This window comes from Equus asinus, unplaced genomic scaffold (assembly GCF_041296235.1).
Source record: "Equus asinus isolate D_3611 breed Donkey unplaced genomic scaffold, EquAss-T2T_v2 contig_193, whole genome shotgun sequence".
Lineage (NCBI taxonomy): Eukaryota > Metazoa > Chordata > Mammalia > Perissodactyla > Equidae > Equus > Equus asinus.
In genome coordinates, this window is record NW_027224842.1 from 869,889 (window position 1) to 1,014,067 (window position 144,179).

General features: G+C 45.5%; 1 protein-coding gene and 2 long non-coding RNA genes across 3 annotated transcripts; 1 reads left to right on the plus strand and 2 right to left on the minus strand.

The window, feature by feature from the left end:
- Positions 1-63,482: 63,482 nt before the first annotated feature.
- Positions 63,483-85,612, plus strand: LOC139043207 (uncharacterized). Its single transcript, XR_011500267.1, has 3 exons — positions 63,483-63,656; positions 64,904-65,029; positions 84,757-85,612. It is a non-coding gene; the product is annotated as an uncharacterized lncRNA (long non-coding RNA).
- Positions 85,613-99,352: 13,740 nt separating this feature from the next.
- Positions 99,353-105,694, minus strand: LOC139043204 (uncharacterized). The gene is made up of 3 exons (XR_011500266.1): positions 105,434-105,694; positions 104,095-104,308; positions 99,353-103,898 (listed from the first exon to the last, which is right to left on the minus strand). It is a non-coding gene; the product is annotated as an uncharacterized lncRNA (long non-coding RNA).
- A 5,150-nt stretch (positions 105,695-110,844) lies between these two features.
- LOC139043203 (ral guanine nucleotide dissociation stimulator-like) lies at positions 110,845-114,287 on the minus strand. The gene is made up of 7 exons (XM_070503493.1): positions 114,261-114,287; positions 113,414-113,482; positions 112,896-112,970; positions 112,277-112,309; positions 111,778-111,899; positions 111,481-111,572; positions 110,845-111,146 (listed from the first exon to the last, which is right to left on the minus strand). The coding sequence occupies exons 3-7, from the start codon at positions 112,911-112,913 to the stop codon at positions 111,085-111,087; spliced, it is 327 nt and encodes a 108-aa protein (XP_070359594.1). The 5' UTR covers positions 112,914-112,970; positions 113,414-113,482; positions 114,261-114,287; the 3' UTR covers positions 110,845-111,084.
- Positions 114,288-144,179: the final 29,892 nt, after the last annotated feature.

A 144,179-nucleotide genomic window follows, 5' to 3' on the forward strand; every position in this document is an offset into this window, starting at 1 on the left:
ATGATATAAAGATTTAAAGAAACTAAATTATGAAATGAATCTATGCTATCCATAGTTGTGAAAAGGGCTACTTTTGGGGTGATAGACAATGTAAAAGAGCACAGCATTAGCTTTTCATGTGCTTTTATGTCTACTCCCCAATAAATGTGCCCCTTGTAGTGGTTTCCTTTAATGAAAATCTATGAAGTGTTTGTATACTATGTCTCAATAATATTTTTTACTAAAAACAGACAAAAACTTTTAATGCTCCATGGACTGATAGTAAAAAAAGATAATTACAGAGAGAGTGATGTCAGCATCACGGCATTGTGAGCTGTTCCCTTAGTCTCTTCCCCCTAACTTAAACCCAAATGGGTATTCCTTATTGGACAAAGCATTCCACACAGGGCATGATAAGATGTCTGAGAGACTAACACAACCATACATCTAATGGTGGGGTTGCTGGATCTCCTAGAAACAGTGGAAGAATTTGATCAGATCACCTGCCTTTCCCCAGTTGCAATCATCTAGGTTGTGTGTCTTTGTGTGGCAGCCAGTGAAAAACTTTAGGAAGAGGTGGGGAAGCAGGCAGGCATTCTTGTGAACACTTTCATTTTGAGAGTTCTGCTCAGCATGTAGGACTGGCATACAGTTTGGTGCTCCATACCATCTGGTGCAGGCAGCTACCATGTAGGTGACCCCACCAAGCACAACAGCCCAGGTAAACCACCCATAAGTTCAGAGCAGTGTGCATTTGTGCAAGAAATACCCACCACCACCTGGCACACTAGCTCAGATGGTCCCAAGCCAAGGCAGCATTTCCACGCTAGAGCACTTGCACAGTGTATGTGACCAGCCAGGTGCCTGTGGCCAGCAGGCAGACACAGATGGTCCTTGTCAGCACAACTTTCAGTTGAGGGTGAGGATTCAGAAAGTATGGCACCTTCCCTCCAAGAAGTTGCAAGTGGAATCTGTGGCCTGGTACTACCACTATTTACCATCAAGGGAGCACTTCATCAAACACCACGAGAACTACATTAACACTCCAAAGCAGAAGGAAAATGACAAGTCTCCAGAAATCATGCTTGAACTCATAGTAATTTACAACCTAAATGTCAGAGAATTCAAAATAGCTGACACAGAGAAACTCAGTGAATTACAAGAAAACTCAAAAATACAGTTAAATGAACTCAGGAGTAAAATTAATGAGCAAAAGAAATTCTTCACCAAAGACATTAAAGCTCTAAAAAAAAAAATGAAACAAATTCTGGAAATGAAGAACACAACGGATGAGACTAAAAAAATATAGAAACATTAAAAACAGAGCTGATGTTATAGAGAACAAAATTAGCACTTTAGAGGACATAAATATAGAAATGCTTCAGGCAGAGGAGAAGAGAGAACTAAGACTAAAAAGAAAAATGAAGAGGGGCCTGCTCCATGGCTGAGTGGTTAAGTTCACTGCAGCGGCCCAAGGTTCGGATCCTGGGTGCGGACATGGCACCACTTGTCAGGCCACGTTGAGGCAGTATCCCACATCTCACAACTAGAAGGACCTGCAACTAAGATATACAACTATGTACCTGGGGGTGGGGTTGGGGAATAAGCAGAAAAAAAAAAAAAAGATTGGTAACAATTGTTAGCTCAGGTGCCAATCCTTAAAAAACAAAAAAAAGAAAGATTGGCAACAGTTGTTAGCCTAGGTGCCAATCTTTAAAAAAAAAAAAAATGAAGAAATTCTTTATTATCTGACAACTAGGAAATGCAAAACAAGGTTTATAGGCATTTGAGAGGGAGAAGAGGAGCAGACAGCTTGTTCAAAGAAATTATTGCTGAGAACTTTCCAAACCTGGTGAAGGAGTGGACTTACAATTACATGAAGTCAGTAGAACTCCTAATTCCATGAATGCAAAAGACCAACTTCAAGGCATATAATAGCAAACCTGGCAAAAGTCAACGACAAAGAAAAGATATTAGGGGCAGCAAGCCAGAAGAGAATAATCTACAAATGAATCCCTATCAGGCTTTCAGTGAATTCCTCAGCAGAAATCTGACAGGCTTAGAGAGGATGGGCTGATTGATTCAAAATACTGAAGACAAAAACTTTCAGGAAAGAACTCTATCCAGAGAAATTATCCTTCAGATATGTTGGAGAAATAAAATCTTTCCCAGATATACAAAAGCTGAGAGAGTTCATTGTGACTAGATCTCCATTACAAGAAATGATCAAGGATGCTTTCATACCTAAAACAAAAGGCAAAGCTTTACAAAGCCTGGAGCAAAGAGATAAATAGACAAAATGATAAATTCGCAGCTCTCTGTCAGAACAGGTTAGAAACCACCTAATAACATAAAAGATAAAGAGAAGGAAAGCGTCAATACTAACTATAAACACTTCATTTTAATCACAGAGTCACAACACAAAACAGAATAATTTGTTATGACAATAACTTAGATGGGGAAGAGGAGGGGATGGAACCTGCTTAAGGTAGCGGAGATAAGAGGCTAACAAAAAATGGGCTGTCTCATCTATGAGATCATTTATACACACCTCATGGTAACCACTAAACAAAAAAATCAGTGTAGAGACACAAATCCTAAATAATGCTAAAACCATTAAAGAAAACCAACAAACTGAAATGGCAGTCAGAAATACAGGAGAAGAGAAACAAGCGAAATAGAGAACAATTGTGAAACAAGAGATAAAATGGCAGTGTTCATCCCTCATATATAAATAATCACTCTAAAGGTAAATGGATTGAATTCTCCAATCAAAAGACACAGAATAGCCAAATGGATTAAAAAATAAAACCCAACAATATGCTGCCTCCAGGAAACACATCTCAGCTCTAAAGACAAACACAGGCTCAGAGGGAAGGGATGGCAGATGATGTGGCAAGCAAATGGCAAGCAAAAGAAAGCAGGAGTAGCCACACTTATATCAGAGGAAGTGGACTCCAAGATAAAAAAAGACAATGAGAGACAAATAGGGGTATTATATAATAATAAAAGGGAAATTCCACCAAGAGGAAATAACCCTTATGAATATGTATACACCTAACACAGGAGCACCAGGTATATAAAGCAACTATTAACAGACTTAAATGGAGAAATTAAAAGCAACTCAGTAATAGTAGGGGACCTGAACACCCCACTTACATCAAAGGGTAGATCATCCAGACGATAAGTCAACGAGGAAATGTTGAATTTAAATGAAACACTTGAGAAGATGGACTTAAAAGATATACATAGAACATTTCATCCCAAAACGGCAGAATACACATTCTTCTCAAGTGCACATGGAACATTCTCAAACATAGACCCTATGTTGTGAAACAAGGTGAGACAATAAATTTAAGAAGATTGAAACCATATCAAGCATCTTTTCTGATGACAATGCTATGAAACTAGAAATGAACTACAAGAAAAAGCTGCGAAAGTGACAAGTATGGGGACTCTAACATAATTCAGAATGACCATTGGATCAATGAAGAAATCAAAGGAGAAATAAAAAAAAATACCTGGAGAGAAATGAAAATGAAAATGCATCATACTACCTGTTATGGGATACAACAAAATGGTTCTAAGAGGCAAATGCATAGCAACAGAGGCCCACATCAACAAACAAGAAACATCTCAAATAAGTAATCTTAAACTACACCTATAAGAACTCAAAAAAGAAGGACAAATGAAGCCCAAAGTCGGCAAAAGGAGGGAAATGATAAAAATTAGAACAAAAATAAATGACAGACCAAAAATCAAACAAACAGACATAGAAAGGATCAATGAAACTAACACCTGGTTCTTTGAGAACATAAGGAGAATTGACAAACCCTTAGCCAGACACATTAAGAGAGAAAGAGAGAAGGCTCAAATAAATAAAATTAGAAATGAAAGAGGAGAAATTAAAATGGATACCACAGAAATACAAAGAATTAGAAGAGAATATTATGAAAATCAATATGCCAACAAATTGGATAACCTAGAAGAAATGAATAATTTTTAGACTCACACAACCTCCCAAAAGCAAATCAAGAAGAAATAGAAAAGCTGAATAGACCAATCAAGTGTATAGAGGTTGAAAGAGTCAGCAAAGTCTTCCCAAGAAAACAAAAGTCCAGGGCCCGATGGCTTCTCTGGAGAATTCTACCAAACATTCAAAGAAAATGTAATACCTATCTTTCTCAAGCTATTCCAAAAGATTGAAGAAGAAAGAATGCTTCTTAACTCATTCTATGGGGCCAACATCACCCTGATACCATAACCAGACCAGGACAACAAAAAGAAGGAAAATTACAGGTCAATAACATGGATGAACATAGACACAAAAATCCTCAACAAAATATTGGCAAACCAAATACAATAAACTAAAATGATCATACAACATGATCAAGTGGGATTCATGTCAGGGATGCAGGGACAGTTCAACATCTGCAAATCAATCAGTGTGATACACCACATTAACAAAATAAGGAATATAAATCACATGATCATCTCAATATATGCAGAGAAAACATTTGAAAAGGTCCAACTTCTGTTTATGAGAACTCTGCATAAAATATGTAGAGAGGGAAAGTATCTCAACATAATGAAGGCCATATATGACAAACCCAGAGTCAACATCATACTAATTGTGAAAAACTGAAAGCCATCTCTCTGAGAACAGGAACAAGACAAGGGTGCCCACTCTTGCCACCTCCTGTTCAACATACTAATGGAGGATTTGGCCAGAGTAATCAGGTGAGAAAAAGAAATAAAAAGTATCCAAATTGGAAAAGAAGAAGTGAAACTCTCACTGTTTACAAATGACACGATCCTATATATAGAAAACCCTACGAATCCACTAGAAAACGTAGAAATAACAACTAGAGCAAAGTTTCACAGTGCAAAATCAACTTACAAATTCAGTTGAATTTCTATAAATAATAACGAACTAGCATAAAGAGAAGTCCAGAATACAATCTCTTTTACAATTGCAACAAAATAATAAATATCTAGGAAAAAATTTAACCAAGGAGGTGAAAGACCTACACACTGAAAACTATAAGGCAATTGAAGATATCATAAAAAAATGGAAACATATTACATGCTCATGAATTGGAAAAATAAATGTAGTTAAAATGTCCGTATTTCCTAAAGAAATCTGCAGATTCAATGCAATCTCAGACAGAATTTCACATCAAACACCATTGTGTTTCCCCTTTTCTCCACTCGCTGTGAGCCCTGGGTGTCTGCTACCCAGCTGTTCCTGTGCCAGGCACCTCGTCTGCCAGGACACAGCTGAGCTCACCTGCACATTTCCTCTTTTCAGGAAAAAGCTGGAAATGACTCTGAGGAGTTTAAACTTACCTCCCTTCATTCAGGATGGAGACAGAGCAGCAAGTATGGCTTCCACGTGGAGCCACTCAGCCTCTCCCCACGCCCTCCTGGGATCTGCCCTCCAGATTGATAGGAGCCCCTCTGAAAGGCAGGAAGATGCCTCAAGGATGCAAACACTCGAGTCAGGCACGATGTGTCCACGTGTAGATATGCTTTCCATGGGAAGCAAACAAACCAGACTGCACATGCTCATTTTAAGGTGGTACGTTTCCCTCATCAGAAATGTGCTCCAATTTTTTTTTACAATTTTTTATTGTGGTCTAAATAGTTTATAACATTGTGAAATTTCAGTTGCATCTTAATATATGTCAAATAGCATATAAATGTACCCCTGTGCCCTTTGTGTTCACCCTCCCCCTCCTTGCCCCTGCTAACGACTAAGTTGTTCTCTTTGTCCATAAATTTGTTTATATTTAACATATGAGTGAAGTCATACAGTGTTTGTATTTCTCTGTCTGGCTCATTTTGCTTAGCTTAATGCCCTCAAGTTTCGTCCATGTGGTTGTGAATGGGACAATTATATCTTTTTATGGCTGAGTGGTATTCCATTGTATATATATATATGTATATACCACATCTTCTTTATCCAATCATCAGTTTTTGGGCACTTGGGTCGCTACCATATCTTCGCTATTGTAAATAATGCTGCAATGAACACAGGGGTGCATAAGTCTCTTTGTATTGTTGATTTCAAGTTCTTTGGATAAATACCCAGTTGTGGGATAGCTGGGTCATATGCTATTTCTATTTTTAATTTTTTGAGAAATGTCCATACTGTTTTGCAAAGTGGCTGGATCAGTTTGAATTCCCACCAGCAGTGGATGAAGGTTCCCTTTTCTCTACAACCTCTCCAACATTTGTTATTTTTTGTCTTGGTGATTATAGCCATTCTAATGGGTATGAGATGATATCTAAGTGTACTTTTGATTTGCATTTCCCTGATGATTACAGACGTTTAGCATCTTTTCATGTACCTATTGGTCATCTGTATATCTTCTTTGGAAAGATGTCTGTTCATATCCTCTGCCCACTTTTTGGTTGGGTTGTTTATTTTTTCCAGTTCAGATGTGTGAGCTCTTTATATATTATGGAGACTAACCCCTTATCAGATACATGATTTGCAAAAATTGTCTTCCAGTTGCTGGGTTGTTTTTCATTTTGATCTTGATTTCATTTGCCTTCCAGAAGCTATATAGTCTGATGAAGTCCCACTTATTTAGTTTCTCTTTTGTTTCCCGTGTCTGAGTGGACATTGCATTTGTGAAGATCCTTTTAAAGCTGATGGCAAAGAGTGTACTGCCTATATTTTCTTCCAGAAGTTTTATGGTTTCCTGTCTTACCTTCAAATCTTTGATCCATTTTGAGTCTATTTTTTTGTATGGAGAAGGACAATGATCTACTTTCATTCTTTTGCGTGTGGCTGTCCAGTTTTCCCAGTACCATTTATTGAAGAGGATTTCCTTTCTCCATTGTATGTTCTTGGCTCCTTTGTCAAAGATTAGCTGTCCATAGATGTTTGGTTGTGTTTCTGGGCTTTAAATTCTGTTCCATTGATCTGTGTGTCTGTTCTTGTACCAGCACCATGCTGTTTTGATTACTATAGCTTTGTAATAGGTTTTGAAGTCAGGGATTGCAATGCCACCAGCTTCGTTCGTGTTTCTCAGGATTGCTTTGGCTATTCAGGGTCTTTTCTTGCTCCAGATGAATTTTAAGATTCTTTGTTATATTTCTGTGAAGAATGTCATTGGGATTTTGATTGGAATTCATTGACTCTTTAAATTCCTTTAGGTATTATGGCCATTTTAACCATGTTTATTCTTCCAATCCACGTCCAGGGAATATCTTTCCATTTATTTATGTCATTAGTGATTTCTTTCAGTAATGTCTTATAGTTTTCCTTATATATATAGATTTTCCTTATAGAATAGGTCTTTCACCTTCTTGGTTAAATTTATTCCTAGATATTTTATTATTTTTGTTGCAGTCGTAAAAGGGCTTGTATTCTTGAGTTCTTGTTCTGTTAGTTCATTATTAGTGTATAGAAATGAGACGAATTTTTCCTGCCTAATTGCTCTGGCCACAACCTCTAACACTATGTTGAATAAGAGTGGTGAGAGTTGGCACCCTGTCATGTTCCTGTTCTCCATGGGATGACTTTCAGTTTTCCCCATTGAATATGACGTTGGCAGTGGTTTTGTCATGTGTGGCCTTTATTATGTTGAGGTATTTTCCTCCTAGACCCATTTTATTGAGCGTTTTTATCATGAATGGATGTTGGATATTGTCAAATGCTTTCTCTGCATCTATGGAGATGATCACGTGGTTTTTGTTCCTCCTTTGGTTAATATGGCATATCACATTGACTAATTTGCAGATGTTGAACCATCCTCGTGTTGCTGGTATGAATCCCCCTTGATCATGGTGTATTATCTTTTTAATGTATTGCTGTATTTGTTTTGCCAATATTTTGTTGAGGATTTTTGCATCTATGTTCATTAGCAATATTGGCCTGTAATTTTCCTTCTTTGTGTTGTCCATGTCTGGTTTTGGGATCAGGGTGATGCTGGCCTCATAGAATGTGTTAGAAATAGTTCCATCTTCCTCAATTTTTTGGAATAGTTTGAGAAAAATAGGTGATAAATTGTCTTTGAATATTTGGTAGAATTCTCCCAAGAAGCTCTCTGGTCCTGGACTTATATTTTTGGGGAGGTTTTTGATTACTGTTTCAATCTCTTTACTTGTGATTGGTCTATTCAGATTCTCTATTTCTTCTTGATTCAGTTTTGGGAGATTGTAAGAGTCTAAGAATTTATCCAAGAAATGTACTCCAATCTTGAAGAAAAAGTGTTCTATTTAAGTCAAACAACCTAAATCACTAGCAATTTGACATATTATATGATTTTGCTCATTATTACTGACTCAGGCACCTGAAGCAAAACTTACTAATACCTACACACACATGTAGCCCCAGCAATCCCAAGAATGGCCAGAAAGGATGCCTGAGGGGCGGCCAGCTGGACAGTCTCAGGAAGGAAAGTGCCATCCAGCGGGTGTCTCTGGGGGCCTTGGGTGTCTCAGCCAGGCTACCCTGTCCAACGGAGGGCTCTGGCTGCAAACGGGGTCATCGCATCATAGCCACTCTGACATCTCCTGCAAAACCCAACTGCAAACTTGGGCTTCATTATAAACCGTGATAGTTATAATTCATCCAGGAAAGGAGGAACAGACTCACCCAGACTAGAGCACAGGCCACCGGGGCAAGGGGTGGTCTTCCTGATCTTTCCCTTACTAATCCTTCAGCAGGTGGTCCTGAGGTGCTCTGGGAGCTGGGGCATAAGGGTGGGAATAACAGGCCCTGCCTTGTGGAGGGTCGAGGCCTCTCTCCTCCTCTGTCCCAGACCCAGCACTGCTGTTTTGTCTTTGTATAATCAATCAAAAGCTGGATATCAGTAATAAATTATTCTCTACCCAGATTTAGTAAGAATAATGCCAATTGGAGCGCCAGAAATGCATAGTAAACATTAAGTGCTCTCCATGATTCTTATTCCCCTCCAAGTAAATCTAACCCTCTTCCCACTGCTCCACTCCTGTGCATCTCACTGTACATCTGAAGTGCTGGATATTTATGGCATCACCAGGTATGGGATTCACTCTAATTCCCCCAAGCCATGAATTGTCAAATTAGCTTAAATTAGCATCAAGTCCTCATCTGAAAACCCCATGCACGCCCCTCTGTGAGGTGGAATCCTGTATCTCACCCCATCCCCCATGAGTTCACTCAGATGACTTAGCCCCCCTGCCGCCGCAGCTGGTCCTAGGACGCAGTCTACTTGCTTTTTGGTCCCTAAGCCCTTCCTCCCCTTGGTTGCTCTTTTGTGAATACCTTCCTTAGGACAGTCCTGATGCCAATCCCAGCCCCGGGACTTTGCACGCTGCTTCCTCAGGGTGCTGCTTCATGTAAACCTGGGACCCAGGGCGGGATACACAGATCTCAGGTGGGGATGGCCTGCACACATGTTCCCCCCAGGAAAAGCTTACAAAGAAGGGAGGAAGGGGTATTTGGCTACAGTCACTTTAGTGGCATCTCCGGACGTCTTTCGCTGTCAGGATCTGACCGCAACCTCAGAATCTGTACCGCACACCACATTAGGGGCACCTCCGGAGGAAAAGCTGATTTCTGGTGACTGCAGGCAGGCTGGACAGAAGGAAGGGAATGTCCATGGGAAGGCCAGACCCAAGCTTGCCTGAGAGGCAGGAAGCCCTACACAGGCTGCAACCAGGTCGGAAAGACAGGCTTGGCTTGTCAGGAGGGAGGGAGGCTGGGGAGGAGAGCAGCGCCCACCCATGGGCCCTCCCCACACACACGCTTCACAGAAAATGTGCGGACTGCATATACGATGGTGGTTCCATAGATAGTACCATGTAGCCTGGGTGTGTAGAAGCCTACGCCATCTAGGTTTGTGTGATGTTCTCACAATGACAGAATCACCTAATGACGCATTTCTCAGAATGTGTCCCTGTTGCTAATTGACATGTGACTGAACATAAATGGAGGATGATGGTGGGTTCACTTACTAGTGTCCCTTCTCCCGGAGGTCAGAACTCACACCAGGCCTGTGACCGATGTTCCAAATTCACATAATGGGAAACCAGGGTGGGGCTCTTGGTCATACATAACTTTCGACAGAAGGAAAATATCTAATGAATCATAGCCGTTTGAAATTGCAGTCAGGCAGGTGCCTTAGTGTCGACGGTGATGATCCATTAACACGCTCTAGTCTGGCTGCTGTTGTTTGCTTGTTCAGTGCAGTACAAAAAAACCCCAGCTTATCAACAAGGTTTCTAATTTGTTTTAAAGCATAATAACCACTTTGCCTCACACTCAGTGCAGAATGAGTACGGTTCTCAAAATATCACCAACTCCAGCTCAGAATCAATCCTGCACTCTTTATTTGACTAACTCAATGCTTAATTTAATTTAAAATTACACTGGACCACAGCTACTAACATTGCCTCTAACTTCCTAGAGATAAAATTTCACCTCTGATGCCTCAGATTAGGTTTCTAATTTTAAAAAACAATAATAATTAAATGCAAAATTAATGGGAGGTATACTTTTTCTAAGATTTTTTTTCAGTTCTCTTTGAAAAATTGTGCTTTATCAAGCTGTTAGAACAAACACAGATTTAACACTGCAGGAGACTAACAGCTCTTTTGTTTCTCTTCTTGATGCTTCTTCCTTCCAGCAGTGCTCCCCTTCCCTCTCGGGGGACAGCAGAGGTAGAGACACAGATCTGGTTGTGGTTTTTAAAGCTGGGAGGAGGCCCATCCTGACTCTGCCTCATACAGACGGGGGAGTGGCATCTACTGGCTCATCTGTCCCCATCCCATTGAAACAGCATGACTACCCCAAAGCAAGGGCAGATGAAGAAGACAGTCTTGGCCATGGCCTGGTGCTGCTCTCATGGGCAAGACATTGCCCTCCTCCAGCTGTGCCCCCTTGGAACACTGCATGACACAATGCCAATGCCAAGGCTGACAGGGGCAGAAGGCCAGGGGACACTAGCTTCACTCCAACCTGCTGCTGCTGAGCTTCCATCAGGTCCATGTGCACAGTGATGCAATCAAGAGGACTGTCCACTGGCTAGTCTTCAGAGCAAGAGCAAACACAGGCCTCAGTGCAGGTCAGTAGACGACACCCAGGGAAAACAGGCCAAGAGTCAGGAAACAGGCATGTGCCTCCCTACACACTCATGGCTCCTCCATGAACTCGGTCCTCTGGAAATCATGAAGCCAAAAAGGAGACTATTTTGAAGACACTCTGCTTCAAGCCCCTTTCCACACTCACTGCATATGGCCCAAAGAAAGGTCATCTCCACTTGTGCAGCTTCTCTCCCCTCTGACAGTAAGTGTGCACACATTTGTTTAGGAATCCCGTGGGAAACTCAACTGGAAAATAGGAATGTAAGGGAGCTGGTCACCCCACAATGCCTCACTTTCAACTGAGTGAGGAGATTTCCATGGACTTGAATGTTTCACTGAGTCATCAAAATGACCTGCTCTTAGCTAACACTGGACAAAACCTCTTCCCACACACACCCACATTTGAAGTGAAATGTCCATTGCCCTGCAGTAAATATAAATGGTAACTTAAGATATCTGTATATGTTGCACGATGTTTTCATTGTGGTTGTTTTGTGATTGGAAAAAAGAGGAAGAAACGTTAGGATAAGAAAAACATGGGTAAATTGGGGGCCACAGTAAACAAGGTGCATTTTCATCCAGTTCTAGGGCCTCAGGGCTTCCTGGATCGGCGCCCCCTTGATGGTCAGCCCATGCAGACAGGGTGGGCCCAGTGGCATCCGTGTGGTGGAATCCCATCCAGGTGATTTCTGAAGGCGAGTTCAGGGTCTAAACATCACATTGTGAAGATGTTTGTCCAGGTGTTCAAAGTCATCATTACCAGCTCGGCTATCAGAAATTATATACACGGCAAATGGAAAGAACTATGTTTTTAATGGATTCTTGTTCAAACTCAACTATTGTGATCAATGTGAGCAGGTAATCATACAGACGCACAGTCTGAAGTTGCCACGTAAAAAAAAACATGATCAAGCTCCAGAGCATTTGTCATAATAAGCCTGATGAGCTTAAAAGGATAGCTTGTTTTTGAGGGTGGAAAATGCAAAGTCGTGTTTAAGGATTGTTTCTTTTTTCATCCAAAAAGTTTGACTAGAAAATGACAATTCTTACAAAGAACCAGCATTAAAGAATAATCAAAAATATCTTTCATTTAAGAAGTTTATCAAAAACATGCCATATTCATCGTTTCTCAGTAAAAATACAACAAGCCTTCATTGAGTAGTTACTGAGTCCTGGCACTTACATAGGTTTTATATTTAATTTTCACAACCTAATCTAGGTACATTCTCATTGTACATATACGGAAACTGCGACCTAAATTTTTAAGCAGCTGGTCACATCGGCAGTGTCAGAACTGGTCACTCACGCCTGCCCAACACCCTCTGTCCAATCGTGGAATGCGTGCCCTCAGCCCCCATAGTGTGCTCCACGATTTACCTTCCCCTCCAGTCTCACACCACCCTTCATTTCAAAGCACGAAACCAAAGCTTGAGTTGGTTTCTTCAGCAAATTTGGAAAACTAGACCCTAGGTTTGCTCTAGAAGCAAACTCACGATAATCAGGATTTGTGTCTCACACCATGAGCCCCTCATGGGATAAGTCCTTCATGGGCCACACTGGGAAGGGGCCATGCTCAGCCTCATGCTCTGCAGTCTTGGTATTCCAGACAACTTTTTAAACAGGAACCCTTACTTACTGCATTGTCACTGCCTCTGGGGGTGGGCTGGCCACAGGTCAGACTCTCGTCCTCCTTCCAGGAACAGGCTGGTGGACAGCTCTGGACTCACAGGGTCTGCGTTCAGTGGGGCAGGCCTGAGTTATGAGATGAGCGGTGGCACATCCTGCCCCAGGTTCTCTCCTTGGCTGTGCGGAGAGGTCTGAAGACTTTCCAGCACCAAAGGCTTCCAAATGTCTCATTTCCTTCCTCACAGGCCACAACCCCCATCAAGTAAAGTAGCTGCCTTAGATATCTGCTTATGTTAAAAAGCAAATGCATGCATTAGACAAATGAAGACACAGATCTGATGACTCAGTGTGATCGGAATACTGAGTAATTTTTTCACATTTTAATAAATTATTCTCCCAACATAGGCACTAATTAAATCATCATTATACTGAGTCTAGGACTGAGGATGTCAAAGACTCATCAATTTTAGGGAAAGGCAAAATAGATAGAATAAAATTCTATAGGACTAGGTGTGCATTTCATTTTCTCAGGTATGAAAGTTGCCCAGGTGTAAGAGAAGGATGAATGGCTTCAGGTAATTATAATAGAGAATCCTAAATGACTGTTAGAACCCTAGTCTAAGAATGTCTGCCCCAAAATGTATGTGTTATGCGGATGGCAGCAAGGACACAGCAAACTGTCACTGGCAACAGAAAAGGTTAAAGGAGACTTCTGTCTGTTGCGTTCTCCCTAAAGCTGGCCCTGAGACAGGCCTTGGGTACAGGAGGTGACCCCAGGAAACACCCCAGTGTGGGAAGTGACACTGGGACGGGAGTGGTGTGGGAATACGGGACGGGTAGCAAACTAGTTACCTTGTGGGCGATAAAGGATGGACACCCAAAGGGACCCTCTGAGAGACATGTGAATACGTCCCAGTCACTCTGCAGGGACCGGAAGTCTGGCTTTTATCCTCCAGTTCCTGCTCCTGGTTGTTGTGAACCCCTGGCCAGCACAGCAAGGTGCCCTCGGTCAGGGAAATGGATGCTGCTGGTCATGTGGACTAGTCCCAAGTACCTCTCAGTGGGCAGAAGATGGGGCATGTGAGTGCGAATTTTAGGTTCCAAGTCTGTCCTCTCGGCGTCGAGGAGGCTGGGGCTCTGCGGCCAGGAGCTCTGGGGAGACAGAAGCGGGTGGCTCATCCCCACAGGCCTGGAACAGCATTCTCTGGGGTTATACTCCCTTCCTTGTTTCTCTCTTTACTCAGTTTCCAAGAATTAGATTGAATTCAACTCTCCCCCTTATTCTTTCATGGAGGAGAGTAGGAAGGAGAGAAGCCTCCTGGTCAGACACTTCCAGCATAGGATGTGGTGCTGCTGCTTCAGAGCATCTGGCTTTGGTCCACCTGATCCTTGCAGCAGCTGTCTGGGTGGGAAGTGTGGGGAAGCAGACGTTCCCCGTTCCACAGTGCAGAGAACGTCAGGCTCCTCTTTGCCGAAATCTCCAGACTGGCCATGGACTCTCCTGCTGAGGCCTCGTGGGGTGCCTCCATCCACACCTCCCAGATCCTCCTCCATATGGTGGCCGGCCCACTTCACACCCCCCAGGGTGTGCCCCTTGCTTGTGTCCTCATTGACACTGGAAATCCATGACTCTGTTGCCCACTTTGTTCTGCTGCAAATGGACCCTGAGCTGGGCTAAAGTGAGGCCTCCCCACCAACAGGAACAAATAAGCCACCAGGACCTAAATTTCCACAGAGGACAATCTGTCGTTCCTCCCATAGTTTCCTGTGGAGACATCCTGTGAACTCACCCAGGTGTGCAACCACTCTTCCAGGATGAGACCTGTGTCCTTGGCCACCACCATCTGGTGAAATCTGCCGACGATGCCCCAGTCTCCCGCTCACAGACATGGGTGAGCTGGCGGCACAATTAACCCACACCCAGGTGGGAGTTGGGGCCCCTGGGGAGCTCAGAGCCCTGCTGTGACACAGATGCCAGTCCCATCTGCAGCCCAGCTCCCAGGACCTGGAAGCTCCTCCACACAGCCAGCCAGTGTCTGCTCTGCTGCATGAGAGTCAGTTACTCCAGGACACTCCCGGGCCCTCGGTGCACTGGGCAGGACCAGACAATGTCAGTAAGGTCACGGGGATGTAGACCGTACCCCGCAGCCACCTGACCCCCATCCCCAGCAGAACTGTTCTGGGCACACAGCGACCACCTCTTTCTCCACACCCCTCCCTCCTCACTGCCCCTGCCCACCCAGCTCTCTGCTTGGGGGGAGATTGAAGAGATGGACTCAGGGCTGCTTAAACTCAATGCACAGTCTAACATGACAGCCAGTGTTTTCTATGTCACTGATGGGTTCAGGAACTAGAAACTTATCTGAGGATTCTGTCCACCTCGGGATATTTTTTCTTGTTGCCTACAGAATACAAGAGCTTCATTCAAGTTTGCAACCAGGAGCTGTGGCATCAATAACCAAGCCCACAGGCCTCCCTCTGCAGTCTCCTTCACCAGTCTTTGCAGAAAATACTTATTTATTCTTTTGGACCCTGCACTCCCACCACACACACACTGCCTTTACCTTTGGGAAATGTAGGAGGAGCTCATAACAACCAAGGTCCATTAGGAAGAACAAGGGGATTCTGCAAGTTTTCCACTTATTAATGAGAAACATTCTTGGATTGAATAGGCTTTTGCTTGATTCCAGGGAATAGAATGAGTCTGATGAATTGATTCTTTCTTTTAGTGACATCTTTTTTCTTTGCTAAACTACAACAGTTTGAAAAGCACAACAGGGCTTAACACACGGCCAGTCCAAGGCCTCATCCCAGGTTTCCAAGAAGGAAAGAGGGCAGCAATGGGGGTAAAGGCATGATCCTGCCTGGAAGCATCTACAGGCACCTGTGGGAGCTGGGTGTAGAGGAGAAGTAATGGGCTCTGGGGGAGGGTTCCCAGAGCAGACTGTGGTGACAGGTGAACTGAGGAAGGGGCAGCGAGGTCAGGAGCACAGAGGCCACAGAGGCAGGTGTCTCGGAGAGTGGGAGGCTGAGGTAGAGGCCTTCAAAGATCGGCTGGGAGAGGGTCTTGAGGGGCTTTGAGGCCTTGCTTAGAATTTGGGTGGTGCATGGGGAATGTTAGCGGCTGCATGACCGTCCCTAAGGTCTGGGCAGACAACCGTGCTGGAGGAGCGCAGAGTGGCTGAGAGATCCCAGTGGGAACTTCTCTCCTCTAGGATCAGTCCTCAAGCCCCAAGGTGAAATGGGAAAGTGAGAATCAAAAGTAAAGCTTCTGGGGCTGGCCTGGTTTGCAGCAGTTAAGTGCACATGTTCTGCTTCGGCGACCTGGGGTTCACTGGTTGGGATCCTGGGTGCGGACATGGCACCGCTTGGCACGTCATGCTGTGGTAGGCGTCCCACATATAAAGTAGAGGAAGATGGGCACAGATGTTAGCTCAGGGCCAGTCTTCCTCAACAAAAAGAGGAAGATTGGTAGCAGTTAGCTCAGGGATAATCTTCCTCAAAAAAAAAAAAAATGAAAGTCCAGCTTCTGGGGGCTGGCCCTGTTACCTAGTGGTTAAGTTTAGCACCATCTGCTTTGCTGACCATAGTTCACAGTTTCAGATCCCAGGCACAGACCTACACCACTCATCAGCCATGCTGTGGTGGCATCCCACATACAAAAAAGAGTAAGACTGGCACAGATGTTGCCTCAGGGTGAATCTTCCTCAGGAAAGATAAAAAGTCCAGGTTCTGCACATTTTCACAGGTTCTGTGTGAATCTGGCAGTGGCTAAGACAGGATTCATGAGTGTTTCACACTGTCGTGGCTGAGTTGTGTCCCCCTAAAATCCTATATTGAAACCCTAACCCCAGGAATTCAGAATGTGACTGTATTCGGAGCCTTTAAAGAGGTGACCAAGGGAAAATGAGGTCACTAGGGTGGACCATAATCCAATGGGACTGGTGTCCTTATAAGAAGAGATCAGGACACAGACACACACAGAGGGATGACCATGTGAGGACACAGGGAGAAGACGGCATCTATAGATATGGGAGAGAGGCCTCAGGAGGAACTAGTTCTGCCTACGCCTTGATATCAGATTCCAGCCTCCAGACTGGAGACAACTGATGTCTGTGATTTAAACCGCCCCGTCTGTGTCTAAAGGGTGGATCAGCATGGGGCAGGGTCTAAAAACCTATGAAATTGTATGCAAAATTGTGAGTGTCTCCAGGAACAAAGCTCATTTTTTTCATAGAATAAGGAATGTCATTTTAATCTGATTTTTATATAGCCTTTCACTCCAACAGGTTAAGAACGACTACTCTAAGGTGACCTGACTGTGAGACGTCTGTTTTCTTAGCCTACTGTTAGTTCCTTTCTTAAACGTCCACTGAACAGCAGCAGCAGGACAGAGGCCAGATGCTGTCAGGAACCCGAGATCAATCAGAAGCAAGATTACTCTCAGAACATTTGTTATTCTAAAGCCAGACACTAGAATCTGGGAAATTGGCATCAAGGCAAAAAGTCTCTCGTTTCTGTTTCTTAGTCAAAGATCTTGTCTAGGCAGTGTCTTTGCAGTGACAGGAGGGTCTAATTCATGGGATGGTCCCAAGGGAGCCTCTTGTGGAGTGAGATGGGCTGGCTGGGGAGGATGGAGGAGGAAAGCTGGGAAGGTGGGAAGCAGGAAGGTTCCAAGGTGGCTCTCCCCTGGGAAAGTCAAGCACAAAGATACCCAACAAGCCCAGGTCCCCAATCCCATCACTGCCAGCTCACTGGGACCTATTACCTCATCTTGATCACTTGTTTCACAAAGGTATAAAATTACTCTGGAATTATTCATCAATGCATTTCCTGTTTAGAATAGTTGTGGAAAGTAACTGGACTCCCTTATCATAATTATTCCCCAGGAAACCTAGTCTACATGGAGTTTTCTCCATGATAGTGCTGAGTCTTTAAGCATTTTCCATGTTTTCAAGGGTCTGATGGTAAGAAGATAGCAAAGACATTCCATCCTGAGAATGAGCAGGATCTGAAGGTGGTGACTCTGGTCTCCAGACAAATACCACATCCTGGAACCCACGGCCTCTGGGCCCTGGAGACATACAGGTTCAAATCTCGAGATTCATAGAGGATTCAGAAGTAGGACTTCTGGGACAATGAGTCCTCGTTTAGAGGACAGTTGTGGAATTCAGCCACTTGATTGGACAGTTAGGAGTTTGCTCCTATTTCAGGCTTTGCAGCTGTCTAGCCTCTCTCTCACCGTCCCCATTTGTTTTTTTTTTTTTTCTTCTCAATTGAGTTTCAGGCCATTCTCCTCTCTTCTGCTATGTATCATTGTCATCTGTGTTCCCTTGCCTTTTATTTCAAGACTTATTTCCTGAATCAGCTTTGCTTCTGCCTTGGTTGTGAGCATCAGAGTCTCTTGTTTTGTAGGCAGCCCCAGAAGGAGAGAAATTAGGGGCCACAGAGGCCATCGGATTCTGAGACACTTTCTGCACCTTATGGTTTACAGTCTCCAATGATTGTGTTAGTTTTTTGGATATTTCCAAAAAAGGAGAAGTGACCCATTGTAGCAGTGTGTGTGTTCACTCCCTAGTATATTTTCCAACCCTGTGAGAACATGGTCAATTTTTATAGAGTCACTGGTTTGCCCAAAGAGTACTCCCGTCTCGTACAGGAAAACTGATCTTGACATCCACACTGAAACTCCGACTTCATCACTCTGTCATTAATTCCCCCTGGACAACTCCTTCAAAGCATCTACGGGAGGTATATCCCCACTCTCTCATCTGTAGCTTTGATCCATTTAACGACTTAAAATCTTCCTACTATCTTGTCACAATCCCACCCATAATATTTAAGCATTTTTGGTTGGTTCTGTCTTTTTAAATATATAAAAACATGCATAAACATCTAAGTAATTATCTTTGTAAGCTGTGTTAGTGAGGGTTCCCTAGAAAACACAACTTAGGGCAAGTTTATGTGATCACAGTTTATGGGGGTGCAGTCCCAGGGAATCAGGAAGGAGGGAGAGGGAGAAATCAGACACAGGAGAACGGAGCGCAAGAACGACAGACAGCAGCACCCACCCGCCCAGCTGGTCGTGAGTGCGGCTGACTGCTCTGTGTTTGCAGAGAGACCTGATAGTCAGCCACCTTGCAGGAGAGTCTCTCCAGGTGGAGAAACTTAACAACTGCCTCCCGCTCATCAAAATTTACCCAATAGGAGCATCGCCCAGCCTCTCCAGGCTGCTGCTGGGGAAGCCAGGAAGCCCTCCCAGTGCCTACCCGCTGGGAGTCCCAATGTGGATCCCTGTCAGCCAGTTAGTCAAGGACTGGGTTTCCCAGTCTGTGGTGACCTGACTCAGGACTATGGACAGTGCACAGCTGCCCGTGGTCCCTGAGCCCAGATGCAAGGCAACACAGGTTTCCCCTGGGCCCTTGATGCCCCTGCTGCTTCTCACACACAGACCGTGTTGACCGGGTGTGAAGTTCTGTGTCCTGGTGCCCCAATGAAGCACATCCCTCAGCATTCACCTGCTTTGGGTTCCCCTCCTCCTGTATCTCTGGGAGTTTTTTATATATTCTAGATACAACTCCTTTTATGGATGTATGATTTGAAAATACTTTATCCCTATGTATGGCTTGTTTTTTATTCTATTAAGATCATCATTTAATCACATTTTGGTGTCATATCTGAGGAATTTTTGCCAACCCCAAGGTCATAAATATTTTCTTCTACAATGGAGATTGGCAAACTTTTTCTGAAATGGGCCAGATAGGAAATATCTTTGGCTTTGCAGGCCATACACGATCTCCATTGCATGTTGGTCTCTCTCTGTCTTTTTTTTATTACAATGCTTTAAAAAATGTTCAATCATTCTTAGCTCTTGGGGCATACAGAAACGAGCTGGGGCCAGACTAGGCCACAGGACCAAGGTTTGCTGCCTGCTATTCTAGAAGGTTTACAGTTTTAGATTTTACATTTAGGACTAAAATCTATTTTAAGTTCGTTTTTGTCTAATGTAGAAGATATGGGTAGAGGTTCATTTTTCACACATGCATATCAAAATACTTCAACACTACTTACTGAATAAACTCTCTCTCCCTCTTTGAATTGCTTTAGAACCTGGCCGAACCTCCTGCTCTATACCTGTGCAGTCTTATCTCTGAACTCTATTCTGTTCCATCGATCTATGTGTCTATCCTTTCTCCGATACCACAGTCTTCATACGGTAGCTTCACAGTGAATCTGGAAATCAGATCACGAGTCTGATTTGTTCTTTTCAAAATTTTTTTGGCAGTTCTGGTTTCTCTGCATTTCCATGAAAACAGTAAAATGGGCTACTCGATTTCTACAAAAAATCCTGCTGAATCTGCTTTTGTTGATTGCTTTGTCTCCTAAAAGTGTGTTTTTCTTGTTTTTTGTATGCTTTCTAACTTTTTGTCAAACCCAGACATATTGTGTAGGGTGGTAGGAATTGAGGTAGATAGGTTTAGGCCTGGAAATGCGCGCTCTCCTTCTGCCCTACTTCTCAGTGTGGCACTGAGTGAGTCTCCCCAGGAGTCCAGCTTGGTTCTTTGTTATGGCTGCTCTGGTTACACTCAGTCTGCCAAGGCTTCCGTAGGGACATCTGTGTTTATGGTCTGACTGGTTTCTCAGAGGGATCTCCTCAATGTCTACTCCATCCTCAGCTTCAGTCTTCCCTTTGCACTGTGCCTTGGAGAGCCCCTCAGCACGCCCCATCCCCTCCCAGGAGTGGACCCCATTGCATGTTAGTTTGGCTGTGTGTGTGTCAGGGAGTCTTTTGGTTTTGTCTAAGCCCAGCCTCAGGCAGTCATCACCTTGTCTCTGGGTCCCAGAGGTGGCCTTCCAGGGGTCAGCTTCAAGAGGCCTCTAACAAGCTGGGCCTGCATGCCTTCCTGCCCCTAACCAGGGGAAGAGAGCGTCTCCTCTCTTCTCCACTGCTCCAGGGGTGGCAGTGCATTTATTCTGGCTCCCTCAGTTCACAATCTCATTCCTAGCAGAAAAGCAGAGAAGGATTCTGTGGGGTTGTCAGGCCTTGAAGTAGCTGACTCTCCTGCACCCAGAGGACTCCTCAGCACTTGTCTGTCTCTCCCTGAGCACCTCTTAGGTCCATGAAGTGCAGTCTTTCAGCGGATGGGGATCGCCTGTGTCTGTGGCCCTGGGTTTCTGCAGTCCCTCACCAGCCCACACACAGCCTTCCTAAGTCATTAAAAGCGTTAGCCCAATTCCTCCCACTGGTGTCAGGCAACACCTGCCCCAGGTAAGTTAGTGCTCGCATGCCATTTTTCAGAGACACCTGTTCTTCTCAGACTTGGGCTCAGTTGGCTGTCCTGTCATTAGCTCACTGGTGTGTTCAAGGACATGTGGATTTGCAGGTTGTCAGGTGGTGGTGTTCTTGTTGGTGGTGTTGTAAGAGTGAGAGCTATGCCCTGTCCATCAACTTTCTACATCCTACCATGAAGCTGGAATATGTTTGTTTATTTTTATCAGAAATTCCTTTTTTTGCTTAAATATTTCTATGTAACTAAAATTTAAATTTTTATATTTCTCTTTTCTGTCTGTAGCCCAACTCTCTGTATTTTAACAACAGCCCTGAGAACCGTAATGCAAGCGCTCATAGTGACACCCTAACTCAGTGTTCACTCTCACCTTCAGCCATAATTTGAGAATTTTATTAGTGAGCCCCATGGTGTGCTTTTACATGCTTTGTCCAACTGCATTTTATGCCACATTATTGCAAATTCATTTCTTGAAACACAAATTCTGGCATTATCTGAGCTAAGACTCAACAATGGTTAGACCAAATAAGTTGGTGATAGTTTTGCATTTACTTTTCCTAAAATAATCTAAATATAAATCTCTGTAATATTACCTTCTTGGGAATTCCTCCACCACCTACTTACACCCCATAACCATAAATTCCATGAAGACTCTGATTGTTTTTAATCTTATATCTTGAATTAATTTTTTCTCTGTTGTAATACACCTGCAACAACCATTTTTAGGTTTATTTAATAGCCTGGTCAATAAATAATGACCAAAGAAGAGCAGTATAATTAAAAGACAAGACTTGTGAATTATCTTTTTCTTCACACTTACCATCATGAGTGGTCTTCAGATATACTCCATTTCATCTAAATAAAGTGGTTGACTTGCAACCTTCCTATCAGCAACAGTCAGTGTGATTGGAAATTAAAATGCTGAGCTGCTCAAAACCAATTTAGCTAAGTGAAAGGGGTGCCACAGCCTGGGAAAGTGGCCTTGGGATTATTAACTCTGTCAACCCAGAAGAAAAATTGACAAAACACTATTTCCATACTCAATTCTTAACAAGGTCCTTATGTCTGGCAATATATACTGAATGAATAGAATGAACTCAACTCTTTTGGACAAGGATCGCAGATTGGATAATGTAGATATCTACTGGTACAGCTTTAAGAAAAATGGAATATGATATTTTAATCATTGCTATAATTGTTGTATGATGATTGCCTAGAAAAGTACTATTATCATTATCTATGCAGTCAAAACAACAACTAAATACTCAAGGTATTTATTATTGGATATTGTGAGTAAACAGTGTCTAGCTGTGCTCTTTGATGTGGTGCGTGGGGAAACTATTCCAATGGGAACCACGCAAGTGTTGGCGGCCATCCCAACAGGACTATGCATCCTTGCTTTACAATGATGTTATCATTACACTGATATTATCAGTGCATTCATTAGCAAGTAACTTGATATCTGAGCCAATTCTGGATAAGATTACTTAGATTACTAGAAGGCATTTCAGAATTTCTGCAAGAAGACAGTAAATTACAAAAAGTACAGAGGCAGAAATTGAGTAGGAAAAAGTCACCTAAATGACTCACCTTTACCTGTCTTTGTTGGGATGCAGGAGGAAAAAGACACTAACTTGCTAATTTATGATTTATTATATATAATAATTGACTACTTTTTAAGATTACATCCTTTTTTTTAAAGATTGGCAACTGAGATAACAACTGTTGCCAATCATCTTTTTTTTTTCTCCTTCTCCCCAAATCCTATGAGTGCATAGTTGTATATCCTAGTTTTGAGTGCCTCTGGTTGTGCTATATGGGGCACTGCCTCAGCATGGCCTGATGAGCGGTGCCATGTCTGCACCCAGGATCCAAACCAGCAAAACCCTTGTGCCATCAGAGTGGAGGGCGCGAACTTAACCACTTGGCCATGGGGCCAGCCCCTAAGAACATGTTCTAAGTGCTCTGTTTTAAAGTTCTTCAGCTTGTTAATTTCTGCAGAGAAGCTGGATGAGATTTTGAGAAGAACTGCGTAGAATCTGTAGATCAATATGTGGAATATTGTCATTTTAATAGTATTAACTATTTTGACTCATGATCATGAGATGGCTTTCCATTACTCAGGTCTTCTTTAATCTCTTTCCAAGATGTTTTACAGTTTTCAGAGTATAAGTTTTGCCCTGCTTTTGTTAAATTAATTCCAAAGTATTTTTGATGTTATTGTAAATGGGATTGTATTTTTAATTTCTGTTTTAGATTGAGCAATGGCAGTGTGTAAAAATGCAGTTGATTTTGTATATTAATATTTTATCCAGCAGCCTTGCTGAACTCACGTATTACTTCTAACTGGATGTTACAGTTCAGGTGAAATAACTTTGTCATAGGAATTTTGTCATGATGCTGAAAGGCTTTATGCTGCCTGAAACTGTGTTTTAAATGCTCCCTAATTACACATAAATATTTTATTTCTCTTTAGGTTAGGGGCAAAATAGCTAATAAATGTGAGAGACTGCCAGCCAGACCTGGGCTGTCACCAAAGAAGGTTGGGCAGCAGCTGAAGACTTGCAGCCACGGCCGCCTCCCCCACTGTCCGCAGAGGGTCTGTGGGAGAGATGAAGTCAGCCCTCGACCACGATGAGAGATGTCCGCTTAGAAAATGCTGTCCAGCCAGTGGCCTGACGTGTGCCTGCTCTGCCTAATGGGGGACACAGATGAGAAACTTTGAACAACTTTGAGTAAAGTTTGAGAAATTTTGTGCCAGTGCAGAGGGTTCTATAATACATGAGAAACTGTGATGCCCATTGAAGTATCTAGTTTAATAATAGCTCTGCTTGGGAAAAAAACCTACATAATAAAGCTGAAAACCATCTGGTTGACATTTTTAAGAGATCTTAAAGTGCAAACAAAATCCTACACCCAGAAACCCCCAAGCTTAATTCCTCAGAAATTGGAACAGCCCAGTAGCCTTCACTGCCTCTCCCACTGGGATTCTGAAGTTTCTCAGCCTTTTTGGCCCATTCTGAGTGTGGGTCTTGAGGACTCTGTTAGCCTGAGAATCTATCCTAAGGGGTTGATGATTGGCGGTTGGAATAAGTTCATCATTCCAAGGATGCACTGTTTTCTCCAACATTACCACTTATTTCAGTATCTTGAAGTCATCACTCCAGATTCATAACAGCTTTATTTTAATATTTTGACCATGTCAGCATTTATGCCAAAACTATCACTGAAATAAAAATATACTTGGGCATATTATTGGATGTAGAAATACATATTATTCAACTAATTTACTTCATAAGAAGGTATTTGATTGTTTAAAGTTTACACACATTTCACTTACTCATAAAGCCCAAGAATGGAGGCTAGACTATTCAAAAACAAAACCCAGCAAATGGTATCAATTTGGTAAAACATTCACTCAAGTCAGTAAAAAATACAAAAATCATAGGATAGGATGAATTGACTTATTTCAGTAGGTACTTCAATTTCAGCACTCATGGAAGGAAAATTATTGATTATCTTGGAGAACTTCTAGGATAAGAAAAGTGCCATTAGCTGTCTCTCCTTCCTACTACTCTGGTAATGCACCAGCGAAAGATTATATTCATCGTCTTCTACGTAGGCTTCTACCTTCCCAGCTACTTAAAGACAGCGTTTGGATTGAAACATGTTTGAGGCCTCCCACAATCTCTGCACCCCCATTTTTTCTTGTGCTAATTTGAAAGAAAGTATTTGGATCCAATAAATGTTTAAGATAATAATAACATAATTATCATTATTATAACATTATAAAACAGATGTTAATAATACTCCAAATAATTAATTATGATTTGGAAAGTCACAATTTTCTAACATACTGTATGGCGCTTAGTCTTTGTGTATCTTATTAAAGGGTGCAAAATTCATAGCTAATTTTTATTACCCCTTACCTCCATGCGCTCTTCATTTTCTCCATATTATAACAGCTTTTTATATTTCTTACCTTCTTTTCTTTGTCACATACTGGGCAGATATCTCATTATTGTCTTCTAGTAAACTAAATTTTTATTGGGCTATGTTGATTCTAGAATGCATTCCATTTATTTTATTTTTTATTTCAGTGCATATATTTTACGTTTCCAAGATTCTGGTTTTGTTTATTTTGCATTCATTTTTCTCCTTTCATCCTTCCTGATTTGTTTCAAAATTTCCTGTTCTTTTAAAATAGAAGTTATACTTCTATTTCATTAAATTTCAAGTGTGCATGTGTATGTTGCAAGACTTTTCTTATCCACAATATAAATTCAACCTGTAACAAGTTCCTATTTCTATGGTAGTTTGGGGTTATTTTTTTTTTAACATTAGACTCAACTATTTGGATCTCTCTCTCTGTGTCACACAAATACACAGACAAACTCATTTACACATTATATTCTGTCTCCCACCATCTGTGCTTACCCTTTCTGTCTAGCAGCTTATAACTTCCTCTCAGCAGACGTCTGGGGTTCAAACTCAAACCTGGTTCCCATGATTCATGACTTGAGTTGTGTTCCCCATTCAGATATTGTGGACATAGCAGGTCCACAGCCAGAAGACAGTTTGTCTTATTTCCTTTGCAGTAATACTGAGCCTTTCTCCTCAAATTCCTGACCTCAAAACTTCCCATTAAAAGCTTAACCACAGATATCAGTTTGATTAATATGTATTAGTCCTTTGCAAAAGGCAAAAGCCCACCACGTCCTCCGACATCACATAAAGGGTCTTGCTCCAGTTCATCTCTATCTCTGGGAAGCTGCTGCCCTCTGCCCCAGTGACAGAGCCTGTAGTTCAGATCCACCCATTCTGCAACATTTCACCTGTTTCAGATCTGCAGATATATTTAACTAGAGTTTCTTGTCACAGAAAACTTTTCTCCAAACGTGTAAATACACATGTATTTGATATGCATACTATTAGTCTTTGGGGTGTGTCTGGAGCAGAAATTGTTTAAGATTCTTCCACAAGTTGGTCCAAATTTATGCACTTTTTTTGTCGCATCTACAGTAATACGTCCTCCATCATCTTTTTGCTTGTTTGGGATCCCACAACCGTTGATCATCATTCTGGTGAGAATAAAGTAATATTTTATTGCTGTCTATGGATTAGGTATGGAAGTGATCATCTCCTCCCGTATTTGTTAGCCATTGGACTTCCCATTGCTGTGAATGTTCAAATCAACTGCTGATTTCCGGTCTACTTTGGTGCAAATGTTATTGAGTGCTTGCCATATTTAGGTTATTTCTGGAACGCAGTGAGTGGATCATTTGCTTAACAGAAGCAGGTCTGTGTTTGCAAGTATATCGAGAGTGGGATGACAATAGTGTACTCGTTAATATGGTGAAGTAGAACCACAAGGTGAAGTCTCCTTAGTGGTTTTGTGCTGATTTTTGAAACTTTTAAAATTAAAATTATTTTAATTCTTATTATAGAATATATTGTACACACAGAGAATACATCTTATTAATATTTACACATTTAAAATAAAATGTAATAACCTGTGATCATCACATATATAGGAAATATACATCAGCAATCCATTCAAACCCCTGGTGGCCTCTTCCTACATTTCCCAGAGAGCTACATTTTTAAATTTGTTTCAGTCAATCCTTTCGTTTCTTTATAACCTTATCATAAGTGTTTGTATCCTCAAATACGTGTGTGCCTCTTTTGAGCTTTATATTCAAAGAATCACACTGAAAGTGTTCGTCTTTTCTTTTCCTGCCTTTTGTCCTGGGATACGCTGATGTGCTGATGTTTATAAATCACTTAAAAGGATAATAACTTCTGTATAGTTTTACGTTGTTTAAACACAATCTACTCAGGTGTTTTCCTCTAATTTGCTGCAATTACAAATAAGAGTTCAATGAGTGTATCTAGACAAGTCTCCTTATGAAAGTAGAAATTGTTTTACAGTGAACACTTAAGACAAAAATAAATGATTGTAGAACTTTTACCAGGTAATTCCTGATTATTCTTCAGTGATTGCACAGATTTATGCTTCTCCCCCAATGCATCCGAGTTCACTGTGTGTCACATCAGCATCCAAACCTGGTCCGTTCGCTCACTTGAGTATTTGACAAAAAAATAGCAGGTGTGGAATACTACCTAATGCTTTCATTTTCATTTCCATAATTATTAATTATACTCAGTGGTATTTGATATGTTTATTGGTCATCCACAATTTCTGTTACACTATTGTTCATTCCTTTTGCACACTTTTTTTCTAGTGGGTTGTTTGCCTTTGTTTTGATGGTTCCTAAAGATTTCATATATATTTGCTTGCTGATTCAGTCACTCATCCACCTGTCTAGGTGACCTTTCCCTTTGAATGGCTCTTAAACATCTCCGACATCATAAGTCCAAACCTGTATCCTGATCCCCCATCCCATACTGCCCCAGCACCTCCTTCCTCAGTACTTTGAATGGCAGTGACTTTTTTCAGCGCCTCAAGCCCAAAGCTTTGAGGTCACCCATGAGGGTTCTCACTGCACACACTCTGTGTCCCGTCCACCAGCTTTTCTGTTGGTTCTACCTCCAAACACACCCAGAATCTGGTGACGTCTCAGCACCTCCACAGCTACCACTCTGCTCTGAGCTGCTCATAACTTTCACTCGAATTTCTGAAATGTTTGCCTAATCTCCCTTCTTCAGTCCATGTCCCTCAGCAACCTACCCTCAACAGAGTAGCCCGAGTCCTATGTGAGAGTCAGATCATGGCACTCCCCAGCTCAAAGCCCTGCAACAGCTTCCCAGCAACCTTGGAGCCAAAGCCATGGTCCCCATGAAGGCCTCCAGGACCCTACCAGTGTAGGTCCTACTTACCCTCTGACCTCATCTCTCACTGCTCTCACCTTCTCCTCTTCCTTCCAACCAAACAGGCATCCATGTGATTCTAGAACACACTGTCCACAGTCATGCCTGAGGGCTGGTGCACTTGGAGGTTCCTCTTACTAGACTGCTCTTTCTCCAAGAATCTATGGGGTGAATTCCCTCATTTCTTTCCAGTCTGTGCTCCAAAGGTAGCTACTCAGTGGGGCCTAGCATGAGCTCCCCACTATCACCCCTGTCACTCTCGATTGGCCTCACTTTTGTCCCACTTTTCCTTTCACTGTAGCACTGATGATCTTCTAGCATACAATAGAATTTACCTATTTATTATGTTTACGTTTAGTATCTAATGCACCCATAAGCATTTTTGTCTTTGTTCTTCACTGATGCATCCAAAGTGCTGAGGACATTGCTTGCCATATTGTACTTGCATTCAACTGGGTAGATACTAGTTGAAGGACAAATAAAAGTCACGCATATAGAGCAGCGCACACAAGTGTATATGGTGATGAGTATAGGAAACTCGGGATCCAACTACTTAGGAATAAATTCGGACAACATTGACAGGCTCTCCCATTTGCTGTATTTTTGGGAAAATAACTGAAGCTTTTAGTTTCCTTATTGCAAAAATGAGGCTAAAATTGTATCAGTGTTGCCACGGAAAAGTCAGATGAGACCATAATTATTTTGTTTTGTAAGGCATTCTTTTGAGAAAGTTTAGAATTTTCTCTTTACCTTTTATGGTCTTAAACTTTACAAATATGCCCATGTGTAGATTTTTTTTACTATATTATGTTTGGCATTGCATATCAATTTTGAGGGGGAAATATAATCTTGCTTCAACTGGGAAAAAAATTTCATTATTTCTTCAAATATTTCTTCCTGTGTATTTACTTACTTTATTTTGGTGATGCTTATTATGTTAAAGCAATTTGTTTATCTGGATGTTGTCTGAGAGGGTTACACTATGTGACAATTCAGCAGAATAATCAGTAACTGGTTATGTCTGTTCTGTTAATTAGCACTTTGTTTTAGTTATATATTCTTTAACAATTAATTTTTGTATCTGGCATTTTCATCCAGTTTTCCTTATACTTTTTTTCCCTTTGTGTTTCTTATAAAATCTTTATCCTTAACTTCCAGAACCTGTTTACTATTTGTTTTAAATTTTACTTTATGGTAAATTAATCATTTTTTATATGGCACAAGACTTTTGTTTTGTTTTACTTTATTTTTAGTTTGTTTTTCTCAGATATCTCCTATTTCCCCAGATATATTGCCTAATATTCCTGTAAATGTATTTCTGTGACTAAATATTAAATCCAGGCCACAATTTATGTCCCTTCTACGATATGTCTTCAGTCGTATCCTACAAGTTTGAAAAGCATCTCCTTCTTTTTCGTAACTCTTGATATATTTCTTTTTACGTTTTCCTAAACCTATAGCAACTTAGAAGACTTGTTCTCAATTTCTAAATGCATAATTCTTTCTTATTTTTTCCTTATAAATATTCAATTTATTTTAACTTATTTATGGGTTGTAATCAATAGTCATTTAATAAATTGTGTATTTGTGTAACTGAGTTATTCAAAATCTTTACATCTTTTGTTGTTGTTGTTGTTGTTTTGCTCTATGAAGAAATTCACTTTAACACGCACAACTTTAAGACTTTGCATACGTTACAACAGTGCATTAGGGATACAAGCTGTAAAACACTTTCCATTCCTTTGGATTTTGCATATGATGGGTTTGCATCAGTCACTGCAGGTAGATTGAGCAAGCTTTGTTTTTGTGTTTGTTTTTTTAAACATGCATTCAACTAGATATGATTCTGAATAGATTAATACTCCCTTTTTATCACTATAGTTAGCTAAAAAATTGCCAGGCAGCCCACAAAACAGGATTTGCTGTAAGAACAACCCAGAGTCAGCTGGAGACTCATGGCGCTGGGACCTGCCGGGCGGGCCGCAGGAGTGCTAGCTAAGTGTCAGAGCATTAGGAAGAAAGTCCGGGCTGGAGGCGCCAGGCCTGCAGCACCAGCTGTGGAACCTCCATTATGTGACCGCACAGCTCCATCCTCAAACATCGCAGGGTGATCACCACTGAGGGGGCACGTAGCTGTAGGTGGGTGTTCCGGGGGCCTGATATGTGGGCACCGTGACTGGGTGAGGGGCGACAGGAGTTGGGGAGTGGGCAGTCAGCAGGGTACCTGCTGACATCGCCATAGTGGTCCCAGCCACCATGCCCATGGTGACCCCGTTGCCTGTAGGTGGAGGGATAGGTGCAGGGTACACCGTCGCCGGCATGCCATTGGGCTGCACCACCGTGGTGTGGTGGACGACGTGAGGAGGTGCTGCCTACAGGGGTTGTGTGCAGTATGTGCCTTGCTGTGCGTATGGGCTCTGCTGGGGGTAGGCACTTCGCACGGGGTACACGGCGGTCTGGTAGGGGCTCGGGGAGGAGTATGGTGGCACTGCCTCACTGGTGGGGGAACAGGACACTTTGTAAGGTGTGCCAGGAGTGTAACCTGTTTGGAAGGTGGGGTTCGCTCCAGGGTACATGTTGGGGGAGTAGGCGGGAGCCGCTGCTGTGTAGCCCATGGGGAAACCAGCTGGATAACCAATTCCTTTGGCGTTTGCATAGGGAACCCCAGAAGAACTAGGGCTATAAACAGGATTCATGATTTCAAGAACATGACATCCACAACCAAGGCTAAGACAGGAGTCCAGATCAGCGCTGTCCAACAGCACTTTCTGCAGCAATGAAGCTCTTCTCCATGTGGGCCGTCCGATAAGCACCCATCAGCTAAAGTAACAATCGCTCCCCGCGCCGCGGCGGGCGGCCTGGGCCTCGCTGACCAGCGCGCCGGCCGGGGGAGCGCCGCGAGGCCTGCTCCGATGCGGGGCCCGAGCCGCCAGGGCCAGTCTCCACCGCCGCCGCCGCCGCCGCCGCCGCGGGCCTCTCCCCTGCTCCGCGCCCGGCCCGCCTCTCCGCAGCCCGCGCGACCCGCCCACGCTGCTACATCTTTTGTTTTTATATATTCTTTGATATTTTTGTTTTTCTCCCAACATTGGAGTATGAAAATTACTTTATAAATGAATAAGTTGAAAGACTTATATACCGTCAATGCTCATATTTCTATCTTCATTTAACTGTTTTTTATTTATCATATATCTATATATTTATGAATGCCTTTCTCCATTTAGTCCATTTTATTTATTTTATTTGTTTCAAAGTGAATTTCAGACACTGGTACACTTTAGCCCCTGAACATCTGAGGATAGATATATAATATTAACTAACTAGAGTTGTTTGCTTATTTTTAAATTTTATTTCTATATTTTCAATTTAAAAAATTGGTATGTAAAACTACATATGCTATATTTTTACTTAAATACAGTCAGATACACAAATTTAAATGTACCACTCAATGAATTCTGGCAAATGCATACACCCACGTAGTGTGTTGAATTTATCCTGCAGAAAATTTCTTCCTCCTACGCCCATTCCCGTTAATCCTTGCCCCAAACCCCAGAAGCTTCCACATTGTTCTGACTTTTTACCATCTTGGATTAGTTTGTTTTCTGGAAGTTTATACTAGTGGAGTTCTATGGCATCCAGTTTTGAGTAAGAATTCTGTCATTCTACATGTTTTTGAGATTCACCCATGTTGTTTGTATAAATACTTGATTTGTTGTTGTTGTTTAATTTAAACTCTTTTCTTTTGAGAAGTAATTTTAGATTCATATGCTATTGTAAGATATAATGCAGAGAGATACTAAGTAACTTTTACCCATCTTTCCTCAAGGATGACATCTTATAAAACTAAAGAACAAGAATTATAACCAACACAGAGACATTGATAAAATTTATCAATATTTCTCAGATTTTCCTAGTTTTACTTTTCTCGAAAGTATGTGTGTAGGTGTGTGCGTTTAGTTCTATGTAAGTTTATTATGAATGTAGGTTAGAGTGTCCTTCACTGTGGTCAAGATAGAGATCAGGTTCATTACCATGAGAGTCCATCAGTTTGCCATTTACTGCCACACCAACACACCCTCCCCTAATTCGTGGAAATCATTAATTTATTCTCAACTCTATAATTCCATCATGAATTACATGAATTTATGTATATTACATAAATATTATATGAGAGGAGTTTTATACACTATATAATTTTTCAGGATTGGCTTTTTTTCACTGAGCATACTTGTCTGGAGATTCATTCAAGTCATTGAATGTAACAATTCCCAAAACTTAGACCATTTTTAATTAATTTGTTTTTATGTTGGAAATGGAAACATCTTGTATATTTTTTAACACTAGAAAAGAGGGGACTGGTGAAAGAGAAAGTTGACTAATATAAAGTTATTACCATGCAAGCTTTAGTTGAAATTATTCTGTTTAGTATAATAAATTTATATAATAAATTTTAAAATCTCAAACTACACTTCAACATACTAAACTTTTGAGATGGAATGAAAATAGTTAAAAGGAGAAATTTTATAGGAGCTAATGTCTGCATTAAAAAAAAAAAACCTTAAATAAACAACCTAACCTTGAAGTTTCCAAAGAACTAGTAAAAGAATAAATTAAGTCCTAAGTTTGTTGTAGAAATAAAACTGAGACTAAAAACAATAAAAGAGATCAATTAAACTGAGAAATGCTTCTTTTTTTTAAGGGAAACAAAATTGGCGAAAATTTGGCTGGACTAATCAAGAAAAAAAAGAAAGAGGGGTCAAAAATACAATCAAAAATGAAAGATTACACATTACAAATGATACCACAGAAATAAAAAGGCCCATTACATATTATTATGAACAACTATATGCTAACAATTTAGATGATCTGGAAGAAATGGATGAATTTCCAGAAATGTAAAATCTACCAAGACTGTCATGAGGAAACAGAAATGATATCTACATATACAATGTAATATTATTCAGCCATAAAAAAGAGTGAAATCTTGCCATTTGTGACCATGTTGTTGGACCCTGAGAACATTATGCTAAATACAATAAGTCAGACAGAGAAAGACAAATACTGTAGGATCTCTCTTATATGTGGAATATATCTATACAAACACACACTATTTATACACACTATGTACTATACACCATGTATATACTCTATAATATGTCTGCTAGATATGTATGCTATATACTATAGATAGATAGATAAATAGATAGATATAAGCTCATGGATACAGAGACCAGACTGGTGGTTGCCAGGGGTGGGAGGAAGGAGATGGGAGAAATAGTTAAATTGCTGTTTGTTTTTGTCTCGTTTAAATGAATTGAACAAAAAAGTAGAAATAAAAAGAAGTAGAAAATCCAAACAGACTAATATCAAGGAATAAGATTGAATTAGTAATCAAAAATCCTCCAACAAATGAAAGTCCAGGATCAGATGGCTTCACTTGTGAATCTGACTAAACGATTAAAGAAGAATTAACACCAATCCCTCTCAAACTGTTTCAAAAAACGGAAGAGAAAGGAGCACTTCCGAACTCATTTTATAAGACCAGAATTATCCTGTTACCAAGCCAGATTAGCACGCTAGAAGAAAAGAAAATTACAGGCTAATATTGCTGATAAACATACATGCAAAAAGTCTCAAACAAAAATTAGCAAACTGAATTCAACAGCATATTAAAAGGATCATATACCATAATCGAGTAGGACATATCCCTGCGATGAAAGGATGTTTCAATATGTGGAAATCAATAAATGTGACATTAACAAAATGAAGAATAAAAATCATACAATCATTCCCATAGATACAGAGAAAGTATGTGAAAAACACTTACCATCATTTCAGGATCAAACATGATAACTATAGTTCCCACTGCTGTGTGATATATACGAATGTTGTTAAGAGAGTAAATTCTGAGTTATCACTACGAGAAAAAAATATTATTTTATTTCCATGTATTTTTATTGTATCTGTGTGAGATAATGAATGCTAGCTAAATTTATTGTGGTAATCACTTCTCAATATATGTGAGTCAAACATTTATGCTGTACACCTTAAACTCATACAGTGATGTATGTTAGTTATATCTCAATAAAACTGAAAAAAGACCTCTCAAACTAGATATAGAAAGAATGCAATTCAACATAATAGAGACTATGCATGACAAACCCACAGCTAACATCATACTCAACAGAAAAAGCTGAACACTTTCTCTCTGAGATTAAGAACAAGACAAGGGCACCACTCTTGCCACTTCTACTTAACATAGGACTAAAATCCTAGCCAAACAATTAGGAAAGAAAAATAAATAAGAGGCATCTGAATAAGAAAGGATGAAGTAAAATTTTTTCTGTTTGTAGTTGACATGATCTTACATATAGTAAACCCTAAAGACTCCACAAAAAACTGTTAAAACCAATAAATGAATTCAATAAACTTGCAGGATATAAAATTAATATGCAAAAATAAGTTACATTTCTATACACTAACAATATACTACCTGAAAAAGAAATTAAGATCTCATTTACAATAGCATCAAAAAGAATAAAATATTTAGGAATAAATTTACTAAAGGAGGTGAAAATCTGTACACTGAAAACTATGAAATATTGATAAAAGAAACTGAAGAAGACTCAAATAAGCTGAAAGATATCTTGTGCTCAAGCATGGAAAGAATCGATGCTGTTATAATGTCCATTATACCCTAAATGGTCTACAGATTCAAAGCAATGCTTATCAACATCCGATGGCATTTTTCCAAGAAAATAGAAAAAAAATCTTAAAATTTGCATGGAACCCATAAGACTCCAAATAGCTACAGCAATCTTGATCAAGAAGAACAAAGCCGATTCCAAGCTGGGTTACAAAGATATAGTAATCAAAACCATATGGTAATGGCATAAAAAAGACGTAGGACACTAAAAAAAGAAAAAAAGAGAACAGAAATAAACCTGACTAACATTTTTACAAAGGCACTAAGAAGGGGCTGGCTCCATGGCCGAGTCATTAAGCTTTGCCAGCTCAGGGTTCTGCCAGTTCGGATCCTGGTTGCAGACCTAGCACCACTCCTCAGGCCATGCTGAGGTGGCGGCCCACATAGCACAACCAGGGGACCTACAACTAGAGTACACAACTATGTACTGGGGGCTTTGGGGAGAAGAAAAAGAAGATTGGCCACAGATGTCAGCTCAGGTGCCAATCTTTAAAAAGAAAAAGGCACTAAGAATACACAGTGGGGAAGGGATTGTCACTTCAATAAATGATGTTGAGAAAACACAATATCTGCATGTAAAAGAATGAAATTAGACTCCATATTATACCATGTACAAAAATCAACTCAAAATGGATTAAAGACTTACAAGTAAGACTTGAAGCTAACAACTCTTAGATGAAAACAGAGAAAAACTCCTTGACATTGTTCTTGGCCATGACCTTGTGGTTTCGACACAAAAGTATAAGCAAAAACAGAAAAATATAAACAAATGGAACTACATCAAAGTGAAAAGTTTCTGCATGGCAAAAGAAACAATCAACAAATAAAAAAGTAATCTATTGAATGAGAGAAAATATTTGTGAACCATATATACCATAAGAGATTACTATCCAAAATATATAAGAAGCTCATACAACTCAAAAGTTAAGTAAATAAATAAATAACCTGATTAAAAAACACTCAAAAGACATAAATAGACATTTTTCCAAGGAAGATACACAAAAGGCGAACAGACATGTGAAAAGATGCTCAATTTCACCAATCATAGGGAAAATGAAAGTCCAAACCACAATTAGACATCACCTCAAATCTGCTAAGATGGCTACTATCAAAAAGTCCAAATACATCATATTGGTGAAGATCTAGAGAAACGTGACCACTTGAAGACTGTTGCTGGGGATGTAATTGATCAGCCGTTATGGGAAACACTATGAAGTTTCCTTAAAAAATTAAAAATGCAACTACTAGGGGCCAGCCCAGTGGTGCTGCAGTTAAGTTCACATGTTCTGCTTCAGCGGCTTGCGGTTTGCCAGATAGGATCCCAGTTGCGGACCTATACATTGCTTGTCAAGCCGTGCTGTGGCAGGCGTCCCACATATAAAGTAGAGGAAGATAGGTATGGATGTTAGCTCAGGGCCAGTCTTCCTCAGCAAAAAGAGGAAGATTGGCAGTAGTTAGCTCACGGGTAATATTCCTCAAAAGAAAAAAATCATTAAAACTCAAAAAAGTAGCACAAATCTCCCTGGTAATGGTAAATGTATAGCCATAGTTAAATCTGCAATATGGTAATGGTGGTGTATAACTCACAACTCTAGTTTACAAGGTAAAAAAGTCAACGTGGCAAAAATAACCAAAAATTCAATAATCTGTCATTAGTTACACAATACTAAAAAAATTTCAATTGTAGCAGCAAAAATCTAAAATTTGAGGAGGAGAAGAAACCAAAATATAAAGAATGTAAAATATATTGATGTTAAATTGTTAACAGTTCAAAACAGGATGTTATAAGTTTAAGGTATTTTATGTAAGCCTCATGGTAATCACAAAGAAAAATCTCATAGTAATTCTTCAAAAGAACATGATAAAAAGTCAAAGCATACAGTTACCAAAAACCTGAAAACACAAAAAAAGGACAGCAGGAAAAGGAAGAGAAACAAGGAACAATGGATATATAAAACAGCCAGAGAACAATTAATAAAATAGCAATAGTAAGTCCTACCTATATATAATTACTTAAAATTTAATCAAATTAAACTCTTCAATCAAAAGATAAAGAAAGGGTGAATGGATAAAAACAAGACCCAGTGATATGCTGCCTACAAAACACTCATCATAATTTTAAGGACACACATAGGCTGAGAGTGAAGGGATGAGAAAAGACATTTCAGCAAAAGTTAAACAAAAAAAGAAGTGGTGGCTATACTTATCACAGACAAAATAGACTTTAAACTAAACATGATCAAAAGAGATAAGATTATTACATAATGATAAAGGGATCAACACATCAAGAAGATAGAACAATTGTAAATATTTATGCACCCAAGATCTGAGTAGCTAAATATATAAAACAAAAACTAACAGACCTAAAAAGAGAATGAAATAGCAATACAATAATTATTGGGGACTCTAATACCACATTCTCAACAGCAGATGGATCATTCAGACAGAATCAATAAGAAAACAGTAAATTTGAGCAACAGTATAGATCAAATGGACCTAACAAACATATAATGAACATTCTGTCCAGCAACAGCAGAATACACATTTTCTCAAGCTCACGTGAAATATTTTTCAACATATCATATGTTAGGCCACAAAATAAGTCATAGTAAATTTAGGAAGATTGCAATCATCCAACTATCTTCTCTGACCACAATGGCAAGAAACCAGCAATCAAAACAAGAGGAAAACTGGAAAATCCAAAATCCCATGGAAGTTAGATAACATTATCCTGAAGAACCAATGGATCAAAAAAGAAATCAAAGAGGAAATAAGAAAAGTTTCTTGAGACAAATGAAAATGGAAACACAACATACCAGAATTTATGGGAAGCAGCAAAAAGAGTTCTAAGAGGGAACTTCAAAGCAATGAGCCCCTACATTAAGAAGCAAGAAAGATCCCAAATAAATGACCTAATTCTACATCTTTAGGAACAAGAAAAAGAACAAATTGAGCCCAAAGTTAGCAGAAAAAAAGAAAATCATAAAGATTAGAGCAGAAATAAATTAAAGAGGACAGAAAAACAATACAAAAGATTAGCCAAACTGAGTTGATTCTTTAAAAAGATAAACAAGCTCTTAGCTAGATTAACCAAGGAGAAAAGAGAAAGAACCCAAATCAAGAAAATTATACATTAGAAAGGAGTTAGCCTAGATTCACCAAGAAAAAAAAGACTCAGATAATGAAAATCAGAATTAAAAGAGAAGACGTTACAACTGATACCACAGACATTCAAAGGATCAAAACAGGCTACTATGAATATCTATATGTCAACAAACTGGACAACCTAGAAGAAATAAAAAAAAATTCTTAGAAACATACAACTTACCAAGAACAAATCAGGAAGAATTAAAAAATATGAATAAACCAATTACTAGTGAGGACATTGAACCAGTAATCAAAAATCTCCCAGCAAAGAAAAGCCCAGGATCAGATAGTTTCACTGGTGAATGGTACCAAACTTTAAAAAAGTCCTTCTCAAATTCTTCCCCAAAACTGAAGAGAAGTAAACACTCTCAAACTCATTTTACAAGGTCAACATTAACCTGATACCAAAACCAGAAATAGATATTACTAGAAAAGAAAATTACAAGCCAATATCCTTGATGAATATCGATGCACGAATTATCAATACAATACTAGTAAACTGAATCCAGCAGCGCATTAAAAAGATCATTCACCGTGTTAAAGTTGGGTTTACCGCTGGGATGCAAGAGCGTTTCAACATATGCAAATCAATCAATGTGGTGCATCACATTAATAGAATGAAAGAAAAGAATCCTGTAATCATCTCAATAGACACAGAAAAAGCATTTGACAAAATTTAGCATCCATTCATAATAAAAACTCAACAATTTAAACATGGAACATATCTCAACATATTAAAGGCCATATATGACAAGTCCACAGCTAACATCATACTCAATAGCAAAAGGGTGAAAGATTTTTCTCTAAGATTAGAAACAGGACCAGAGTGCTCACTCTCACCACTCCTATTCAACAGAGTACTGGAAATCCTAGCTAGAGCAATCAGGCAAGAAGAAGACACAAAAATTATCAGAATTGGAAAGAATGAAATAAAATTGTTCCTAGTAGCAGATGACATGATTTTATATGGAGAATATTTTAAAGATCCAACCAAAAATCTGTTAAATCTAATCAATACATTGAGTAAAGTTATAGGATACAAAGTTAATATACAAAAAGCAGTAGCATTTCTTACACAAACAGCAAAATTTCTGAAAAAGAAACAAAGACATTGATCCAATTCACAATAGCATCAAAAACAATAAAATACTCAAGAACAAATTTAACTAAGGAGGTGAAAGATCTCTGCTGAAAACTACAAAACATTGATGAAGGAAATCAAAGAATGCAAGTGGAAAAGTATTCTGTGTTCATGAATCTGAAGAATTAATATTGTTAAAATGTCAATAGTATCAAAAGCTATCTATAGATTCAGTGGAATCACTATCAAGTTTCTAATGGCGATTTTTACAGAAATAGAAATAATACTCCTAAAGTTTACATGGAATGACCAAAGACCCCAAATAGCCAAAGAAATTCTGAGAAAGAAGAACAAAGCTGGAAGAATCTCAGTTCCAGATTTCAAGATATAGTATAAAGCTATCGTCACCAAAATATTACAATACTGGCATAAAAACAGATGAGTAGAAGAGCTTTGAGAGCCCAGAATACACCCAAGCTTGTGTGGTCAACTAATATCTGACAAGGGAGTTGAGAATGCTCCATGGTGAAAAGACAGTCTCCTCAATCAATGGTGCTGGGATGATTGCATATTCACATTTAAAAGAATGGAACTGAGGTCATGTCTTACACCACTTGCAAAAATTAACTTGAAATGGATTAGGCTTAAATGTAGGACCTGAAACAAGGAGATTCCTAGAAGAAAACTTAGGAATAAAGCTCCTTGACACGGATCTTGCAATAAACTTTTGTATATGGATTTTTTTGACGCATAAAGCACAGGAACAAAATAAAAAATAAACAAGTGGGACTGCATCAAACAAAAAAGCTTTTGCATGGCAAAAGAAACCATCAACCAAGTGAAAAGACAACACTTGGAATTGGAAAAAATATTTGCAAACCATGTATCTGATAAAGCATTAATATCCAAAACATAAAAACTCATACAACTCAGTGGCAACAAACAACGAAATTAAAAAGTGGGCAAGGGATCTGAATAAACATTTGTCCCAAGATATACGAAAGGCCAACGTACATAAAAATATGCTGAACCTCACTTGTTATTAGGAAAATGCAAAGGAAAATCACAAGGAGATATTATCTCATGCCTGTTAGAATGACCATGGTCAAAAAGACAACAGTTAAGAGATACTGACCTGGATGTGGAGAAAAAGGAATGCCTGTGCCCTGTTAGTGAGATTGTAAATTGGTACAGTCGCTGTGAAAAACAGTATGGAGGAGTCTCAAAAATTAAAAATAGAACTACATTATAATTCAGCAATTTCACTTTTGATAATATATCCAGAAGAATAAAAGCATAAAACCAAAGTTAAAATAATACTCCAAAGTAACCCCATTGTTAGCCTCCAATATGGTTCTTTTTGCTTATCATCACCTAGAATATCAATACAGATTACAAGATATCCTGCTAAAACTGTATGCTGCTTAGTTTCATATTTGGAGATGTCTTATAAATGTCATGGCAATAAAGTATTCTTTTATATTTTGATTTTAATACTCAACTTCAAGTCTGTGTTCTTCGTTTAGGTTCATTAATGCTGCTCTGTTTGTGATTATCAATTTTATAGAATATTCCATTGCACGTTTTGCACTATTCCTTGTATTAAACTAAAAAGTCGAATCTAGTACACAGGGTATCAAGTCTTGAGGCACATTTTTCCCCAAAATAGTTCTCTCCAATTTACACAAACTCCAGCAGTGTTAGAATTTTAATTGTTGCCAAAGTAATGTGTGGGCATACTTGAATCCCTCGTTTGTTCAATTTGCATCACCTTGACCTCTAGTGAGCTTGACATGCTTTTAAAATGTCTGGTAACATTTTGATCTTCCTCTTCTGTGAATTGCATGTTGGTATCCATTTCTCTTTTCCTATTTATTTAGGTATTCATCTTTTCCTATTGAATTTTTTGGAGTTTTAAAAGGCTTGTTCTTTATACCAATCCTTTTTCCATCACGTATGTTGTCTATATTTTCTTCTGATATGTCTTTTGTGTTTTGACTTTGAATATGTTGTCTTAGTTGTTATTGCTGCTGATTGCAATAATTATGTTAATATGCACTTAAATATTGAGGGAAAACCTCCTCATCTTCAGCTCTCTGCCGGCACCATGAAGCCCATCATAAACATCACTCGGCCTACCTGGGATGGACACCATGACCTGAAAAAGAGATGGTGGTGGGGAGGGGGTGAGACGGGAAATGGAGTCCAGTTGTGTTACTAAGCCCCGACTTCTGAACCAGTCTTCTCTGTAGGGATTTTAATTCAACTTGGCAGTTTGGGCTCATTCATGCCCCTCTTCTCACTGGTCACACTCTGGCATACTGCCGTATGAGGTTCACTCTGTGGTGGAAGTTCCTTCTTTAGGTTTAGAGTGACACTTCTTCCATCCTGGGAAAAAATGAAGCCTATTAAAGGAAAATGCCACAGATAAAATTATTTTTGTGGCAAAAAGAGGGGAGATCATGCATGCATGTATGAATACCTGCTAATGTACTCCATTCACGTGTGGAGATTCTGCCCAAATCTGAGCCCTTTTGTTGAACTAAGTGCTATGGACAGAATATCTGTATCCCCTCAAATGAATATGTTGAAATCCTAGCTGCCAATATAATACTTTTGTAGATGATTATGTCATAAGGAGGCAACTCTTAAAAGGGATTAATGTTGTTGTAAACGAGATGCCAGAAAGCTCCCTTACCCCTTCCACCATGTGAGGACACAACAAGACTATGGTCATCGATGAACCCTCACCAGACATCAGATCTGCAAGACCTGATCTTGTAGTTTTAGCACCCAAAACTGTGAGAAATAAATTTTTGTTTTTTAAGCCACCCAGTCTGTGAATTCTTGTTATAGCAGCTGAATGGACTTACACCAAGGAAAGTATCCTTTGAGAGGTTGGAAAAGATCACAGCCCCCAGTACAAGGTAGACGTGCAGACAGGGAAACTGCGGAATGCAGAAATTATGCAATGTCGACAATTTGCTGCTTTGGGGCCTACTGTAGAAACAGTTCAGAGCTGGGAATGTCTGGGTCATAAGGAGAAGGTCTCTCTGATCGCTCACCAGGGGAAGCTGGTGATAACGGCCCCAAATATGCCGGGACACTAGACAAGTTCTTTCCTATGCTAAGGAAGGAGAAGTCACCACAAACCTGGAAACTATTCAGTGTATACTCCAGCACAGCTCCAAATCCAAATCTTGTCTATGGTCTTGTTTCACTCTTCCTCAAAGCTTCTCTGAAGAACAAAAGGTTCCCTCAAGTTTTGAGGGGAGGGTGAAAGCAGGGTGGTAAGCATCTTATATAAGCTTCTCTCCCATAATCAACTTAAAAACTAGTCTCAGAAACACACCCAACCAGAGACAGTGGAGAAGGCAGACCCTAACCCCCCACACAGGCTCTCTGACCACACGTAGCAGCTTAACATCTGGTTGTCCTGGCCGCTCTCACATCACAGGACAAAGATAGTATGATAACAAGCAGGAGACACTGCTTCAAAGTCCATTCTGCAGACTGCAACTCGGTCTTCCTTATAATCTGGCTAAGGCATAATGGGAAGTGGGGGAGAAAGGTGATACATAGGTGGGGGGATGTTCCTGTTGTTGGATCTTTGCAAGCCAGCTGTTCCAGTCTGGTTCAAGCTCGCTATAAGCAGAGTATTCAGTCGGCAACCATATCCACCTGCACAATCATCTGGGCCACCCCTTGCCAGACCCCTTCCCTCCCATCCCCCAGGGACTTAGTGGAGGGCTCTCCCTTTTCCATACAAATGTGGCCCTCCTGGTTCAAGAAGTAATTGGCTGTGCCCCTCTTCCATGAAAAAATGAATTGTACACAGCAACTGCTCAGCCTTCTCTTGAAGGGTGTGAAAACACCACAGAGGACAAGTGAAGGAAACAGAGGGAGGCGTGAACTGTATGTGACTCCTTATGACAGGCCTGCTTCCCCTTGGCTGGCGAACTCTCCTATATGTGCTCCATTTAAAAATGATGTGATATGAAACATGGCAAACCACAGATAATCAATGTTAAAACTAATGCCAACAGTTCAAACATCCAATGAGGTAGCAGGATGTCAAACTAACATGCAACAGTCAGTAGCATTCATGTAACAAACAGTAGCCACAGCATATAATAGATGAATAGACCTTATTTACAATAGAAATAAGGAAAGATAAACTGAAAAAGCTACCAAGAAATGACCTGGACCTCTATACACAAAAGTACAAAATAACCTATAAATGCATAACAAACAGAGAGACAGGATGGTCCTCTCTGCTAAGTTCAACCATAAAACCTGGACAACCATAAAAGAAGAAATTTAGTGTGAACTCTGAAAGGTGGTAAGAAGAAGGCAAACTGACTTGGGACTTCAGGACTGGAGGAACAACACAGTGACAGGGTGTCTTACCCCCCAACTTTAGAAGGAGACCCAGATTCAGTAATCTCAGATCCTGATCTGCCAACAGAACTCAGCGCAGGTAGGCTTGTCCTCCTCCAGATGTAATGAGTCTCAGGAATTGTTCCAAATTAGCACAGCAACACTCCCAAGGGGGTCTTTGGAAAGTGTCACTAACAAAGGAAACAAAGAGAAGATTCTCCTGCCCTGTCACCCATGAGACTTTCCTCCTTTCCCTGGAGGTACCAAGCCTGCTGGGCAGCAGCAAGAGGCACTTTGCCCACTGGAGGGGACAAAATGACTTGCTCCTAGGTTTTTAGGTTCTGTGGCTGCTCTGCAGATTAAGTTTGCGTGAGACAAATTAACAAAAGAAAATAAATTGATTACACAGTAATTTAACTATGGCTTGAATTTCATAAAATATAACACTCAAGAATGTAGCCAGATGACTCAGATTTTTTTCAATTTTTACCAATTTATTAAAGTAATGTTTCTCTAATAAACACTAACCGCCACTTGAGTGAGATTCATAATCATTCTTGTGATTGTGTTCACAAATTAGAGACAGTTTACTTACCCATACTGCTGTGAATAAAATCAATTTTGTCAGTGCTGTTGGCACGTCATAACTGAAAATTCTGTAAAGTTGAGATTTGGGCCTACAAAACGCTATTTAAGAGAGCAGGTGGGTCTTGACAGTAAAGACAGTACCAAAAGCTGCATTAAGAACTTCATCCAGGCAGTTTGCTGTGACAAAACTTCAATGCTATCATACATTGTCTGGGATTTCTTCAAGGTCCTTTTCATTCCTCTGAGAAATGATGATTCACTTCCATCCTGCTCTGTGTGCTGCCAGCACTTTTTCTTTAATTCACTGGAAGATCAAGACCCCTCTGAAATTTCTCCAGTCATAACTACATTTGAATGTAAAAGCAGCCCACTAAAAGGTGAGGCAAGACAAGTCACTATGATAACTCCAGCATGGGGTCCATCTTTTGTGACAGCTCCAGCTGGAAAGTGCACATGGATGTCTGTGTTGTTAAGATCAAAACTTCCAGAAGCACAGGGCAGATGGTATTTCTCGGCATTGCTGCAGAGCCTACTAATAGCAAGATGGGTGGACTCTTCTCATGATATCCCCTAGCTGAGCAGTTAGAGTTAAATGACCTTCACCATCCATTCAACTTGCCTCCACAAATATGATTTCTCCACCTAAGGGAGTCCAAGCCAAACTTATTGCCATTCCTGGTTGACTCAAATGCCCATTTTATCTATCTGGAGCCCAAAGATGTCTTTTGGAGCATAGAAATCAATCAAAATTGGCATTTCAGGTGGTAGGGCCAAGTAAGTGCTGTCATTGAGAGATTCAGATTTTGCGTCTTCTAAGATGTTTTCTCTGTAAATTTCTTTCTCATTCACATCAAAATGGTCCAACTTGACTTCCTTATATTGTTCTTTTCCCACCTTCACAGCAACAGCTGGGCAAATGGCCCCAAACCAGCTATCCAGAGAATGACCCCCTGCCTCTCTGGTACACCTGGTGAAGATGTGAAGAGGAGTAACCTGAGAGATCTGAATCTGCTGAGTACTCAGCCCATGTTGTTCCAGTTGCTTTGGGATCAAGTGCTTGCTGGCAATCTATCTTCTCTTGTGTATACCCTGGCACCTGAATGTCCTCATTCTGTCCAAGAAGACAGGTGGAGTAGTAGCAGTGGTATTGGCGATAGTCATTAAAATAACTTGGGAGAGGTTAAAGCCCACATTTAGAGAATGATTTGTGAAGCTATGGTTTTGTTCATGATCCAATACCTCAAGCAGAGCTGCTGCAGGATCACCTGGACACAATTTTTTCTAATTTGTGAACCTCATCTAATAGAAACACCAGATTGTTAACCTCAACGGTCTTCAAGTCATTGATTGTATGACCAGGTATACTGCCAACATAGGTGTGCCTGTGTCCTCCAATGTCAGACTATTCACGTTCTCATCCAAATACAATCTTGTGGAAATCTCGATCTAGAGTCTTGGCCACAGACTTTCCAACATTGTTTTACCAGCTCTAGGAGGGTCAGCAAAGCAAAGAGTGGGCCCTTCAGATTGGTTTTCAGCTGTTTGACAGCCTAATATTCCAAAATTCTGTCCTTCAATTTTTCAAGGCAAAATGCTTATTATCCAGAAGAATTTGGGCTTCTTGAATGTCTGGATGGTCGGTTGTACTTTTGTTCCAGAAAGTTCCACCATAAATTCTAAATAATTTCTAATCTGAACATATTCTGGCATTGCTTGAAGCATCTTTTTAGTCTTTTTCTCTTTTTGACACAGACCTAATGGGCTTCTTCTGACATATTGGATGCTCACTTTTTCTTCTAGCATGACAATATCATGATTATCTTCTTCCTCATGTTCATCTTTTAAAGTACCTAGGATGCGGGCCAGCCCGGTGGTGTAGCAGTTAAGTGCTCACGTTCCGCTTCAGCAGCACAGGGTTTGCAGGTTCGGATCCCAGGCATCGCTTGGCAAGCCATGCTGTGGTAGGCATCCCACATGTAAAGTGGAGGAAGATGGGCATGAAGGTTAGCTCAGGGCCAGTCTTCCTCAGCAAAAAGAGGACAATTGGCAGCAGATGTTAGCTCAGGACTCTTCTTCCTCAAAAAATAAAAAAAATAAATAAAGTACCTAGGATGTGTGAAATCCTATTGAGGCATATTCATATAATGCATTTATTATTATCTTTCTTGCTTTTTCTGTTTTATTATTATTATTATTATTATTATTTTTAGGAAGATTAGCCCTCATTAACATCTGCCACCAATCCTCCTCTTTTTGCTGAGGAAGACTGGCCCTGTGCTGACATCCATGCCCATCTTCCTCTACGTTATATGTGGGACTCCTGCCACAGCACGGCTTGATGAGCGGTGCATAGGTCTGCACCCAGGATCTGAACTGGTGAACCCCGGGCCACTGAAGGAGAACACGCAAACCTAACCACTGTGCAACCAGGCCGGCCCCAAGTTTTCTGTTTTTTTAAAGCAATTTCAATTCTTGCATTGGTTTCACAAGCAGTGGTATCATCATCTTGGACAGTTCCTCCAGAGTCACAGTATCTTAAATTTGGAGCATCATGAGTTTTACTTCCAGGAACCCTACTAAGTTCTCACAGTGAAGAACCATGAAGAAACTCTGATGTTTCTGGCACGGGAGGGTGGGGGAGAAAGGTTACCATTTTGAAAGGATTTTGAAATATCCCCTGAGTGTGATCCGTAATAGAAGCCTCCACAGCAGGGGAAAAGAGTACCAAGCCTTATCCCACGTGGGTGAAGGGCAATTAACCAACTGCAGCCCCCTGTAGCCTTCCTGTCTCATCTAAAGAGTTCAAAGAAAAGAAAAAAAAAGCTTAGAAACACTTGTGAAGTTCACAACCCAGGGACACAGGCCCACTAAAAGATTTAATTATATCCCCTCCCTTAACACCTTCCTACCGTGTCCCCAGGGCTGCAGTATAGTGATGGGATCATAGCTGAAAGAGTTGCAAGGCATAGGCTCTGTTTAAGGAGGAGATTTAGGGGAACCTAAAGACACAGGAAACACAAAAACAAGGACACTAGAGGAAATTGAAGCCTCTGACATGCACAGCTACGGTAAATATTAAACACAGCCCAACACCTAGCCAGATGAGCATAAAACTTCACACTAAAGGTTTATTTATTTCAGTTCCTATTTCCTAATACAGCATGTCTGGCTTTCAACCAAAAATTACAAGGCATGCTAAAAGGCAAGAAAAAACAGTCTAAACAGACAAAGCAAGCATCAGATCCACATTCACATTGACACAGGTTTTGGAAGTATCACACATAGAATCCAAAATAACCATGATTAGTATGTTAAGGGCTCTGATGGAAAAAATAGATGGCACACAAGAACAGATGAGGAATGTCAACAGACAGAGGGAAATTCTAAGAAAGAATCAAAAAGGAATGTTAGAAACCAAAAACACTACAAGAAATGGAGAAGGCCTGTGATTGGCTCATCTGTAGATTGCATACGGCCAAGGAAGGAATATGTGAGTTTGAATATATGTCAATAGAAACTTTGCAAACTGAAATGCACAGAGAAAAAGAAAAAAAATTTTAAAGCCCAGACTATCCAAGAACTGTGAGACAGTTTCAAAATATGTCGCATGTGTAATTGGCATACCAGAAGGAGAAAAGAGAAAGAACAGAGTAGAAAAATATTTGAAGTAATAATGGCCAAGGATGTTCCAAAATTAATGACAGGTTAACCATAGATTGTAGAAGCTCAGAAAAGACCCAACAAGATAAATACTAAAAAGGTCTATACTTGGACATATCGTCTTCAAACTGTAGGAAACCAAAAGATAAATCTTGAAAGAATCCAGAGGAAAATAAACACCCTACATCTAGAGGAACAAGGATGAGAATTGTGGGATTCTCATCATAAACCACGCAAGCAAGAAGAGAGTGGAGTGAAATATTTAAAGTGTTGAAAGAAGAAAAAACACCACCCACCTAGAATTTTATATCTAGTGAGATTATCATTCAAAAGTGAAGGAGAAATAAAACCTTTCTCAGACAAACAAAAACTGAGGGAATTCATCAGCAGCAGACCTGCTCTGCAATAAATAGTTTTTAAAAGTTCCTCAGGGAGAAGGAAAATGATAACTTGGATCTTCATTAAAAAGAGGAAGAGAAGGAATAAATTAAGGTAAAATGAAACTTTTATTTTTCTTATTCTCAATTGAGCTAATAATAATAGTGACGATGTATTGGGTGATTATAGTATATGGATAAGTGAAAGGAATGAAAACAATGTTACAGAGGACTTACATTACTTATAAACGTATATTACAAACTCTACAGCAACCACTGAAATTTTTTTTAAAGAACAATTGATATAGTAAGAGATGAGAGAAAATGGAATCATAGAAAATGCTTGTCTAAAACCAGAAAACGCAGAAAAAGAGAAGAAAAAAGAATAGATATAATGAATAGTAAACAGTTATAGACATTGTAGATATGAGTCCTACCGTATTTTAAAAAAATCGCTAAATATAAATCGTGTAAATTCACCAATTAAAAAACAGAGACTGTCAGTGGATAAAAAAACAAGACCCAATTAAATGTTGTATACAAAATGCCCACTTTAAAAATAAAGATACAGATAGATTACAAATAAAGACAGAAAAAAATGTACCCTGCTAACACTAACCAAAAGAAAACAGGAGTAACTATATTAATTTCAGACAAAGCAGACTTCAGAACAAGGAAAACTATCAGGGATAAAGAGGGGTATTACATAACCATAAAGGGTCCATGCTCCAACAAGACACACAGTCCTCAACATGTATACATCGAACAACATAGTGTCAAAATATGAGGCAAAAACTGGTAGAACTGCAAAGAGAAATAGCTGAATCCATTGTTATGTTTGGAGATTTCACCCTCTCTCTCAGAAATGGACAGATTCAGCAGGCAGAAAATCAGTATAGATGCAGTTGACCTGAACAGCACCATCAGTCAACGTGGTCTAATTGACATTTTGTAGAGTACTTCATCCGATAATACTCATTCTTCTCAAACGCTCATGGAACATTCACCAAGATAGACCACGTTCTTGGCCACAAAACACACTTTAACAAAAATAAATAGAGATTGTACAAAGTATGTTTTCAGACCATAATGGAATTAAACTAGGAATCAATTACAGAAGGATAGCTGGAAATCCTAAAATGTTTGGAGATTAAACAACACGCTACTAAACACATTGGTCAAGGAAGAAGTCTCAAAGTATTTTAAACTAAATGAAAATTAAAATAGAACTTATTAAAATTTATAAGGTATAGCAAAAGCAGTACTTAGGGGGAAATTGATAGCATTGAATGCATCTATTTGAAAAGAAAGATTTGATATTTCTGAGGGACCTGATTTACTTACCTGATTGATGTCTCTCTCTTTCCGAAATATTGGGAAACATGGACTCCTCTTTAGGTAGCAGAGTGACAGAAGAAGGAGCCCCACCCCACACAGGAAGGCAGGGATGGGAATACCTAGGAACTCAAGCTGGAGCTCAGCCATGGTGCATTAACATTCCTCAGACAAAGAGGGTGATCTGCATCACCAGAAGTGCACTGCCACCTCAGGCAGCTGGGCGTTAAGAGTGCACATTCTAGACTAGAGTTCCAGGCCCACATCACAGAGCTTTAGCATAGACACCAAAGGTTCTTGAAGGTCGGGGAGGGGAAAACACAGAAGTGATGAACCCACAACCCTTCCCCCACCATCCAGGCCAGCAAATCAGTCCACCCCTCTGAGGCCCTTTAGATCCTTCCAACTTACCTTCCAACTCCACATGTTCACCATAGCATATATTTCACCTTGGTGAAATTTTCTATTTATTCTGTTACCCAGCTGTTACCTAAGAGCCTTTTATTGCTTGGTGATCTCCTTTTGGACCCCCACGTCATCTTTGAAAGTCGGTCCTGTGCCCAGGGATTTACATCCCCAAGATCTACTCGGCCTTCAACTAAAACTTCCCCTCATACATGATGTGTTTTTACCTGTATGAAACCACAAATACACTCAGCAGCAGCCCCACCTCCCGTTATCTCCTCAAAAGAATCCACTATCACCCAAAAGCATGAGAGAACAGAGTAGTCTGTATCAACCAACAGAAAGCATGAGAAAGAGGGCCACAAGGGCGTGGCACATCCGTGGACCCAGGGCAAACAACTTGAAAATGTTTGGTAGTTCTTCTTTTCCCCGAATCCCTCTTAGGCTAGTCAGCCTCTAAAGGTTCTCAAATCTGGCCCCCTCCACCCATACGGTGTCTCACCCTGCTGCTCCCTCTTTTTCTCTGCCAAAGCCCGTCCTCCCAGCAAAATTTTAAACTTTTCCATTATTTTACAGAGCAATTGTGCTGGACCATGACCTGCAGGGTCAAACTCATCTTGATTTAGGGACTAGGCTTCTCTTTAGCATAACTTCTAGTGAGCACAGTTGTAATCATATTTGACAGTACCTTTAGATTTTTTTTGAATCACACCTATGGTTACTTCTTCCATGAAAGGTTTTATGATTTTTTTCCCCATCTACTTTCTATCTTTTCCCCAAAATTCCCATTGACATCTCTGTAGCTTTTTAAACAATAATGTCCTTTTTGTTGATGGTGTATATATGTTTATTTCATCTCCCCCCACACTAGCTAGTCATTTAATAGTTATAACTTTTACAGCTTCATTGTTCAGTGCTAAACTGCTGGAATGAAGCCCTGTGTCATGTCCTCCCTTTGCCTGCCCGCATTCCCTCGCTGAGTCTGATGAATCTATCTTGGCCGCAGACACCCAATCCTTTCCCTCCCATGTGAGAGGGTTTACCAGTAATGACAGCTCCTTTCTTTCCCTGTCTTCTCCCTCATCCACAGCTTCACCATCATCTCTACCCAAAAGGAAGGTACACTTCAAGCCCACCCCTCTCATGTACCCTCCCTCGACTGCAGGAGGTCTCTGTTCAGACAAATCCCTCTATGTATCTTTGCTTCTCTGGCATTGTTTTTTTTTTATAGCAAGTCTGGTCCTGACTGCCCCTAAGGTCCCCAGGACTCATGATTGTCAAATCATCCTTTAAAGTCTGAGCAAGATCAGCTCCACCAACAATAGTTTCAGGTGGGGCCAGCCCCATGGTCAAGTGGTTAAGTTTGCACACTCCGCTTTGGTGGCCCAGCGTTTCACCGGTTTGGATCCCGGGCGCGGACATGGCTCATTCATGGACATCCATGTGTGCGTGTGTGTGTGTGTGCTGATATAGAGAGAAAGGGGAGGGAGGGAGCGGAGACAGAGAGAAAGTGGAGAGATATCGAAAATGGGTCAAAATACTAATGGGTACACCTGGATAAAGGGTATATGGTTGTTTACCATCCATGCAACTTTTCCACAAGTTTATCTTTAAATAAATACATTTTATAAATGGACCATTGGCTGTTGTCCCAAATTTTGCCTAACCTTTGAAATTTCTGGCTTTGATTCCCGCACCTGCCATCGCTAGCCTACCCAGACCCCAGAAGTGTGCAGTGGTGACTTTAAAACAGTTGTCGCAGGTTCTGTCCCAGGCAAGAAACCCTGGATCCTCTTTGCACATTTAAAGTGTGCTAACATTTCAACAGGGTTTCACAAAATACTGGAAAAGAGCATCCCCCCCAATTTTTTTTTAAAAAATTATACATAATATAAAACAAGAACCAAAGGAAAGAACAAAATATTCAACATGTGTACAGCATGAAACCCTTAATTTCTTCCTTATCTGGTGCCACTGGGTCGTCCGTCTTCTGGGGTTTTGTGGTGTGAGTTGGTTTGCCGGCACTGCCTCTGCTCTGCTAGTCAGTTACCACTCCTGCACCGGATTTCCGTCTTCAAAAATTGTGTTGACATCTTTTGTCATAGCTTCTCCCCTTCTTGTCATCCTCAAGGGCCTTATTCTTTTTAAATCCTTTACTTGTTTTAGCAGCTTTATTGAAATATAGTTCACATACCATACAACTTCCCCATTTAAAGTGTACAATTCCATGATTTTTAGTGTATTCACAGATGGGTAACCATCACCACAGTCAATTTTAAAGCATTTTCATGACTTCAAAAAGAAACTTCATAACCTTTAGCTGTCATTCCCCTGTCCTCTCATCCCCCCAGCCCTAAGCAACCACTAGTCTACTTCCTCTCTCTCTAGATTTCCCTGTTGTGGACATTTCATATGAATGGAATCATATGAGGTTATTTGTGACTGGCCTCTTTCACTTCTGCATAATGTTGTCAGGGTTTGTGCATATTGTAGCATGTATCAGTACTTTTTATTGCCAAAAAATATTACATTGTGTGGATATACCGTAATTTATTTACCCATTCGTCAGTTGATGGACGTTTAGGTTGTTTCCGTCTTTTGACCGTTATGAATAATACTGCTATGGACATTTGTGTACAAGTTCTTGTGTGGACATATGTTTTCATTTCTCTTGAGTGTATAGCTAGAAGTGGAATTTCTAGGTAATATGGTAATTCTGTGTTTAACTTTTGAGGAACTGCCAGATGGTTTTCCAAAACAGCTGCACCATTTTTCATACCCACCAGCAGCATAGAAGGGTTTCAGTTTCTCGGCCTTCAAACACTTGCTATTATCTAACTTTTTGATTCTAGCCATCCTGTGTGTGAAGTGCTATCTCACAGTGGTTTTGATTTGCATTTCCCTGGTGACTAATGATGTGGAGCATCTTTTCATGTAATATTTTACTTTTGGGGAAGGAGAGGAGATAAAAAAGTGTTTGATCTCCTGTGTTTAACTCATCATACAGTAGCTCGTTTTAAATGTATTACAGGAAAGAAACTTTCTTCTAAATCTTTGAAAACACTTGCATGGTGATGTGAAGTCCTTATCACATGTACAGTTTTCTCCTTCTGTGCTCTCTACGTGCTGCAGTCACTGTGTGACTGAGGGACTGCAACACCGTGCACTGCATTTGCTTAGGAAGATTCCTTTCTGCGTGGGGTGGAGGGAGGAGTTAACTCAGTGACTTCTCAGGCTTGACTACAGGGCTGAGCAGAACTGATGGCCAGAGCATCTGAAGCTCAGTGCGTTTCCTCCCCATGGCTCTGTCCATCTGTTTTGGGTCAGTGAGCTCCACAGGTAGTAAATGTCAAAGAAACGTGAGAGCTGTGACATGGGCACAAAGCATACACCTGAGAGACGGATGGCAGGATGTTCCCATGGGCTTTTGCCCCTTAACCGTACTGTAGGAGACGGGCCGTATCACACGTGCCAGATGATAACTGTGAAAGTGGGGTAAGGGGTACCTGGGAAGTCCCACTGCTCTTGTGCATGTTTAAACATTTCTGTAATAGAAAGCTTAAAATAATGAAAGAAGCTGGGTGTCTCCTAAAGAGAGGGAGGGGACGAGAGGATACCTGGCAAGGGGGCTCAGTCCGTCAAGACGAGGGTTTAGCTCTCTCAATAAGGACATTTCAGGAAGTGTAATCATTGAGGTTAGGAAGGAAACCTCTTTTCATATAACAGGAAAGAAGGAAAGGAGGAACGGGAAAAGGTTTTTGTGAAGGTTTATTGACGGAAAGTTCCTGTCTCCTGACTTCTAGTTCCTCTGTGATCAGTGGTCCAGCACATCTACTGAGCAAATGGAGACAGCCTAAATTTGAGGAAAGTGAAGGAGATTTGAAATAAATTTGAGTGTCCCTGGAGAGAGAATGGAATAAGGAAACAGCGACCTAAGCTCCATTTGTCTTGTTCTCATGTTAGTAAGCATGGGATAATTCTTTGTGGAATGAGTGAGTGATTTCCAGCTAGTGCTGGGGCTGAATTTACTGTGGCATCGGTAGACTCCATTGTGAGATTTAATCCAATAGTGATCAGTTAGTTATAGGAAGGCATTTCTGGGAAAGGCAGAGAGATGGGATTTTGCCAGACAGGCAGGATTAAAAGGGATTGGATGGGGCCCATTAGTAGCGGAGCTTTTTAAATGTTGGTTAGCTGACAGACCATCGAGTCTACCCCGGAGAGGGAGGAAATGTAAACAAGAGCTTGACCGACAGACAAGGAGTAAGTGGAAAAATGAAGGGCCTGGAGTTGAAAAGTTAACAAGGGGCATATGAATCAGAAGAATGAGAGACGAGGCCAAGGGGTGGAATGTCCGACTGTAATAATCTGGATGGCTGAAGTGTTCCTGGTGATAAGCTCTGCAGTGTGGCAGTAACTACACTGGAATGGAAGTAAAGGACCCTAAGATGAGATGATGTAGAAACTGAGAGGCTGGTCTTTGGCTGGTCTATCCACATCGATGGTAGAGCCCTCCATGGCCGCCTCACCTCTTCAAGTCTCCTGCCCTGGGCCCCATCCCCCTCCCAGGACCTCCACAGAATCTGCATTCTTTCTTTGACCTCAAGTTTCAGACATTGTGGGTTCAATGGCATAACTCTGGACAAGAAGATACAAGTGTGGAGTGAGAGAGGCTGTAGTGGACACCGGTTTTGTTTTTGGTTTTTGTTTTAACACCTAGCATTCACAAGCCTTTCTGGGAAAACTACCTCCAGTGCCCTCTGGGATACTCACCCCATTTGTGTGGTGTGTGTGTGTGTGCGCGCGTGCGTGTTCGGTTTTGTTACAATAGTTACCATTATACTTGTATCTTTTCTAATGTCCTCAAATTCCTTTCCCTTACTCGGAGTCTTATTTCGTTTGTCACCTATATCTTGACCCCCTCTTATTACTTATAGAACAATCATTTTATTCTATTTTTCCCTTTTTCTCCTCCCTTCCATTTTTAAAATCATGTTGTTTTTAGAAAACAAAATTGGTATTTTATTTTTCCACCCTTGTAGCCATCTTTATTTTACTTAGACGTCTACAACTTAATGTATTTAACGCTCACCATCATAATGCTGTTTGAATTTTGCCCCAGTTGACACTCAGCCAATTTTTGAGTCCCAGTCTGTCTAAGTGGAGTTGCCTTTCCTCCAAACCCCTATTGTAAGGGTGGGTATGTGTGCAGTCCATGGTGAGACCCCCATATATCTGTAACCTGGTGCACAGTCTGGGACTCACCTCTGGTTCATGAGCTGCAGGTGTTCTGGGGGAGACCAGCCATGGCTCCACCAAGGCCGTGAATATCAGAGGCGGCACTTCCATCCTGATAGGTGAACTGTACACACTAAGGGCAAGATCTTGTATATTCCTATTAAGCATAGATGGAAGGAAGGCAGCAAGATCACCTTCCCCAAAGAGGGGGATGCCATGCCTGATGACCTCCCTGCAGATATTGTTTAGTATTCAAAGAACAGCCCAGTGCCTTTTTGGAATAAGGCATCAGTGTGCTGTGCAGTGCCTGGATCAGCCTCAAGGTGGTGATGCCTGGATCAGATTGAGGAGGGGGCAGGGGGAACAGGACAGGGTCACCATATGGATGATGAGGCATAAAGCTTTGTTCTACCAGCAAGGTCCTCCTTTCCCCTCTTCATTTTTTCTTCCCTCCTCGCTTACTCCAAGTCATCTTTTCCTCACTCTCCGCTTTATTTTATCCTGGGAGGTAGGTGGCTACCTGGTCAACATTGTTACTACTGGCAGCTGAGTGATGCTTTTGCTCTGCAACAAAATATCATTTGGCAGTCTGAAGAAATACCTACAGAGGGGAACCACTTCCCCCAGGTGCCTTTCCAGTAGGGAAACCTCAATGTAAAGTTTAAAGTATTCTTCCCTAACACATTAATATGACTCGCATGACAGATTCTTAAGCCGCGTCTGTGCTGTTCCTAGCCCCTCCCCCACCAGCCCAGGATCCACTGCAGCAATACCCTCCCCCACCCCCCAAATCCCATTCAGGGTTCACCCACCTGTGGGGTCCTCTGGTCACTGACCTCTAAATCATGATGAAGCCACTGTTTTTTCTTCATTGTTGTTTTATGAATTGCATACCTATTCTTGACCCTCTTCGGATAGAGAACACCTGTCTTCCCTACTCTCTGAAGGATGTAAAACATTCAGTGAGCGGAAGGTGTGAGCTGCTCTACACTTTCGTTAAGGCTAAGCGAAGAGGCAGGAGGCAGAGCCCACCTCCTCAAACTTCATCAGGGAGGAAATGGGCTTTTGGGGGCACGTGATATCTCTTTGTCAACAAGAGCTCCAGAGCACTGGTGACCTTTTAGAAGCCAGAGGAAGCAATCAGTAAGAGCTGAACTCACTCCTCCTTTTCCCTAAGCACAAGCCCTGAGTTACCTGAAACCCATGCCCCCAACACAGGACACAGAAAAGACATCACTATTATTAGAGAATCATTTATTGGGGAGAATTAATATTCTCCACAAGAAGGAATTATTTTGCGGTGGGAAATTTTCCGCTCTCGAAACGCTGGAAAAGCGTTTTCTGTTGACATAGAGACAGATCCCTAAACATAGTGCCTTTAGCAGTGGTGAGAACAGCTGGAGGCCCCTGGGCCGGCTTGACGCCTGCAGGTGGAGCTTGGATGGGGCACATGCTCCCTGCGGGGCACAGATAAGGGACGCTTCTGATCCAATAGCTGATCTTTAAACGCCATGACTTTCTGAGGGTGTCTGTTCTGGTCCCTGATCCGTCTAGAACATGTAGGATAATTCTGGCCAGCAAAGACAACTTCTTGGTGGCGGGACTTGGTGCTTGGCACTTTACAGGAGGGAGCCCTGTAGTTGGAAGGATGTCCCTGGACGGGCTCTGCCTGGGCCTGCTCTTCTGCCTTCTGGTCAGTTTTCACAAACTTCCTCAGGGAAGGAAGGGGCTCTTGAGGGCGGGTGACCTCTGCTGCACACCGCTGCCCCAGTTTCTCCACTGGGAACTTCCCAGGGACCGTCCTGGTCTTCTGAGCCGTGGTGGTCCCAGTAACGGCAGCTCTCCCTTTAACCAGGCCTCTGCTCTGTGCAGATGATATGGGGCTGCCCTTTTCCTGGGGATGTTCTTGGTTTTTGCCTTTTGTCCCAGGACGAAGCCATTGAAAAATGTGGTTCATCTTTTTTCTGAACAGACTTTCAGGAGGCGGCTGTGCTTTCTGTGATGAGGTCTGGGAAGACTTGCTCCCAAGCGTCTCCTCTGATGCTGTGATCTGAGTAGGGAAACTCTTTCTTGTAGGTTGGGATGTCCCCAACCCTGCATCCCCTCCACCAAGCTCTTCTTTGTTGCTGCCCGGAGGGCTCACTCTCATTGTAGCTGGTGGGAATTTCTTATCCTCGTACCTCTTTCGGTCTTTCTTAGGGACCCAAGGCTCCTGCCGCTGCTGCCTGCTGATCCCAGTGTCCTCCAGATGGACATGCAGCACCTGGGAAGCTCCCATGTCCACACTGGAGACACCGTGGGCATGAGTCAGTGAGGCCTTGTAAGTCAAGCTCTCTGAGGCAGGGGACCTGTCAGTGTGTTGGCCTTGGACCTGGCTCTGATTCCTCTTCTCTAGTTTCGACTTTAATTCCCTAAACAGATGTTCCTTAAGATCCGATGACTTCGGGTCTTGGGGAGCTTGTCTTTTTGGTGCAGGGCTTTCAATGGTCCCAGTAATTTCTATTTTACTGTGATTCTCACGTATCCTTTGGGAGCTTCCTGGCTTGCTGGTTGTCAACACATTAGCAGTTTTTGACTGCAGAGCGTTGAGCTCCTTGGCCCTGAATATGTCCCTGGCCGTGCTGTGCACGGAAAAGGGTTCCGACTTCATCTTTTTGCCCTGTCGCCCTTCTCTTCTATCACTGGGACTCACTCTCTCATCCTTTGTCTCATGTTTGGCACCAGCTTGCCTTGCAGGCAGCTCTGGGGGGCATCTGTTGCCTAGCTGAGTAAATTTCTGACTCGCTTTGCCTGTGATGCCACACGTGACAGGCAGATGAGTCTGCCTGGCACCCTTACTCCTCTGAACAACCTCTGCAATCTCTTGGTTGATACCAGAGGGTGATTATCTCGGCACCCCTTGTCCTTGCCTGCCCATAGGTGAAGTAGCAGGGCAAAGACGATCCAGGACCAGGGCTGAATTTGTTGTTTCTGCTTTTTCTTGAAGAACAGATTTAGAGCTTCCTCTATGGGGCTCGAAGCCCTCGGATTTGGAGTCCACTTCCAAAGTTGGGTTATTTGAGGGGGGACAGTAGAAATAGGTCAAGGACTGGGATGCAGCATCTTCCAATTTAAACGCCTGTATGGATTCAAGGACCCTGCAGGGAAGGCCCCACTCCATTCTCATACGAAAGCTTTTAATATGGGTTTCCATCATCTGTTGCGCACTGGAATCAATGAAGCAAAGCTCCTGGAAGGTATTCAGGGAGGAGTCCCCACCCACTGAAGGAGGCAAACTCCTCTGTGTTATTTGGGTGCGGGATTTGTCAGAAAGCAGCAATGTCTGCTTGCTGGCATGCCATGAACTGCGCACCGTCCCAGGGAGCCGAGCCTCACTGATTTCCTCAAACTTCTTGCTCAAATGTGCTTTCAGGACATTTTCAAGTTGTTTCTGATCTAGACTTTCCTCCAAGGCCCTTGAATTTTTCCCTGACAGACTTGCCACGTGACTATTTAGGTCTTTCTCAGAGTCATATGCCGGATCCTTATCTGAAGAGCTCTCTGGGTCACTCAACAGATGAGCTTTTGGGCCGTTCTCTGGGCCATGCCCCTGATCCTTCCCCATCTCCTTCTCTACCTGAAGCAGTTCTGAACCCCTCTCATGGAAGCTTTTGGACTGGCTCAATCCAACATTTAGATCTTTGTTCACCGAGATCCGTGAGAGTCCACGATTGCTCTCTGCCTTAGTTATCTCTGAGAAATCTCTTGGAGGCATCATCAGTGACAGACACTCACAGATCCTGCGGGGCAGGCCCCACCGGTGTTGGATGAGCCTCTTTCGAAGGTGATGTTCCAGTTTCTTCCTCAGCTCATCACTGAGAGGAAACTCTACGGGAAGGATGGAGATGGAGGCATGGGCCTGGGAGGCCCGATGGTAAGGAAAGTTGGGAGCTGAAGAACAAAATTCTTCCTGAGATCTTTGGACTACAGAGGGGGAACCCCACAAACTTTCCTGTTGCTTCTGCAACACTTTCCATTCCAGCTGTTGAATTTCAGATGAGGTGAGAGACTCTGATTCATCCTGGGGTCTATGGTGACACACTCCACAGATCCTTATCTGGGGTAGAGGACCAGATGGTAGGATTGGGAGTGGGGATTTAAGGTGGGCCTGGGACTTGACCTGAGTGAGAGGTAGGGGCTGGGATTGGGGCAGGGTTTGAGGCAAGGGTTGGGGCTGGATCTCAGGCAAGGATGGAGGTGGGCGCTGGAGAGGTACTGGGGATTCTTGGCCCATGGAGGCATTTGAGATGGTATTGAAAAGGAAGATTGTGGTGCAGTCACTTGAGTCACGGATAGCAGAGGGCAAGGACTCGCTGTGCAGAGATGGGAGACCCCAGAAGAGCTGCATACATTTTTCCTGTAAATGGTCCTCCCAGATTTTAGGATATGGGGGCTGCTCATGCATGTGCAGCTCCTTTGGTTTGCCTGCACTGCTCCAAAAAGGAAGGGAGAATGCTGAGTCACACTCATCAGCATTTGACTCTAGCATTTTCCCCGAAGGATTTAGTTGGTAGTCTGGCCTAAGCTTTTTTGGAAAAGAACCCTTCTCCTTCTCCTTTTCCTTCCACATCAGGAAATCCCTCCTCTTTCGGACTTGTCTCTCCAGGAGTGCCAGGACATGAGGGCTGAGAAATGAGAGGTTACCAGGCTCTATAAGGTTAGCTGTAGGGTGTCTCTCCAGAGAGGACTCTGAAGAATGGAGGGCAAGAAACTCTCGATTAAAATCACATGGTGCCAAGGTGGAAGGTGCTAAGAACAAGTCTTTGGCAGAAGCTTGCCACCAGGATAATTCTGAAATTGACAGGCTTGAATGGTCAGTGCCTCTGACTGTTGGGACATAAGTGGACAACCCACCAGGGCTATCTGGAGATGAGTTCTCTGGAACAGACTTCAATAAGATGGAAACCGATTTAGATTGAGTCACAGTTAAAGGGTGGTCTGTCGGTGGTGAGACAGACGGCCTTGGTGGTGTGTGATGACAAGCCAGTGAATCAGTGGGATTGATTATCTGGGACAAATTTGGTAAGGGGTTAATATCTTGGGAAAGGGTGCGGTCAAGAGAGAAGATCGTATTCAGAGACAGAGTGGCCTCTGGTTGGAGAATAGGACCCGTTGCCTGGGTGTCATGTGGTGGCAGAGGGGGAAGGGCAAGGGGTTGGGGTGGGGAACGGTCTGCTGGGAATTTGGACTCCAAGGGAGGAAAAGGCTCTGGTGGCATAGAGTGACCCGGTGGTGAGGGTGAAAGAAAGTCAGCTAAGGGTGTCATTGGGTTAGGTGAGAGGACGGAGGGGGGCGGTGGGGAAGGGTCAGGTGGAGGGGATGGTGTTAGGTCTCCTGGAGGGACTTCTGAGAAGGCAGAGGACAGAGTGAATGATGACTCAGTCCCAGAAGCTGTGGAAGCCAGAGAGGACACAGAGGCGTTATCATCTTCCAGGTCCTCCAGGAGCCGATTGATCTCAGCAGTTGTGCTATTACACACCTCACAGGAGGGGTCTGGGCATAGTAGTTGACGAAAGCGGGTGGTATCGAGAGGCCGGCCTAGGGGCCTGCGGGAGACAGGAAGTAGAAAACTGTAGCCCGGACCAGAACAAGGAAAGGAGGACCTGCTGGCCTGTCAGGGGAGGGGCCACCTGAAGCCTGCTGCCCCTTCACAATGCCCCACGTCTATGACTTCACCATACACTCAGCAGCCCTCACCCCAAGGCCTTCATTCACATACCCACTCCTATGGCAAACCCCTCCCATGACTACTGCAGGCTGTACTGAATCCCTGGAATTGCAGAGAACATGTCAAAGAGGGATCAGGAAAGAAAAGACTAGTCACCTTTTCAGAATAGAAATTAGCCTCCTTTTCTCCTCTGTTTCCCTCTGGTAATTTCTCCAACCTGGGAAACCAGAAGAGTGAATTACATGTAATAAAGGCAGAAGCATAGGTGTTACACAGGAGTCCCTTTAGGGGAGACCCTTGGGATATTAACGGGCTGTTAACTCTGAAAGCCCCAAGAACCAGTAGATGTGGTCAAACGGTCAATGATAATATTAATAAGGTTCACATGTGTTTGTTGCTTCATTTATAAAGTACTGTCACATACATTATCCCATGGGATGTTCAAAACCACCATGTGAGGAACATAGGTCAATGGTTACCTCGAGGAGTCTGATCATCCAGGAAGTCAACGTAGTTTCTACAAGGTCAGGAGACAGAAGTTCTGACTCTTGACGTCTCCCACGGCCACCCACTGGGCAACACCCATTGTCCAGGCCCATCACTGCTTCATGCCCAGAGCTGGGCAGAGCAGGAATCTGAGAAATGTCTCGGGTTCTGACTACCTTCCCATGAGCCTTTCCTCTGAGGCCTCTATCTTCTGAGAGGGACTCTATCTAGCGACTGACATCCTCAGAGACCATGGACCTGGGACCTCATGGAGAGGACAGGAAGGGTCACCCTTGGAGAGCTCAGGTGGGAAAGGTGGAACCTTACCACTTGATGTTCCACCTCTTCTTCTCCTCTTGGCTCTGCCCTGACGCTGAGAACAAAAAGAAAAGAATGAGGAGCGAGGACTTAGTTGGCTTGCTCCTCTCTCTAGGAAACTCAGATATTCATCCAAGATTAATGTCACTCTCCATTTTTATTACTAGCACTTTGTGTTCTTTCCCTTTCTGAATTTCTAAAGGTGATAAGATACTTTCAATTTTTCCTTCTTTGAAAAACTCGAAGGAGGATTTTTGGCTAGAGTCCACACTTGATATTCTCAGTCAGAAGTCCTCTGCTCAAGGAAGGCATAGACTCTGAGGCCCACAGTCACATCTGTGCTTCCTCAGATAGGACCCTGTATCCTGGGACAGAGCTCACACTCCAGTGTCTGCTCAGAGGCTCAGCCCTGCTCTCCTGATCTGCCCAATACAAAGGACAGTTTGGTCGAATGACGCCCGACATGGGAACGTGACTCATGATCCAGTGTTGGGAACAGTGTTCTCCTACACAGATCCCAAACTCTCTAAATAACCTAATGCAGGGCCGTGAAATCAGTGATGGGATTTTATCCAGGAATCCTCCACCACACCCAGATGGTCTGTGAGTTTTAAATGGGAAACAGTCCCAGCTGAACCCCTAGTCCTGCCTGGCCTATTCCCCTAGAAGGATGATGTTCTATCCTCTATTCAGACTTGCCATCTTAGGAGTCTCTCTGGACCAACTCATTTAAAAATGTGGGACTAGAAATGGAAACAACAATAAAAAATCCCTGTTGGTGGCTTGCCCAGGGATCCTTACCTTTTGGTAGATTTTGGTTTTCCAGAAGGTTGGTAAAGATGGAATCCCCACCAGGAAGCACAGGAACAGAAGAAGCAACCACAACCCACACACGATGGTGAGGTTGTGGTCACTATCTAAGAATGTTGAGCAGATGCTCAACAACAACTCAATATGGCTATTCAGAAATGAGAGAACATTCCATTGACTGAACTCCATTTTCTGAATCGCAAGGCTGCCTGAGGCAACTGAGCTCTGAGAGTGTCCACACTTGCCTATAATCCCAGGCCTGCATCACAGAGCACTGAAGAGTCACAAAGGGTTTCAGAGGGTGGGGGAGGGGACATGAAGAGGGTGTGCCCATGGCCCCTTCCCCCCACCAGCCCAGCTGATCTCTCCATCCATCCTGGGCCCTCCAGGTCCCTCTGCCCTACCCTGCCATCCTATTTTCCAACTCTGTCCGTTCATCATATCATACAATTACATTAATGGAATTTTCTGCCTGTTCCACCTGTACTCCAGATATTACCTGGGCCCCCTTGACTGTTTGGAGAGCTTGACTTTGGTTTCACCAATTCCACTGCCTCGAAAGTCTGAAATGCTCCCTGGAATTTTTGCTAGTACCCAGACATTTACACTCAGAATCATATATGTCCTCAAATCCATCTTTCCTTTAAATGTTTTTGCCTTGCATGAACCCTGATATAGAACTTAAAGTTCTTTACTCATTTGGTTTTGTGAATGTTGAATAACAAATTTTAGTTTTTTGCTTCAGTCAGCCTTTACCGTCTTCAGCCAGTGGGGCTGACTCAAATAATTGAAATGAATAATTCATTATTCAACATTCACAAGACTAAAATCAGTATGGGCATACCTCACTTAATGAAAGGGACATGTTTTGAGAAATGCATCATTAGGCACTTTCACTGTTGTGTGAACATCACACAGTGTACTTACACAAACCTAAGTGGTAGAGCCTACTACACACCCAGGCTATGTGGTGCTACCCGTATGGGACCACTCTCATGTATGTGGTCCATTAGTGACCGAAACATCGTTAATATTGTTACATGGTGCGTGACTGTGGTGGATGACAATGACAAAATGGAGTACCATTTTCAAGGCTTCTAAAATGGAGCTGGGAGGCCATTAAGGAAGTGGGGCTTATGCTTGTACACCACATCCACCACCAGATGTTAACTGAACTTTTGAGCTTTACCTGACAGCAGAGGTCACATCTTCAAGTGTTTCCTCATTCCAAGAAGGGGCAGTCTGCCTAGGACCAACTATGTTCTGGCAAGTCAGCTCACCCCATGCCAGAACCAGTCATTAACTGTTCACTGTAGACCTTTGTAAGCCTGTGTCCTTTCCTTTTATATACCCCTGCCTCCTTTGTCTTCCTAGAAGCACATTTGAGCTTCTACTCGAATCTACATCTCCTGAATTGCAATTCTTGAGACCCCAAATAAACTTTTTGGTTCTTTTGCAGTTTATGCCTCTTATTTGCTGACTTTATGTGGTGACAGAAGTGGGATCCCTAGCTACTGACCTTCAATTCTGGTGCCACTTCACAGACACAAGCAAGGTGCCTGCAAAGAATCTTTTGTGCTCTGTCGTCTCCTCCTGGTGGCTCTGGTTCCTGGTGGTAAGTCCTCCTGGGCCTGGACCTCCCATTTTTGGTAGAGGTCCAGACTCTTTATGTAGGCGTCCTTTGATAGTGGTTCTGGCCATCCTTCCATTGTCAGCTTTGTTAGAAACTTCTGTTTCTTTCACTCCTTTTTTGGGCCTTTGATCCTTTGGTAAGTTCATACAAATGAGAAATCCATTTTCTAAGAGGACCACCAAAGAACAGCCCCACTCTGGGACTCCTGCTGGTTTTGTCTTTAAAGAATACAGACCTTCTACATGTAGATTTCTGTCCCACTGGGCTCAGATTACTCAGGGTGATTTAAGGCTTCACTGGCCTAAATGGGGCTCCTTTGAAATTCCTAAATTGGTTTATCTGTGCACTCAATTGGAAAAAGCCTATCAAACCAAACAAATAAAATGGGAAACTTTTTAAAATTGGTATCTTGAGGCCTCTAAATGAAACACTGAAAAGGACACTTCCTTGCAAGCCATAACAATGTCATAACTAAGAATTTCAAATGATTAAATGTAAATGCCATCGATAAAAGAATATTAACTCCTCCTGTATTTGTCAGGGTTCTCTGGAGAACCAAGGAGATTATCTATATATATATAATATATATTAATATTGATATATAATAGAATATATAATCCATTGTATCTATATTTAAATTCATTTATTTAGTTCTATAAATTACATATATACACATAAAATTTATATATAAAAGAAACTTTGGCCTCGCCCCTAACTGCCTAAAAGAATTTAAGACAGAAGGCCTGTTCCAGGAAGGAGCTGTCAACGTAGGGAACTCTAGATGTGGTAGAGAAGAAGGTACCTAGCCGGGCCCATTTTACACAAGTTCTCTCTCATTTGTTTAGAGATGGCCCAGCAAACATTTGGTTTTCTGTCTCCTTGTGAATTGGCTTCCTCCTCTTTGAAGTCCCAAAACATGACCCCCAACCCCGCGACTTTGTAAAATATCTAAACCCTAACCATAGAGCTGGCAGACACGCTGTAGACTGAGCAGCAGCATGAAGACCAGGGTCAACCTGATGACATTGTGGGTGGGACTACTGGCTGTTTGTCCACATCCTTGTCCTGGGTGCCCAGGAAGGCAGTCACCCAGCAACTTGCAGTGAGGTGTGGCGTGTGACTATGTTTCAGCCAATGCAATGGGAGTGGAAGTGGTGTGTGCCATTTCCAGGTTGGAACTTTTGAAAGCAGGTGTGTCTTCTCCGTGTTCCTTCTTTCTCCTTGTGCAGATTGGTTGCAGACAATGATACAGGCATCAGGAATGGCAGAGCCAAGAGACGGGAATTCATGGGTGACTGACACACCCTGTGGAAGAGAACCACCTGCCCAACACGAAACCCACCTTGGCCTGTAAGGTAATCACACATAAATTTCTACTCTCTGGTTATTCTTTTTCGGGATCTGCTTGTTATTTTCTTAACTATTATGGAAATATTTCAAATATGCAGAAGAGTACATAGTATGACCTCTATCTCCGGCCCCAATACCCAGAAAGAACAGACGTTAAATTCTGCCCTATTTTGCATTCATTTGCTGGGGCTGCCATGACAAAATACCACACGTAGGGTGGCTTAAACAATAGAAATTTATTTTATCACGGTTCTGGAGGCTGAAGTTCAAGATCAAGGCGTTGGCCGGTATAGTCTCTTCTGAGGCCTCTCTCCCCGGCCGCTTCTCCCTGTGTCCTCACACGGTCTTCCCTCTGTGTGTGTCTGAGTTCTAATCTTCTCTTCTTACGTGACTATCAGTCACATTGGATTGGAGCCTACCCATGTGACCTCACTTTACCTTAATTACCTCTTTAGAGGCCCTCTCTCCAAATACAGCCCTATTTTTAGGTCCTGGAGTTAGGACTTCAACATATGAATTTTCAGGGACATGATTCAGCCCACAACGATATGTCTGTTTTTAAGAAGCAAAATGTTGCCGTCACACCTAAAATTCACATTTCCATCCCGTTCTCCTCCCTCCCTCATCATAGGTATCAATATCCTAAAATTAATTACATTCTTTATGATTCCAAGAATATCCATGTGCATGGCTCCATTAACAAAAGATTACATTTTTATGCAGAGTCAAGACATACATGTGTATGTCTCCGTTAACAAATTCTTACATTGTTATGCACTTAAAAAATGTACAGGAACAGCATCACACTGCACATGTCCTTCTTTGATTGGCTTTGGGCTATAAATGGGGAAGGAAAAACAGCAGCCGAGGGTAAGAGAATAAATAAACGGCTTATGCATAAAAACCCAAAAGGACAGATTTCCAAGAGCATCCAGGTTGGTGACCACGTGTAGGTTCTGGGAGAGTGGTTACCTGGAGAGGGCGTGGAAGCTCAGTGCCCTTTCCCCATGTCTTGCCCTATGCGTCTGTTCCATCGAGCTATTCCCGAGTCATATCCTTTTCTAATAAACAGGTAATCTAGTAAGTAAGAGGTTTCTCTGAGTTCTGTGAGCCACCCTAGCAAATTCGTCGAACCGGAGTAGAGAGTCTTGGGAACCTCCTACTGACAGCCAGTTGCTCAGAAGCATAGGCGACAACCTAGACTTGCTGTTGGCACCTGCAGTGGGGGCAGTCTTGGGGACTGAACCCTTAACCTGTGGGGTGTGATGCTGTCTCTGGGTACATAGTGTCAGAATCGAGTTGAGTTGTAGGACACCCAGCTGGTGTCCCAAGAATTGCTTGTTGGTGGGGGGGACTCCCCCGACCCACAACCCCACACACATTGGAATTGGTACCAGAACCTAGGAACAAACTGTGAAAGATAAGCATCTTAGCTTGGGTTCCCATAACAAAATGCCATAGCGTGGGTGACTTAAACAACAGAAATTTATTTTCTCACCATTCTGGGGGCTGGAAGCCTGAGAGCAGGATGCCAGCATGGTCAGGTTCTGGCGAGGGCTCTCTCCTCAGCTTGCATAAGGTCCCCTTCTCACTGAGTCCTCAGATGGTGGGGTGTGTGTATGCGTGTGAAGAAACAGAAAGAGAGATCTCTTCCACTTCTGATGAGGCCGCAGTCCTATCTGATTTAGGTTCCACCATTATGACTTCATTTTCACCATAATTACTTCCTAAAGACCTTGTGTCTGGACATGGTCACAAGGGGGGGTCAGGGCTTCCATATATGAATGGTGGGGAGAGAGAATTCAGTCCATAGCAATAAATAAAGAGCAAATAAATAGAAACAAAGGTTTGGCATTTCTCTTTCTCATTTCCTTTCTTCCTGACTTTACTGTCTTGCTCTTTGTCTAGCTTCTTGAACAAGTAGCTCATTGGTTTCTAATTTTTCTTTTTAGATACGTATGTTGAAGGTATCTTTCTTCTAAGTATTGTTTAATTCCATCCACCAGATTTTGTCATGTAGTGCTTTCAGCTATAAATATTTCCTGAGTTCCATATGAGATCCCTTTCAATGCAAGGTTCTATAAGTTCCCAGCCATTATTATTATTTTCTCATCTGTCGCTCCTTTTACAAGTATGTAATGTTCCTCCTTGTCACCATGTTGGTTTTGTCTGGAGCTTTACCTCCAAATTTCTATAGATATGCTTTTTTATTGACAGGTAAAGGACAAAATGAGGAAATATTTTTGCTATATATAAGCATGGTATCTGTCTACACTCCTGGGACAGTGTAGACTTCTAATCTGTCACTTATCCACCTTTGTGAAAAGGAATTCTAATATTGGCTCACTGAAGTCATTTTGGTCAACAGCACAGGAAATTGGTAATATGTATGTGTGGGGACCTGGAAATGGCCACCCCAAGATATGTCTCTTTGGCATCAGGATTATTTGAGGCTGATTGCTTTTGAGAAACTGGGACAGGGAAGGAGGAATGGAACTTGCCCTTTGTTAGGGCACATTTACATTTGTAAGGTAAATCTCTATCTGTAAAAGTTGCCTCCCTCCCTGTACCAGGAAGAAGAAAGGAGATGACCTTCTCTCTAAAAACTCTTAATCAATACCAAAGGCAAGGACTTAAATCTGCATTTTATTGTGCTAGTCTGGTAACCTCCTGTAACTGACTTTCCTCCCCCTCCCAACGTTGGCATTTCTTAAGGATTAAGCATCTTTCCTTAGGCTAGGAACTGATTGCTGAGCTCACCTGTGACCGCCCAGCTCCAGACAATCGACTTGAGTCCTGCTATGCCCACTGAGATAGCAGACCCACTACCTGCTGTGTCCATCAAGTGCCGACAGGGCAATCTTGTGACTATTGTGGGAGGGACATTTCAATCACATGTGAAACACCCCATTTGGCGGTATATAACCACTATGTGCACCCCACTTCTTTGGTGCCCTTTCTTCCTTCGGGAAGAAAGGCACCGGGCCACGGTTCCTCATAAAGCTTTGTTTAATTTTCTCTTGCTTTTCTGTCTCATGTGAATTTAATTCGTTCTCCAGCCAGACGAACCCACATTTGGGAAGAGGAAATGTCTTCCTCCCCTACATATGTTTTCATCAGTCAGATAGTCCATGTTGTGCTGTATTCACAACAAACTCCTAAGTCTCAGCTAAAAATAACCAAGGTTTATTTCTCGAACATGCTCCATGTCATCAGGAGCTGGCTCTGTATTATCCTTGCTCAGTCTGGAGGATTGAGTAGATGGCAGCTAAAAGATGCTCGATCCAACTTCTTGCACAACTGCCAGGCAGGAAAAACACACTCCTACTGTTTGCCAAAGGTTTGTCTGGAAGAGACAGCCTCATTTTTGCTCAAGTTTCATTTGCCAAAGGCTCACAAAGTCACATTTGACTTTAAGGGGCCAAGAAGATACATCCCTTCTGTGTGCCAGAGAAGAGCCGACAATATTTGGTGAACGGCAGTAATAATAACTATACACTGTGCTCTATTGTGTCTTCCAAAGCTTATTTTTGCTTTTTGTTTGTTGATTTTTTCAAAAATTCCCTTCAGTTATGTGAGTTACCGTAAATCCTTCTAGTCAATTTCTTTAATAAGAAAACTGAAGTTAGCCAGAGTCAGCTTCTTTTGCTTAAAAAAAAAACATGGTCTAACGCATTAGACTTTGCGTTATAAATGTTACTGAGCAGCTTAGGAAAATGAACTTCAGTTTACACCTTGGGCTGGTCTTCAAGAAAGGGTACACACTGACTTTTGAAGGATAAGGTTTTAATAGGAAAAGAAGCAGTGCATGGCATGAGCCAATATTTAGATCCGAATAATTATTGGTGACTGCAGCATGTCAGGCAGGGAGCCAGCTGTTTTTGCATATGCTCTCTAAGTCAATTTTAATTCTTTATAAGAACAATATGAGGTGACTCTTACTATTCATCACTTATATATGCAGAAACTGAGGGTCAGGGAGGTGAAATGACCTGTGCAAAAGTCACTTAAATAGCAAATGATGGCTTTGTTTCAAGTCCATCATCTGATCAGGCAGAGGTGAAAGAGAAGAATGCAATGTGTGTTTTTGGGTAGTGGGTACTGTTCGGTTTGGCAGGACTGTAGGATACATGAAAGGCGGAGGGGCCCTTGAGTGCTAAGGCAGAGAGTTGGAGTCTATCAGGTAGGCAGTGAGAGGAAGGTTTCCGCATCAGAGAGGGCACTGGTGGAGCCATGCCTCAGAAACATTGATCTGCTATTGTCCTCTACGATGAAGAGAAATGAGGCACGCTGGAGGCCTGGAGACCAGTTGGAGGAGCATTGTAAAAGCTCACATAGGCCTGAATGGGCATGGGTGTTGGCAATGGAAAAAGAAAAAAGTATTCTATCGAGTCTCCAGACGCCCAGGAAATTGCTGAACGAAGTCTGAGTTCTCCCTATGTAGATAGCTCATACTTTTCATTATAGATTTCTCAAGAACTTGCTCCCAGGAAAAACCCTGGATGGAGAACAAAACAGGTAAGTGCCCAAGTGAGAAATCTACAAAGCTCCTCTCCCCCAAAATCACCTCTTCCCCATCTGGCATGTCTGGTTCTGGCATGTCTTGCAGGTGGTCAGTCATGTCCATCACCTGGTTTCGGTGTGTGCGACACCTGTATCTGGTGTATCCGGCAGGTGTTTCTCACAAGACTTGTAGGTGGTTCAGACGTGTCCAGAAGGTGGTTCTCGCGTGTCGGGCACCTGGTTACAGTGTGCCTGGCATGTGGTTCAGGATTCTCCATCTAGTGGTTCAGGCTGGTCTAACAGGTGGTTCAGGTGTGTCCAGCCGCTGTTTCAGCTGTTTCTGGAACCTGGTTCTGGCCTGTGCTGGACCTGTTTCTGGTGTATCCATCATATGGATCTGGCATGTCCAGCACAGTGTTTGGGCGTGTTCAGCAGGTGGCTTCAGCGTACTGGGCGCCTGGTTCCATCGTATCTGACCGTTGGTTCCGTGGTGTCTGGCAGGTAGTTCCTGTGTGTCTGGCATATGGTTCCAGTATGTTCTGAAGGTGGTTCCGGCGTGTCCGACTGGTGGCTACCATGTGTCCGGAACCTGATTCCTTTGTGTGTGGTTGGTGCGTTCAGTGTGTCCAGGTGTTGGTTCCGGCGTGTTTGACAGTTGGTTCCCGCATGCCTGGCGGGGGATTCCAGGCTGTCTGGCAGGTTGCTCTGGCCTTTTCTGGAAATTGGTTCTGGCGTATCCAGGACCTGGTTCCGGTTTATCCAGCAGGTGATTTTGGCATGTCCGGCAGGTTGTGCTGGCGTGTTAGGCTGGTGGTTCCGGCTTGTCTGGCAGGTGTTTGTGGCATGGCCAGCACCTGGTTCTGGCGTATTCGGGAGGTGGTTTCAGTGTATCTGGCACATGGTCTCGGCATATCCAACAGGTGGTTGCGAAGTGTGTGACAGGTGGTTCCTGTGTGTCTGGCATGTGGTTCTGGTACGTTCGGAAGATGGTTCCAGCATGTCCTTTGGGTGCTTCTGACATGTCTGCAAGGTGGTTCTGGCGTGTCAGTGTCATGGTTCCAGTGTGTCCGGTGGGTGGTTCCAGGTGGTTCTGGCGTGTCTGGTGGGTGCTTCTGGTGTGTATGGCGGGTCATTCAGGCATGTCTGTATGGTGGTTCCAGAGTGTGCGGCAGGTGCTTCTGGCATGTCTGTTGGCTTTTTGCGGCTTCTAAGGGGCCTGGTTCCAGTGTATCCGGCAGGTGATTTTGGCTTGTCCAGAAGGTGGTTCCAGCGAGTGAAGCAGGTGGTTCAGGCGTGTCCAGCAGGTGGTTCATGTCTGTCAGTGATGTGGTTCCGGCATTTCCAGCACATGGTTCTGGCACTCTGAGAGATGGTTCTTTCATGCCCGTCATGTGATTCTGGAGTGTCCATCAAGTGGTTCTTGTGTATCCGGCAGGTGATTTTGGCGTTTGAGTCAGATGGTTCTGGTGTGTCCTGCAGGTGCTTCTGGCACGTTTTGGACCTGATTCTCACATCTGCGATGGGTGGTTCCACCGTTTCCAGATGATGCTTCTGAAGTGTCCAACAGTTGGTTCCAGCATTTAAGGCAGGTGGGTCACACAAGTCCCGCCCGAATCATTTGGCTGAGGCACGAATGATTGTCCTTCCACATGCTTAGGAGGAGAGAGACAATAGGATTTTAACCAACCACTCTTTGGAAGTTAAGAAAAACTCGCTTTCCACAGTGCTCTTACAGCATACTGGCAACCTCTCATGCCGCCCTTGTGCATGGGTGGAGAGAGTGTTCACAAAGCAGCTATGGAAGAAAGGCCAAGTTTGCTCAGCAGAGTCCTACATTGCCCTAAAATTGCAAGGCACAAAACACTGCCTCCAACCCTCAAGGGGAGATGAGCAATAATCCATCTTGCTTCCAGCTCTTTAGGAAGCTGAGAAAGAACTCACTTGCCACACTGTTCTTATAGTGTACCTTGAACATCTCATACAAAGGCACCTGAAATGCTGTTTATTTGGAGCCCTTAACTCATTGCTTTAGAACTTCTGCTTTTGGGGCATTTCCATCTTGCCAACCCGGCTCAGACAAAATGCCTACATCTTCTCCTTAAGCAAGGAGGCTGAGGCCCGAATGATTGTGCATCCACATGCTTAGGAGGAGAGAGACAATAGGCTTTTAACCAACCGCTTTTGTGCACTGGAGGAGAGAGTGTCAGAAAGCACCTATGGAAGAAAGGCCCCTTTGCTCTCAGCCGTGCCCTACATTGCTCTAGAGGTGGAAGGCACAAAGCACTGCCTCCATCCCTCAAGGGGAGACAAGACACAAACCATCTTGCTTCCAGCTCTTTAGGAAGCTGAGAAAGAAGTCGCTTTCCACAGTGCTCTTATAGCATATTGGGAACCTCTCATACACAGGCAGCTGAACGCCATTTCCTCCCAGCCCTTAACTCGCTGCTTTAGAACTTCTGCTTCTGCCACATTTCCCTCTTGCCAACCCGGCTCAGGGGTAATGGCTACATCTTCCCCTTAAGCAAGGGGGCCAAGGCCCGAATGATTGTGATTCCACAAGCTTAGGAGGATAGAGACAAGAGGCTTTTAACCAACTGTCCTTGTGCATTCGTGGAGAGAGTGTCAGAAAGCCCCTATGTCAGAAAGGCCCATTTGCTCTCAACCATGCCCTATATTGCTCGAGAGGTGGATGGCACAAAGCACTGCCTCCATCCCTCAAGTGGAGACAAGCCACAAACTGTCTTGCTTCCAGCTCTTTAGGAAGCTGAGAAAGAACTCACCTGCTGGATATGCTTGAACCAGGCACCTTAGAGGCTGGAAAAACCCGACAGGCATGCCGAAAGCACCCGCCGAACACTCTGGAACCACCACACAGACATCCCATAATGACCCAGCAGACTCACCGGAAGCACCCACCGGACACACCAGATCCACCTGGAACCACCCACTGGACACACTGGAAACATGAGTCTGACACACCAGAACCAACTTCCAGACATGCTGGAAGCACCTAACGGACAGGCCGGAACCATCTTCTGAACCTACCAGAACCACATGCCACACACTTCGGAACCACCTGTTGGATATCCCAGAACCAAGTACCAGATACACTGAAACCACCTCCCAAATATGCCAGAACCAGGTGCCAGACACGCCACAAACACCTGCCACACAAGCTGGAACCACCATCCTAACACGCCAGAACAACCGGCTGGATACGCCAAAATCACCTGCCAGATACACCGGAACCAGGTCCTGGATACGCCAGTACCAATTTCTGGAAAAGGCTGGAAAATCTGCCAGACACGCCAGAATCACCCACCGGACATGTGGGAACTAATTGCAAGACAGGCCGGAACCAAAGCCAGGACACTCTGAAAGCATCAACCGGACAGGATGGAATCAGGTCCCAGACACACTGTTGCAACCTGCTGAACATGCCGGAACCACCTTTCGAATGTACCAGAACCATATGCCAGACACACAGGAACCACCTGCCAGACACCATGGAACCAACTGTGAGATACACCGGAACCAGGCTCCCAGTATGCTGAAGCCACCTACCGAATATGCCAGAACCATGTGCCAGACACGCTGGAACCATGTGACGGATACACCAGAAACAGGTCCAGCACAGGCCAGAACCAGGTGCCGGACACGCCTGAAACAGCTGCTGGACACACCTGAAACACCTGCTAGACCAGCTTGAAACACTTGACAGACAGTCTGGAACCACATGCTGGGCACACCAGAATCAGGTGCCCGACATGCCAGAACCACCTGCTGGACACGCCTGAAGCACCTGCCAGTCTTGTGAGAACCACCTGCCAAGAACTCCAGAAACAGGTGTTGTACACGCCAAAACCAGGTGCTGGACATGAATGAACCACCTTAAAGAAATGCCAGAACCAAGTCCCAGACACGAGTGAGTCACCTGCAAGACATGCCAGAACCAGGTGCCTGACATGCTGGAACCACCTGCCGCTCACGTCGAAATCACCTGCCGGATACGCCGGAACCATGTGCTGCACAGGCGGGAATCACGTACCAGACATGCCGGGACCACCTGTTGGATATGCCAGAACCAGGTGCCTGATTCACTGAAACTACCTGCCGGGCACACAAGAACCAGGTGTCAGACAGGCCTCGACAACCGACAGGGCACGTTGAAATCACCTGCATGATACCCCGTAACCACGTGCCAGAGAGAATGGGACCACCTGCCGGACACACCGGAGCCACCTCTCAGATATGCCAGAACCACATGTTGGACACGCCGGAACCATCTCCCGGACAGACCTGAACCACCTGCTGGACACGCCAAAATCACCTGCCTGATACGCTGGAACCAGGCACCTTGGGTGCTGGAAAAACCTGGTAGACATGCCGTAACCACCCGCCACACACTCTGGAACCACCACACAGACATGCCAGAACGACCCGCCAGACACACTGGAAGCACCCACCAGACAAGCCAGAACCACCTGGAACCAAATGACGGACATGCTGGGACCATGACTCTGACACGCCAGAACCAACTCCCGCACATGCCTGAAGCACCCAACGGTCACGCCTGAGCCATCTTCTGAACGTACTAGAACCACATGCTAGATACTTCGGAACCACCTGCCAGACACTTCGGAACCACCTGTTGGATGTGCCGCACCCAGGTACCAGATACTCTGAAACCACCTGCCGTATACGCCAGAATCAGGTGCCAGACATGCCACAAACACCTGCCACGGAGGCCGGAACCATCAGCGTAACACGTTGGAACAACCTGCTGGACACGCCAAAATCTCCTGCCGGATACACCAGAACCAGGTCCTGGGTACACCAGAAGCAATTTCTGGAAAAGGCGGGAACAACCTGCTGGACACACCGGAATCACCCCTGGACATGCGGGAACCAACGGCCAGACATGCTGGAACCAACACCTGGACACTCTGAAAGTACCAACCGCACACGATGGAATCAGGTCCTGGACACATGGTAGCCGCCAGACGGACATGCTGGAACCACATTCAGAGCGTACCAGAACCACATGCCAGACACGCAGGAACCACCTGCCAGAAACCATGGAACCCACTGTCAGATACGCCAGAACCAGGCACCCAGTACGCTGAAGCCACCTGCCGAATATGCCAGAACCATGTGCCAGCCACGCTGGAACCATGTGATGGATACACCAGAAACAGGTACAGCAGAGGCCAGAACCAGGTGCCTGAAATGCCAGAACCACCTGCTTGACACAGCTGAACCACCTGTCAGTCTTGTGAGAACCACTTGCCGGATACACCAGACGCAGGTGTCGCACATGCCAAAACCAGGTGCCAGACACATCTGAACCACCTGCCAGTCTTGTGAGTACCACCTGCCAGATACACCAGACACAGGTGTCGCACATGCCAAAACCAGGTGCCGACATGACGGAACCACCTGCAAAACATGCCAGAACCAGGTGCTGGACATGCTGGAACCACCTGCTGGAGACGTCGAAATCCCCTGCCGGATACACCGGAACCACATGTCACATGTGCTGGAATCGCCTACCAGACATGCCGGGACCACCTGTTGGATACGCCGGAACCAGGTGCCTGATTCACTGAAACTACCTGCCGGACACGCCAGAATCAGGTGTCGGACACGCATGGAAAACACACAGGATATGTCGAAATCACCTGCATGATATCCCATAACAATGTGCCAGAAAATAGAGTACCTAGGATGTGTGAAATCCTATTGAGGCATATTCATATAATGCATTTATTATCATCTTTCTCGCTTTTTCTGTTTTATTGTTATAATTTTTTTTTTTTGAGGAAGATTAGCCCTGACTAACATCTACCACCAATCCTCCTCTTTTTGCTGAGGAAGACTGGCCCTGTGCTAACATCCATGCCGACCTTCCTCTACATTATATGTGGGACTCCTGCCACAAAATGGCTTGATGAATGGTGCATAGGTCTGCACCCAGGATCTGAACCGGCAAACTCCAGGCCACTGAAGGAGAACACGCAAACCTAACCACTGTGCCACCAGGCCGGCCCCAAGCTTTCTGTTTTTTTAAAGCAATTTCAATTCTTGCATTTGTTTCACCAGCAGTGGTATCATCATCTTGGACAGTTTCCTCCAGAGTCACAGTATCTAAAATTTGGAGCATTTCTGTTGCTTGTTTGGATAAGTGATGTCAGAATGTCTAGTAAATCTTCCCTAGGAGAACTGTCTAAAAGACGTCTCAATTTAGCAACTGCGGGGACATGTATATTCAACATTTCAATCAATAGTAGTTCATTTTTGTAGAACTCTTCTGATAATTCTCCCAGCTTCTCTTTAGTTTTACAGGTGTTGAAAAATCCCTCAAGTCCACTTTAACGACAGGATATGACTTCTCTTTTAAATCTGTACCATCTGCAAACAGCACAGGCGTGTGGTCAACAAAAGTGAGTGGGAATTGGGCTGGGTACTGCCCACAATCTGAACCATCAGTGCCGCGGCCCCAATCCTGTGCAGTGGTGGCAGATCCTGAGTATTGCTGGCCAGGTAGGTCATGCTGGGGGTGAGACTTAGGATGGTGCTCTGCAGCTCTCGAGCAGGCAGCTCCACACCAGCTGCCAGTTGCCAGTCCAGTCCACACTGGGTGCACATGGGGGGGCTTGGAAGCAGGAAGCCATCTGGGTGAGCAGCAGCAGGAAGTGGCTGAAGGAAAATTATGGGAAGATGAAGGGAGAAAATGTATAATAAATAAAGCTTGCCTTGTTATGCAGATAAATCTCTCAGTTAAAAAAATTCTCTAGGGGTTGGCCTGGTGGTTCACTGGTTAAGTGCGCACGTTCCACTTCGGTGGCCTGGGGTTTGCCGGTTCTGATCCCAGGTGCAGACATGGCACTACTTGGCACGCCAGGCTGTGGCAGGTGTCCCACATATAAAGCAGAGGAAGATGGGCGTGGATGCTAGCTCAGGGCCAGTCTTCCTCAGCAAAAAGAGGAGGATTGGCAGCAGTTAGCTCAGGGCTAATCTTCCTAAAAAAAAAAAAAAAAAAAATTCTGTAGGGGCTGGCCTGGTGGCACACGGGTTAAATTCACACATTCTGCTTTGATGGCCTGGGGTTCACCAGTTCAGATCCCAGGTGCGGACCTACACAACACTTATCGAGCCATGCTGTGGCAGGCATCCCACGTATAAAGTAGAGGACGATGAGCATGGATGTTAGCTCAGGGCCTATCTTTTTAAGCAAAAAGAGGAGGGTTGGTGGGGAATGTTAGCTCAGGGCTAATCTTCCTCAAAAAAAAAATTCTCTAAGACTCATTCTGTTTCTGGTGCAGATGCTTTTACTAATGGAAATTTCCTTTAGAAACATAAATTTCCTTTCCAAAGAGGAAGTCTATCCTTCATTTAAAGCAGTCAAGGTGGAGATCAAGAGTTTTTCCTGCATCTGCTGGCTCTCGATTGCTTTTGGCTCCAAATAATTTGTATGTCAAAGTACCATACTTTGGGCATCTTCAGCATTCCTTCAAGAAGAAACAACTTGTTCTTGGAAGTCTCTGTCTCCTCCCCAACCCAGATGCACTCAAGCTGTTAGGGGCCAACAGCAAACAGGGTTCTGCCTCAAGAAGCTTTGGGGAAGCCTCTTCACCCTCAAAGGCCTGAGACACACGAGAGGGATAGATCACTGCAGGTTCTTCAGCCATTGAAAATAATATAAACAGTTCCATTCTCATAAATTTAACAACTTGAAAACAAGGAACAACTTACCAAAAATTTCAAACTAACAAAACTCAACCAAGATGATAGTATTTTCCTCAATCGGGCGCTGCTAGCCAAGCTTTTTGCCACAAAACTCAAGACTTGGATTCATGCGACACACCTGAAGAAAGCACAAACTCTGGGGGGAACTGCACATCATTTGGTGACTTAAAAATAAAGATTTCTCCAAATGGAAGCAGACAGTATCTGATGCGAAGGTTTCCAAGGTGTCTGGACCAGGTCTGTTGGAAGTTTGTCTGCCAAACCTTTGAGGATGACATGACACTTCACATCATCTCCAATGCCTATGATCTTGATAACATGCAAACTTTAGGTCAAAAGTGCCAGAGAGTTCTCCTTCCTCTCACTCCGTGTTCCTCAAATGTGGCCACGATAGGTTTCCAATCTGTGTGTTTTTCCTCCAACATGGGACATGACTCCCAGAGAAGGTCCTTCCTGGCATCGAGGGATGAGAGGCTACTGAAACTGGAAAAATCTGACTGCAGATCAACAATGCTTTCAGAGAAAGATCACAATCAAAATGGGGACATGTGAAAGTTAATAAACGGAAACGTAGTTGAAATAGTGTTGGAAGGCTAATAGAGGGAGTTCTCATGCCCTATGTCAAAAGCGCAGTGCAACAGGAAGAATAAAGACTTTCTCTTCCTGACCAGTCAGAAACTAAGCCAAGGAGAGACTGTCACAACTCTGCCGATGAAAAGCCACTGCCCTCAAGACTGTGTCCAATAGCCCCCCAATTTTCCCCACTCTGAGATAAAAGAGCTTCTCCTCTCTTTCTTGCTGGGTGCTCCTGCATAGCTTGCCATGGTTTCACACTCCAAATGGCTATTCTTTGCTAATCCCAGGTAAACCAATTTTCGCCAGAGAAATAACTGGCTGTCTATTTGTTTAAGGTCAAGACTTGTTAATAAGCCAGAGATGTAGAGAAAACATTTGATAAAATCGAACTCCTGTTTGTCATAAAATTTTGTAGCAAGTTTGAAATAGATGGAAATTACTTTCACTTGTTGAAGGTCATCTACAGAAAATGCACAGTTGACTTCATGCTTAACAGGGAAAGACTAAAGGATTCTCCCCATAATAAGGAACAAGGAAAGGAATACCACTTTCACTATTCTTATTCAATAAAATACTGAAGCTTCTGGCAATAACAGAAGTAAAGGAAATAAAAGCCATAGAGTTTAGAAAGGAAAAATATAACCATTCTTAGTTTCATTGTTGTCTGTGTAAAAAAGTCTGGGAATCTACAAAAAAAAAAAATCAGAACTAATACATGAGTACAAAAAGTTCACCAAGTACAAGATCAACACACAAAAGACCATTTTATTTCTACAACTAATGATGAACCTGCAGATGATAAACTTGAAAATGCTGTATCATTTAAAACCACTCCGAAGAACATGAAACATTCAGGCATATATTCAGGAACATGTGTACAGGATCTGATGCTGAAAATTATAAAATACCGATTACGGTAATTAAAGAAGATGCAAATAAATTGAGAGACTTACTATTGTCAAAGACAAATGCAACAGACATTAGTTAAAGTGGTGAAAGCAGATTTTATTCAGTAACGGCTCACAGAAGCTGAGCTGCGCTCAGATTTGTACGCAGGTGAATTTAGAATTTTAAAGGGAATGAAGGAGCAGGGTTCAGGGGCTCAGTGGAGTCAAAGAAGTAAAAAAGTACAAAGGTTGGTCAGTGTAACTGTGATTAGACCCTCTGTGTTCGTTACTTTGCAGTTATCAAAGTTAGGATTCTATCCTCACTCAGAAGTTGAGAGAAAGAGTCTCTATCTGTCTTAATGATCGTATTTCAAAGGAGTGGCTCTTAGGTCCTTTAGAGAATTGTGAGAGATACATATCGACAGTTGTAAGCCCTCTTTAGTAAATACTCTAAGAAGGGGGATCAGAGGCCTATAATTGGGTGTTGACTAAAATAAATAGCAAATTTTTCTGTCAGCTTTGAGCTCTCAGGAAGGCATTTTAATGGTGGGCTGGAGTCATTCCGGTTACACAGCCTTATGCTGCTAGAAGCCACGCCAGAGTTTGGTTGAGTCTCCTCCTGGTGTGGGGGTTTGGAAGGAGTTGTTATGTGCTGAGAATTCTGCAGTCCTCACCATGCTACTGGATAGAATAAAGAGTACAGGTCTCAATTATCCCCAAATTGATCTATAGGTCTAATATTATTCTAATAAAAATTCCACCACAGTTTGTAGACAGAGACACCTTTTTCTAAAATTTATATAGAAAGGCACATAGCTGGGAGTAGCTAAAACAATCGTGACAGGAAGAATAATGTGGCAGTAAACACTTTAACAATATTTAGTATTGCCTTGTAGATAGTGTAATCACAGCATCGTCATTTTCATTGTAGGACAGCTACATAAATCAATGGAACAGAGTAGAGAATCCAGAAATGGACCACGGAGTTATACCCTAGTGATCTCTGACACCAAGAGTGAACCTTAATGTAAATTATGGACTTTGAGTGATAATGGTGTGCCTATGTATGTTCATCAATTGTGAGAAGTATACTACTCTGACGAGAGATATTGACAACAGAAAGGTTATGCATATGTGGGGGCAGGGACTATATGAGAACACTGTATATTTCATTAAATTTTGCTGTAAACGTAAAACTGCTCTAAAAAGTAACATCCATTTATTTTTTAATAGGCAATACAAGAATACCTTGTGGTGAAAAACTAGTCATTATTTTAGCTGTGATGGATACACAAACTTGCACTTCTGATAAAATTGTACAGAACTAAATACACAGGAACAAATTAGTACAAGTAAAACTGAAGAAATCTGAATAAGATAGTGGATTGTATCAATGCCAACAAGCTGGCTGTGGTATCGTCCTATAGTTTTGCAGAATGTTATCATTGTAAGGAACTGGGTAAAGTGTACACTGGAACTTTTGGAGTTATTCCTTACAGCAGTGTGGAATCTACAACGATCTCACTATAAATTTCAATTAAAAATAGTTGGCAAATGGAAAGTCAGTCTATGTTCTAAGTTAGGAAGTTTCATTAAATGGTCAGTCCCATTACTTTATAAATTGAATATAATGCCAATAAAAATTTTAACGAGCTTTTCTGTTGAGTTAGATAAATGATCCTACATGGAAAAAATAAACGCATAAGCTAAGCTAGGAAAATATGGACCAGGAAGAACTCTGAGGGAGGAACTGTTCTATCACACGTTAAAAATATTGCAGAGACTGTAATGCGACAGGAGAGGATTGTTGCATGCACAAGAAGAGGAGAGAAGGGAAAGGGAGGGGAGAGGGTGGCAGAGGTCAGGGGAGTGGGGGAGGGGTGGCCTGATTGGAAGTTGTTGACGTGGGGAAGCTGGAGGTCACTAAGTAGAAGGCAGGCATCCTATGCGATGGTTTAGGGAGCATACGTGGCTTTCTCTGGCGGTCCTGTGTTGAAAGCAGAACGAGAGTTTTGGAAACTGGCAGTTACTGACCAAGTGCTGACTGTTCTGTGCTGAATGCTGCAGGGGCTGTGACTTGGCTTCTTGGGATGTTTGCTTCCCACGTTGGGGGTCAGAGTTATACTGTCATATATGATCTGGCCTTTGTCCATTTGTATATTCAGTCTCAAAAAAACAGTCGGTGCACAAATTCATCAGTTAGCTCGTCATTAAAAAATCGTCTCTTGGAAAGTTAAACCTTTGAAAGTTAAAAAGATGAAAATGTTAAAAAGATGAAAGACGCCAAATAAGTTTTATAGATGAATATGAAGAAATTGAATAAGAATCTCAAAATTATCCTTCAACAGATTAGGGTGTCATGAAACAGGTTTCTCAAACTTAAAGTCCTATATTAACATTATTTTCTAAAAAAGAAATTTGGCAAATGAATTAAAGGACTTCAAAAGTCCTTAGCGTTGACTTCATGTTTACACTTCTAGTAATTTACAATCAGGAAGTAATTCTAAATAGCAATGCGTTTTATCTCCTAAATTGATTTTTTTGTGTAAATTATTGATTAAAAAAAGAAAAAAATGAAATCAAATGTCCAGCAGTTAAGTATATTTACTTGAGAATATATCATGCAAACTACGTTTAAGTAGAGTGTCATTTTTATTATCAGCATAGGAGAAAAGATGAGTTATGGAAGGGATTCTGCTCATGCTCAGTTATTTCCTTTACTTAACATTAAATCTTGAATAAAGTATAATGTCAAGCTGACTCATTTACTCGTTCATTTTAAAAGCTGAAGACTATTTCCTTGGTTTTTAAATAATGAGGTGTAAAGAAGGGGGTGAGGTGTTGAAAATAACTTCCACTGAGATTGACAGTAGCAACTGCTCTTGATTTTTTTGAGAGTTGTGGGGTCACCCATCAAAGCAGGAATGCTATTTATGTTCAGAAATTAACAATCTGAATTTTATTAGAAATTTTGACTTTTATACACCCTCAAAAAGTAAACTTAGGAATTTATTTGAATTTTTAGCTCTGTTGAGGTATGAGTAATAGACAAAAAATGCACACGTTTTCTATATGTGTATTGATTAGTTTGGACATATGCATACACCCGTCATATCATCCCCACAACCAAGTGCTGAACACATCCATGACCTCCAAAATTTTCCTTGTGATTTTTGTGTGTTTTTTTAATCTTAGGAATTTCATGGATTTTAACCTTATGCTCAGATAAAAGAGGGAGAAGATGAGGTGTACGTTGTTTCATTGTGGTACCTTAAGACATAGACTTTCAACATACACATGACTTCTGAAAAGCAACATTTATTACTCTCACAATGAAATATTTTCTCCTATTTCCTTCAAATATATGGCCTTCTTATTCTACCCCCCACCCACTTCCTTTTTGAGTAGGGACTCAGGAGAAATTTCCAATGGTACTAACAAACAGGGTCCAAGGGGTGGCTGCCCCTCAGCCCTGCAGGCTTTTCCCCTGTGAGAAGCGCCCACTTTGCACGTGTGTGAGCCAGTGTGGAACAGGACAGAGTATGTCTGCAGACTGGTTCAGCCTGCTGAGCCCCTTTGCTGCTTCTAACCTATGGCCACAAAAAAGGCTAAATGGAGGGAAATTAAACTTTGATGTGTTGATGATTGAAAAGGAAAGTGCCTTGCTCTCTAAGGGATAAAGTCATTTGGAGGAAAATCAAATAACTATCATAGTTATTTTTTCCTATCTTATTTTTCCACTGAAGGCACTAGATATTTCAATCTGACTTCCTAACACAATCCAGTAGTACCTTCCTTTTCTAAGGCCAATGAACTGTTATGTAAGGGGCTTCTATTGCGTTTTCCAAACCCTCCTGGGATTCTGTTTATCTACTGTTCATTTTTCACCCCCTGCTTTTCAGATTGCTTTGTTCACTGTCCTTGTAAAATAAATGTGGCTCATTAAAATAACCAGCATTAATATGTATCTCTTTCACTGCATTTTATCTAATAAATATGCTGAAGATTTTCTGTATTCTGCATGTGAATCCTTTGTTGAATATTGGAACTGGGACAATCTCTTCGCATCCTGTGACTTGCCAATTCCCTCTTGTAATGTGTCTTATGATGAACCGAAAGCCTAAATTTTAATGAATCCCAGTTTACCGATATTTCTTTTATGGAGAGTGTGTCTGTGTGTGTGTGTCTTCTTTGAGAAGTTTTTTCTACCCTGTGGTCCCGAGGATGTTTTCTTATGTTGTCTTCTAGAAGTTTCATTATTTTACCTTTCCCCTTTAGGTCAAAGTGTCCAGGAATTGAGTTTTGTGTATTGTGAGGGTAGGGCTCAAGGTTTCGTTTACATCCATATGCTCATCTCTACGAGTAATAACAGGCAGCATTGGGACAGGTGGACACAAGCCTGGGAGTTAGGGGTCCTGTATTCTCAGCCTTACCCTCCCTTTAAAGCACCCTCTGAACGTGGGCAGGTGATTTTCCCAGTTCTCCCTCCTCTCAGACTCCTTCCTTCCTCTCTTCCTTCTATCCTTCATTCCCCCCTCCCTCCCTCCATTCTTTCCTTCCTTCCTTCCATCTATCCACCCGAGCATCTGTCCAGGTATCAATCTGTCCAACTGTCCTCCTGCCTGTTCGCCGGTTTGTCCTTCTTCTCTCCTTCCATCCTCTTTCCTCCCATGTCTCAACTTCTCTTCCTTGTCTTTGTTCTTCCTGCTTTCCCTGTGACCCTCCATTTGTCCGCTCTTCCTCTGTCCATCCAGGTGTCCCCTCTGTCTGTGCCTCTACCTATCTCTTTGTCGCGTCTCTCTCTTCTTCAAGCACACTGTCTCTCTTGGGTTCATCTCACTCACAGGCTCGAACATCCCTCTACTCACACAATCCCTCCTTCTGTCACTCACATTTATGGCTCACCTGTGAATGGTTGTCCTGGGACAGCCACTGCTGGAGTGCAGATGAGCCTGTGGGGCTTCACCCACTGTGTGGGGTCTCTGTGTCTCCCAGACGACAGCCCTTTCCACAGCTCCTGAGCCGGGCAGCATGTTCCTGCCTACTTCCTCATTGCTTGAGCAACCAGAAGCCACCACAGCCCTAGGGGGGGCCCCTCTTCCTTCCCCAGAGGAGCTCTCCAGCCCCACAACTCCACTGCCCAATTATTACTGGGCAGCTGGGAAGCCGAGGTGTGCAATTCTGCTTTGAGGGCAAGCATGCTGATCACAAGGATTATACCAATATTTCAATCTGATGCAGCCCTCAGAGAACCCCTGGTCTTGTGAAAGTCACAGAAAATTCTAATACAAGGTGGGATGTTTTGAGGAGAAGCACCTGGCAACCTTTGGGTGAGAAGGGCTCTCTGGAGGAAGTTTTGCCCAATTGGGGTCTTTAAGAAGGAGTAGGAGTTATATAGGGAAATAGGGTGTGGAGCGTGTTCCTGGCAGAGGAAATTGCATGAGCAATGGCCCTGTAGGCAAAAACAGCATAGTGTATGGGAGAATTGACAGGAATTTGGTTTGCCTGAAGCACAAAGCCTAACTCCGAGTGAATGGATCAATAAGGCTGAAGAGTCAGCAGGAGCCAGATGTGCAAGGGCTTTGAGTGCCAGGTCAAGAAGCTTGAACTTAACCCTGAAGGCCTTAGGGAGCCATGGGTGATGCTAGAGCAGGAGTGTTCTAGTGAGATCTTCACTTCAGAAAAATGCTTCTAATGTTCAAGGCAGAGAACATCCTTTAGACAATGCATCCAGTGAGCATGTTAGGGTGTTGGTTCCGGTGAGAAAAGGTAAGACCTACCTGGGACGTGAATGAACAGAAGGAACGCATTGAGGAGCAATCTGTAAGTGCAGTTGGTGTTACTGGCAGGTGAGGGAGGAGGAGCTGAGAGATATGCTGGCTTCGACTTGGATGAGCACAGCATTGGGTGGTGGTTCCACTGGGAGCAAAGGCAACAGATGATACTGAGTTCAGGACTCTGATTTGGTCTCAGCTCAGCTCTCAGTGATGGCCATCTCTCTCCCTCTCTTCTTGCAGCCAAGGGACACGACCTGAAGGCCCTCACACTCAGTTCCACCCTCTCCAACATCCAGTATTTGACAGACATGAGCAAGAGCTCAGCCACATTGAACTCCACTGAGAGAGGCCTGCAGCCCCTAATGAGACCCTGGTGTCAGCAGCTCCTGGCTGGATGAGTCCCAGCCAGCCACTCTCCACCTGCTGTCTCTCCTGCTCGTCGTCCTCCTGCATCCTCCCCAGCTTGGATCCTTGTTCAAGAAGAGCAGCCTGGGCCCCTTGTCTTGGGCTGTAGACTGATCTCCCTCAGGGAAGTCCCTTTTCTGAGCATTTGAGAGTCATGAACACTTTCGGTGACCACCCCAGTTTTCACTCTTCCCACTGACTGCCAATTTGCTCCTCCCTCCCTCTAGCCCCCATTATCAGAGGATTCAGGACATCTCTCTAGAGTCCCCACATTCCTCTCTCCCCGGGCCTGCGGAGGAAGGGGCAGCCTCCAGCATGAAAGCTGTCTGCACCTACCACCCTGACCCCATGGCTCATGATGGAGAGTGTGACAGAGACCCCATGTGACAGAGAGCAGCATTCCTGGGTGCTGAACCAGCTGATCCACCCTGTCACCCCGAGAGGCCTCTACTCCCTGCTCAGGGACAGCCTTTTTGTCAGTGGTGAGTGCTCGTGCTGAGCTGGATTGACAGTGATCGTTACTTATGCCTGTTCTGCTTTATTTCCTCTCTAACACGTCAGCCCAGGTTCTGCGTGGGGGACACAGAAACCGTATATGTAAAAACTTTCAACTTACAAATGGAGACTATGTAAATGGATTTGTTGATCCCAATAAAAAAAAAAGTGAACTGTCTCACTATTAATTTTTATATAGATTGCCTGGACAAATGGTAATATCTTGGTTATAATGGGTTTACATATACCATTAAAAATTAGTTTCACTTGTTTATTTTTAGTTTTTTAAATGTCAGTATTTAAAAAAAGTTTAAATTTCATTAGATAGAGTGTGAAATTCTACTGTTGGACAGCACTGTTCAAGACGTGAAAATAAAGCCCAGAGAAAGTGGTTAGGGACAACTTTTCCAAGGAAAGGAGTCAATCTGACCCACGTGGCAAGATGCAGACAACAGTCTCATACACACATACATGCACACACACACACTTAGAAAGCAAGACCAACATCATCATAGAGTTGAACCACTACTTCTCAAGTGGCAAGAGGTTGCAGTCCTACATTGTTCTAAGTGGACGAACCTCAGGAAAGGAGCCAGGAGTCAAGAAAATTTACCAATCAGGAAGATCTAAAACCAGAGAGTAAAGGTCAGGATCTTTGGTGAAGTTCCCAGCGGTGGATTCTGTTAGAGACTCAATACGTTAGCGAGAACTTTGCAAGAAGGGTTGTTACAGAACTCACCTATCCTTTCCTATGTAAAAGTACACAAGTTTCGTAAAGAATACTAGCTCCTGCCAATCAACGAAAAGATGGTAGAACACGAATATCGCCCTTGTAAATCACTCCTGGATTAGTGAGCCAGTCAGGGAACAGATGACAGTGGATTGAGCTGGACCTCATTAGGCTGATTCTGACTTCATGACCATCCTGTGGATTGTCTCATGCCAGGAACTCTAAAACATGCTGTCCCCACCACTCTTTTGCCACCAAGGTCCACCAACCAGACCTTGCTGACAAATGCCCTGGCTGGGCCCCTTCTGACCACACCTGGAGGACTCTCCACAAATCCTACTCCGTCACGGCGCTCTTCCACCTGCCACTGGCCAGGGAGGCATTTCCTCCAAGGCTGACACTCTGTGTGCCCAGCTCTGGGAATGACACGTCTCCCTCAAGTGAAGAAAAGGATCTGAGTTCAGAGCCTGTGGGCTGCAGCCATTAGGACAAGGCCTGGGGTTTGCTGTCAGACAGAAGAGAACCTGTGGTGGGTGTGGGTCCCAGGGTTCAAGAAGCCCCTGTGATTCCTGGATAGAATCCCAGAAGACGATGCAGGACGGAGGAGGGATGCTTGGGTGTGATTGTCCTTGGGAATGTCCATAGGGAGGCGGATTTGCCATTGGTAATGCCTTCAACAGGGTTGTTCATTCATCGATTCATCCTGTCTCAGGGAGTGCTGTCTACATCCTTCCAGCCCCTAGTCTCCCGTCTGGAGCAAACAGACAGCGTCAGAAGAACATTTACATTTCATTTGTAATGTATGCGTACAGGGCATGCAATGTGCTGGATGTTGCAAGTGTTTTGAAACATTAACTCCTTTAGCAGTCTCCATATCCTCACAAATTAGGTACGCTTATCCTTCTTGCCAACAACAGATGAAGAAACTGAGGCACCAATGAGGTAAGTACTTTGCCCTCTACCAATATCTAGGAAGTGATTGAGGTGGAATTTGAACATAAGTTGTGGCTCCATATTCTCTGCTCTTAACCATGTTCTTTGCTCCCTATGACTTCACACCATGAAGACGTTGGCTCAGTGTATCCATTTTCTTGTTACACCCGGTAGCCCCACTCTTTGATCTCTGTCTGAAAAAGATGCTATTCGCATCAAAACTGTTGCACATACACAGCCAAAGTGACTTCTCCCCATATCCCATGTCCTGGAAAATACATAGAGAACATTTCAAAACATTTCTTGCCCAGGCTGGGAGTGCTTCTGGGAAATCCCACTGTTCCTGTAAGAAGCCAAGGGCAGGCTGGGAGCTGTGTCTCAGGGGAAAGGTGAGATCAGGAGATACTATGGGGTTACAAAATGGATGGGGGACCTCAGCAGGAATTGACTTCAGGATCTGGTGGTGTTTCAAGCTGGGTGCTAATTTTCTGGCTTTGGGTGTAGGGGCTGGTGCCGCATTCCAGGGAGAGGCCAGTCTCCCTGTGTTCTTGGGGAAACCAGACCCTTGAAAGCAAGGGAATGAGAATTTCCTTTCACAATGGACTTGGGAGGGGAAACATTCAGCCCAGAAGAGACAGTCATGATCCTGAGGAAACCAGAAGAAGCTGCCTCCTCGTCCGCCAAGCAGAAAGCCCTCCTTCATGGACTCACTTTATCCAGATGAGACCAAGAAGGAGGACATCATGAGATGCCCTTGCAGGTGGGAGACCTGTGACAGTGGAACCTGTGCCTGGGAGGCTCTGAAAGGCATCATAGGGGTGACATTTGCTGTCAGCAGGGTGCCAGATGAGAGGCACGCCTGCTTGTGTCTGGGAACAGTTTGAGTGTCAGGGAGAAGGCACCGCTGGCGCAGAGGCTCACAGGAAGAAGTGGGTCTGACCAATGTCCGAAAGAGGGCAGTGTAGCTGGAAGGAGCCTGAGAAGAGAGAGGAGGGTAGATGGGGACAGGCAGGGCCAGAGGGCAGGAACTGGCAGACTGTGCTTTTCCCGTCGCTCTCTGATGACACTGCTCTAAGACATTGCACCTAGAAAATACAAATCCTTAACATCTCACAAATTCTGTGTGCCAGGAATGGGGCACATCTTAGCTGGGTGCCTCCGCCTCAAGGTCTCTGTGAAGCAGGGGCTGCGGCTATATTGCGGCTCGACTTGTGGAGGGTTTGCTCCCAAGTTCACTCACATGCATGTTGACGGGGTTTGTTTGGACTGAAAGTCTGAGTTCCTGCCTGTCTGCTGGCCAATCATTCCCTCCGTTCTCTCCTATGGAACATCTTCATAGGACAACTGAAAGCATGCACACTTGCTCCCCCAGTTCCAGAGATATAAGATGCAGAGAGAGAGAGAGATGGAAACAGAAGGAGGGAAAGACGGAGGGGACTAAAGCCAATGAGTAAGAAGGAAGGGCCAGGCTTTTTGTTCTTAACCCTGGGTTGCAGGCCATCCCATCACCTTGGCTGCATTCTATTCAGAAGGCAGCTCCTGACCACTTGTGGTTCCACAAGGACGTGCACAGCAGAAGACAGTGAGCACCAGGAGCCATAGTGGAGGCTGCCCACTACATAGGCCGACACGAGGCACTTGGGTCTGATTCTAAGTCAAACAGGAGACCTTGCAAGGTTTCATGCCAGTGAATGGAAGTATCTGAATTTCCCCTAATTTCCACCTCTTAAAGGTGCAGACCTGGAAATGAGGCCCAGAGGGGCAGTGACTTTCTCAAGGTCACAGAGCTGGAACCCAGTCCTGTTTTGAGGGGTACTCCACACTACATCCCACCCCTTCTTGTCATTCTTTCATCTCTAAGTGTGTGCATCAGACACATGCAAACCAGACCACAGGTGTTGTTGCTATTGTCTCTTCTACACCTGAGGATGTCCGGAGGGAGATATTTCTGGCCTCGTCCCCATTGTTCAGGTTGGGTGATTGAGGAGGCCCTGGGAGGCCCATTGGCATTTCCAGGACACAGAGCTTGTAGGAAAAAAAGAGGTCGGAACTCAGCTGCATGTCCTCAAGCTGGAACCCTGGTTCCATCTCAAGGTCCTGTGTTGGGATCTGTGCTGGCTATTTGTGTACAGTTCTGGAGGTGACATGGGCAAGGAGGGTGAGCAGCCAAGATCCCAGAGAGGTTTTCGGTGGGTGTGATTGAAGAAGGCGCCCAGGTAAGGGAACCTTGAGGAAGTGACCTCACTTCCTTGAAAACAGACCCCAACAGAACTTAGCACACTGGTCTCCAGGCGCCCACATTCTAGACATAGCATCCTATTGAGCCCACTTGAGTGGCGACACTGAAGACAAGAGGATGTTCTCCTGCTGTCTCCCGAGTTGTGGAGGCTCTGGCTTCAGGAAAGCCAAGAAAAAGAGCCTTTTCAGTCACTATAGACACTGGCTTGGCCCTCACCTGCACCGCCTCTGTCCAACTGGCAGGAGGAGCACTCAGGTAACACAGGGAAAGCCAACCGGGTTAGGCCACAACTGGATGCCACCCGCACAACAATTTGAGCCTCCTTGTGTGTCGGAGGGGAGTGAGAGATGGACGGCGGTGCTGAGCGGGGACCCACCCTGGGCAGGAGCCATTTGCTCGGTGTTGGAATCCTGGCAGTGTGTCGTGTCCCCAGCCTAGGTGGTGGCTAGCAGGATGGGAGAGTGGGTGCTGGGAACCAAGCTCATCTACCCATAGGTTAGTCCCGAGCCATCCAGGTGTCATCTCATTCCCTCCCTGGCTAGAGGTCTATGCAGATGCTGCTCGGTACCTGATCTGTGCTGGGGTTTCCTCCTGTGGCCAAGTCGAGGCAGGCCCCTCAGACCTCCCGGCCCGGCTCTCGGGCACTGTCTTTGCAGAGCTGCACGCAGGAGGTGGTGGAAGAGCTGACGGATGGCTTCGGGTACTCCATCTCCCTGGACAGGGACCAGCTGCACCGCGCCACCATCAATAACCAGGGCTGCTCTGAGGTGAGAGTGGGCACGGAGGGGTCTTCCCACCCAGGCCCCTGAGATGACCAGGGCCGGCCCAGAATCCAACCTCAAACTGCCGTTCTCCTGGGACCCTAACAGGGCTGTCCCCCATGAGTGTCCCACAGTCCCATTCCCAAAGGAATCTGGACTTCCGCTCCTCCCCACCAGCTGCATAGGAGGGTAGGAGGGCACTCTTTGCATTTTCCTAGGAAGATTAGAGAAAACGTTGATGTCGTTGTCACTTCCCAATAGGCCCTGAGTATCTTTGAATTTTGCCTTTTTTGGAAAATGAAACCTCGATAACAAGGGTCTCCAAACTCCCTTTAATGTAAAAGAAATAACCATCAGCGTGTTTGAAAGTCAAAGGGATTCTCAGAACGTGTCACTGCCCTGTACACTGTTTCCAGACCTGGGAGGGGTGAGGTGGCCACATAACATTTCCCTCCAGGTCAGGGTCTGATGAAGCCTCAGGCAGTTACAGGGGATGTCCCTCAGCCCTCACTTTGGGCGGTTCTCAGTTCTGAGCCACAGGACCTAGAGAAGCCACTTGGCATGCCTAAGCCTCTGTTCTCCTCTCTAGAGAGGGGTGTCTGTTGAGGATTCACTGGGCTGGTGCTCTGCACAGACGGAGGTCTGTTGTCCCTCAGCGAGCAAATGGCCTTGAGGGAGATCAATGTGGAATCCTTCGCAGGACCAAAGTCAGATTGTGCTTTGAGAGCCCAGAACTTTGCTGAGTTGGGACCCCTGTCTCTCCTGTCGCACACGTCTGGGAGGGGCTAGGAGTTCCTGGGTCAGCTGCAGACCCTGATAACGCTGGTGGTTGGCAGTGGTGACCCTGACTCTGTGTCCCTCCTCGTCCCACCCAGAGTGAAGATGAGTCCACTCTGTCTGTCACTGAGGCCTGCAGGATGCGTGCCCTCCGGGCAGGCATGATGCAGAGGCTCTCAGAGACTGTGCTGCCAGCCTTCCCCAGCAGAGTCCTCCGCAGTGTCATCACCTCCCTCTGCAGCTACTCAGGCTCCAGCACAGCCCACCAGGTGCTGGACCAGCTGTTTCCCAGGTGACTGCCCGCCTCCTCCTCAGCACAGTGGTGACTCTGCCCACTGCCAGCTGTGTGTCTTGCCTTGGGAATGTCACCGCATCTCTCTGAGCCTGAGTTGGCTCCTCTGAAACGTGGGGTGGGAGAGGATGAACTTGCTAGGCTTCTCCCAGGGATGAATGGGATCAGCCCTCCAGGTGCTGCCCTGGTGCCCGGCTCTGCAGAGAGGGTGGTGGGCCATGCTGTGGTTGCTGGTGGTGATTATTTCTCTGTCCCCCACGGAAAGTAGTCTTCCTCTCCCTTCACTGGCTTGTGGCTTTTTGAGTTTGGAAAAGCACCTGGAGAGCACCCTGTCAAGGAGTTTGAGATGCCATCCAGCTGGTCCTGGTGCTTGTCCTTGGTGTAGCCACTTAGGGATCTCTAGGGCCACAGAGGGGCCGCAGGCCCACTCAGACACCCGGGGTGGTTCTGGTTGGAGGTCATTCAACAATGTCTATGAAGGACCTACTCTGAGCAGGACTTCTGGACACACTAAGTGTCACTCAGTGACTGAAGCAGACAGCCTCCCTGGCCCTCCCCTCTAATCTGAGAGTCAGACAGTCACACTTGACATCATTCACAGGTCCCATCTACCCTCCATCCCGGGCTATGCCCTCATCCCCTTTGGGACACATGGAGGCAGCTTGGCCCATTGCGTGCGGGATGCTGGAGGACAGGACCACCTCCCAAAGTGAGTGGTCTTTGGGTCGAGAAGGAGGGCCTCCTGTCTCTAGCAAACAGGGTGTGGGGAGAGGATGGAGGCTGTGGCCGGGTCAGGCCTGGGAGAACCCTGCATCTCACCCATCTTTTGATCCCCATGGGAGGGCTGAGTTCTGGTGGCTTCCACTCCGGCAGGACTGGACTCAAAGAGAGCTGTGCATGGGTCCCAGGCCCCTTGAGAATTGGAAGGGAGGCTGGGCTGCGTTGTCCCCAAGAGACCCACTCCCAGCAGAGTCCCAGCCCCTCCTGCCTCCCTTTCTCCACATCCACACCTTGTGAGCACCACCGCCAGGTCCATAGTAGGAGGTGTGTGAGCAAGCTGCTCCCAAGTCTGCTGGAGTCTTCATTCCAGTGGCCCACATTCATGCAGGGCTTGGGTGGGCTCTGTCCAGACCCTTGGGGAGGAGAGTATCGGTGGGAACAAGAGACTCTCACAGACTCTGTGTTCAGCCTGCTGGATGAGCAGGCCTGCCACAGCCAGGACAGCCAGCCAGGGCTCAGGGCTGGGATGGGGCCCTCCTCTGGAGGGGGAGGGTCTGGCAAAGGGGCGCAGATGCTAACAAGAGTGCCTTGGGAGGACGGTGTTTAAGGAAAGGCCAGGCCACTGACTCTCTGGCCCATCTGCCTCCACGCAGTGCTATCTATTTCCTGCTGGGAACTTGGCTGGGCCAAGGGCAGGATTGCAGGGAGCCCCTGCGGTTTCCCTCTTGGACCCTGCAGCTGGCCACTCTGCACGTCAGCTTTGGTGGCTCCCACGTGGAGGGCCATGCCTACCTTCTGCCAGGCCACCTGGAGCATCTCAAGGCCATTGAGGCCGAACGGAAAGGTGAGGGGACTGGAGTCTGGGAAGACTGTCTGTGTTGAGGTTCATGGGCTAGCGTTCCCTTAGAGGCAGTAGAGCCCTTCCTATCTTTGGAAAGGCACAGAAACTGTCAGGTGTGTGGGTGCAACTTTCTCTTTATCCTGCTCCAGAGCCAGCTCCAAAGCTCCTGCCACTTCCAGAGCCAGAGCCAGTGCCAGCCCCCGGGCTGGAGCCAGCTGCACCTCCAGTCTCACCACGTGTGGTAGAGCTGGAGCCAGCAGCCCCTGAGTCGGCCACTCCAGGACCAGAGCAAGGGCCACCATTAGAGGCAGCCCCAGAGCCCAGCTGCCCCCGGGCCGTGACCACCGAGGACCAGCTGCGGGAGGAGAAGCTGAACATCTTGGACTTCCCTCCCCAGCTGGTGGCAGAGCAGCTGACGAGGATGGCTGCGGTGAGCAGAGGAGCTCACGGGGTGGGTGGCCCCTGCCTTCCCGGTGCCATGAGCCGCCCCACACCTGCCATTCCCTGCTCGGAATTCCGATGATCTGGGTCCAAATCCCTGCTCCCTCCCTTATCAACACTGTGACCTGGGCAGCTTTCTTTCTCCCCAAGCCTTCGCTGTCCCCTAGAGAACAGGGGACAGTAGAGATGGACACTCAGAGCACCTGCTGTACAGGGTGGCTGTGCCGGTGAATGAGGTGGGAGAGAGTGGAAGGTGGGCAGAGTCTGGCCCTTTGGTGGGGGATGGGCACTCACTGAAGTGCTGCCAGGTCCTTGGGTGGATCCCCCATCTGTGCAGGTGGCCCGGACAGCCTCAGCACTTAGCAGGAAGGTGATGTGTATTGACTCCAGTGGAGACAGTCAAACAAAGCCGGGGGTTGTCCCTGCCTCAGGGGGAATGTGCATGGGAATGGGGAGTGGGACCCGAGGGGCACTGGGATGGGTGGATGATGGCCCTTCTGGTGGGCATGTGTGGGCTGCCTTCTGGAGCTTGGAGGAAGTGAGATGGGGCTGGGAGCAAATGTCCCCTCCCTTCCCCACTGTACTGTGTCCGGGGTCATCCTGGACTGGGTGCATTCAGTGGACACAGACAAAACCCAGGGACTCCCACAAGCCTCAGGCCACATGCTCTGCTTCCTGAGCTCCAGTTCTGATCTCACCCTGCTGGGCCTATGGGGGACTGTGGACGCCGAGCTGGGGTGCGGCAGGACCGGGTGACACTCCGAATCTTCTGCAGGAGCTGTTCAAGACGTTGGTGCCCGCCCACTGCCTCGGCTCAATCTGGTCCGAGTGCGACAACAGGGAACGAGAGTACCTGGCACCCACTGTCCGTGACAGTGTGATGCACGACAACACCGTGGCCAATTGCATCCTCGTCACCTGCCTTGGGGACCCCAGCATGACAGCGCGGGACAGGGCAAGGGTGGTTGAGCTGTGGATCAGGGTGGCTGAGATAAGCCTTGGCACGCTCTGTCTGGATGCGTGGGAATTGCCTCTTGTTTCTCAGCTCTCAGGATTGAAGTCTGGGGTCTTAGTCCCTGGACTGTCCCTTGACCCTCATGCCAGGGCCACGTTGACCTTGACTTGAGGTCCCAGTGGGGACAAGCTCACTTCCTCCCTTGTGTTGAGCTACAAATCCTTGTGCCTGGCAGTGTTACTCATCGGGTGGCAGGTGTGCCCTCCCTGGCTTCCCTGGGCATGTGTCTCCTCCAGGACAGGGGAAGTCCGTGAGGGGACAGAAACCAGAGGCAGCAGAGCTTCAGCTCCCCCTCACGGCTCCATCTCTTCGCTTCCCCAGGAGTGTCGAGGCCTCGGGAACTTCTGTTCCCTCCACACAATCCTTTCTGCCCTGCAGAGCCCTGACATTGCCCGTCTCCAAGACACCTGGGGACAAGTTTCCAGGTGGGTAGTGGGTGGTCTGCTCTCCAGCCAAGCACCATGAGGGTGAGGTGGCCCAGGCAGCCTGATTTGGGCCGGCATGTCCCCCAAAGTCAGCTGAGACCACCTGGGAGACAGCGAACGCCGGGCACAGGGACTGACCTGGGTGCTGGGTCTCTGAGTCTCTCAGCGCCCTTAAGCCAGCTGTTCCGTCCCAGGGATTCATTTCCTTCCAGACCAGATCCTGGCTTGAGCCCAGGTGGAGATTCTCAGGTGTTTCCTTTGCAGCAACAGAAGCCTCTATGCAGCTGAAACCAACACTGTTCCAAAGAGATCTGTTTGGGACATCTGGGAATGGAGGCCCCAAGGGACAAGAGGAGAGGCCCCTCCGCAGTCCCATGGGGACCTTAGAGCTCAGAACACCCCAGTGAAATCCCTCATCCAGGCCCCAGGCAGTTTGGATCTGCTGGGTTCTCAAACAAATGGGATTTGCCTTCAAGCATCCCACAGTTTTTCTTGCTTGCTTGCTTTCTTTCTTTCCCCACCCCGCAGGGAGAGTTCTCGAACCTGGAAGAAGTGGGTCAGGAGAGAGAAACGCGTGAGCAGGGAGCTGCTAGTGCAGGTAACCTGGAGGCTGGAGATCTGGAAGGAGGCCAGAAGGAGAGGGGAGGGGAGCATCCTGAGGGGATCCTAGGAGGTGAGGCTATGGCAAGGCTTGGCCCAGGCTGGGGGTCAGAGAGCCCCGTGAGGGTGGGGCAGGCCGGGGCCACTCGGCCAGGTCCCCCAAGACACCCTGCCCTCCCCCTCCCTGTCTGTTCAGCTGGGGTCTGGACGCACCCCTGGAGTCCAGAGGTCGGGGCCTTGGTCAGATTTGGAGCCAGGGCTGGGGTGAAGGCAGCGGGGACAGGGCCTGTAGCTGGCACGGGGAGCAGCCTCTCCCAGTGGGTCCTTGAGCCAGTCACTGCCCCTCTGGGGGCCTCCGTCTCCTCCTCTGGGAAGTGGAGGGAACTGATCAGTGGTGCAGGCCTCCCAGCGAGGTGCTACCATCCAAGGGAGGACAGGAACGGGAGGAGATTTGTGCCGGCTCCTCCTCGAGAGGTGAGGGGAGAGCAGTGATGACATGCAGATGACTCTGAGTCCTCAGGAGACTCCTGGAAGCAGGTGACGTTCTCCTCACACTTTTCAGCTGAGGAAAGAGGGCCAGGGAGGCCTGGGCAGGCCCAAGGTCACACAGGGCTGAGTCCTGGAGCTGGGACTGGTCTAGAATCAGAGCACCCTGGAGGTGGGAGCAGCAGAGGCAGCAGGGGACTGGAGCCGATGGCCAGGGTCTGAGATCAGGGGCCTTGGGGGACATGCGGAGGGGAGTATGGGCGCACTGACCCTGTCCTCGGCCCCGACAGGAGGCGACCTCCGTGTTAAAGACTGCAGAGAGGGCCCGCCAGGGAGCCCAGGAGAGGCAGCGGCAGCAGGTGAGGGTGACTGTGGGGGAGGGGCCTAGGAGTCAGAGGAGAGCGGGCTCCCCCTCCCAGCTGGAGACCTCCCTCAGGAGAGGGGCCTTCCTCCTCAGGCGAATCTGCTGTGGCTGCCAAGCATGACGGGCCTGCAGTGGCAGTGAGCAGGAGGAGGCCTGGAAGGGCTGGCAGCAGGGCAGATTTGGGGTGGGGAAGGGCAGGGGCCACTGCCCCTGGGAGGGGCCAACAGCCAGCCCTGGGACTTGACTGATGGAGTTTGGTGTTCCTGGCGGGGAGCGGGGGAGGGAATTGTGTGTGTTGGGGTGTCCCGAGGATCCTAGGCTGCTCTGTGTGGGAGCGTGGGGTGGGCAGGAGGCTGGGCTGAGGGGTTTCAGGGGAAGGTTCATGGGGGCACCTGAGAGCGGGAGCTCATCGCCATGCCCATCCCGATGGCGGCACAGGGTGTCGTCCCCTCCCTGGTGACGTTCTTCCATTCCCTGGAGCTGCTGGACGCTACGATGGAGGATTATGTGGAGGTGAGTGAGCCCGGAGGTGGGTCCGGGGGCTCAGGCTCCTGAGGGTGGGGAGGAGAGAGTCCTGTCCTGAGCCCTGAGCTCTCTGCGTTTGGCAAAGGTCCTCTCAGCAGGGCCTCCAGCCTCGTGTGGGAGTTGGGGTGTCAGGCCCATCTCCCCAGTGGGTGATGCAGGCTCTGCATAAGCCACCGTCCAGGTTCCCTGGGCTGATGAGGCTCAGAGCTGCCTGACTGTGTGGCCGCAGGAGGTGGTGTCTGAGCTGGACTCAGCGTCTACCTCTGGCCCTGCCAGTGAGGGAAGAGAAGTCGGGTCCCTCCCAGTCAGGAAGCACATCAGAGGCTGAGCTGTCCCTTCCTGCCTGAGGCCTGAGTCTCCCCACGTGTCATCAGAGAGGGTTGGGTCACAAGGTCTGTTGCCTCAGTTGCTCTGCGCCCCCTGCTCTGGAGCCCAGAGACTGGCCCAGGTCCAAGTCCGGGCTCTGGATGGGCCTGCCCACTGGCAGTAGTGCAACATTGCAAGAGGTGTGGACGGGGGCTAGTGCTGGCCCCAGGGGGCTGTTTCTGATGGACTGCGGCTGTCTGCTTTCCAGGGCAATGTGCTCAACTGTCGGAAATGGAATGAGGTAAGCGGCTGCGGCCTCCCGGTGGGGAGGGTGGGGGTTGGAAATCAGAGACCCCCCCGCAGTGGGCAGGACCCCCTCTGGCCCAATCCCCAGGGTGGAACATTTATTTGCACACTTCGATATACAGAGCTAGGGATCCTATGGCATTGGCGGGTGGGGGAAGGGCTGGCATCAAAGACTCCTTCCTGGAGGAGGAGCTATTTTGGGCCAAGTGTGAGAGCAGGCAAGCCCTGACTGGAATCGCAGGGAGGGAGGGCTCCCAAGTGGGCAAAGGCCCCAGACTGGCCCCTTGCCCCCTTCCTCACCCCCTCCACGAGCCCTGCAGGGTCCCCCACTCAGGCCCTGTGGGCATCCTGTGCTTGCTCTGTCCTAGCAATTCAAACTGATGGACGAGATCGAGCTGCTCCAGGAGGCTGCAAATCTGTACACCGTGCAGCCCGACGAGCACTTTGGGGCCTGGTTCCAGGCCGTGGAGCCCCTGAGCAAGGAGGAGAGGTGAGTCGGGTCAGGAGTTGGGGGAGGGCAGGGCAGCCTCTCTCTGCCGACCAGCTCCAGAGCCCATGGCCGTTGCTCCATGGTCAGCCCCTGATCTGACTGCATGGCGACCCCTGGGGCCCTTCGACCCCAGCTGCTGGCAGGCTCCAGGATGCACATGTGATGTGTGGCTCCTGAGAGCTCCCAGCTCCGCTCTGTCCTGTAGCTACAGCCTGTCCTGCCAGCTGGAGCCCCGATACCACTGGGTCAGAAAGATTCGACTCTTCTTCAAAGGCAAGAAGAACCGCTCAGGCCAGAGTGAGTGTCCAGACCGGCAGTGGCTGAAACCATGGGCTCAGGAAACATTCAGGCTGAGCGTGGGCCTGGGGAGGCAGACAGCTGGCCCTGGGTTCCAGCTCCACTGCTGAGCAGTCCCGTCCTGGGCGATTGCACTCACGTTTCTGGGACTGGTTTCCTCCTCTGTGAAGTGGGTGACGCTAAATATCAGCCCCTGTGTCAGGGACAGATGGGGTGCTGTTGGCTGACTGAGCACTGAGCACAGGGCTGGAGCACAGAGCGCAGTGGGGGCCAGGATGGGGTGTGCACTGTGGTTCCAGGGCAGGCCGCTCAGGAAATGCCTCTCTTTCTCCAGACACCAGACCCCCAACCAAGGGCCCAGTGGTGGTGGTCGATGACCCTCCTGAGACCAGCTGAGCTACAGCGGGGACACAGCGTTGATACTCAGGGTGCACAGGGCCACCTCCCCTGATTCTGATGAGGAGAACTTTGTGATCCGTTTCTTGGGGTCCCCTGTTGGCCACGAGGGAAGGCACCAACCCCTCTTCCCCCTCCCCCCTTTTGCCCAGCACCTATTTCCCTATTTGGCGGGGCCATATTTTGTTGTCAATGGTAAATGCTCCGTTTGAGTATTATATTAAATTGTTGCTTCTTTCTAATCCTGGGAGTGGAGGTGTGAGTCTTTCGCTCGCAGCGCTCATGGAAACCAGATCCAGAAACTCACATTCCTCCTCGAATTTAGAAATCTCCCAGAGTGAGCGGCTCAGTTTATGTGGAGAAGGGAGAAGTGCCAGTCCCCTCCCTGGCTACTGAAGGACGTGCCCAAGTGCCCCTCCCGCCGAGGACAGGATCATTGCAGTGTGGTTCACCCTGTCCAGGAGCAGAGATGGCCCCTCCGACCTCTTGGGACTAAGCGGTTGGAGGCGTTTTCTCAGGCAGAGCCACAACCACTAAGCTGGGCGTGTCTGTCAAACTAGCACGTGCCTGTCCCTAGCACACGTCCTGCCCAGGACAGTGGCTGCCTTTCGACACTCTGCCGGAAGAGGGAACATTTTCCCGGTTTCTCTTGCACACAGATTAGGACCTTGTTTTCTGATTCAGTCTCCGCAATGGCTTCAGCTCTAAGTGGGGAAAATACCGTCAAAAGCTCAAAACGTGCACATAGAGAGGACGAGGCCAGAGGAAGGTCCTGTGGACATGGACCATGGGCAGGCAGGACTCTTCCTTCTCGGGCCCACTAGGGGCTCCCTGTTCACCTCTGACCTAGACTGGATCCCCCTGGGCTTCTGGTCCCTGACTCCGAATACCATTTCCTGCTTGTTGCCTATCCAAGGGGAAAGCTGTGGGATGCAGCTTTTAGGGCCTCAGCCAGGTCTCCCTCCAGAAACCTCGTGCTCCCAACAATCTGTTCCAGAAAATATAACCAGAGACAACACTTTCCAACTCATCTTATGAGCCCAGCAGTACCCTAAAAGCAAAACTAGAGTTTAAAAGTAGGGAAAACTTGAGAACAGCAAGTCTCAGAAATGAGCAATTACTGTCTTCTACAAATATTAGAAAACTGAAGCCAACAATGTAAAACAATCATACACCAGGACAAAGAGGAAATTTATTCAGGTATGCAAGGTTGTATCAGCATTCCAAAATCAAATCAATGTGATCCACCCTGTCACAGGCTAAAGGAGAAATTTATACATATCTGTCAGTTGATATGGGGGGGAAAGTCATCAAATAGTACATATTAGATATGTCAGGTTCTTTTTCTATCAATTGCACCTCATTAAAGCTCTTACAAAAATGAACATAGATATAGAATTTACACTTTCACAAACTTTTAGAAAATGGAACAGAGATCTAAACGTAATGCAAAACAATACAACTTCTAAAAAGATTATGCAGCAAACTCTAAGTGGACTCGAATCTGGAATTATGTTATTAAGATACAAACTGAAAATGTAATCTATGGAAAAAAACTGATGTTAGACTTTATTTATTATTTTGGTAAGGAAGGTTGACCCTGAGCTAACATCTGTGCCGATTTTCCTCTATTTGGCCTGTGGGATGCTGTCACGGCATGGCTTGACAAGCTGTGTGTAGGTCTACACCCAGGACCCAAACCTGTGAACCCCAGGCTGCCGAAGTGGAGTGCGTGAACTTCACCACTGTGCCAGCGGGCCGGCCCCAAGTTAGACTTTATTAAATTAAAAACTCCTGCTTTGTGGAAGGCAAAATCGATGAGTCAAAGGACAAATTACAGACTGGCAGACGATATTCGCAAAACAGATATATGATAAAGAAAATATGTCCAAGATATATGTAAAGAATTCTTAAAAGTCAACCACAACAGGGGGCTGGCCCCGTGGCCGAGTGGTTAAGTTCGCGTGCTCCGCTGCAGGCGTCCCAGTGTTTCATTGGTTCGAATCCTGGGTGCAGACATGGCACTGCTCATCAAGCCACGCTGAGGCAGTGTCCCACGTGCCACAACTAGAAGAACCCACAATGAGAAATATGCAACTATGTGCTGGGGGGCTTTGAGGAGAAAAAGGAAAAAATAAAATCTTCAAAAAAAAAAAGTCAACCACAACAAAAAAATAAACAACCTTATTGAAAAATGGGCAAAAGACCTGAATATATCCCTCACCAAAGAAGACATACAGATGGCAAACGAGCCTGAGGACAGACAACCACCGCCACAGGTCATTCGGGAATTTCAAATAAAACCTCAATGAGACACTTCTACACACCTATTAGAACTGATAAATGCAGGAAACTGACAATACCAACTGCACGTGAGGATGTGGGGCAAAGCAAACTCTCATTCATTGCGATCTGGAAAGCAAAATGGTACAGCCATATCAGAAGACAGTTTGGCAGTTTCTTACAAAGATGAGCATAGTCTTACCACACAATCCAGCAACTGCATTCTTAGGTATTTACCCAAGTAATTTGGAAATAGGTTTACAAAACACCTGTGGGCTAATATAGATAGTAGCTTTATTTATACTTTCTAAGCACTGGAAATGACCAAGATGTTCTTCAATAGGTGAGTGGAGAAAGAACCGGGGTACGGCTATAAGATGGATTATTATTATTTAGTGATAAAAGGAAACAAAGCATTAAGTCACAAAAAGACATGAATGAATTTTAACGCTTATTTCTAAGTGAAAGAAGCGATCTGAAGAGGCTATTGTAGAACACCAATTTTATGTCATTCTAGAAATGGCAAATGTATAGAGACAATAAAATGTCAGTAGTAGCACGGTCTTCATGGAAGAGGAAGGAGAGTCGAATGGATAAAGCACAAGGGATTTTTTAGTGCAGTGAAACTCTTCTGCATAATACTGTAAATATGGACAAAACCTTAGATAGTTATCAAAACTCTGAATTTTACAGCACAGAGAGTGAAACAATGTGTGCAAGCAAAAAGCCACGTATGTGTCCAAGAAAATTCCCGAAGTGAATGAAAACTGTGTAAAAAATCTAACTGTATTACAAATGTATGAAACAGTCTGAATGAAGGGAGTGGGTGAAAAGGTGCAGAAATATGTAATTTGGGAAGTGAGTCGAGTCTGTAAAACTGAAGATGAAAGAAACTGTGCAGATGCACTGTATTGTAGCTGATAAAGTTGTGACCCGGGGGGGTATTGTTAACAATGCTGATACTTCTATCCATGTGGACTGAAAATGAGCAGATAAGTAAATGGACAGTGAACAGTGGGCACAAGGTTATTATTTGGAGTAGGAGTTTACAGATAAGCAAGGAGAAGAGGCTAGAGTAATCCACGTGGTGATAGAGTTGGAGACATCAGTGTGAACTTACTTTAGCTGAATATAGACACAGAAGGCTGTGTATAGATATATTTATAGGTGTTTGAATACACACAGGCTACTACACACAGATATATTTCCCTGCTATGTCCGCTGAAAGAACCTAATGCCCTGACAGCTGCAAACACACCTGGTACCCAGGTCTTAATTCTAATACCACAGTCCAACAAAAGGAAACAGGGTTCCTTGTAGAAATAACCAATTCTAGGATTCGGGAAGGAAATGTAAGAAAATGAGACTAAAGTGTCATTCAACATAAGAAAGTCATGAAATGCTACTCAAAAAAAGCCAAGAATGCTGGGGGGACGCCAAAGGGACACATCGGTTAACTGAAGGAGCTCTCAATCGCCAAAGCTGGAACAACCTGAGCAACAAAATAAATAAAGTTGTTGGATTATAATCAGGAGAATGTATGAATATCAATACTGTACCAATGTAAATAACTGAATAATAAGGAAATGAAAAGACACAAATCTCCTGTGTGGGAGAATACCAATGATTCACTCGGACATTCTGCTCTAAAGGAGGTCGAGGCTAACTCTCCGCTTCTTAGGCGCGGGCTGCACAGACAAAAGTCCCTACAAAGGGCACGGTGTGGACAGAGGGGACAGAGTGACTGCGCAGGGGAGACATCTGAGAAATGCTGCCTCAGCCAGGTGACCAACATTAACATCAATGGGGGGAAGTCACAGGGAGAGCATGGACCCTTGAAATGATGAGATGAAAATGGCAATTTACCTCTCTGATCTTCTTGCCCCAAATCCATAATCCCAATCTAATCATGAGAATAAAACAGACAAATTCTGTTGGAGAACATTTTACGAAACACCTGACCATTACTCCCTAAAACTACCAAGTTCTTCAAGAACAAGGAAAGCCCGAGAACCTGTCACAGCCAGGGGAGGCTAGGCAGAAAGGATTAAATGTAGTGTAGGATAACAGACAGGATGTGTTCATAAGAGTAGAAACTGCGAACGGAGCTGAGGGAAACTCTCTGTACTATCACAGCAAGTTTTTGTAACTGTACAACTGTTCAAAAAATAAAGTGAATTAAAAATCAGAGTACTAGCGAAATGCAAAATACCTGGAAACCATGAGTTCTGAACATGTCTCCAGACTCCATTATGTGCCCTGCACAAGCACTGTCACTACAGTCACATTCTTCATGAAATAGGATAATGATACCAAATTCATAGTTTCTGGGAGATTTAAATAATGAATATAACATTTCTGGCATTGTTTCTAGTAAAACTTCACTACTTAATGGAAAAATTAATCGGAATTTTGGGATACGTTATTTTTCACCCCTCAGAGACCCGCTCCTCTCCTTCCACTCCCAGGGTTCCCGTGCTGTTTCCGTCCCTCAGTCTCTCTTACACTTGGAAAGCAGCAACAGTCTGTTCCTCACATTGACCTGGGTGACTTTTCCACAGAGCAGACCTGATCACGGCTGTCCCCTCACATGAAACCTGTACTTACCGTCCACTAATTTCAGAATCAAACCACAATCCTGTGGCCAAAATATAAGGCTCTTTCTTAACCTGACTGTGTTCTCTTGGACCAGGCTCATTTCCCACCCTCTGCTATGCAGTATTGGTCAGATAGGAATAATCTGCATTACAATTACAATGTCGTATTGCAATTTTATACACACACCTTCCAGTCTAATTATCCCCTAAATGTCCTCCTCTCCCGGCTCATCCTGGAGTGCTCCCACCTCTCGATCACCTGGGAGAATTCCAACACCTTGTTCAAGGCTGAGCGCAGTCACAAGCTTGTCTGTGAAGCTTTCACTAGACTCTCACTGAAGAGTCAACTTCTTTGGATAGACTTCACCAGAGTTCAATGTCACCTCTGGATATTACAGTTTTTTTACATCTCCCATCATGTTTAGCCAATGAGTGCCTTGTGAGAATAAACAGTGTCTTAGTCATTACTCAATATCCAGAATAAGATTTAGTGCCTACCATACATCAATTGCTGGGGAAAAAAAGATTTTTTTAATGACTGCAAAAACAAACTATTGAAGGAGGATAAACAGACAGTCCCAAAATGGGAGACAAAGAATAAACCATGAAAGACGGAAATACTACTGAGGAATGAAGGTCCCGTGATGAAGCACAGACACTGGAAAAGACAAAACAGAGAAAGAAGTTTGATTCCCGAGTTTCCTTCCAGAATCAGTCTGTACTGGCAGCACTTGGTGTTACTACATTCTCTCTAACTTATTTTCCCTAGTGATGCCCCCAAAGTAACTGCCAATAAAAAGGCTCCCTCACACCATCACACGTCCCCTCAGCACTTGTGAAAATGCTGTGCTCACCTGGATGTCATCACAGAACAGCCTGAGAGCACCGATCCACCTTCCTCCGTGGACGAGTCATCGTGTTGGAAGTCACGCCTCTACGAAGGTCAGATGGCCCCTCCTGGGTCCTTTCTCACTTGCTGTCAGCCAGGTTCTACGCTTGACACAGCCCTGCATCATCTCATTGGCTTCACAACTGCTGCAGCGCTGAACACAACAGCAAGCCGTTACCCTGTAAATATCCGTGCAGATTGTTCACGCAGATGCTAGCGCTGAAGGGACAGGAGTGCTTCACATGGTGACCTGTTATTAAGTCCAAAAGTTTGGTCACTGTGCCGACCCAGAATCTGAGCAGCACCGTCAGGAGGCAGAGAACACCACCTGCGGCCCCTTCTGCAGAGAAAGCCTTTAAGCGACCTCCCGAGACACCTTCCCTTCTCCAGGGAGCAGAGGAACATCGCCTCATCTACTCAGAAACTTAATGCCAATCACGACACGCCAGTTGCAACAGCATAAACAGCAGCAGGACCCAATGGTGACAGGAAATACCTCTGCTTCCCTCTGCAACTGCTTTATGATCATAGACCAAATCCTTCCCCAAACCATCCTGCTCAGCATGGCCTCAAAAGCAAGGGGCTGTCGCTCTGAACTCCTACAAAGAAATGCTGCCCTGTGTTTCCTCCGACGCTTGCGAATTTCAGCCTCGACAGGCGATCCCAGTAAAACAGAGAACAAGAACAAGAACTCAGGAGGCTCTTCGACCGTCCCCCAACCCACCGCCCTCCCACAGCCAAGCAGGGCGTCCAGGTCGTTCCAGGACAGGGAGCTGTGGGGAGACGGGAGGCGTCCACACCAGGCAAGACACAACCAGGTGAGTCGCGGGGAGGCAGGTAGAGAAGCAGGCGGCCTCCCGCTCCCTCCGCCCGGACTCAGCCGGCTGTCCCTCCCTCGAGCCCCTGAGAGCGGGGAGCTCAGCAGGCTGCCTCTCTGAGCCTCAGACAGCCGCCAGGACGGCCCCGCCATCGCTGGGGAGCGGGGACGGAGGGGACGGAGGCCCCGAGGAGCCCTGTGCAGCCCGCGAGCCCCGCGCCCCGGCCCTCGAGGACAGCGCCCCGCAGGCCTCAGCGGACACGGCGGGCCAGGGCCGCGCCGCCGCCCGGAAGGCTGTCGGGGATCCGTGCCCGGGCTCAGGGCGCGTCTCCCCTCGGAGCGGCCCTCCCGCCCCGCTGCGGCCCTGCCCGCCGTCCTCCGAGGGCCTCCTCGTCTCCGCGGAGCCCCGTCAAAGCGCTCCCGCCCGGGCTCCCCGCGGAAGCGACGCACGGACCCCGGGGGCCTCGCGGGCCAGGGCGGCACAGACCGTCCTCCGCCGGCCGAGCGCCCGACGCGGCGCGCGTTGGACCGGCCGCTCCCGCCCAGGAGGGACGAGGCCTGGACGGGACAGCCCCGCGCGCACTGGGCTGAGGGGAACCGGATCGTCGCGGACGCCCGCGAGGCCCCAGCTTGCCGGCTCTCCGCGTCAGGCACGCCCCTCACGCCGGTCTGAACCTGCAGCCCCTTTCACCGGCTCCACACGGTGGCACCGCCACGCCTGACGCGGACGTCTGGGGCTTCCCCATTGGCTCAGGGGCGGGGGGCGGAGCGAGTGAGGAGGCGGGGCGAGCGGGGAGGCGCGGAGACAGAGGAGCCGGGGCTGCAGCCTGCAGCCTCACAGGGGAAGGCCAGAGAGCATAAGTCTGAGTGACAGGCAGAGCGGGGAGGCGGGGCGAGGGGGGGGCGTGACGAGCAGGGGGCGTGGCCACAGAGGGGGCGGGGCAGTCGAGCCGCCCTGAGAGGGGTGACAGCAGGAGCGCGAGGAGCAGTGTGAGCAGAGGCTGTGCCAGCTCGGGAGCACCGCGTGTTGGGAGGCGTGGCCAACAGGACGGCCCCCGTGGGAGCGGAGCCCAGGCTGGCCAACTGCCTGCTCACAAACGCCTGGAGCTGCGCCTCTCCTGCCCGCTGCCTGCTGGGAAATGGAGTCTTTTTTTTACTGGAAACAGAGAAGCTGCGTGTCTCTGCCCCTTGGCCTTTGGGAAATGTGGTCCACAGTCGGACCTTCGGATCAGATGCCACAGCCCTCCATGCCAGAAAATCCCAAATGAACGTGTTAGGTCATTGATAACTCTATGTTTAATTTTTTCTAAACAAAATTCACCTTGAGGTGGAAAGTGGCTCCACGAAGTTGAGTTTCCTCACCCAAAATAACTGCAATATTTTCCGTATTCTGCCTGCAGGAACCAAAACACACTTGTTTGGGTAGGTTTCCCAGGTTTTCCCTGTAAATCGAGATGAGGCAGTAGGTACAGTCCCGGACAAAGACAGAAGAAAAGAGACAAATCCATTTCCGGCATCCATGGCCTCTGACTCTGTCTTGACCCTGAAACAGAGGTTTTCAGCATATTGCTACTTAGGAAGACAGAGGCTCGACACAGGAATGTGAACAGCAACAACCAGAGAAAGCTTTGTGTGCTCGCCCCTGAGGGCTTCCTCAGGGGCCCCATCTGTTCTTAGATTTTTCCTAGGTAGGAGCCATCCTTCTTTGTCTCTTTGTATGCTCTGGGACTTTTGGCAGAAAACTTACCATTTGGAATATTATGACGTGACAACTAGGGAAATCAGGTTCTCCCCCTCCCCAGCGTTTCTGGGGGATGCTGACTGCAATCGATGGTGATAGTTTCTTTAGGGGATATTCTGATCCAACCCTGAAAGTTCTGCAGTGTTTGTCATGTGTGGCCACTGAACACTTGGATCTGTTAGCCTAAGGATCTTCTAGAGATCCTGAGTTCAGTGGGTCTTCGGATGTCCTCCTGGGGAAACAGGGCGAGGGAACACTGTATGTGACAGGGAGAGCGACTGTCTGCTTTGGTGTAGAGAAAGAGCGTGGCAGACTGCATCCAGTTCTCCTTTCATTCTGGCACACAGAAGACTAGGTTTCCTAGCCCTCTTGGTTTTCGAATGGACGTGCGGCTACTTCTGCCCAAGGCATCACTTTTAGGCCAAAGGAGAAAGGAGGGTGTGTAAGGCCCCAGGTGCTCTTTGTGTCCTTCAGTGGCAATGGAAGAAGGCGTGAGTTTCAGATGGTGTAGCAACAAGGTCATAGGGTCTCCATCAGCCTTGCCCAACGAGACTTGGGAAGCAGGGTCCCCTTCACCCCGGCGACCAATGTTTGATGTAAATCTGAGGAGAAATACATCTTGAGTCATGGATTTCTTAATCATTGCATTTAATTTCTTACCAGAGCATTACCTAAGGTTGTCCTGAAGATTACGATGACCTACCCTCTCAGATTGTCTAAAGGGTGATTCTCCCAAAGCAGAATTTCCCGAATCTCATATTGCTATGGTCAGAAGTCGTGTCTGCTGACGGCTGCTTGTCACATATCAGGGCCCTGCCAAGAGACTCTAAGTCTGATGGGGAGTATTGCATGTGGAAAGTGTATGGAAGTGTTCTGGAGAGATATCCCTATGGGAAGGTAGCAAAGCAGAGATGGTCGCAGGAGAAGCTGAAGCCCAAGCCTGCTGCCACTGGGTCTCAGCCAACCCTCAGGGATCTCTGGAGCTGGGATGGCCCTTTGGTGTTGTCCCAAATTGAGACAAGGGGACCAGGCTTCTTACTCTCTTATCTGCCAGACATGGGCCCCTGGCTGTCCCTGGAGAGGGCTGCATCCTCTGGTTAGGCACTTCCCTATGCTGTGGGAATGTCCTGTGAGGGAAAGAGCTGTGAGCTGTCCTCAGCCAATATTCCCAGGAGCTGTGGGGTGGATGCCTTGGCCTTGAGCATGAGTCTGGGCTGAGTCTCAATGTTTCAACGGCACTTCTCCTTCACCGTGGTCTTCCTTCCCAACCCAGTTAACAAACTCCCCATGGGAGGAGGTCCCTGGGAGGACTTATGTAGAGCTCTGCCTTTCTCTGTGATTGGCTGAGAGAAAGGCATGGGGGAAGACCAGAATCTCTCTCTCCAGCATTCAGACCCTCTTACCTGGGGGCTTCTGGAGAGCTCCAGAAGGGTTCCGACCTCGGCTGACACTGCTGAAGTTGTTCCTGTAACAGTGGCCACGGATTTGCTGTAGTCCGGCGCTTGTAGTTAGGGAGAGTCCGATTCCCTCCACAGAGCCAGAACAGTGTGCTCTCCAAGGTCTTGGCATCACAGGGACAGGCCTGGTAGACATCGAAACCCAGGGGCAGGTTGGCAAGTCGAGGGGCGTTCTCGTTGGTCTCCTCAAGGGTGAAAGAAAGGCCAGTCTATGCTGGTAATTCTTCCAGACACACCTAAGCCAGGGGGCAGCATTCAGGAGAATGGTCGAGTCATGCCATTCAGGGACAAATCCTAAGCCAAGCCTAGAGAAAGGCAGGGTTCTGGACTCAGGTTACCCGTCCAGAGATGCTCCTGTTTTGGCAGATAGAGGGGGTGTGAACATGGTTCCCGGGGCTCTAGAACCCCCTGGCATGGCTCTCTCACTGTGATGAGGCAAATCATGTCCAAATCAGCAAGACGGGTGTTCAGGGCACTGTGAGTGGGGGGAGACGGCATTAGGCTGGATGGTATGGCTGTCAACTGGACAGATTTTTTGTTAGCTCCCATAAATGGAAGATGCATCTGTGCATGGACCACACAGCAAGAAGTTCTCGAGGTCCGTGAGTGAGGAGTACAAACGCCGTCTCATCGACCACTTTGGAAAGACTGAGTTGAATCCCAAAGTGGCCTTGTTTTCGCTTGCACTGGAAGCCAAGATGCAAGCATCCATCCCCACCTTAGACCTGGAATAGTTTAAATGGCACCCAGCTTACCAGTTCCTCAAACATTTTGAGCATTTCCTGCCAACACCATATTCACCTGAGGCATTTCAAGGGACTCACATTGTTACTTTCTCTTCCCCTAAGTCAGCTCCTAGGAAGCCAGTTTTGGTAACTTCTGTGTGCCTTGAACAAGAAACATTTCATCCAGATTTGCTAATTTCTTTCCTCGTGGACTTCCACAACCTACTTCCAATTTGGAAACCCAAAGATGGGATGAATGGTGCCTCCTGTGTCCACAGCTGTACTCTCACAACAAACTAAATATTGCTACCTGCCAGGTTGGCTCTCAGGAGCACCCCAGTCCCGGAGGAGACTCTCTTGGGACACCCATGCCTTCATCCCAGCCCTGGGCTAGCCCTGGGACCTGCCACAACTCTTTCTCCTCCGAGGGACTGGACAGCCTTCCCCACCTTCCTCTGGCAAGTCTCTTTGCTGGGTGGCTGTGCCGCATCAGCAAAGACCTGGGCTGCCGGGGACCAGGATTGATCCTCAGCTTCCCGCTGTGCTGAGACAGCCTCCCTGGCAGAGCCCAGCCTGCCTGTGTCTGAGTGACACTTGCAGCCACCAGGAAGGAGGGGATAACTCAGAAGTGCCAAGCGCTTCACCCTGCCCTTGTCTTTCAGGCTCTTTCCAAGGGACGACATTGCAAAGGGTGGGTGGTCACGCTTTCGCTCCTGCTTCTGGACCCGGTGCTCCTGTTGAGCTCAGAGCAGTGTCTGTTTAGCACCCAGATGGGAAGCATTTCAGCATTTCCCTTGGTAAGGCTGTGTCCACGCACATCCACAGATCATCAGGTTACTGACATTCCCCGCAGGACCCCCAACTCACACCCTTCTTAGGCCTCCTCTTTCAAAGCTCCCAACAGGAAAGGCACACATCCCCATGACAGAACCACAGCACAAGACTGTGGAAAAGAACACAGCCAGCCGAGGGTCTGCACACTTGCTGGGCTCAGGCACAGCAACGACTTTAGGAAAATCACTAAAAATACTCCAGATTGTGTAAATTTGGGACTGTCTGACACCACGGGCCTGGGAAGCACACAGGCGCAGAAGTCACCCTCGGCAGCAGGGAGACTGTAGGGTCATTCCTGGTCAGGATGATGAATAGAAAGGCTGGGGGCATCTAGGGAATTTCTGCCCCAAGATAAAATTGTATGCAAAAGTGCAGAGATGCTGAAAATCCTAGCTCACAGGCAGCACTAGGTTTATGGAGGGAGACCTGGCTGAGGCCCTAAAAGCTGCATCCCACAGCTTTCCCCTTGGATAGGCAACAAGCAGGAAATGGTATTCGGAGTCAGGGACCAGAAGCCCAGGGGGATCCAGTCTAGGTCAGAGGTGAACAGGGAGCCCCTAGTGGGCCCGAGAAGGAAGAGTCCTGCCTGCCCATGGTCCATGTCCACAGGACCTTCCTCTGGCCTCATCCTCTCTATGTGCACGTTTTGAGCTTTTGACGGTATTTTCCCCACTTAGAGCTGAAGCCATTGCGGAGACTGAATCAGAAAACAAGGTCCTAATCTGTGTGCAAGAGAAACCGGGAAAATGTTCCCTCTTCCGGCAGAGTGTCAAAAGGCAGCCACTGTCCTGGGCAGGACGTGTGCTAGGGACAGGCACGTGCTACTTTGACAGACACACCCAGCTTAGTGGTTGTGGCTCTGGCTGAGAAAACGCCTCCAACCGCTTAGTCCCAAGAGGTCGGAGGGGCCATCTCTGCTCCTGGACAGGGTGAACCACACTGCAATGATCCTGTCCTCGGCGGGAGGGGCACTTGGGCAAGTCCTTCAGTAGCCAGGGAGGGGACTGGCACTTCTCCCTTCTCCACATAAACTGAGCCGCTCACTCTGGGAGATTTCTAAATTCGAGGAGGAATGTGAGTTTCTGGATCTGGTTTCCATGAGCGCTGCGAGCGAAAGACTCACACCTCCACTCCCAGGATTAGAAAGAAGCAACAATTTAATATAATACTCAAACGGAGCATTTACCATTGACAACAAAATATGGCCCCGCCAAATAGGGAAATAGGTGCTGGGCAAAAGGGGGGAGGGGGAAGAGGGGTTGGTGCCTTCTCTCGTGGCCAACAGGGGACCCCAAGAAACGGATCACAAAGTTCTCCTCATCAGAATCAGGGGAGGTGGCCCTGTGCACCCTGAGTGTCAATGCTGTGTCCCCGCTGTAGCTCAGCTGGTCTCAGGAGGGTCATCGACCACCACCACTGGGCCCTTGGTTGGGGGTCTGGTGTCTGGAGAAAGAGAGGCATTTCCTGAGCGACCTGCCCTGGAACCACAGTGCACACCCCATCCCGGCCCCCACTGCGCTCTGTGCTCCAGCCCTGTGCTCAGTGCTCAGTCAGCCAAGAGCACCCCATCTGTCCCTGACACAGGGGCTGATATTTAGCATCACCCACTTCACAGAGGAGGAAACCAGTCCCAGAAACGTGAGTGCAATCGCCCAGGACGGGACTGCTCAGCAGTGGAGCTGGAACCCAGGGCCAGCTGTCTGCCTCCCCAGGCCCACGCTCAGCCTGAATGTTTCCTGAGCCCATGGTTTCAGCCACTGCCGGTCTGGACACTCACTCTGGCCTGAGCGGTTCTTCTTGCCTTTGAAGAAGAGTCGAATCTTTCTGACCCAGTGGTATCGGGGCTCCAGCTGGCAGGACAGGCTGTAGCTACAGGACAGAGCGGAGCTGGGAGCTCTCAGGAGCCACACATCACATGTGCATCCTGGAGCCTGCCAGCAGCTGGGGTCGAAGGGCCCCAGGGGTCGCCATGCAATCGGATCAGGGGCTGACCATGGAGCAACGGCCATGGGCTCTGGAGCTGGTCAGCAGAGAGAGGCTGCCCTGCCCTCCCCCAACTCCTGACCCGACTCACCTCTCCTCCTTGCTCAGGGGCTCCACGGCCTGGAACCAGGCCCCAAAGTGCTCGTCGGGCTGCACGGTGTACAGATTTGCAGCCTCCTGGAGCAGCTCGATCTCGTCCATCAGTTTGAATTGCTAGGACAGAGCAAGCACAGGATGCCCACAGGGCCTGAGTGGGGGACCCTGCAGGGCTCGTGGAGGGGGTGAGGAAGGGGGCAAGGGGCCAGTCTGGGGCCTTTGCCCACTTGGGAACCCTCCCTCCCTGCGATTCCAGTCAGGGCTTGCCTGCTCTCACACTTGGCCCAAAATAGCTCCTCCTCCAGGAAGGAGTCTTTGATGCCAGCCCTTCCCCCACCCGCCAATGCCATAGGATCCCTAGCTCTGTATATCGAACTGTGCAAATAAATGTCCCAATCCAAATGGGGATTGGGCCAGAGGGGGTCCTGCCCACTGCGGGGGGGTCTCTGATTTCCAACCCCCACCCTCCCCACCGGGAGGCCGCAGCCGCTTACCTCATTCCATTTCCGACAGTTGAGCACATTGCCCTGGAAAGCAGACAGCCGCAGTCCATCAGAAACAGCCCCCTGGGGCCAGCACTAGCCCCCGTCCACACCTCTTGCAATGTTGCACTACTGCCAGTGGGAAGGCCCATCCAGAGCCCGGACTTGGACCTGGGCCAGTCTCTGGGCTCCAGAGCAGGGGGCGCAGAGCAACTGAGGCAACAGACCTTGTGACCCAACCCTCTCTGATGACACGTGGGGAGACTCAGGCCTCAGGCAGGAAGGGACAGCTCAGCCTCTGATGTACTTCCTGACTGGGAGGGGCCCGACTTCTCTTCCCTCACTGGCAGGGCCAGAGGGAGAGGCTGAGTCCAGCTCAGACACCACCTCCTGCGGCCACACAGTCAGGCAGCTCTGAGCCTCAGCAGCCCAGGGAACCTGGACGGTGGCTTATGCAGAGCCTGCATCACCCACTGGGGAGATGGGCCTGACACCCTAACTCCCACACGAGGCTGGAGGCCCTGCTGAGAGGACCTTTGCCAAACGCAGAGAGCTCAGGGCTCAGGACAGGACTCTCTCCTCCCCACCCTCAGGAGCCTGAGCCCCCGGACCCACCTCCAGGCTCACTCACCTCCACATAATCCTCCATCGTAGCGTCCAGCAGCTCCAGGGAACGGAAGAACGTCACCAGGGAGGGGACGACACCCTGTGCCGCCATCGGGATGGGCATGGTGATGAGCTCCCGCTCTCAGGTGCCCCCATGAACCTTCCCCTGAAACCCCTCAGCCCAGCCTGCTGCCCACCCCACGCTCCCACACAGAGCAGCCTAGGATCGTCGGGACACCCCAACACACACAATTCCCTCCCCCGCTTCCGTCCAGGAACACCAAACTCCATCAGTCAAGTCCCAGGGCTGGCTGTTGGCCCCTCCCAGGGGCAGTGGCCCCTGCCCTTCCCCACCCCAAATCTGCCCTGCTGCCAGCCCTTCCAGGCCTCCTCCTGCTCACTGCCACTGCAGGCCCGTCATGCTTGGCAGCCACAGCAGATTCGCCTGAGGAGGAAGGCCCCTCTCCTGAGGGAGGTCTCCAGCTGGGAGGGGGAGCCCCCTCTCCTCTGACTCCTGGGCCCCTCCCCCACAGTCACCCTCACCTGCTGCCGCTGCCTCTCCTGGGCTCCCTGGCGGGCCCTCTCTGCAGTCTTTAACACGGAGGTCGCCTCCTGTCGGGGCCGAGGACAGGGTCAGTGCGCCCATACTCCCCTCCGCATGTCCCCCAAGGCCCCTGATCTCAGACCCTGGCCATCGGCTCCAGTCCCCTGCTGCCTCTGCTGCTCCCACCTCCAGGGTGCTCTGATTCTAGACCAGTCCTGGCTCCAGGACTCAGTCCTGTGTGACCTTGGGCCTGCCCAGGCCTCCCTGGCCCTCTTTCCTCAGCTGAAAAGTGTGAGGAGAACGTCACCTGCTTCCAGGAGTCTCCTGAGGACTCAGAGTCATCTGCGTGTCATCACTGCTCTCCCCTCACCTCTCGAGGAGGAGCCGGCACAAATCTCCTCCCGTTCCTGTCCTCCCTTGGATGGTAGCACCCCGCTGGGAGGCCTGCACTGCTGATCATTTCCCTCCACTTCCCAGAGGAGGAGACGGAGGCCCCCAGAGGGGCAGTGACTGGCTCAAGGACCCACTGGGAGAGGCCGCTCCCCGTGCCAGCTACAGGCCCTGTCCCCGCTGCCTTCACCCCAGCCCTGGCTCCAAATCTGACCAAGGCCCCGACCTCTGGACTCCAGGGGTGTGTCCAGACCCCAGCTGAACAGACAGGGAGGGGGAGGGCAGGGTGTCTTGGGGGACCTGGCCGAGTTGCCCCGGCCTGCCCCACCCTCACGGGGCTCTCTGACCCCCAGCCTGGGCCAAGCCTTGCCATAGCCTCACCTCCTAGGATCCCCTCGGGATGCCCCCCTCCCCTCTCCTTCTGGCCTACTTCCAGATCTCCAGCCTCCAGGTTACCTGCACCAGCAGCTCCCTGCTCACGCGTTTCTCTCTCCTGACCCACTTCTTCCAGGTTCGAGAACTCTCCCTGCGGGGTGGGGAAAGAAAGAAAGAAAGAAAGCAAGCAAGAAAAACTGTGGGATGCTTGAAGGCAAGTCCCATTTATTTGAGAACCCAGCAGATCCAAACTGCCTGGGACCTGGATGAGGGATTTCTCTGGGGTGCTCTGAGCTCTAAGGTCCCCATGGGACTGCGGAGGGGCCTCTCCTCTTGTCCCTTGGGGCCTCCATTCCCAGATGTCCCAAACAGATCTCTTTGGAACAGTGTTGGTTTCAGCTGCATAGAGGCTTCTGTTGCTGCAAAGGAAACACCTGAGAATCTCCACCTGGGCTCAAGCCAGGATCTGGTCTGGAAGGAAATGAATCCCTGGGACGGAACTGCTGGCCGAAGGGCGCTGAGAGACTCAGAGACCCAGCACCCAGGTCAGTCCCTGTGCCCGGCATTCGCTGTCTCCCAGGTGCTCTCAGCTGACTTTGGGGGACATGCCGGCCCAAATCAGGCTGCCTGGGCCACCTCACCCTCATGGTGCTTGGCTGGAGAGCAGACCACCCACTACCCACCTGGAAACTTGTCCCCAGGTGTCTTGGAGACGGGCAATGGCAGGGCTCTGCAGGGCAGAAAGGATTGTGTGGAGGGAACAGAAGTTCCCGAGGCATCGGCACTCCTGGGGAAGCGAAGAGATGGAGCTGTGAGGGGGAGCTGAAGCTCTGCTGCCTCTGGTTTCTGTCCCCTCATGGACTTCCCCTGTCCTGGAGGAGACACATGTCCAGGGAAGCCAGGGAGGGCACACCTGCCCCCCGACGAGTAACACTGCCAGGCGCAAGGATTTGTAGCTCAGCACAAGGGAGGAAGTGAGCTTGTCCCCACTGGGACCTCAAGTCAAGGTCAACGTGGCCCTGGCATGAGGGTCAAGGGACAGTCCAGGGACTAAGACCCCAGACTTCAATCCTGAGAGCAGAGAAACAAGAGGCAATTCTCACGCATCCAGACAGGGCGTGCCAAGGCTTACCTCAGCCACCCTGATCCACAGCTCAACCACCCTGGCCCTGTCCTGTGCTGTCATGCTCACGTCCCCAAGGCAGGTGACGAGGATGCAATTGGCCACGGTGTTGTCGTGCATCACAGTGTCACGGACGGTGGGTGCCAGGTAGTCTCGTTCCCTGTTGTCGCGCTCGGACCAGATGGAGCCGAGGCAGTGGGCGGGCACCAACGTCTTGAACAGCTCCTGCAGAAGATTCGGAGTGTCACCCGGTCCTGCCGCACCCCAGCTCGGCGTCCACAGTCCCCCATAGGCCCAGCAGGGTGAGATCAGAACTGGAGCTCAGGAAGCAGAGCATGTGGCCTGAGGCTTGTGGGAGTCCCTGGGTTTTGTCTGAATGCACTCAGTCCAGGATGACCCCGGACTCAGGACTGTGGGGAAGGGAGGGGACATTTGCTCCCAGCCCTGTCTCACTTCCTCCAAGCTCCAGAAGGCAGCCCACACATGCCCACCAGAAGGGCCATCATCCACCCATCCCAGTGCCCCTCGGGTCCCACTCCCCATTCCCATGCACATTCCCCCCGAGGCAGGGACAACCCCCAGCTTTGTTTGACTGTCTCCACTGGAGTCAATACACATCACCTTCCTGGTAAGTGCTGAGGCTGTCCGGGCCACCTGCGCAGATGGGGGATCCACCCAAGGACCTGGCAGCACTTCAGTGAGTGCCCATCCCCCACCAAAGGGCCAGACTCTGCCCACCTTCCACTCTCTCCCACCTCATTCATCGGCACAGCCACCCTGTACAGCAGGTGCTGAGTGTCCGTCTCTACCGTCCCCTGTTCGCTAGGGGACAGCGAAGGCTTGGGGAGAAAGAAAGCTGCCCAGGTCACAGTGTTGATAAGGGAGGGAGCAGGGATTTGGACCCAGATCATCGGAATCCCGAGCAGGGAATGGCAGGTGTGGGGCGGCTCATGGCACCGGGAAGGCAGGGGCCACCCACCCCGCGAGCTCCTCTGCTCACCGCAGCCATCCTCATCATCTGCTCTGCCACCAGCTGGGGAGGGAAGTCCAAGATGTTCGGCTTCTCCTCCCGCAGCTGGTCCTCGGTGGTCACGGCCCAGGGGCAGCTGGGCTCTGAAGCTGCCTTTAATGATGGCCCTTGCTCTGGTCCTGGAGTGGCTGACTCAGGGGCTGCTGGCTCCAGCTCTACCACACGTGGTGAGACTGGAGGTGCAGCTGGCTCCAGCCCGGGGGATGGCACTGGCTCTGGCTCTGGAAGTGGCAGGAGTTTTGGAGCTTGCTCTGGAGGAGGATAAAGAGAAAGTTTCACCCACACACCTGACAGTTTCTATGCCTTTCCAAAGATAGGAAGGGCTCCACTGCCTCTAAGGGAACGCTAGCCCATGAACCTCAACACAGACAGTCTTCCCAGACTCCAGTCCCCTCACCTTTCCGTTCGGCCTCAATGGCCTTGAGATGCTCCAGGTGGCCTGGCAGAAGGTAGGCATGGCCCTCCATGTGGGAGCCACCAAAGCTGACGTGCAGAGTGGCCAGCTGCAGGGTCCAAGAGGGAAACCGCAGGGGCTCCCTGCAATCCTGCCCTTGGCCCAGCCAGGTTCCCAGCAGGAAATAGATAGCACTGCGTGGAGGCAGATGGGCCAGAGAGTCAGTGGCCTGGCCTTTCCTTAAACACTGCCCTCCCAAGGCACTCATGTTAGCATCTGTGCCCCTGTGCCAGACCCTCCCCCTCCAGAGGAGGGCCCCATCCCAGCCCTGAGCCCTGGCTGGCTGTCCTGGCTGTGGCAGGCCTGCTCATCCAGCAGGCTGAACACAGAGTCTGTGAGAGTCTCTTGTTCCCACCGATACTCTCCTCCCCAAGGGTCTGGACACAGCCCACCCAAGCCCTGCATGAATGTGGGCCACTGGAATGAAGACTCCAGCAGACTTGGGAGCAGCTTGCTCACACACCTCCAACTATGGACCTGGCGGTGGTGCTCACAAGGGGTGGATGTGGAGAAAGGGAGGCAGGAGGGGCTGGGACTCTGCTGGGAGTGGGTCTCTAGTGAACAACGCAGCCCAGCCTCCCTTCCAATTCTCAAGGGGCCTGGGACCCATGCACAGCTCTCTTTGAGTCCAGTCCTGCCGGAGTGGAAGCCACCAGAACTCAGCCCTCCCATGGGAATCACAAGATGGGTGAGATGCAGGGTTCTCCCAGGCCTGACCCGGCCACAGCCTCCATCCTCTCCCTGCACCCTGTTTGCTAGAGACAGGAGGCCGTCCTTCTCGACCCAAAGACCACTCACTTTGGGAGGTGGTCCTGTCCTCCAGCATCCCGCACGCATTGGGCCAAGCTGCCTCCATGTGTCCCAAAGGGGATGAGGGCATCGCCCGGGATGGAGGGTAGATGGGACCTGTGAATGATGTCAAGTGTGACTGTCTGACTCTCAGATTAGAGGGGAGGGCCAGGGAGGCTGTCTGCTTCAGTCACTGAGTGACACTTAGTGTGTCCAGAAGTCCTGCTCAGAGTAGGTCCTTCATAGACATTGTTGAATGATCTCCAACCAGAACCACCCCGGGTGTCTGAGTGGGCCGGGTCCCCTCTGTGGCCCTAGAGATCCCTAAGTGGCTACACCAAGGACAAGCACCAGGACCAGCTGGATGGCATCTCAAACTCCTTGACAGGGTGCTCTCCAGGTGCTTTTCCAAACTCAAAAAGCCACAAGCCAGTGAAGGGAGAGGAAGACTACTTTCCGTGGGGGACAGAGAAATAATCACCACCAGCAACCACAGCATGGCCCACCACCCTCTCTGCAGAGCCGGGCACCAGGGCAGCACCTGGAGGGCTGATCCCATTCATCCCTGGGAGAAGCCTAGCAAGTTCATCCTCTGCCACCCCACCTTTCAGAGGAGCCAACTCAGGCTCAGAGAGATGCGGTGACATTCCCAAGGCAAGACACACAGCTGGCAGTGGGCAGAGTCACCACTGTGCTGAGGAGGAGGTGGGCAGTCACCTGGGAAACAGCTGGTCCAGCACCTGGTGGGCTGTGCTGGAGCCTGAGTAGCTGCAGAGGGAGGTGATGACACTGCAGAGGACTCTGCTGGGGAAGGCTAGCAGCACAGTCTCTGAGAGCCTCTGCATCATGCCTGCCTGGAGGCCACGCATCCTGCAGGCCTCAGTGACAGACAGAGTGGACTCATCTTCACTCTGGGTGGGACGAGGAGGGACACAGAGTCAGGGTCACCACTGCAAACCACCAGTGTTATCGGGGTCTGCAGCTGACCCAGGAAATCCTAGCCCCTCCCAGACATCTGCGACAGGTGAGCCAGGGGTCCCAACTCAGCAAAGTTCTGCGCTCTCAAAGTACAATCTGACTTTGGTCCTGCGAAGGATTCCACATTGATCTCCCTCAAGGCCATTTGCTCGCTGAGGGACAACAGAGCTCCCTCTGTGAAGAGCACCAGCCCAGTGAATCCTCAACAGACACCCCTCTCTAGAGAGGAGAACAGAGGCTTTGGCATGCCAAGTGGCTTCTCTAGGTCCTGTGGCTCAGAACTGAGAACCGCCCAAAGTGAGGGCTGAGGGACATCCCCTCTGACTGCCTGAGGCTTCATCAGACCCTGACCTGGAGGGAAATGTTATGTGGCCACCTCACCCCTCCCAGGTATGGAAACAGTGTACAGGGCAGTGACACGTTCTGAGAATCCCTTTGACTTTCAAACACGCTGATGGTTATTTCTTTTACATTAAAGGGAGTTTGGAGACCCTTGTTATCGAGGTTTCATTTTCAAAAAAAGGCAAAATTCAAAGATACTCAGGGCCTATTGGGAAGCGACAATGACATCAACGTTTTCTCTAATCTTCCTAGGAAAATGCAAAGAGTGCCCTCCTACCCTCCTATGCAGCTGGTGGGGAGGAGCGGAAGTCCAGATTCCTTTGGGAATGGGACTGTGGGACACTCATGGGGGACAGCCCTGTTAGGGTCCCAGGAGAACGGCAGTTTGAGGTTGGATTCTGGGCCTGCCCTGGTCATCTCAGGGGCCTGGGTGGGAAGACCCCTCCGTGCCCACTCTCACCTCAGAGCAGCCCTGGTTATTGATGGTGGCGCGGTGCAGCTGGTCCCTGTCCAGGGAGATGGAGTACCCGAAGCCATCCGCCAGCTCTTCCACCACCTCCTGCGTGCAGCTCTGCAAAGACAGTGCCCGAGAGCCGGGCCCGGAGGTCTGAGGGGCCTGCCTCGACTTGGCCACAGGAGGAAACCCCCGCACAGATCAGGTACCGAGCAGCATCTGCCTAGACCTCTAGCCAGGGAGGGAATGAGATGACACCTGGAGGGCTCGGGACTAACCTATGGGTAGAGGAGCTTGGTTCCCAGCACCCACTCTCCCATCCTGCTAGCCACCACCTAGGCTGGGAACACAACACACTGCCAGGCTTCCAACACCGAGCAAATGGCTCCTGCCCAGGGTGGGTCCCCGCTCAGCACCGCCGTCCATCTCTCACTCCCCTCCGACACACAAGGAAGCTCAAATTGTTGTGCAGGTGGCATCCAGTTGTGGCCTAACCCTGTTGGCTTTCCCTGTGTTACCTGAGTGCTCCTCCTACCAGTTGGACAGAGGCGGTGCAGGTGAGGGCCAAGCCAGTGTCTATAGTGACTGAAAAGGCTCTTTTTCTTGGCTTTCCTGAAGCCAGAGCCTCCACAACTCGGGAGACAGCAGGAGAACATCCTCTTGTCTTCAGTGTCGCCACTCAAGTGGGCTCAATAGGATGCTATGTCTAGAATGTGGGCGCCTGGAGACCAGTGTGCTAAGTTCTGTTGGGGTCTGTTTTCAAGGAAGTGAGGTCACTTCCTCAAGTTTCCCTTACCTGGGCCCCTTCCTTCAATCACACCCACCGAAAACCTCTCTGGGATCTTGGCTGCTCACCCTCCTTGCCCATGTCACCTCCAGAACTGTACACAAATAGCCAGCACAGATCCCAACACAGGACCTTGAGATGGAACCAGGGTTCCAGCTTGAGGACATGCAGCTGAGTTCCGACCTCTTTTTTCCTACAAGCTCTGTGTCCTGGAAATGCCAATGGGCCTCCCAGGGCCTCCTCAATCACCCAACCTGCACGATGGGGGCGAGGCCAGAAATAGCTCCCTTGGGACATCCTCAAGTGTAGAACAGACAATAGCGACAACACCTGTGGTCTGGTTTGCATGTGTCTGATGCACACACTTAGAGATTAAAGAATGACAAGAAGGGGTGGGATGTAGTGTGGAGTACCCCTCAAAACAGGACTTGGTTCCAGCTCTATGACCTTGAGAAAGTCACTGCCCCTCTGGGCCTCATTTCCAGGTCTGCACCTTTAAGAGGTGGAAATTAGGGGAAATTCAGATACTTCCATTCACTGGCATGAAACCTTGCAAGGTCTCCTGTTTGACTTAGAATCAGACCCAAATGCCTCGTGTCGGCCTATGTAGTGGGCAGTCTCCACTATGGCTCCTGGTGCTCACTGTCTTCTGCTGTGCACGTCCTTGTGGAACCACAAGTGGTCAGGAACTGCCTTCTGAATAGAATGCAGCCAAGGTGATGGGATGGCCTGCAACCCAGGGTTAAGAACAAAAAGCCTGGCCCTTCCTTCTTACTCATTGGCTTTAGTCCCCTCCGTCTTTCCCTCCTTCTGTTTCCATCTCTCTCTCTCTCTGCATCTTATATCTCTGGAACTGGGGGAGCAAGTGTGCATGCTTTCAGTTGTCCTATGAAGATGTTCCATAGGAGAGAACGGAGGGAATGATTGGCCAACAGACAGGTAGGAACTCAGACTTTCAGTCCAAACAAACCCCGTCAACATGCATGTGAGTGAACTTGGGAGCAAACCCTCCACAAGTCGAGCCGCAATATCGCCGCAGCCCCTGCTTCACAGAGACCTTGAGGCGGAGGCACCCAGCTAAGATGTGCCCCATTCCTGGCACACACACTTTGTGAGATGTTAAGGATTTGTATTTTCTAGGTGCAATGTCTTACAGCAGTGTCATCAGAGAGCGACGGGAAAAGCACAGTCTGCCAGTTCCTGCCCTCTGGCCCTGCCTGTCCCCATCTACCCTCCTCTCTCTTCTCAGGCTCCTTCCAGCTCCACTGCCCTCTTTCGGACATTGTCTGGTCAGACCCACTTCTTCCTGTGAGCCTCTGCGCCAGCGGTGCCTTCCCCCTGACACTCAAACTGTTCCCAGACACAGGCAGGCGTGCCTCTCATCTGGCACCCTGCTCACAGCAAATGTCACCCCTATGATGCCTTTCAGAGCCTCCCAGGCACAGGCTCCACTGTCACAGGTCTCCCACCTGCAAGGGCATATCATCATGTCCTCCTTCTTGGTCTCATCTGGATAAAGTGAGTCCATGAAGGAGGGCTTTCTGCTTGGCGGACGAGGAGGCAGCTTCTTCTGGTTTCCTCAGGATCATGACTGTCTCTTCTGGGCTGAATGTTTCCCCTCCCAAGTCCATTGTGAAAGGAAATTCTCATTCCCTTGCTTTCAAGGGTCTGGTTTCCCCAAGAACTCAGGGAGACTGGCCTCTCCCTGGAATGCGGCACCAGCCCCTACACCCAAAGCCAGAAAATTAGCACCCAGCTTGAAACACCACCAGATCCTGAAGTCAATTCCTGCTGAGGTCCCACATCCATTTTGTAACCCCATAGTATCTCCTGATCTCACCTTTCCCCTAAGACACAGCTCCCAGCCTGCCCTTGGCTTCTTAGAGGAACAGTGGGATTTCCCAGAAGCACTCCCAGACTGGGCAAGAAATGTCTTGAAATGTTCTCTATGTATTTTCCAGGACATGGGATATGGGGAGAAGTCATTTTGGTTGTGTATGTGCAACAGTTTTGATGCGAATAGCATCTTTTTCAGACAGAGATCAAAGAGTGGGGCTACAGGATGTAACAAGAAAATGGATACACTGAGCCAACGTCTTCATGGTGTGAAGTCATAGGGAGCAAAGAAGATGGTTAAGAGCAGAGAATATGGAGCCACAACTTATGTTCAAATTCCACCTCAATCACTTCCTAGATATTGGTAGAGGGCAAAGTACTTACCTCATTGGTGCCTCAGTTTCTTCATCTGTTGTTGGCAAGAAGGATAAGTGTACCTAATTTGTGAGGATATGGAGAGTGCTAAAGGAGTTAATGTTTCAAAACACTTGCAACATCCAGCACATTGCATGCCCTGTACGCATACATTACAAATGAAATGTAAATGTTCTTCTGAAGCTGTCTGTTTGCTCCAGACGGGAGACTAGGGGCTGGAAGGATGTAGACAGCACTCCCTGAGACAGCACGTATCGATGAATGAACAACACTGTTGAAGGCATTACCAATGGCAGATCCGCCTCCCTATGGACATTCCCAGGCACAATCACACGCAAGCATCCCTCCTCCGTCCTGCATCATCTTCTGGGATTCTATCCAGGAATCACGGGGGCTTCTTGAACCCTGGAACCCACACCCACCACAGGTTCTCTTCTGTCTGGCAGCAAACCCCAGGCCTTGTCCTAATGGCTGCAGCCCACAGGCTCTGAACTCAGATCCTTTTCTTCACTTGAGGGAGACGTGTCATTCCCAGAGCTGGGCACACAGAGTGTCAGCCTTGGAGGAAATGCCTCCCTGGCCAGTGGCAGGTGGAAGAGTGCCGTGACGGAGTAGGATTTGTGGAGAGTCCTCCAGGTGTGGTCAGAAGGGGCCCAGCCAGGGCATTTGTCAGCAAGGTCTGGTTGGTGGACCTTGGTGACAAAAGAGTGGTGGGGACAGCATGTTTTAGAGTTCCTGGCATGAGACAATCCACAGGATGGTCATGAAGTCAGAATCAGCCTAGTGAGGTCCAGCTCAATCCACTGTCATCTGTTCCCTGACTGGCTCACTAATCCAGGAGTGATTTACAAGGGCGATATTCGTCTTCTACCATCTTTTCGTTGATTGGCAGGAGCTAGTATTCTTTACAAAACTTGTGTATTTTTACATAGGAAAGGATAGGTGAGTTCTGTAACAACCCTTCTTGCAAAGTTCTCACTAACGTATTGAGTCTCTAACAGAATCCACCGCTGGGAACTTCACAAAAGATCCTGACCTTTACTCTCTGGTTTTAGATCTTCCTGATTGGTAAATTTTCTTGACTCCTGGCTCCTTTCCTGAGGTTCGTCCACTTAGAACAATGTAGGACTGCAACCTCTTGCCACTTGAGAAGTAGTGGTTCAACTCTATGATGTTGGTCTTGCTTTCTAAGTGTGTGTGTGTGTGTATGTATGTGTGTATGAGACTGTTTTCTGCATCTTGCCACGTGGGTCAGATTGACTTCTTTCCTTGGAAAAGTTGTCCCTAACCACTTTCTCTGGGCTTCATTTTCAAGTCTTGAACAGTGCTGTCCAACAGTAGAATTTCACACTCTATCTAATGAAATTTAAACTTTTTTTAAATACTGACATTTAAAAAACTAAAAATAAACAAGTGAAACTAATTTTTAATGGTATATGTAAACCCATTATAACCAAGATATTACCATTTGTCCAGGCAATCTATATAAAAATTAATAGTGAGATAGTTCACATTTTTTTTTAATTGGGATCAACAAATCCATTTACATAGTCTCCATTTGTAAGTTGAAATTGTTTACATACGTGGTTTCTGTGTCCCCCACTCAGAACCTGGGCTGACGTGTTAGAGAGGAAAGAAAGCAGAACAGGCATAAGTAACGATCACTGTCAATCCAGCTCAGCACGAACACTCACCACTGACAAAAAGGCTGTCCCTGAGCAGGGAGTAGAGGCCCCTCGGGGTGACATGGTGGATCAGCTGGTTCAGCACCCAGGAATGCTGCTCTCTGTCACATGGGGTCTCTGTCACACTCTCCATCATGAGCCATGGGGTCAGGGTGGTAGGTGCAGGCAGCTTCCATGCTGGAGGCTGCCCCTTCCTCCGCAGGCCCGGGGAGAGAGGAATGTGGGGACTCTAGAGAGATGTCCTGAATCCTCTGATAATGGGGGCCAGAGGGAGGGAGGAGCAAATTGGCAGTCAGTGGAAATTGAGTCAGTGAAAATTGGAGCAAATTGAGTCGGTGAAAATTGGGGTGGTCACCGAAAGTGTTCATGACTCTCAAATGCTCAGAAAAGGGACTTCCCTGAGGGAGATCAGTCTACAGCCCAAGACAAGGGGCCCAGGCTGCTCTTCTTGAACAAGGATCCAAGCAGGGGAGGAGGCAGGAGAAGGACGAGCAGGAGAGACAGCAGGTTGGGTGCGGCTGGCTGGGACTCATCCTGCCGGGAGCTGCTGGCACCAGGGTCTCATCAGGTGCTGCAGGACTCTCTCAGTGGAGTTCAATGTGGCTGAGCTCTTGCTCATGTCTGTCAAATACTGGATGTTGGAGATGGTGGAGTTGAGTGTGAGGGCCTTCAGGTCGTGCCCCTTGGCTGCAAGAAGAGAGGGAGAGAGATGGCCATCACTGAGAGCTGGGCTGAGACCAGATCAGAAGCCTGAACTCAGTATCATCTGTTGCCTTTGCTCCCAGTGGAACCACCACCCAATGCTGCGCTCATCCAAGTTGAAGCCAGCATATCTCTCAGCTCCTCCTCCCTCCCCTGCCGGTAACACCAACTGCACCCACAGATTGCTCCTCAATGCATTCCTTCTGTTCATTCACGTCCCAGGTAGGTCTTATCTTTTCTCACCGGAACCAACACCCTAACATGCTCACTGGATGCATTGTCTAAAGGATGTTCTCTGCCTTGAACATTAGAAGCATTTTTCTGAAATGAAGATCTCACTAGAACACTCCTGCTCTAGCATCACCCGTGGCTCCCTAAGGCCTTCAGGGTTAAGTTCAAACTTCTTGACCTGGCACTCAAAGCCCTTGCACATCTGGCTCCTGCTGACTCTTCAGCCTCATTGATGCATTCACTCTGAGTTAGGCTTTGTGCTTCAGGCAAACAAAATTCCTGTCACTTCTCCCATACACTATGCTGTTTTTGCCTACAGGGCCATTGCTCATGCAATTTCCTCTGCCAGGAACACGCTCCACACCTTATTTCCCTATATAACTCCTACTCCTTCTTAAAGACCCCAATTGGGCAAAACTTCCTCCAGAGAGCTCTTCCAACCCAAAGGATGCCAGGTGCTTCTCCTCAAAACATCCCACCTTGTATTAGAATTTTCTGTGACTTTCACAAGACCAGGGGCTCTCTGAGGGCTGCATCAGATTGAAATATTGCTATAATCCTTGTGATCAGCATGCTTGCCCTCAAAGCAGAATTGCACACCTCGGCTTCCCAGCTGCCCAGTAAGAATTGGTCAGTTGAGGTGTGGGGCTGGAGAGCTCCTCTGGGGAAGGAAGAGGGGCCCCCTAGGCCTGTGGTGGCTTCTGGTTGCTCAAGCAATGAGGAAGTAGGCAGGAACATGCTGCCCGGCTCAGGAGCTGTGGAAAGGGCTGTCGTCTGGGAGACACAGAGACCCCACACAGTGGGTGAAGCCCCACAGGCTCATCTGCACTCCAACAGTGGCTGTCCCAGGACAACCATTCACAGGTGAGCCATAAATGTGAGTGACAGAAGGAGGGATTGTGTGAGTAGAGGGATGTTCGAGCCTGTGAGTGAGATGAACCCAAGAGAGACAGTGTGCTTGAAGAAGAGAGAGACGCAACAAAGAGACAGGTAGAGGCACAGATAGAGGGGATACCTGGATGGACAGAGGAAGAGCGGACAAATGGAGGGTCACAGGGAAAGCAGGAAGAACAAAGACAAGGAAGAGAAGTTGAGACATGGGAGGAAAGAGGATGGAAGGAGAGAAGAAGGACAAACCGGCGAACAGGCAGGAGGACAGTTGGACAGATTGATACCTGGACAGATGCTCGGGTGGATAGATGGAAGGAAGGAAGGAAAGAATGGAGGGAGCGAGGGAGGGAGGAATGAAGGATAGGAGGAAGAGAGGAAGGAAGGAGTCTGAGAGGAGGGAGAACTGGGAAAGTCACCTGCCCACGTTCAGAGGGTGCTTTAAAGGGAGGGTAAGGCTGAGAATACAGGACCCCTAACTCCCAGGCTTGTGTCCACCTGTCCCAATGCTGCCTGTTATTACTCGTAGAGACGGGCATATGGATGTAAAGGAAACCTTGAGCCCTACCCTCACAACACACAAAACTCAATTCCTGGACACTTTGACCTAAAGGGGAAAGGTAAAATAATGAAACTTCTAGAAGACAACATAAGAAAACATCCTCGGGACCACAGGGTAGAAAAAACTTCTCAAAGAAGACACACACACACTCTCCATACAAGAAATATCGGTAAACTGGGATTCACTAAAATTTAGGCTTTCGGTTCATCATAAGACACATTACAAGAGGGAATTTGCAAGTCACAGGATGCGAAGAGATTGTCCCAGTTCCAATATTCAACAAAGGATTCACATGCAGAATACAGAAAATCTTCAGCATATTTATTAGATAAAATGCCGTGAAAGAGATACATATTAATGCTGCTTATTTTAATGAGCCACATTTATTTGACAAGGACAGTGAACAAAGCAATCTGAAAAGCAGGGGGTGAAAAACGAACAGTAGATAAACAGAATCCCAGGAGGGTTTGGAAAAAGCAAGAGAACCCCCTTACATAACAGTTCATTGGCCTTAGAAAAGGAAAGTACTACTGGATTCTGTTAGGAAGTCAGAAAGATTGAAATATCTAGTGGCTTCAGCGGAAAAATAAGATAGGAAAAAATAACTATGATAGTTATTTGATTTTCCTCCAAATGACTTTATCCCTTAGAGAGCAAGGCACTTCCCTTTTCAATCATCAACACATCAAAGTTTAATTTCCCTCCATTTAGCCTTTTTCGTGGCCATAGGTTAGAAGCAGCAAAGGGGCTCAGCAGGCTGAACCAGTCTGCAGACATACTCTGTCCTGTTCCACACTGGCTCACACATGTGCAAAGTGGTCGCTTCTCACAAGGGAAAAGCCTGCAGGGCTGAGGGGCAGCCACCCCTTGGACCCTGTTTGTTAGTACCATTGGAAATTTCTCCTGAGTCCCTACTCAAAAAGGAAGTGGGTGGGGGGTAGAATAAGAAGGCCATATATTTGAAGGAAATAGGAGAAAATATTTCATTGTGAAAGTAATAAATGTTGCTTTTCAGAAGTCATGTGTATGTTGAAAGTCTATGTCTTAAGGTACCACAATGAAACAACGTACACCTCATCTTCTCCCTCTTTTATCTGAGCATTAGGTTAAAATCCATGAAATTCCTAAGCTTAAAAAAACACACAAAAATCACAAGGAAAGTTTTGGAGGTCATGGATGTGTTCAGCACTTGGTTGTGGGGATGATATGATGGGTGTATGCATATGTCCAAACTAATCAATACACATATAGAAAACGTGTGCATTTTTTGTCTATTACTCATACCTCAACAGAGCTAAAAATTCAAATAAATTCCTAAGTTTACTTTTTGAGGGTGCATAAAAGTCAAAATTTCTAATAAAATTCAGATTCTTAATTTCTGAACATAAATAGCATTCCTGCTTTGATGGGTGACCCCACGACTCTCAAAAAAATCAAGAGCAATTGCTACTGTCAATCTCAGTGGAAGTTATTTTCAACACCTCACCCCCTCCTTTACACCTCATTATTTAAAAACCAAGGAAATAGTCTTCAGCTTTTAAAATGAAGGAGTAAATGAGTCAGCTTGACATTATACTTTATTCAAGATTTAATGTTAAGTAAAGGAAATAACTGAGCATGAGCAGAATCCCTTCCATAACTCATCTTTTCTCCTATGCTGATAATAAAAATGACACTCTACTGAAACATAGTTTGCATGATATATTCTCAAGTAAATACACTTAACTGCTGGACATTTTATTTTGAGATTCTTATTCAATTTCTTCATATTTATCTATAAAACTTATTTGGCATCTTTCATCTTTTTACCATTTTCATCTTTTTAACTTTCGAAGGTTTAACTTTCCAAGAGACTATTTTTTAATGACGAGCTAACTGATGAATTTGTGCACCAACTGTTTTTTTGAGACTGAATATACAAATGGACAAAGGACAGATCATATATGACAGTATAACTCTGACCCCCCAACGTGGGAAGCAAACATCCCAAGAAGCCAAATCACAGCCCCTGCAGCATTCAGCACAGAACAGTCAGCACTTGGTCAGTAACTGCCAGTTTCCAAAACTCTCGTTCTGCTTTCAACACAGGACCGCCAGAGAAAGCCACATGTGCTCCCTAAACCATCACATAGGATGCCTGCCTTCTACTTAGTGAGCTCCAGCTTCCCCGTGTCAACAAATTCCAATCAGGCCACCCCTCCCCCACTCCCCTGACCTCTGCCACCCTCTCCCCTCCCTTTCCCTTCTCTCCTCTTCTTGTGCATGCGACAATCCTCTCCTGTCGCATTACAGTCTCTGCAATATTTTTAACGTGTGATAGACCAGCTCCTCCCTCAGAGTTCTTCCTGGTCCATATTTTCCTAGCTTAGCTTATGCGTTTATTTTTTCCATGTAGGATCATTTATCTAACTCAACAGAAAAGCTCGTTAAAATTTTTATTGGCATTGTATTCAATTTATAAAGTAATGGGACTGACCATTTAATGAAACTTCCTAACTTAAAACATAGACTGACTTTCCATTTGCCAACTATTTTTAATTGAAATTTATAGTGTGATCATTGTAGATTCTACACTGCTGTAAGGAATAACTCCAAAAGTTCCAGTGTACACTTTACCGAGTTCCTTACAATGATAACATTCTGCAAAACTATAGGACGATACCACAGCCAGCTTGTTGGCATTGATGCAATCCACTATCTTATTCAGATTTCTCCAGTTTCACTTGTACTAATTTGTTCCTGTGTATTTAGTTCTGTACAATTTTATCAGATGTGCAAGTTTCTGTATCCATCACAGCTAAAATAATGACCAGTTTAATCACTACAAGGTATTCTTGCATTGCCTATTAAAAAATCAATGGATGTTATTTTTTAGAGCAGTTTTACGTTTACAGCAAAATTTAATGAAATACACAGTGTTCTCATATAGTCCCTGCCCCCACATATGCATAACCTTTCTGTTGTCAATACCCCTCATCAGAGTAGTATACTTTTCACAATTGATGAACATACATAGGCACATCATTATCACTCAAAGTCCATAATTTACATTAAGGTTCACTCTTGGTGTCAGAGATCACTAGGGTATAACTCTGTGGTCCATTTCTGGATTCTCTACTCTGTTCCATTGATTTATGTAGCTGTCCTACAATGAAAATGATGATGCTGTGATTACAGTATGTACAAGGCAATACTAAATATTGTTAAAGTGTTTACTGCCGCATTATTCTTCCTGTCATGATTGTTTTAGCTACTCTCAGCTATGTGCCTTTCTATATAAATTTTAGAAAAAGGTGTCTCTGTCTACAAACTGTGGTGGAATTTTTATTAGAATAATATTAGACCTATAGATCAATTTGGGGATAATTGAGACCTGTCCTCATTATTCTATCCAGTAACATGGTGAGGACTGCAGAATTCTCAGCACATAACAACTCCTTCCAAACCCCCACACCAGGAGGAGACTCAACCAAACTCTGGCGTGGCTTCTAGCTGCATAAGTCTGTGTAACCGGAATGACTCCAGCCCACCATTAAAATGCCTTCCTGAGAGCTCAAAGCTGACAGAAAAATTTGCTATTTATTTTAGTCAACACCCAATTATAGGCCTCTGATCCCCCTTCTTAGAGTATTTACTAAAGAGGGCTTACAACTGTAGATATGTATCTCTCACAATTCTCTAAAGGACCTAAGAGCCACTCCTTTGAAATACGATCATTAAGACAGATAGAGACTCTTTCTCTCAACTTCTGAGTGAGGATAGAATCCTAACTTTGATAACTGCAAAGTAACGAACACAGTGGGTCTAATCACAGTTACACTGACCAACCTTTGTACTTTTTTACTTCTTTGACTCTACTGAGCCCCTGAACCCTGCTCCTTCATTCCGTCTTTAAAATTCTAGATTCACCTCCCTACAAATCTGAGCGCAGCTCAGCTTCTGTCAGCTGTTACTGAATAAAATCTGCTTTCACCACTTTAACTAATTTCTGCTGCATTTGTCTTTGACAATAGTAAGGCTCTCAATTTATTTGCATCTTCTTTAATCACTGTAATCGGTATTTTATAATTTTCAGCATCAGATCCTGTACACATGTTCTTGAATTTATGCCTGAATGTTTCATGTTCTTCGGAGTGGTTTTAAATGATACAGCATTTTCAAGTTTATCATCTGCAGGTTCATCATTAGTTGTAGAAATAAAATTGTCTTTTGTGTGTTGATCTTATACTTTGTACTTGGTGAACTTTTTGTACTCATGTATTAGTTCTGATTTTTTTTTTTTTTGTAGATTCCCAGAGTTTTTTTACACAGACAACAATGAAACTAGGAATGGTTACATTTTTTCCTTTCTAAACTCTATGGCTTTTATTTCCTTTACTTCTGTTATTGCCAGAAGCTTCAGTATTTTGTTGAATAAGAGTAGTGAAAGTGGTATTCCTTTCCGTGTTCCTTATTGTGGGGAGAATCATTTAGTCTTTCCCTGTTAAGCATGAAGTCAACTGTGCATTTTCTGTAGATGACCTTCAACAAGTTAAAGTAGTTTCCATCTATTTCAAACTTGCTAGAAAATTTTATGACAAACAGGAGTTGGATTGTATCAAATGTTTTCTCTCCATCTCTTGCCTATTAACAAGTCTTGCCCTTAAACAAATAGACAGCCAGTTATTTCTCTGGCAAAAATTGGTTTATCTGGGATTAGCAAAGAATAGCCATTTGGAGTGTGCAACCATGGCAAGCCATGCAGGAGCACCCAGCAAGGAAGAGAGGAGAAGCTCTTTTATCTCAGAGTGGGGAAAACTGTGGGGGCTATTGGACACAGTCTTGAGGGCAGTGGCTTTTCATCGGCAGAGTTGTGACAGTCTCTCCTTGGGTTAGTTTCTGACTGGTCAGGAAGAGGATGTGTTTATTCTTCCTGTTGCACTGCGCCTTTGACATAGGGCATGAGAACTCCCTCTATTAGCCTTCCAACACTATTTCAACTACGTTTCCGTTTATTAACTTTCACATGTCCCCATTTTGATTGCCATCTTTCTCTGAAAGCACTGTTGATCTGCAGTCAGATTTTTCCACTTTCAGTAGCCTCTCGTCCCTCGAGGCCAGGAAGGAGCTTCTCTGGGAGTCATGTCCCAGGTTGGAGGAAAAACACACAGATTGGAAACCTATTGTGGCCACATTTGAGGAACACGGAGTGAGAGGAGGGAGAACTCTCTGGCACTTTTTACCTGAAGTTTGCATGTTATCAAGATCATAGGCATTGGAGATGATCTGAAGTGTCATGTCATCCTCAAAGGTTTGGCAGACAAACTTCCAACAGACCTGGTCCAGACACCTTGGAAACCTTCGCATCAGATACTGTCTGCTTCCATTTGGAGAAATCTTTATTTTTAAGTCACCAAATGATGTGCAGTTCCCCCCAGAGTTTGTGCTTTCTTCAGGTGTGTCGCATGAATCCAAGTCTTGAGTTTTGTGGCAAAAAGCTTGGCTAGCAGCGCCCGATTGAGGAAAATACTATCATCTTGGTTGAGTTTTGTTAGTTTGAAATTTTTGGTAAGTTGTTCCTTGTTTTCAAGTTGTTAAATTTATGAGAATGGAACTGTTTATATTATTTTCAATGGCTGAAGAACCTGCAGTGATCTATCCCTCTCGTGTGTCTCAGGCCTTTGAGGGTGAAGAGGCTTCCCCAAAGCTTCTTGAGGCAGAACCCTGTTTGCTGTTGGCCCCTAACAGCTTGAGTGCATCTGGGTTGGGGAGGAGACAGAGACTTCCAAGAACAAGTTGTTTCTTCTTGAAGGAATGCTGAAGATGCCCAAAGTATGGTACTTTGACATACAAATTATTTGGAGCCAAAAGCAATCGAGAGCCAGCAGATGCAGGAAAAACTCTTGATCTCCACCTTGACTGCTTTAAATGAAGGATAGACTTCCTCTTTGGAAAGGAAATTTATGTTTCTAAAGGAAATTTCCATTAGTGAAAGCATCTGCACCAGAAAGAGAATGACTCTTAGAGACTTTTTTTTTTGAGGAAGATTAGCCCTGAGCTAACATTCCCCACCAACCCTCCTCTTTTGCTTAAAAAGATAGGCCCTGAGCTAACATCCGTGCCCATCCTCCTGTACTTTATACGTGGGATGCCTGCCACAGCATGGCTCAATAAGTGTTGTGTAGGTCCGCACCTGGGATCTGAACTGGTGAACCCCAGGCCATCAAAGCAGAATGTGTGAATTTAACCCGTGTGCCACCAGGCCAGCCCCTAGAGATTTTTTTTTTTTTTTTTGAGGAAGATTAGCCCTGAGCTAACTACTGCCAATCCTCCTCTTTTTGCTGAGGATGACTGGCCCTGAGCTAGCATCCACACCCATCTTCCTCTGCTTTATATGTGGGACACCTGCCACAGCATGGCATGCCAAGTAGTGCCATGTCTGCACCCGGGATCAGAACCGGGGAACCCCAGGCCACCGAAGCGGAACATGCGCACTTAACCAGTGAACCACCAGGCCAACCCCTAGAGAATTTTTTTAGCTGAGAGATTTATCTGCATAACAAGGCAAGCTGTATTTATTATGCATTTTCTCCCCTCATTTTCCCATAATTTTTCTTCAGCCACTTCCTGCTGCTGCTCACCCAGATGGCTTCCTGCTTCCAAGCTCCCCCATGTGCACCCAGTGTGGACTGGACTTGCAACTGGCAGCTGGTGTGGAGCTGCCTGCTCAAGGGCTGCAGAGCACCATCCTAAGTCTCATCCCCACCATGACCTACCTGGCCAGCAATACTCAGGATCTGCCACCACTGCACAGGCTTGGGGCCGTGGCACTGATGGTTCAGATTGTGGGCAGTACCCGGCCCAATTCCCACCCACTTTTGTTGACCACACGCCTGTGCTGTTTGCAGATGGTGCAGATTTAAAAGAGAAGTCATATCCTGTCATTAAAGTGGAACTGTTGGGCTGCCTTGAGGAATTTTTCAACACCTGTAAAACTAAAGAGAAACTTGGAGAATTATCAGAAGAGTTCTACAAAAATGAACTACTATTGATTGAAATGTTGAATATACCTGTCCCTGCAGTTGCTAAATTGAGATGTCTTTTAGACAGTTCTCCTAGGGAAGATTTACTAGACATTCTGACATCACTTATCCAAACAAGCAACAAAAATGCTCCAAATTTTAGATACCATGACTCTGGAAGAACTGTCCAAGATGATGATACCACTGCTGGTGAAACAAATGCAAGAATTGAAATTGCTTTAAAAAAACAGAGAACTTGGGGCCAGCCTGGTGGCACAGTGGTTAGGTTTGCATGTTCTCCTTCAGTGGCCCGGGGTTCGCCAGTTCAGATCCTGGGTGCAGACCTACGCACCACTCATCAAGCCATGCTGTGGCAGGAGTCCCACATATAATGTAGAGGAAGATGGGCATGCAGGTTAGCACAAGGCCAGTCATCCTCAGCGAAAAGAGGAGGAGTGGTGGCAGATGTTAATGAGGGCTAATCTTCCTAAAAATATTATAATAATAATAATAAAACAGAAAAAGCGAGAAGGATGATAATAAATGCATTATGTGAATATGCCTCAATAGGATTTCAAACATCCTAGGTACTTTATTTTTTTTATTTTTTGAGGAAGATTAGTCCTGAGCTAACATCTGCTGCCAGTCGTCCTCTTTTTGCTGAGGAAGACTCGTCCTGAGCTAACATTTGTGCCCATCTTCCTCCACTTTATATGTGGGATGCCTACCACAACACGGCTTGCCAAGCGATGCCCGGGATCCGAACCTGCAAACCCTGTGCTGCTGAAGCGGAACGTGTGCACTTAACTGCTACACCACCGGGCTGGACACCATCCTAGGTACTTTAAAAAACGAACGTGAGGAAGAAGATAATCATGATATTGTCATGCTAGAAAAAAAAGTGAGCATCCAATATGTCAGAAGAAGCCCATTAGATCTGTGTCAACAAGAGAAAAAGACTTAAAAAATGCTGCAAGCAATGCCAGAATATGTTCAGATTAGAAATTATTTAGAATTTATGGTGGAACTTTCTGGAACAAAAGTGCAACTGACCATCCAGACATTCAAGAAGCCTAAATTCTTCTGAATAATAAGCATTTTGCCTTGAAAAATTGAAGGAAAGAATGTTGGAATATTAGGCTGTCAAACAGCTGAAAACCAATCTGAAGGGCCCATTCTTTGCTTTGCTGACCCTCCTAGAGTTGGCAAAACAATGTGGGAAATTCTGTGGCCAAGACTCTAGATCAAGACTTCCACAAGATTGTATTTGGATGAGAACGTGAATAGTCTGACACTGGAGGACACAGGCACACCTATGTTGGCAGTATACCTGGTCATAAAATCAATGACTTGAAGACCGTTGAGGTTAACAATCTGGTGTTTCTATTAGATGAGGTTAACAAATTAGAAAAAATTGTGTCCAGGTGATCCTGCAGCAGCTCTGCTTGAGGTATTGGATCATGAACAAAACCATAGCTTCACAAATCATTCTGTAAATGTGGGCTTTAACCTCTCCCAAGTTATTTTAATAACTATCGCCAATACCACTGCTACTACTCCACCTGTCTTCTTGGACAGAATGAGGACATTCAGGTGCCAGGGTATACACAAGAGAAGATAGATTGCCAGCAAGCACTTGATCCCAAAGCAACTGGAACAACATGGGCTGAGTCCTCAGCAGATTCAGATCTCTCAGGTTACTCCTCTTCACATCTTCACCAGGTGTGCCAGAGAGGCAGGGGGTCATTCTCTGGATAGCTGGTTTGGGGCCATTTGCCCAGCTGTTGCTGTGAAGGTGGGAAAAGAACAATATAAGGAAGTCAAGTTGGGCCATTTTGATGTGAATGAGAAAGAAATTTACAGAGAAAACATCTTAGAAGACGCAAAATCTGAATCTATCAATGACAGCAGTTACTTGGCCCTACCACCTGAAATGCCAATTTTGATTGATTTCTATGCTCCAAAAGACAACTTTGGGCTCCAGATATATAAAATGGGCAATTGAGTCAACCAGGAATGGCAATAAGTTTGGCTTGGACTCCCTTAGGTGGAGAAATCATATTTGTGGAGGCAAGTTGAATGGATGGCGAAGGTCATTTAACTCCAACTGCTCAGCTAGGGGATATCATGAGAAGAGTCTGCTCATCTTGCTATTATCAGACTCTGCAGCAATGCCGAGAAATACCATCTGCCCTGTGCTTCTGGAAGTTTTGATCTTAACAACACAGACATCCACGTGCACTTTCCAGCTGGAGCTGTCACAAAAGATGGACCCCAAGCTGGAGTTATCACAGTGACTTGTCTTGCCTCACCTTTTAGTGGGCTGCTTTTACATTCAAATGTAGTTATGACTGGAGAAATTACAGAGGGGTCTTGATCTTCCAGTGAATTAAAGAAAAAGTGCTGGCAGCACACAGAGCAGGATGGAAGTGAATCATCATTTCTCAGAGGAATGAAAAAGACCTTGAAGAAATCCCAGGCGATGTATGATAGCATTGAAGTTTTGTCACAGCAAACTGCCTGGATGAAGCTTTTGATGCTGTCTTTACTGTCAAGACCTACCTACTCTCTTAAATTGCGTTTTGTAGGCCCAAATCTCAACTTTACAGAATTTTCAGTTATGACGTGCCAACAGCACTGACAAAATTGATTTTATTCACAGCAGTAGGGGTAAGTAAACTGTCTCTAATTTGTGAACACAATCACAAGAATGATTATGAACCTCACTCAAGTGGCGGTTAGTGTTTATTAGAGAAACATTAATTTAATAAATTGGTAAAAATTGAAAAAAGTCTGAATCATCTGGCTACCTTTTTGAGTCTTATATTTTATGAAATTCAAGCCATAGTCAAATTACTGTGTAATCAATTTATTTCCTTTTGTTAATTTGTCTCACGCAAACTTAATCTGCAGAGCAGCCACAGAACCTAAAAACCTAGGAGGAAGTCATTTTGTCCCCTCCAGTGGGCAAAGTCCCTCTTGCTGCTGCCCAGCAGGCTTGGTACCTCCAGGGGAAGCAGGAAAGTCTCATGGGTGACAGGGAAGGAGAATCTTCTCTTGGTTTCTTTGTTAGTGACACTTTCCAAAGACCCCCTTGGGAGTGTTGCTGTGCTAATTCGGAAGAGTTCCTGAGACTCATTACATCTGGAGGAGGACAAGCCTATCTGGGCTGAGTTCTGTTGGCAGATCAGGATCTGAGATTACTGAATCTGGGTCTCCTTCTAAAGTTGGGGAGTAAGACACCCTGTCACTGTGTTGTTCCTCCAGTCCTGAAGTCCCAAGTCAGTTTGCCTTCTTCTTACCACCTTTCAGAGTTCTCACTAAATTTCTTCTTTTACGGTTGTCCAGGTTTTATGGTTGAACTTAGCAGAGAGGACCATCTTGTCTCTGTGTTTGTTATGCATTTATAGGTTATTTTGTACTTTTGTGCATAGAGGTCCAGGTCATTTCTTGGCAACCTTTTTTAGTTTATCTTTCCTTATTTCTATTGTAAATAAGGTCTACTCATCTATTATATGCTGTGGCTACTGTTTGTTACATGAAAGCTGCTGACTTTTGCACGTTAGTTTGACATCCTGCTACGTCATTGGATGTTTGAACTGTTGGCATTAGTTTTAACATTGATTCTCTGTGATTTGCCATGTTTAATATCACATCATTTTTAAATGGAGCACATATAGGAGAGTTCGCCAGCCAAGGGGAAGCAGGCCTGTCATAAGGAGTCACATACAGTTCACACCTCCCTCTGTTTCCTTCACTTGTCCTCTGTGGTGTTTTCACACCCTTCAAGAGAAGGCTGAGCAATTGCTGTGTACAATTCATTCTTTCATGGAAGAGGGGCACAGTCAATGACTTCTTGAGCCAGGAGGGCCACGTTTGTATGGAAAAGGGAGAGCCCTCCACTAAGTCCCTGGGGGATGGGAGGGAAGGGGTCTGGCAAGGGGTGGCCCAGAAGATTGTGAAGGTGGATATGGTTGCCGATGGAATACTCTGCTTATAGTGAGCTTGAACCAGACTGGAACAGCTGGCTTGCAAAGATCCAACAACAGGAAAATCCCCCCACCTATGTATCACCTTTCTCCCCCACTTCCCATTATACCTTAGTTGATTTCGTAGCCAGATTCTAAGGAAGACGGAGTTGCAGTCTGCAGAATGGACTTTGAAGCAGTGTCTCCTGCTTGTTATCATACTATCTTCATCCTGTGATGTGAGAGAGGCCAGGACAACCAGATGTTAAGCTGCTACATGAGGTCAGAGAGCCTGTGTGGGGGGTTAGGGTCTGCCTTCTCCACTGTCTCTGTTTGGGTGTGTTTCTGAGACTAGTTTTTAAGTTGATTATGGGAGAGAAGCTTATATAAGATGCTTACCTCCCTGCATTCACCCTCCCCTCAAAACTTGAGGGAACCTTTGGTTCTTCAGAGAAGCTTTGAGGAAGAGTGAAACAAGACCATAGACAAGATTTGGATTTGGAGATGTGCTGGAGTATACACTGAATAGTTTCCAGGTTTGTGGTGAGTTCTCCTTCCTTAGCATAGGAAAGAACTTGTCTAGTGTCCCGGCATATTTGGGGCCGTTATCACCAGCTTCCCCTGGTGAGCGATCAGAGAGACCTTCTCCTTATGACCCAGACATTCCCAGCTCTGAACTGTTTCTACAGTAGGCCCCAAAGCAGCAAATTGTTGACATTGCAGAATTTCTGCATTCCATAGTTTCCCTGTCTGCACGTCTACCTTGTACTGGGGGCTGTGATCTTTTCCAACCTGTCAAAGGATGCTTTCCTTGGTGTAAGTCCATTCAGCTGCTATAACAAGAATTTGCTGACTGGGCGGCTTAAAAAACAAAAATTTACTTCTCACGGTTTTGGGCACTAAAACTACAAGATCAGGTCTTGCAGATCTGATGTCTGGTGAGGGTTCATCGATGACCATAGTCTTGTTGTGTCCTCACATGGTGGAAGGGGTAAGGGAGCTTTCTGGCTTCTCGTTTACAACAACATTAATCCCTTTTAAGAGTTGCCTCCTTATGACATAATCATCTACAAAAGTGCCTAGTGTCTCCCAATAGCATTATATCGGCAGCTAAGATTTCAACATATTCATTTGAGAGGATACAGATATCCAGTCCATAGCACTTAGTTCAACAAAAGGGCTCAGATTTGGGCAGAATCGCCACACGTGAATGGAGTACATTAGCAGGTATTCACACATGCATGCATGATCTCCCCTCTTTTTGCCACAAAAATAATTTCATCTGTGGCATTTTCCTTTAATAGTCTTCATTTTTTCCCAGGATGGAAGAACTGTCATTCTAAACCTAAAGAAGAATAATCACAAACAGAGCAGCATTAATGAACCTAAACGAAGAACACAAACTTGAAGTTGAGTATTAAAATCAAAATATAAAAGAATATTTTATTGCCATAACATTTATCAGAAATCTCCAAACATGAAACTAAGCAGCACACAGTTTAGCAGGATATCTTGTAATCTGTATTGATATTCTAGGTGATGATAAGCAAAAAGAACCATATTGGAGGCTAACAATGGGGTTACTTTGGAGTATTATTTTAACTTTGGGTTTATGCTTTTATTCTTCTGGATATATTATCAAAAGTGAAATTGCTGAATTATAATGTAGTTCTATTTTTAATTTTTTGAGAATCCTCCATACTGTTTTTGACAGTGGCTGTACCAATTTACAATCTCACCAACAGGGCACAGGCATTCCTTTTTCTCCACTTCCAGGTCAGTATCTCTTAACTGTTGTCTTTTCGACCGTGGTCATTCTAACAGGCATGAGCTAATATCTCATTGTGATTTTCATTTGCATTTTCCTAATAACAAATGAGGTTCAGCATATTTTTATGTACGTTGGCCTTTCGCAGATCTTCTTGGGACAAATGTTTATTCAGATCCCTTGCCCACTTTTCAATTTCATTGTTTGTTGCCATTGAGTTGTATGAGTTTTTATGTTTTGGATATTAACCCTTTATCAGATACATGGTTTGCAAATATTTTTTCCAATTCCAGGTGTTGTCTTTTCACTTGGTTGATGGTTTCTTTTGTCATGCAAAAGCTTTTTTGTTTGATGTAGTCCCACTTGTTTATTTTTTATTTTGTTCCTGTGCTTTATGCGTCAAAAAAATCCATATACAAAAGTTTATTGCAAGATCCGTGTCAAGGAGCTTTATTCCTAAGTTTTCTTCTAGCAATTTCCTTGTTTCAGGTCCTACATTTAAGCCTAATCCATTTCAAGTTAATTTTTGCAAGTGGTGTAAGACATGAGCTCAGTTCCATTCTTTTAAATGTGAATATGCAATCATCCCAGCACCGTTGATTGAAGAGACTGTCTTTTCACCATGGAGCATTCTCAGCTCCCTTGTCAGATATTAGTTGACCACACAAGCTTGGGTGTATTTCTGGGCTCTCAATGCTCTTCTATTCGTCTGTTTTTATGCCAGTGTTGTAATATTTTGGTGCCTATAGCATTCTACTATATCTTGAAATCTGGAACTGAGATTCTCCCAGCTTTGGTCTTCTTTCTCAGAATTTCTTTGGCTATTTGGGGTCTTTGGTCATTCCATGTAAACTTTAGGAGTATTATTTCTATTTCTGTAAAAATCGCCATTAGAAACTTGATAGTGATTCCACTGAATCTATAGATAGCTTTTGATAATATTGACATTTTAACAATATTAATTCTTCCGATGCATGAACACAGAATACCTTTCCACTTGCATTCTTTGAATTCCTTCATCAATGTTTTGTAGTTTTCAGCAGAGATCTTTCACCTCCTTAGTTAAATTTGTTCTTGAGTATTTTATTGTTTTTGATGCTATTGTGAATTGGATCAATGTCTTTATTTCTTTTTCAGAAATTTTACTGCTAGTGTAAGAAATGCTACTGATTTTTGTATATTAACTTTGTATCCTATAACTTTACTCAATTTATTGATTAGATTTAACAGATTTTTGGTTGGATCTTTGAAATATTCTCTATATAAAATCATGTCATCTGCAAATAGGAACAATTTTATTTTGTTCTTTCCAATTCTGATAATTTGTTAGTCTTCTTCTTGCCTGATTGCTCTAGCTAGGATTTCTAGTACTCTGTTGAATAGGAGTGGTGAGAGTGAGCACTCTGGTCCTGTTTCTAATCTTAGAGAAAAATCTTTCACCCTTTTGCTCTTGAGTATGATGTTAGCTGTGGACTTGTCATATATGGCCTGTAATATGTTGAGATATGTTCCATGTTTAAATTTTTGAGTTTTTTTAATGAATGGATGCTAAATTTTGTCAAATGCTTTTTCTGTGTCTATTGAGATGATTACAGAATTCTTTTCTTTCATTCTATTAATGTGATGCACCACATTGATTGCTCTGCATATGTTGAAACACTCTTGCATCCCAGGGGTAAGCCCAACTTTAACATGGTGAATGATCTTTTTAATGTGCTGCTGGATTCAATTTACTAGTATTTTATTGATAATTCATGCATTGATATTCATCAGGGATAGTGGCTTGTAATTTTCTTTTCTAGTAATATCTGTTTCTGGTTTGGGTATCAGCTTAATGTTGACCTTGTAAAATGAGTTTGAGAGTGTTTACTTCTCTTCAGTTTTGGGGAAGAATTTGAGAAGGATTTTTTTAAAGTTTGGTACAATTCACCAGTGAAACTATCTGATCCTGGGCTTTTCTTTGCTGGGAGACTTTTGAGTACTGGTTCAATGTCCTCACTAGTAATTGGTCTATTCAGATTTTTTACTTCTTCCTGATTGGTTCTTGGTAAGTTGTATGTTTCTAAGAATTTTCTTTTATTTCTTCTAGGTTGTCCAGTTTGTTGACATATAGATATTCATAGTAGCCTGTTTTGATCCTTTGAATGTCTGTGGTATCAGTTATAACGTCTTCTCTTTTAATTCTGATTTTCGTTATCTGAGCCTTTTTCTTTCTTGGTGAATCTAGGTTAACTCCTTTTTAATTTATAATTTTCTTGATTTGGGTTCTTTCTCTTTTCCCCTTGGTTAATCTAGCTAAGAGTTTGTTTATCTTTTTAAAGAATCAACTCAGTTTGGTTAATCTTTTCTATTGTTTTTCTGTTCTCTTTAATTTATTTCTGCTCTAATCTTTATGATTTTCTTTTTTTTCTGCTAACTTTGGGCTCAATTTGTTCTTTTTCTTGTTCCTAAAGATGTAGAATTAGGTCGTTTATTTGGGATCTTTCTTGCTTCTTAATGTAGGTGCTCATTGCTTTGAAGTTCCCTCTTAGAACTCTTTTTGCTGCTTTCGATAAATTCTGGTATGTTGTATTTCCATTTTCATTTGTCTCAAGAAACTTTTTTATTTCCTCTTTGATTTCTTTTTTGATCCATTGGTTCTTCAGGATAATGTTATCTAACTTCCATGTGATTTTGGATTTTCCAGTTTTCCTCTTGTTTTGATTGCTGGTTTCTTGCCATTGTGGTCAGAGAAGATAGTTGGATGATTGCAATCTTCCTAAATTTACTATGACTTATTTTGTGGCCTAACATATGATATGTTGAAAAATATTTCACGTGAGCTTGAGAAAATGTGTATTCTGCTGTTGCTGGACAGAATGTTCATTATATGTTTGTTAGGTCCATTTGATCTATAGTGTTGCTCAAATTTACTGTTTTCTTATTGATTCTGTCTGAATGATCCATCTGTTGTTGAGAATGTGGTATTAGAGTCCCCAATAATTATTGTATTGCTGTTTCTTTCTCTTTTTAGGTCTGCTAGTTTTTGTTTTATATATTTAGCTACTCAGATCTTGGATGCATAAATATTTACACTTGTTATATCTTCTTGATGTGTTGATCCCTTTATCATTATGTAATAATCTTATCTCTTTTTATCATGTTTAGTTTAAAGTCTATTTTGTCTGTGATAAGTATAGCTACCACTTCTTTTTTTGTTTAACTTTTGCTGAAATGTCTTTTCTCATCCCTTCACTCTCAGCCTATGTGTGTCCTTAAAATTATAATGAGTGTTTTGTAGGCAGCATATCACTGGGTCTTGTTTTTATCCATTCACCCATTCTTTATCTTTTGATTGAAGAGTTTAATTTGATTAAATTTTAAGTAATTATATATAGGTAGGACTTACTATTGCTATTTTATTAATTGTTTTCTGGCTGTTTTATATATCCATTGTTCCTTGTTTCTCTTCCTTTTCCTGCTGTGTTTTTGTGTTTTCATGTTTTTGGTAACTGTATGCTTTGACTTTTTATCATGTTCTTTTGAATAATTACTATGAGATTTTTCTTTGTGATTACCATGAGGCTTACATAAAATACCTTAAACTTATAACATCCTATTTTGAACTGTTAACAATTTAACATCAATATATTTTACATGCTTTATATTTTGGTTTCTTCTCCTCCTCAAATTTTAGATTTTTGATGCTACAATTGAAATTTTTTTAGTATTGTGTAACTAATGACAGATTATTGAATTTTTGGTTATTTTTGCCACGTTGACTTTTTTACCTTGTAAACTAGAGTTGTGAGTTATACACCACTATTACCATATTGCAGATTTAACTATGGCTGTACATTTACCATTACCAGGGAGATTTGTGCTACTTTTTTGAGTTTTAATGATTTTTTTCCTTTGAGGAAGATTACCCCTGGGCTAACTACTGCCGATCTTCCTCTTTTTGCTGAGGAAGACTGGCCCTGAGCTAACATCCATACCCTTCCCCACTGTGTATTCTTAGTGCCTTTTTTTTTCAAAGATTGGCACCTGAGCTAACATCTGTGGCCAATCTTCTTTTTTTTCTCCCCAAATCCCCCAGTACATAGTCGTATACTCTACTTGTAGGTCCCCTGGTTGTGCTGTGTGGGACGCCACCTCAGCATGGCCTGATGAGTGGTGCTAGGTCTACACCCAGGATCCGAACTGGCAAAACCCTGAGCCACCAAAGCTTAATGACTCGGCCATGGGGCCAGCCCCTTCTTAGTGCCTTTGTAAAAACATCAGTCAGGTTTATTTCTGTTCTCTTTTTTCTTTTTTAGCGGCCTATGTCTTTTTTATACCATTACCATATGGTTTTGATTACTATATCTTTGTGACACAGCTTGAAATCAGCTTTGTTCTTGATCAAGACTGCTGTAGCTATTTGGGGCCTTATGGGTTCCATGCAAATTTTAAGATTTTTTTTCTATTTCTTGGAATAAGCCATCGGATGTTGATAAGCATTGCTTTGAATCTGTAGACCATTTAGGGTATAACGGACATTATAACAGCATCAATTCTTTCCATGCTTGAGCACAAGATATCTTTCAGCTTATTTGAGTCTTCAGTTTCTTTTATCAGTATTTCATAGTTTTCAGTGTACAGATTTTCACCTCCTTTAGTAAATGTATTCCTAAATATTTTATTCTTTTTGATGCTATTGTAAATGAGATCTTAATTTCTTTTTCAGGTAGTATATTGTTAGTGTATAGAAATGTAACTTATTTTGCATATTAATTTTATAACCTGCAAGTTTATTGAATTCATTTATTGGTTTTAACAGTTTTTTGTGGAGTCTTTAGGGTTTACTATATGTAAGATCATGTCGACTACAAACAGAGAAAATTTTACTTCATCCTTTCTTATTCAGATGCCTTTTATTTATTTTTCTTTCCTAACTGCTTTGGCTAGGATTTTAGTACTATGTTAATTAGAAGTGGCAAGAGTGGCACCCTTGTCTTGTTCTTAATCTCAGAGAGAAAGTGTTCAGCTTTTTCTGTTGAGTATGA

What these genes read in the sequence shown, in the direction of transcription:
- LOC139043203 (XM_070503493.1), bottom strand. An exon ending in ACTGTCGGAAATGGAATGAG is followed by an intron (nt 111,900 to 112,276) that starts GTAAGCGGCTGC and finishes GCTCTGTCCTAG; the next exon opens with CAATTCAAACTGATGGACGA. An exon ending in CCCCTGAGCAAGGAGGAGAG is followed by an intron (nt 111,573 to 111,777) that starts GTGAGTCGGGTC and finishes TCTGTCCTGTAG; the next exon opens with CTACAGCCTGTCCTGCCAGC.